The sequence below is a fragment of the Pelobates fuscus genome, chromosome 5 (genome assembly GCF_036172605.1).
Source record: "Pelobates fuscus isolate aPelFus1 chromosome 5, aPelFus1.pri, whole genome shotgun sequence".
Lineage (NCBI taxonomy): Eukaryota > Metazoa > Chordata > Amphibia > Anura > Pelobatidae > Pelobates > Pelobates fuscus.
In genome coordinates this window covers 325,459,184-325,603,362 of record NC_086321.1, presented here as the reverse complement: position 1 = coordinate 325,603,362, position 144,179 = coordinate 325,459,184, and the positions used below count along the sequence as shown (strand labels likewise).

Genomic DNA, 144,179 nt, shown 5'->3' with positions numbered 1-144,179 from the left:
TCTGGTCACAAGTGTTTTGTTCGCCCCACCCATTGCACATCACTGCCAAATTTGTTAGTGCTTTATAAATTAATCTATGCTTCACATAAATTAGAGTCACCCATGCTGGGCTCAGGGAAGTGATACCCTCCAGGAAATCAGGCATTGCACCAGACAATGTGCATTCAGCAAAGCTTATAATTTATAAAAAATATTCAATATAAAAAGCTATAAAACCCATTATGTGTCAGATACAAAATAAACTGAAGAATTAATGAATGTGTTCATTATGAATTAGGCATTACTGCCGGCCTTCACCTCAGTTGACACAATGCAAAAGAAAAATTAAACTATCACAATGTGTTTTGTTGCAATGTGTATACACACACACCCCAAAAAAGATTAAGAACTGCACTCATTCATACGAGGAAAAAAATAAATAAAAAGACACAGGCAGATACTCCAAAGCTCAATAAGGCACATTTGTGTCGACCCTACAATGGGTCTTTGTCAAGTTTGTCAAAGACCTATTGTAGGGTCGAAACGTTGCTGGATTCACTTTGTGCCAAATTAAATTTCTCATTTTACAAAAAGTGCAGATTTTAATATAATCTGGCACTTTTAATATAGCAATCATACCTCGGTTGATCAAAACTCAAGAAGCAGGCAATTTTCCAGAGCACCTGCCTCGCAAATACTTCTTATTGAGCTGTACTGGGAAGTCTGATTGAACAGCCACAGATTATTTGGATTTTGAAAGGGCTGCACACAAGAGACATGTGGCTTAAGCAAGATGTTTTGTTTTCTTTTCCCACTATTTCCTCAGTTAACATAAATAGTTAACCTTAGAAGTTCCTCGAGACTTTAACTGTATGCCAACATAAGCTCATGAGTGGGTTTTTAAAGACGAGGAAACATCCCACTGAAGACTTGTATAAGTGCTTAAAGCACAGATAACTAAACCATGTCTTATAGTAAACAGGTGCAAACTTTAATGAATGTGAAGAGGCTATTGTGCCTTTGTATCTGGGTGTTTTTTTTTTTTGTTTTCTTAGAATGTTGCCTTCAGGCAGGTCTCATGAAGTAGAGCCAATTCACACCATTGAAGCTCTTTTATACAAAGTGCTTAGACATGATCCATTCTGATGAACCCCAAAAGTAACAGGGGTTTCAAACTCATTATCCTGACACTATAGCTTTCCCATCTAGCTGTACTATGAACTGGGAAATTCCTCAGTAGTAGCAGCGCTGTTTTAGTGTTCGACATAGTGTAGAGATAAGATTATGTTGTGTAAAACTAAAGCGGCTATAGGTTTAGCGTTCACTACAAAAAGTTTAAATCGTAGACATAAGGCATTCAACAATCAAGAATGATATACAAACATCAATCAAGGCCATGTACAACCATGCTTCTGCACAAGTCAGGATGACGGGAGCAGGACCCCAACCCTTCTTTCTGAGGAACGGAACCAGACAAGGCTGTCCCCTCTCCCCCCTCCTGTTTGTGCTGTCGCTTGAGCCACTCATGCAAGCCATGCGACGACACCCTCTGATTACAGGGATCAAAGTAGCGGGACAAGAGTTTCTCGCCTCCGCCTACGCGGATGATGTTCTGTTGACCCTCACGAATCCCACAGCATCCATGGCAGCACTCAGAGGCCTACTGACACAGTTCGGGGCCTTCTCCGGCTACAAGGCGAACTTGGATAAATCAAGTGCCCTCCCACTCGGTATGACAACAGAGGACATAACGACCATACAGGAAACTCACAATATTACAATAGTGCGTGACCATCTAAAGTACGCCTGTCTGCTGACCCCAAACATTTACACCGCTTGAACTACACCCCCCTGATTAAGACACTCATACACGACATGGACAATTGGCAAGACAAACCCATATCCTGGATAGGGCGCATCCACACAGTAAAAATGAACATCTTACCAAGAATCCTGTTTCTCTTTCAGGCACTGCCTGTCAGACTGCTCAAATCAGACCTGGCGCACCTCCAGAAAAGCAATAGGCGATTTCATATGGCACAACCGCAGGCACAGGATCTCCAGGAATATACTATTTAAACAGAAACAAAGAGGGGGGCTGGGCCTGCCACACCTCTACTCCTACTACCTAGCGGCGCAATTGGCACAGGTCGCTATGTGGCATTCTCCCCTGGAGGTTAGAAGGTGGGTAGACCTGGAGTCGCTCATGACAGGGACCAACCTCCCGCAGTATCACATGTGGGTAAGCAAAGAAGACAGGCCTATCCTGAGGACGACTTGCCCAGCCATACTGAATTCCCTAACCATATGGGACACATGTGCCCACAAATATAACTTAACATCGACACTCACCCATGACCCCTATACTGAGGAACAGGGCATTCCCCCCAGGCATAGCAGCTAGGGACTTCACTAACATAGATACAGCAGGGATTCAGAGGATCTGCCATATGTATGAACAAAAGAAACTAGTCCCCTTTGACATACTCCAACAGAGAACACACCTCACCCCAGCTGACTTCTTCCGGTATATACAGATGAGACTACGTTCAACAGACAGACGTTCGACGAGCAGCAACCACTCCCCTAACATTCTATGAAAAAATGTGTCTGAATGAATATACACGAAAAGGCTTAATTACCACAATGTATGCACACATATGCTCAGAATCAAAAGAGTGGGGACCATTGACATACACGGAGGCGTGGGAAAGAGACCTGGGAGAGGTACTAGAGGGTGAGGAATGGAGGGACATCTGGGAGGCAAACCATAAGGTATCTATAAGTGTAACACTACAGGAGCAATCCTACAAAACAATGTTCAGGTGGTACACTACCCCAGTTACACTACACCGCATGGGTCAGACACCCACTGACGACTGTTGGAGGGATTGCGGACATAAGGGTACATACTTTCACATGTGGTGGGATTGTCCCAAAGCTCAAGCATTCTGGGCTAAGATACACCAAGTAGTCAATGGGATATTCCACAAGGCACCCGACCTAAACCCATGGACATACCTCCTGAACAGACCCGTAGATAATTGGACGAGAGTTGAACAAACATTACTCCATAAAATTACACTAGCAGCTAGGAGATCGATAGCACAAACATGGTTACAAACAGACTTACCCACCACCCAGAGAGTAATAGGTACAATAAAAGAGGTACACCTAATGGATAGTCTAACGGCCAGATTGAAAGGCACCTCACCTAAATTTGACAGAGTGTGGGAACCATGGCATGACTATGTACTCCCGATCACCGCATAGCACAACACATGCCGATAAGAATAACGAACATTACCACACTGCGCTGGGACGTCGCATACGACCCACCCCATATACCCCCTTTCCCTGCTCTCACTTCTTGCCCCCTTTTTCTTCTCTCTTTACTTTTTATTCCCTTCCTAATCCCCCCGTTTCTCGGTAAACGGAGACGGGGTGAGCACGGAAGTTCTACACATACGTTCTAAAACAACGGTGCATAACCACGCAACATGAACCAAAACGTACTTTACACTCAAATCGTGTTGCAAGATAGGTACACGGTAAGGTGCGCCAGGGTGAACCCCTATATTACGGGACGAGGCAACCCTATCAGGTTACAATACATTAGGTTATATGTTATATTTTATGTTCCACGATTGCTTTTTCCAATGGTTTCACCAGCACGATGTAATGTGAATCTCTAAAAAGAAAAAATCCCCTGGTGGACAGAGACAGTGACGACATCAAGCCTCGTGTGAACTAGTTTGAAGTATCTATGTACAGTTAACATGGATGTTATTCATATATATACATATATACATATATACACATACATATATACACATACATATATATACACATATATACATATACACATACATATATATACACATATATACATATACACATATACACATATACACATATATACATATATACATATATATACATATATATATATATATATATATATATATGTTTCGTGGCTTCTGCGTAGGCCCATGCAATGTTATCATTCCTCTTTGTCCGGCAGGATGCAAAAATAAAGTACTAAAAAAAAAATAAAAAAAAATAGAATGATATACAAATATATTTTGGAATTTTTTTCATGAGGTGCACTTTAAATTGTAACTTATGTGCAAAATGTGGGAAGGGACACACATAGTTATATAAACAGTGGAACAAACTATACAAATTCTAGGTTTTGTTCACAAATTGGACTATTGCCTCTGTCCTTAAGGGGTGGGGTTAACTACCTGTGAATCTACAGCACTTTAATTGACCCTGTCAGCAGAATACTCCTAAAAAGTCTACAAAATGTTTAAAGAGAATCTTAGTCCAAAGTTGGACAATTGCCTCCATCCTTAAAGTGTTAAGCAAATGTAGCTGCAAACTATCTGGCATTTCAGTTTGATTATCTTGACCAAAAATGTGAAATTCATTGAATCAAAGTGTAGCAGAATGTAATAATGATTAGCAAAGAACTGCACACTAAACAAAAGTTTACCAATAAAGCAGTCATGTTTAAGATACTTTACCATTTTATAATAAACACAATTATATACATATTATACAATATGGCATGAATCATGAAAAAAAAATAAAGAGTTTGTTCTACAGTGGTGAATGTGAAACAAAATAAAATCCTGCTGTTCCTCAATATGCCATAAGGCGAGTTTCTGATGCCATGTCCAACCAGGGTCAATCTAGGGTACCTTAAAAGCAAAAGAAATATATAAAATAAAAAAAATAGGAAAACAGAACATTTAGTACTTTGCTTACATTTTAAGATTGTACTTTACAAACAAAACTACTTAAAGGAATTAACTCACTCAATAAAATAAAGTCTCTTGTTGCTTAAAGAAACATTAAAGTAATAAAATACTTTGTCCGTTTAAAAAAAAAAAAAAAAAAAAAAAAACACACCCCAACCCCACACACACACCCCAACCCCACACACACACCCCCCAACCCCACACACACACCCCCCAACCCCACCCCAACCCCCCCCCCCACACACACACACACACACACACACCCCAACCCCCCCCACACACACACACACCCCAACCCCCCACACACACACACACACACACACCCCCCAACCCCACACACACACACACACACACACACCCCAACCCCACACACACACACACACACACACCCCCCAACCCCACACACACACACACACACACACCCCCCAACCCCCCACACACACACACACCCCCCAACCCCCCACACACACACACACACACACACCCCAACCCCACACACACACACACACCCCAACCCCACCCCAACCCCACACACACCCCAACCCCACCCCAACCCCACACACACCCCAACCCCACACACACACACACACCCCAACCCCACACACACACACACACACCCCAACCCCACACACACACCCCAACCCCACACACACACACACACACACACCCCAACCCCACACACACACACACACACACACACCCCAACCCCACACACACCCCAACCCCACACACACACACACACACACCCCAACCCCACACACACACACCCCAACCCCACACACACACACACACACACACCCCAACCCCACACACACACACACCCCAACCCCACACACACACACACACACACACACACACACACACCCCCCAACCCCACACACACACACACACACACACACCCCAACCCCACACACACACACACACCCCCCCCAACCCCACACACACACACACACACACACACACCCCAACCCCACACACACACACACACCCCAACCCCACACACACACACACACACACACCCCCCAACCCCACACACACACACACCCCCCAACCCCACACACACACACCCCCCAACCCCACACACACACACACCCCAACCCCACACACACACACACACACACACCCCAACCCCACACACACACACACACCCCAACCCCACACACACACCCCAACCCCACACACACACCCCAACCCCACACACACACCCCAACCCCACACACACACCCCAACCCCACACACACACACACACACCCCAACCCCACACACACACACACACACCCCAACCCCACACACACACACACACACCCCAACCCCACACACACACACACACACCCCAACCCCACACACACACACACACACCCCAACCCCACACACACACACACACACCCCAACCCCACACACACACACACACACCCCAACCCCACACACACACACCCCAACCCCACACACACACACACACACCCCAACCCCACACACACACACACCCCCCAACCCCACACACACACACACCCCCCAACCCCACACACACACACACCCCAACCCCACACACACACACACACACACCCCAACCCCACACACACACACACCCCAACCCCACACACACACACACACACACACACCCCAACCACACACACACACACACACACACACACCCCAACCCCACACACACACACACACACACCCCAACCCCACACACACACACACACACACCCCAACCCCACACACACACACACACACACCCCAACCCCACACACACACACACACACACCCCAACCCCACACACACACACACACACCCCAACCCCACACACACACACACACCCCAACCCCACACACACACACACACACCCCAACCCCACACACACACACACACACACCCCAACCCCACACACACACACACACCCCAACCCCACACACACACACACACCCCAACCCCACACACACACACACACCCCAACCACACACACACACACACACACACCCCAACCCCACACACACACACACCCCAACCCCACACACACACACACACACACACACACCCCAACCCCACACACACACACACACACACACCCCAACCCCACACACACACACCCCAACCCCACACACACACACACACCCCAACCCCACACACACACACACACACCCCAACCCCACACACACACACACACCCCAACCCCACACACACACACACACCCCAACCCCACACACACACCCCAACCCCACACACACACACACACACCCCAACCCCACACACACACACCCCAACCCCACACACACACACCCCAACCCCACACACACACACCCCAACCCCACACACACACACACCCCAACCCCACACACACACACCCCAACCCCACACACACACCCCAACCCCACACACACACACCCCAACCCCACACACACACACACCCCAACCCCACACACACACACACCCCAACCCCACACACACACCCCAACCCCACACACACACACCCCAACCCCACACACCACACACCCCAACCCCACACACCACACACCCCAACCCCACACACACACACCCCAACCCCACACACCACACACACACACCCCAACCCCCCCCCCACACACACACACCCCCCAACCCCCCCCCCACACACACACACCCCAACCCCCCCCCCCCCACACACACACACACACACACACACACACCCCAACCCCCCCCCACACACACACACACACCCCAACCCCCCCCCCACACACACACACACACACACACACCCACCCCAACCCCCCCCCCACACACACACACACACACACACCCACCCCAACCCCCCCCACACACACACACACACACACACACCCCAACCCCCCCCCACACACACACACCCCAACCCCAACCCCACACACACACCCCAACCCCACACACACACACACACACACACACACCAACCCCACACACACCAACCCCACACACACACACACACCAACCCCACACACACACACACACACACACACCAACCCCACACACACACACACACACACACACCAACCCCACACACACACACACACACACACACACCAACCCCACACACACACACACACACACACACACACCAACCCCACACACACACACACACACACACACACACACACACACACCAACCCCACACACACACACACACACACACACACACCAACCCCACACACACACACACACACACACCAACCCCACACACACACACACACACACCAACCCCACACACACACACACACACACCAACCCCACACACACACACACACACACACACACACCAACCCCACACACACACACACACACACACACACCAACCCCACACACACACACACACACACACACACCAACCCCACACACACACACACACACACACCAACCCCACACACACACACACACACACCAACCCCACACACACACACACACACACCAACCCCACACACACACACACCAACCCCACACACACACACACACACACACCAACCCCACACACACACACACACCAACCCCACACACACACACACACACACACACACACACACCCCAACCCAACCCCACACACCCCAACCCCACACACCCCAACCCCACACACCCCAACCCCACACACCCCAACCCCACACACCCCAACCCCACACACCCCAACCCCACACACCCCAACCCCACACACCCCAACCCCACTGCAGTTCTGGGACAGATTCCTCACTGCTGTGTGATATTCATCCTGATGTCTGTTATCCAAGTCAGATGAAGCACTGGAGACAGTCGAGATTCAGCAATACAAAGCTTCATAGACAGAAGGAACAGATCCAGTGACTGCATATTTTACATGGTTTTATAGACAACTGATCCATAATGATTTAAATAGAGATTTCAAATTATTTATATCAAATCCACCCTAAAAACCATAGAAAGAAAAAGCTTAAACTGTTATGAGTCTATAATGATCCCTAAGAGCAATATATTTTGAGAAATAATTAGTTGAGATTCTCTTTGTTTAAACCCAGTCATTATCTTCTAGGAAAGAGGAAACAGTCATTTCTCTATAGCTGTTCTTTAGAACCTGATTTAGAAGTCCGTTGTATACTTACTTATTCCGAAAACCTGTAAGAACTATCAGAAGTTTGGTGGATAATCATGTGGAAAATAAAGATCGAATGGCAACACCCTGATTTTAAAGATGTAATTTTTTTTCCCTTTTCTTAAACACTACAAGCATGTATTCCTGACCCTATAGTGTCAATACTACCATTCAGGTGGCTTGCTCTCTTAGAAAGGGTTAAAACTTGCCTTATTTCCAGCTCTCCAAGGCTCTGCAGTTGCTGGCCCCGCCACCAATCCACACCATAATTGAAGATTTCAGCCAGTCCAATGCGGAAAAGCATATGATTGGCTGAGATCGTCAAGGTGACAGGACCAATGCCGCCCTGGCCAATCAGCATTTACTCAGATTAATTGAATCAATGCATCTCCATGAGGAAAGTTCAGTGTCTCCATGCTGCACACTGCCACAGGAAGCACTTTTAGTTACAATCAGAGGAGTGGCCACTGAAGGTGTCCCTAGATTTTAGTGTAAACACGGTTTACTGCAAAAAGTCTGCAGAGACTGACTATATTCACCAGAACAATTACATTGAGCTAAAAAACATATACATACATACATACACACACACACACACACACGGCTCTGACTCCCTATCCTGGAGTGCAAATATATCCATCCACCCATGTTTCAGTTCTCTAATGGAACGCCGATGGCACTAGGTCAGGCTGCGCCTACTCTACTCCCCAGCAGTCAGGGGAGACCTAATGTGCATGCGTGGCAATGGCCGCGCACTAGGCCTCCCCATAGGAAAGCATTCTTTAATGCTTTCAAATGGGGATTTCGGCGACACTTGAGGTCCTCACATAGCATGAGGACGTCCAGTGTCGTATAACACACTTTTCGTGTTCTAAGAATGCGGAAGTCCCTCTAGTGGCTGCCTGATAGACAGCCAATAGGAGGACAACTTAACCCTGCGAGGTAATCATTGCAGTTTATGAATACTGCAATAATTACACTGGCAGGATTATGGGTAGTGGGAGTTGGCACCAAGACCACGCCAATAGGCAGTAGTGGTCTGGGTGTCTGGAGGGTCCCTTTAAATATAGGGAAGCTAGTAAATGATGAAATGCTGAATGGATAGTTGCCAATATGAACTTCTCATCCATGTACTTTTTTTAGGTCCAAAATAAAAAATTAAAAAATAAATAAAAAATAAAATAAAGCTACTTTTATAGGCTCCTCGATATTGTCCTTCAGAACATTTTCTATGACATTTTTGATGAGGTGTGCAAAAAAAAAAAAAAAAAAACTGTGTAAAGAGCTTATCTTATTTCTGTAGAATGAATTATTGAAGGCAAGATTTCAGAGTAAGATGGTCGCATTCTATTTTTTGCAAATAGAGGTAGTCTTCCTTCCTCCTACCGGTCTGGTGTCAATTTTCCTGCGTGGCTAGCCTTAGTGCTTTTTCTTTGATTTTTGTCTTGAAGTTTATGCCCTTTAATGAAGCCAGAATATCTCCTTTGAATTAAAAATTCCTACCAACTACATCCAGAGAAGAATTCGATGTTCCAATAAAGCTTCTTGTCCTGAGGGAAGACATGCTTTCCTTCTGCCGTTGCCTTTAATACATTATGTAAAAAGGATCATAAAATGCAGCCCTGTTAAAAGAGCATATACCACAGTGCATATTTGGAAGAAGCATCTGCTGATCATTCTTTTCACTGCACTGCTCTTCCCACCAAGGCAAATATCACGATTCTTGTTGATAAACACTTTCACTAGTGTCGTCACAGAGGCATTCAGAAGCCATTTTGAAATATAGATTATCAGGATCTTCATCAGAATAATTCTCAAATGCCTTTTCTAGCAAGATTTGAGCTCTTATTACAGAAAAACCTGTGAAAAATGCAGCAGATACTTAAAAGTATCTTAAATGAATATTCTTAAATGAATATTATAGTCATCCAGACTACATATCAATGAAGTCGCGCTGGAAAGAGGCAAGTATATCTTTACATTTGTAGCTTTTTTTGTACTGCGAGGAGGGGCGAAACCTGTAGGAACAGGAAAAGTATTGTCCATGGACCACAAACACCCACGGGCATGCGTTCCACTCCGGGTAGCCAGTCTGCAAGCTCCTTCTCTTGTTCCAGCCCCGGCAGAAGTGAGGGGGGAGATCCGTGGAAAGCACGCCATTTCTGCAATTCCAGTGTGTGTTTTAAAGAGGCTCTGCAGCCATTAAAGAGCCACCATATTCTGCCAGATTAACAATTAGAGGGCCTCCCAGCAAGCACTAAACCTTGACTACCACTGCCCTAGTCTGCGCCCCATGCAGACTCAGCTCACATTGAGACATTTCTTTCTAGACCTATTCCCCGGAAGGACAGACAAATTTGGGCTTCCTCTGGTTGGTACAGTTCTTATACCCAATAGGGGAATCAGTTTTGGGGTAGTTCTTATATATTCAAAATTTTAGACAAAAGATGCCTGTCCTGGACAGATAATGCAAGGAAAATCTTTGCAATAGTATTGCCAGTAACCGTATGGGAAAGGAGGGGGGAAATTAATTATTTAGCCTTGCACTGCAGAGAGCACAAGGAGGAAGAATTTGCCAAGTGGGTAACTGAATCCCCAATATTTTAAGTCAGGTGTTTAAAAAAATATTGAAAAGAAAACCCTATTCCCCATTACATTCTGTAAGGTTTGAAGTTGCAATTTAGTGAATTAATGAGTCTGCTGGGTCTTATACAAGATAATACACACGCCTTATAAATTCGATTTGGTTAAACTTTCCATCACAAAACTGTAACATGGGACATTTTCTTAGCTTCCAAAAATCTTAATGTTATGATAAAGAAATTATTTATATAAAAAAAAAAAAAAAACTATGCACTTACCTTCCAGAAAAGCAAACTCGTCAATCGCATCTATTGCATTATCTGCAAAGAGAAATAAGTACTGTATAGTTTACAGTTTCAATTGACATCTTTCAGCAACTTACTAGTCTGTAAAAGTTAGACACTGTTAAAGCCTTTGTTGCAGATTAACATTTTGTCATCATTTGCAACACTTCTGAAATGCGGAGGAAAAGTGAAAATAAAGTCAGCTAACAGAGTCAACATTTCCTCCTCTGGTTAGCTTGTGGAGATTATACACCCAAATTGAAAATAGAGCTGGCACTTTCAAATGATGGGTGTTTCCAACTCAAAAATCTCAAAAGGTAAAAGTAGAACATACCGCTACCATTGAACTAGAAAGATGCATGTACAGTTTACTGTAATAGTCTAGACAGAGTTTTCTAGTTTTTTTCTATTTAAAGCAGCACTGCCCCCCTACATAACTTTGACACAAGGCAGAGTCTAAGTGTCAACCCCTTCAGCTGTCATCAGTAACGGTTGCAGGGAATTGGCCGAGTCTATGGAGGATCCTGCAGTGACATCAGCGATGAGGAGGACCACACCGGACCAAGATGGTGATGACTGCTAGGGACAGGTTTAGGTAAATAAACTCACATTTACTTGGCCACCAGCAGCGACAACCATCAGGGACTTTGTGAATTCAGCAAAGTATCCAAACTGTGACAGTGCCGCTTTAATAAGGAAATTGTTGTACAGACCACAATTTCAGCTTACCTAGATCTTTGCGCTGTAGGGTTTTCCTCTTTCCACGTTGAGCATATATAAAAGCATCCTTGGCAATAGTTTCAATGAATAATTCCTGTTACAGAAAGAGAAAGGCAATTAGAGCCAGGAAAATGCCTTCTCTCTACTAGTCAAAAAATAAAAAGCCTTCCAAAAGGAAGCCACTGATAATGATGTCATTATTAGTGCAGGTTTAACACATCATACAGCCAGCATCTCGGAGTGCTGAGTTTCACCTAGAACTATTGATGGGAGATTTTACATAAGCCAAGATACCATTAAAATATTTTTTACTCTACATCTCGTTTGAAAATCTACACTAAGACACCTGACTATTTCGCTCTGTTCCCATGTAGTTCTGCAAACCTTGATGGCAGATGCAGGTTTTTCTACAAATGTAAGGAACAAATATATAAAGGGTTTGTTACAGTTATAGCCCAGCCAGTCTTCAAAATGATTTGGGTCAAATATTTGTGATTTTGTGTGCAGCTTCTCAGCTCCGGTCACCTCATACTGATTTAAGTTAGGTTCCCCAGAAAATCCTTAGAATTGCTGTAGATACATTTTTACACAAAACACAGATAGCCATTTAATAATGGGCTGGGCAAAAAAACTCCAGTTTTTATTTTTACGCATGCCTACAATATAAATATCACCATGACAAGTTCCAAGCACGAATAGAACGTTCCAAAACTAAAGTACACATTCATTTTATTATTTTATAAGTGCTGCACTTAGCTGTCACTGGGGTGAAGGGGGGGGGGGGAGTCTGCACCCACTTCTTTTAACATAAGGAAACCCCCATCCAGGGCATACTGAGCTAAGGCATTATATTACATGGTTATTCAATAATAAAATTATTGATCCATAAACAGCTTGCTATATAGAGGATCTGCCTGCAGTGTATACTGTCCAGGAGACTCCAGACCCCACACCCAGTAATACATTAATAAATGGCTCCCTCTCACCGTGGCTTTACTGATGATAAGCACAGACTCCTGGGTGGCTAGTGACACGTCTGGATCAGATTTCATCAGAGCTTTCACCCGGGCCAGGGGCAGCCGGGACTGTTTCTGTGGCTTTTCGGGAGGAGTAGGAGGAGGCGCCGCCGCTGTGTTTCCATTGTCTACCTCGGCCTGGCTGCCATCCGCTTCGGGCGGAGGAGACTCCTGTACAGGGACGGCAGCAACAGCCGCCTCCATGCTAAGCAGCTGGGATACAGGAGCTGGAAAAGGCGGGAAAATGTGTCGCCGCTGTAAGAGCCAATAAAACGCGAAGGGGCGTGGGGCAAAAACGCTAAACGCCCAGTCAGAAGATCAGCTGACTGTGAGGCAGGGAGGGGTGGAGCTAGAAGGCTTCTGGAGAGGGTTGGAGATCAGCAGACACGCCTACCTCTATAAGAGGGACTATGGCTGTTACAGTGGAGGGTGGATGGCCATATTTTATAATAGATTGCCATGGTTTGCTGGAGTATGACAGAAAATAAAGTGTATATAAAATATATCTATATATGTGTATATATTTTTTATTGGCATTTATATAGCATCAACTTAATCAACGTGCTTTACAATATAAATGAAAGGGGGAAATTTAACAATACATGAGACAATTACAAATTGTTACAGGAATGTGTTTATTTGACGTGGAAATATGTTGACTGAAAAATTGATCCTAATTTGGGCCGATGGGGTGGGTGTTTGTTTTTATCCCCGAACACCATGCCGAAATGTAGGCGAATCACGAACCAAACGAAGAGCCCAATGGAATGAAGCCCACGGAACAGTGAAGCAGGGGAGTGGGCCTTGACAAGGCCAGGGAGTGGGCAGGTGGAAAGGATTGAGGGGTGGGTTTAGGGCAGGGCAAAGTGGGGGAGGAGTAAAAGGCAGTTTAAATAGCGGCCATCTTAAGAGAGGGGCCAGTTTAATCAGAATTTCACTAACCTGTTACTTGTGACTGGTCAGCGAAGTTCTTTTCTTTTTCTCGTTCTGCAGGTCATGGCGTCGCTGGAGGAGATCCTGGTCGGAGTCCGGGCAGCGGTACGAGACAGGGGACTGGCTTGGCTCCATGAACAACTCAGTGCAGCTGCCACCCATGCGGAGGGACCAGAGAGGAGACCGGCGCGGAGGACGAGACCGCCTCAGAGGTTGAGCCCGGGAGTGGCTCCTGCAGCTCGGCGGCGGAGGAGCCTTTCTGCGGTCGGCGGGTCGGCCTCTGGATCCGGAAGTGCGGCGGAGACGGGAGTGCGGCAGGTGCCGTCTGGCAGGCTTGCCGGGCAGGCGACGACGGTCGCAAAACGGAGGCCGCGAGGTCAGAGGGCGCCCCGCGCAATGGCGGCCGGCAGGACGGCGGGAGGAGGAGCGGCTTCCACAACAGCCAGGAATGCGGTCGCAGAAGTCATCGCCCACGTGGTCGGTGGGCAGGGGGAGAAACATCCCGGTGAGTCAGCCACCAGGGGTGCCACTGAGGGACGGGGGGGAATGCTACAGCTGGCCCCACTGCACAGGCGGTCCCACAGGCAGACAGGGGGGACCAGGTCAGCAGGGAGCCCAGTGAGACGTCCGAAAGGAGGGCCAGTGCAGGGAGCAATGGAAGAATAAGGGAGTGCAGCAGGGACGGCCAAACAGCTCGGGATATCTGGAGCTAAGGATGCTGCAAACTGCCAGACACCAGAGGTCGGGGCAAGGTCAGACAAGGCGGCCAGAGGGAGGCCAGGCACTGCAGTTCTCAGAGAGCCACTGGGGTCAGCTTGGTCCAGAGAGGTCAGGAGTGGCAGTGGAGGGCGGGAGGGGAAGTCGGGTGGCAAGGAGGAGCGGAGCTCGGGAGGCCAGAGAGGAGCGTAGGGAGGAAGGGCGGGTAGGGAGCCATTCGAACAGACTACCCAGGTTGTCTTCTCCTTACAGGTCACGGAGTAACACACCTGCGGTCCCGAGGCGGGACCAGACGGGCAGGAGTCGGCGACTATTGGATGCTCCAGTGCCTGGCAAGGCGGACGAAGGGACAGCAACCCCGCGGCCTGTGGCGGCCGGGGGCATCAGCGGTGAGTCCTCAACTACACCACACTCTGGGACATTCATACATTGTCTAAAATCATTCATAGACTCATGTTCGGGGGAAGGGGAATTACTTAGGTTCAATAAGGGCTCGATGCAGGGGCAAAGTTAACAGGGCTATGGCGAGCTTCATTCGGCGTTTGGGTGGCGTCGTGGTACGCCACTGGGAACTGGAGGGAATGTTGCCTGGTTATTTTAGAAGAGACGGGGTGCATTTGTCCGATGTAGGGTGTGATTTACTCAATCTTGGTTTTCAAGAAGGGATTAGCCTGGCCCTGTTTCAGGGTGGTGGGGGGCGCACATGTCCTTAAGGGATCAAGTCATGTGCTATGGCAGAACAGGGCGTGTTAAAGTCAGGATTTGGCTGGAATTGGAAATGGACAGGCCAAGGCCTAGGCTGGAGTAGGCCAGATGGAAGTGAGTGTTGGTAGGTTCAAGCTCTTCGGTGGCTACGAACCTACAGTTAACAGTATGGTTATGGGGCCTCTCTGGTAGGCCGTGTGTTACAAGTTAAATGTTATTTGAATGTTAATAATTGTTCAAGCGATAGGGTCATTGTCAAGGGTATTGTGCGGGGGGATAGTAATATAATGTCAGTTGGACAATGACCCTAAATGTTAATTTATTTATATTTTAATAATTAATAAAGCTGTGGACGTTGTACTCCAACAGGATAAACGGTGTCAGTGTTTTATTTAAGGTAAAGCTAAGGTAGCACCTGCCGAATAACGACGGTGCATATGTCATGTGTATATCTGATAATAAATATGTATGAATAATTGTTAAATAAATATGTGAAGGGGGGCGGGGCCTGACAGCCAACATGGCCGGACGTGTCTCCTGAGAGCTCCTGCATCAGCGAGTGAACAACAGCGAATCCTGCAAAACCTACCCATGTTAGCGGTACACAAAGCCCCACAAACGGAGCAGGACTGCATGGGGAGCATACTGATACCCGTCATGTACCATGGCAAACAAAGGGCACACGGACCGGCCACGCGGCCTACCTACGAGCGGAGACTGAGGCCTGGGGGAGACGGCCGACCCCCTGGCGCGATTCCCGACAAACGAGCGCTGACTACAGCCCTGCTACCCCCCCCTCCGGACCAGTGGGGGATATCCCCGCTGGGGACGGTTACCCCCACAAAGTGTTTCAAGCCATGAAGGCAGCAGCTGCATGGATTCGGCCATCTACACGGCGGTGCCGGAGCAGCAACGCAACATGGGCCTCCAGGCTGACCTCCAGCCAGAGATGGAGCCGGGAGACAAAGTGGCGGGAAGCGGAGAAAAAAACATCAAATCCTGTTACACAGTCTCGCACCAAACCAGGACCACCAAGCCCACTCACCACTCAGCAGCGACGGAAAGCGTCCACCAGCGACAGGCGTCCCCACAGATGGTGTTCCGAGCACTCCAGACTCAAGCCAGCGACAGACATTGGCGGAAAGCCTCCACGAAAGGAAGGGAGGACAGCGTCCTAAAACGGCAGTTATCCCACCGTTGTCCTCAGGGTGACCGCCAAGCCCCCATCGCAGACCGACCGGAGCGGGTCGCGAAGAGACTAAACACAGGAATCGGCTGAGTGCTGATAAGGGGCCATCAAGCTGCATCTGCCTGAACATGGGACTTAAAGAGAGCTTAGCGGCTGCTAGCTCCATATTACGGGACATTTGTAAGCCAGCCAGATGAAGTACTTAAAATAGTCATAACCATATGTATGATCCGTAATCCATAGACTACCTATGCTTAGACTAGTCTAGCTCTCAGCGAATGTTATACTCTTATGTTCCTCTTTATTTTTAATTGTATTTTTCTTACATTTTCTGACGTTAGTGCATTCATACTAAATAAGCTACTTAAAAGCTAGGCTCCACGAGCTATGTTTAATCTTTTAGTCAAGCAGACCTAACACAAGACTCACTATCCCCAGACTAGCTGGGATACAAGCGAGATTTAACCTATTGGTGCCCTTGCTGTCCGTAACCTATACTCTGTAACATATATGTGTATTTCAAGTTTTGCAATGTCATTCTACGTTGCTGATTGTTATAATACAGCTAGGCACTTACAACGCAACTAATAGAACGTTTTACTAGATATCAAGCAAACTACCAGAGTATTATAAGCATATTTTAAGCAACATCAAGCATAATACGCGTTGAAACGCGATCTTTTACTTTATTTGCTGTCTCGTATATGGCATTTCATACTGTTAATATAACTAATACGACCTTAATTTTTACTCATTAGCTATGTGCCCCAGTTTTGCATAATCTACTGTCACCCTCTAACTATATATCAGGATGGGCACTACTGCTAACAGTAACACGTTTTTGTTAACACTAAAAAAGAAAAAATGAAGCATCCTTTATCAGGAAATGTAACTGTTTAAGCTACCGCTGTATTCACCCTGTAATGTACCAGATATTGAATTCCCCTCTCTCTATTTTGTACCCAATCTGATATGCTTCAATAAAAGAAAGATTGACAAAAAAATAAATAAATAAATAAATAAATATGTGAAAAAACAAATAGTGAAACACTTTTGAAGATAAATAATGCAATGATGATGTAGTGTATTGCAAGAACATGGAAAAGAGGGTGGGAATTGTGTAATAGAAGAGAGAAATGATAAAACTCTAACTCCTCTAGCATGTAAGCTCATTGAGCAGGGCCTCAAACCCTCTGTTCCTGTGTGTCCAACTTGTCTGGTTACAACTACATGTCTGTTCGTCCACCCATGGTAAAGCACTGCAGAATTTGATGGCGCTATATAAATAATAATAATAATATTATTATTATTATTGTGACCAATGGTCACAATTCCTAGCACGTTAGGTGAGATCAGTCTTTCCAACATAATGTTGTCCATATGGACAATTGATCAAATACATTATGAATTTCATGGTACACAACATATAGTGTGTGAGATCAATACTTTTGCCTGAATTGGACTGTGAAAATGTCCTGACTGTGAGCACATGGCTGCATGTACCACAGCGGGTCCATTTAAAAATAAGGTACTAACTCACACCTATAAAGCACTGAACAACTCTAGCCCCTCTTATATCTCCTCACAGATCTATAGGTATGTCCCTTCTCGGTCTCTCCGCTCTGCCCGTGACCACCTCCTGTCCGTTATCCGCACTCGTACGGCCAACTCGCGCTTGCAGGACTTCTCGTGGGCGGCTCCCTTCCTATGGAATAGCCTGCCTACCGCCATCAGACTCTCCCCTAGTCTTGCATCTTTTAAGAAGTGCCTTAAAACCCATCTCTTGAGGAAAGCTTATGGCCTCCAAGACTAACCCCTACCTCACATACCTGTCTCTTGCCCTCTCCTAAAGGGCAGCCCACCTTATCCTGTCCTAATGTGTTTTACACCCCACCTCCTATAGAATGTAAGCTCGATTGAGCAGGGTCCTCTTCAACCTATTGTTCCTATAAGTTTATTTGTAATTGTCCTATTTATAGTTAAATCCGCTCTCATAATATTGTAAAGCGCAACGGAATCTGTTGGCGCTATATAAATGGCAATAATAATAATAATAATAATAACGTGTGTCACACCGTAATCAGAAGTGCCACCCATAATGTAAGTTTAAAAAAAAAAAAAAAACTATTACATTCTGTGAGCTTTGACGTCAGTGTTTAAAGAGATGCTATAGTGCCAGGAATACAAAACTGTATTCCTGGCACTCAGGGGCGGGCTGGGAAGGGGGGCAGGGAGGCAATTGCCCCCCAGGCCGCCCTAAACCCAGGGCTGCCCACACCCAGCAAAAAAAAGGAAAAATCTGAATCCCCTGCTTCTGGCTGAGGAGTCAGATTTTTTAACTTCCCTCACTCTCCCTGCAGTCTGCAGTCAGTGGAGTCGGCCGGCCTCTCCTTATGATGTCAGGAGGAGGGGGCGTGGCTTTCACTGCTCTTCTCACAGGACCGCTGGGGAGTCTGGGAGAAGAGCAGAGGAAGTCACACCCTCCCTCCTGACATCATCAGGAGAGGACGACTTCACTGGCTGCTGCTGGTTGCTGCTACTGTTGGCTGCTGTCCACCCCTCCCTGGCCTAAGGTAAGACTCAGGGAGGGGGGAAATACACTTTAGTGTTTTTTTTATTCCCCTCCTCAGCCCCTGCCCCCTCCTCAGCCGCTGCCCCCTCCTCAGCCCCTGTCCCATCCTCAGCCCCTGCCCCCTCCTCAGCCCCTGCCCCCTCCTCAGCCCCTGTCCCATCCTCAGCCCCTGCCCCCTCCTCAGCCCCTGCCCCCTCCTCAGCCCCTGTCCCCTCCTCAGCCCCTGTCCCCTCCTCAGCCCCTGTCCCATCCTCAGCCCCTGTCCCATCCTCAGCCCCTGTCCTCTCCTCAGCCCCTGCCCCCTCCTCAGCCCCTGCCCCCTCCTCTGCCCCTTCCCCCTCCTCAGCCCCTGTCCCATCCTCAGCCCCTGTCCCATCCTCAGCCCCTGTCCCATCCTCAGTCCCTGTCCCATCCTCAGCCCCTGTCCCCTCCTCAGCCCCTGTCCCCTCCTCAGCCCCTGTCCCCCCTCCTCAGCCCCTGTCCCCCCTCCTCAGCCCATGTCCCCCCTCCTCAGCCCCTGTACCCTCTCCTCAGCCCCTGTACCCTTTCCTCAGCCCCTGTACCCTCTCCTCAGCCCCTGTACCCTCTCCTCAGCCCCTGTACCCTCTCCTCAGCCCCTGTACCCTCTCCTCAGCCCCTGTACCCTCTCCTCAGCCCCTGTACCCTCTCCTCAGCCCCTGTACCCTCTCCTCAGCCCCTGTACCCTCTCCTCAGCCCCTGTCCACACCTCAGCCCCTGTCCACACCTCAGCCCCTGTCCACACCTCAGCCCCTGTCCACACCTCCCCTTCGTCAGCCCCTGTCCCCTTAGTCAGCTCCTACCTCAGCCCCTGTCCCCTTAGTCAGCCCCTGTCCCCTTGGTCAGCCCCTGTCCCCTTGGTCAGCCCCTGCCCCACCCTTTCCCTGCTCCTTTCCCCCCGCTCAGCTCCTGCCCCCTTCCTCAGCCCCATGCCCCCCACCACAGCCCCATAACATCCCCACTACAGCTCCTCTCCCCCAATTGCAACCTATATTACCCACACCACAGCCCCTTTCCCCAAATTGTAGCCATCAACTTGCTTCAGCCCCTATCCCCCCGTACATTTCCTAAACCCCCAATTACAGCTTATACCCTCCACTACCACCCCCTGTCCCCCACTACAGCCCTGTCCCCCACTACAGCCCTGTCCCCTTACTCAGCCCCTGTCCACTGGTTTTAAAAGTGTAAAGTTTGGGTGTGTGTGTATGAGTATGTCTGTGTGTATGAGTATGGCTGTGTGTATGAGTATGGCTGTGTGTATGAGTATGGCTGTGTGTATGAGTATGGCTGTGTGTATGAGTATGGCTGTGTGTGTCAGTATGGCTGTGTGTGTCAGTATGGCTGTGTGTGTGTGCGCATCAGTATGGCTGTGTTTGTGTGCGCATCAGTATGGCTGTGTGTGTGTGCGCATCAGTATGGCTGTGTGTGTGTGCGCATCAGTATGGCTGTCTGTGTGTGCGCATCAGTATGTCGGTCTGTGTGTGCGCATCAGTATGTCTGTCTGTGTGTGCGCATCAGTATGTCTGTCTGTGTGTGCGCATCAGTATGTCTGTCTGTGTGTGCGCATCAGTATGTCTGTCTGTGTGTGTGCCAGTATGTCTGTCTGTGTGTGTGCCAGTATGTCTATGTGTGTGCCAGTATGTCTATGTGTGTGCGCCAGTATGTCTATGTGTGTGCCAGTATGTCTATGTGTGTGTGCCAGTATGTCTATGTGTGTGCGCCAGTATGTCTGTCTGTGTGCCAGTATGTCTGTCTGTGTGTGTGTCAGTATGTCTGTAACAGTGTGTCTTTCTGTGTGTGTCTGTGTGCGTACCAGTATGTATCTCTATGTGTGTGTCAGTATGTCTGTGTGCAAGTATGTCTGTCTGTCTGAGTCAGTATGCATGCAACAATGTGTCTTTCTGTGTGTGTCTGTGTGCCTGTCAGTGAGTGTGTGTTTTTTTAGTGTGTGCCAAATCAGCAAGTGTGTGTGCCTGTCAATGATTGTCTGTTTAGGTGACTGCTTTCCCCCCTCCCCCCCCCACACACACACTTTCAATCACATGGGAAATGTGTTTTTACTCTCCTCTTGGTGCAATGGGCCACTTGACCGGATTTGCCCCCCAGGCCTAAGGCTGCCAGCCCTCCCCTGCTGGCACTATTGCTCCCCTTGCCTCCCGCTTCCCTCGCACCCCCTCACAGTAAAAAAAAAGGTTAAAAACACTTACCTTATCCCAGCACTGATCTCCCTCGATGCTGGGTCGACGCTCCAATGTCCCGTGACGTGTGGGCAGTAATGCATTAGACCGCCCCATAGGAAGCATTGAATCAATGCTTTCCTGTGGGGAAAAATCTGATGCTGGATGTCTGTGTATCTTTATTTTGTCATTGTGTGTATCTGAATAAAGTCAGAGGGTGTATCTATCTGTATGTTGTCAGTGTGTATATCTGTGTATCTGTATGTAGTGAGTGTGTGTATCTGCGTGTGTGTGTTTGCATCTGTGTATCTGTTTATCTGCATGTTTGTAAGGTTATGTATCTGTGTGTCAGTGTGTGTATCTGTATATGTGTCAGTGTGTGTATAGTTGTCTGTATATCTGCATGTGTGGCAGTGTATATGTATATGTGCATACATCTCAGCATTCAAACACCAACACTACACACAAATACACCCCTGCATTCAAACATTCCTTCCCCCACCCACTCCATGTGTCTCATTACCCCCCAACTCCTCCATGTGTCTCATTTCCCCCCCATGTGTCCCATTCACTCCCCCCCAGCCTCTCCATGTGACCCATTCCCTCCTCCCCCCCAGATCCTCCATGTTTCTCATCCCACCCCTCGCCCAACCATGTGTCTCATTCCACCCCCAGGTGTCCCATTCACTCCCCCCAGCCCTTCTATGTGTCCCATTCCCTTCATGTGTCTCATCCCCCCCAGGCCCGAATGTGTGTCATCCTCCCCCCAGCCTCTCTATGTGTCTCATTCCCTCCATCCCCAGCCCATTCATGTGTCTCATTCCCTTCCCCCAGCCCCACCATGTGTTTTATTCCCTCCCCCAAGCCTCTCCATGTGTCTAATCCTCCCCCAGCCCCTCAATGTGTCTCATTCCCTCCCCGAGCACCTCCATGTGTCTCATTTTCCGCCCAGGTGTCCCATTCACTCACTCCCAGCCCCTCCACATGCCCCATTCCTTTCCCCTAGCCCCTCCATGTGTCCCATTCGCTCCACCCCCAGCCCATTGATGTGTCTCATTCCCTCCCACCAGGCTATTCCATGTGTCCATGTGTTTCCCCCCCTTACCTTCTGTACCTGCTCACCGCTGCCGTACCTGGTCTGACAGGAAGTGCTCTCTCAGTGACCTTTTGGCTGTGCTACACACAGCGGCCGGATGTGGTGCAGCACATCCCAGGCCAGTGCACTAAAGGGACACTGGTGGCCCCACGGTCGCAGGTGTTTCAGCTGTGGCCGGGCCCCCTGGAGTGACAGGCCAGGTTGCAGCGATGACCCCTTCGACCGTGGTAGGTACGCCACTTATTACATATCAACACACCTCTGTTTTAAACATCAAAATTACATATAAACACTTTCGCATTGAAAAACTAAACATGAATGCATGCTTGCATTGAAATGCCAACACCACCTACAAAAACACCCCTACATTCAAGCAGCACACGGACACTACTCAGTGCTAAATACAATACTGCAAGCATGGGGAAATGGTAGAGCCCAAGCTGTCAAAGCATTGTTGAAGTTGCACGACAGATGAGGATCTACATTTTGGCCACCCTTGCAATAGTGGGGCCCAAACAAATTCTTGCACCAGGGCACTTTCTACTTCAGTTCCGCCGCTGTGTTGGGGTGGAGGGTGTGATTGCATTCCAGGGAGTGGGGGGTAGCAATGTCCATGGGGCCCAAATCAAATGCTTGTCAAAGCACCAAACACCCTGGAACTGTTTTGGGCATAGGACCAAGTGTGCGGCAGGTCAGAACTTCCACACAATGGTGTCTGAATGGATCTGAGCACTATTTGGAGAACTTGGACGCTTAGATTATGGCTATTTTACGAAATATCATTTGTGGGGGTTCCTATTTGTTTTGGGAGCTATAATCACTGCTTTACTGGGGATTTGTGAGAATTACAGCGGATATACTCAGCCAGAGTATAGGGGATCCGTTACAAGGCCTAATGCCAGTCCTGGTCCTAGAGTTGAGAAGCGAAACATCGGAGATACTATACTAGGCTTTGGTTTGTGCATTCAGCAGCCCCATTAGTCTGGAAAAGATAGGATGAGAAAGAAAATTCAATGTCCATCTCAATGCACAACCTCCTCTAGAACTCGGATATGAACTGTGACCTCCTATCAGACACAAGATATGAGTCAGAATATATCTTTAGTGAACATGTGTGCCAGTTCTGCAGAATTAGGTAGCTATTGCAGCAATATGCCATCTTAGAAAAGCAGTCTACTGCAACCAACATAAAAGTGTGTGTTGTAGAATGGGATAAATCCACAATAAAGTCCATAGACAATTGTGACCATGGAACAGAAGGCACATGAAGGAGTTGTAGCAGACTGCATGGAGTTTGATGAAATGCCTTTGCTTGAGTAGAGGTGGTACAGGCTTGACCGTATTTTAACTAACATTCTTCTGGAGGGTTGGCCACCAAAAGTTCCAGGATATTGTCAGGATCTTACCTGAGTTGGGAGTCTGTAGCGCAGATATGTTGCTCAACCTTGCAAATAGACACAGTCCAAGGTGACCAGATAATAAAGCACCTGGACTGTGAATCTGTGCACGGGGGCTGTGCAGGATGAAGTTCCAAGTCACAGTACAGGCAAGGACACAAACAGCAGGATAGTCAAGGGATAGCCGAAGTCAAAGGATGCCAGAGGTCAGGATAAACCAAGTCAGAAGCCAGGGTCAAATTGGAGCAGAAAATCAAGACACTGGAACGCAGGCACTAAACACACCATAGGATCAAAGACTTGATAATGTTCCCAGGGTGAGGCAGTGCTTAAATACCCAGCTGATGACTGAGCAATCTCAGGTCAAGCACAGCAATAGATGAGGTCCAGCCCCTAGTGCTGCAGACAAGCCAGGATGAACAGGACTAGAATAAGTCCAAGGACTAGGAACTGCTTGTTGGGCACTTCTGGGGTGACCACGTCTGGATGTCACGGTGAGAACCAGGGACGTTTTAGCCGCGAGGCTAACAAGGCATTTGCCTTGGGCGGCATTTTCCAGGGGGCGACAAAAAACGCCGCCCCCAAATGCCCAGGGCAAATGCCTTGTTAGCCTTGTGGCTAACTGACATGCTGGGTGGGCGGGCGGCGATGGCGAGCTTCCCTTGAGCTGTCTGCTCAGCTCCCTCGCGCGCCGCAGAGTGAGGCTGGGAGCCGGAATCTGACATCATATTCCGGCTCCCAGCCTCACTCTGCGGCGCGTGAGGGAGCTGAGCAGACAGCTCATGGGGAGCTCTCCATCGCCAGCCGCCCGACCGCCTAGCAGATAGCCCGCCCAGCAGCCACTGGACCACCAGGGAGAAAGAGACCTCCCCCCAGCATTCCCAAAGGTAAGGAGGCTGGGGGGGAGGTTAAATAAAAAAAGAAACAATGTGTTAGTGTGTGTGTGTGTGTGTGTGTCTCTGACTGTGTGTGTCTCTGACTGTGTGTGTGTTTGCCTGTTTGTGTTTGTGTGAGTGTGTGTGTCTGTTAGTGAGTGTGTGTGTGTGTGTCTGACTGTGTGTGTCTCTGACTGTGTGTGTGTTTGCCTGTTAGTGTGAGTGTGTGTGTGTTTGCCTGTTAGTGTGAGTGTGTGTATCTGTTAGTGAGTGTGTGTGTGTGTCTCTGACTGTGTGTGTGTTTGCCTGTTAGTGTGAGTGTGTGTGTCTGTTAGTGAGTGTGTGTGTGTGTGTCTGACTGTGTGTTTGCCTGTTAGTGTGAGTGTGTGTGTCTGTTAGTGAGTGTGTGTCTGCTAGTGAGTGAGTGTGTCTGTTAGTGTGTGTGTGTCAACATACTGACACACAGATACATATACTGACACACACAGGCACAAACACTAATAGACATACTGACACACACACACAGGCACACATACAGACATACTAACACACACACAGTATCTCTATCAGCATAGGTGGCTATGTGTGTATCAGTATGTCTGTATATGTGCCTGTGTGTGTGTCAGTATATCTATCAGTATAAGTGCATGTGTGTGTGTGTGTGTGTGTCAGTATGTCTGTATATGTGCGTGTGTGTGTCAGTATGTCTATCAGTGTATGTGCCTATGTGTGTGTGTCATTATGTCTATCAGTGTGCCTGTGTCAGTATGTATATCAGTGTATGTGCCTGACACACACACACACAACAGGTACACACAGACACATACACTGTCAGACATACTGACACACAGGCACATACACTGGCAGACATACTGACACACACAGACACATACACTGATAGACATACAGACACATACACTGTCAGACATACTGACATACACAGACACATACACTGTCAGACAGACATACTGACACACACAGACACATACACTATCAGACATACTGACACACACACAGACACCTACACTATCAGACATACTGACACACACAGATACACTATCAGACATACTGACACACAGACACACTATCAGACATACTGACACACACACAGACACATACACTATCAGACATACTGACACACACAGACATACACATACACTGTCAGACATACTGACACACACACACACACACACACACTGTCAGACTTACTGACACACACACAGACACATACACTGTCAGACGTACTGACACACAGACACATACACTATCAGACATACTGACACACACAGACACATACACTGATAGACATACAGACACATACACTGTCAGACATACTGACATACACAGACACATACACTGTCAGACAGACATACTGACACACACAGACACATACACTATCAGACATACTGACACACACACAGACACCTACACTATCAGACATACTGACATACACTATCAGACATACTGACACACACAGATACACTATCAGACATACTGACACACACAGACACACTATCAGACATACTGACACACACACAGACACATACACTATCAGACATACTGACACACACAGACATACACATACACTGTCAGACATACTGATACACACACACACACACACACACACACACACTGTCAGACTTACTGACACACACACAGACACATACACTGTCAGACGTACTGACACACAGACACATACACTGTCAGACATACTGACACACACAGACACATACATTATCAGACATACTGACACACACAGACACATACACTGTCAGACATACTGACACACACACAGACACATACACTATCAGACATACTGACACACACAGACACATACACTGTCAGACATACTGACACACACAGACACATACATACTGACACACACAGACACATACACTCAGGGCCGCCATCAGGGGGTGACAACCATGACGGTTGTCACGGGCCCGGCGGCCCTGGGGGGCCCGGACTGCTCTGGCAGTCCTGGGCCCCACTTTCCCTCTCTGCACACATAGATAGCGAATATCGCTATCTATGTGTGCAGCCGCGGGCCCCCGGCTCCCTGTTACCGCAGAGGGGGCCCAGGCAGCACACTGCTTCTCCTCGTCTCGTCTCTGCTAATAACTCTCGCGAGACCCGGTTGCCATGGCAACGCTCCGCGGGTCTCGCGACAGTTATTGGAGGAGAGAAGAGAAGAGGCTGTGTGCTGCCTGGGCCCCCTCTGCAGTAACAGGGGGCCCCACCATGCCACCGGACCACCAGGGATGGAATCTCCCCCCTCTCTAGACACAGGTAAGCAGGGAGGGGGGAGAAACAATTTAAATATTTTTTTTCAATTATGTTAAAATGCCCCCCCTCCCCTTCACCCCAGATTGCACATTTACACACACACACTGCATACACTGACACAACACACACACACTACATACACTGGCACAACACACACACACACACACTACATACACTGGCACAACACAGACACACACACACACACACTACATACACTGGCACAACACACACACTACATACACTAACACAACACACACTGCATACACTAACACACACACTGCATACACTAACACACACACACAGTGCATACACTAATACAATACACACACTGCATTCACTAATACAATATGCACTCTGCATACACTACACACTAACACACTCACTGCATCCACTATACTGACACACTCTGCATTCGCTACACATTAACACACTCTGCATTCACTACACTAACACACACTCTGCATCCGCTACACACTAACACACTCTCTGCATTCACTACACATTAACACTCTGCATTCACTACACTAACACACACTCTGCATCCGCTACACACTAACACACTCTCTGCATTCACTACACATTAACACACTCTCTGCATTCACTACACTAACACACTTTCTGCATTCACTACACTAACACACTCTCTGCATTCACTACACATTAACACACTCTCTGCATTCACTACACATTAACACACTCTCTGCATTCACTACACCCTAACACACACTCTGCATTTATTACACACTAACACACACTCTGCATTCACTAAACTATGCACACACTCTGCATTCACTACACTAACATACACTCTGCATCAACTGTACACACAGCATCCACTACACTAACATCCTGTATTCACAGTACACACACTACATCCACCACAAATTGAAACACTCTGCATTCACTATACACAGACACTGTCTAATACACACACTACATCCACTACAGACATTGCATCCACTAAACACATTTCATCTAGTACATACAAACACTACATCCACTACACAAACACACACTACATCACTGTACACACACTACATCCACTACTTAAACACTCTCTGCATTCACTACACATTAACACTCTGCATTCACTACACTAACAAACACTCTGCATCCGCTACACACTAACACACCCTCTGCATTCACTACACATTAACACAGTGCATTTACTACACTAACACACACTCTGCATCCGCTACACACTAACACATTCTCTGCATTCACTACATATTAACACACACTCTGCATTCACTACACATTTACACACACTCTGCATTCACTGCACTAACACACACACTACATTCATTACACTGACACACTCTGCAATCACTACACACTAACACACACTCTGCATTCATTACACACTAACACACACTCTGCATTCATTACACACTAACACACACTCTGCATTCACTAAACTATGCACACACTCTGGATTCACTATACTGACACACACTCTGCATTAACTGTACACACAGCATCCACTACACAAACATCCTGTATTCACAGTACACACACTACATCCACCACAAATTGAAACACTCTGCATTCACTATACACAGACACTGCGTCTAATACACACACTACATCTACTACAGACACTGCATCCACTAAACACATTTAATCTAGTACATACAAAGACTACATCCACTACACAAACACACACTACATCACTGTACACACACTACATCCACTACTCAAACACACTCTGCGTTCACTATACACACTGCATCTGCTACACAAACACACACTCTGCATTCACTGCACAAACAGTATCTAATACACACAAACACTACATCCATTACACACATTCTAATCCACTTCCACTATACACACCACATTCAGTCCCGCATCATTGTCAGCGGACAAGGTAGGGCGTGGGCGGGCCCGGGAGGGAGGGGGCGGGGGAGGGGGGGCCCCAGACCTTGTGCTTTGTCAGGGGCCCCAAAATTTGTGATGGCAGCCCTGCATATACTGTCAGACATACTGACACACACAGACACATACACTGTCAGACAAACTGACAAACATATAAAATTTACATTTTAAGCCCAGCCTCCAGCTTCCTACCTTTTGCTGGCGGGTGGCATCCCTGGGATCCAGTGTGCTGTCTGAGGATGATGTGAGTGAGGAGCCCCCATCCTCACTGGCTCCTCCTCCTCCCTCCCGTGCTGGTCCTTCTTCTCCCGCGCAGCAGCTCTTTATGGGAGGAAGTGACGCTCGGCACTCACTTCCTCCCAGTGCTGCCGAAAAGCAAGGGGCCCGGTCGCGCTGTTAAAGGGCCACAGCGCCCGACCGGGCCCCTGCTGGTACAAGCCCACTGGGTGGCCCTAAGTGCATGGGCCACCCGGTGGGACTCCTTACAGGGTGGGGCCTGCCTAAAGTAGCCGGGAAACATTTTTTTTTTCAGGGCAGCGGGGCCCACGGGACAGCTGCCTTGGGCCCCCCAGGAGTAATTGGGCCCGGGGCAGCTGCCCCGTTTGCCCCGTGTTAAAGACGGCCCTGGGTGTCACGAGAAACTTTCTCGGGATGAATAAATGTCCTGGTTTTGCCGACATCTCCCCCTACTGGCCCAATGCAGAACAGGCCCTGTTATCTGTCTTCTCGGGCTGATGGGCTAATTAAAGATCTCCCTCACCAACCCAAATGCAGTTTGCCACAGCAGAGGGAGGTAGGGAGCCGGGGCATGGGGGGCAGAACTCTCCTCACACGAGCAGGCAGGTCGGAGCGTTGCCGCACCATGGCAATGCTCCGACACAGCACTGTACTCGTGGGACGATAGTAGTCAATGTGCAGGCAGAGGAGCTGCAGGCTGAACTACACATGACGCCCCATCACTGGACCACCAGTGCTTGAAAAGTCACCCCTCCAGCAGTCTGTGTGTATGTGTGTGTATTCAGCAGTGTAATACTCGTAGGGAAAAATAGTTTGGAACTCAACCGCAGGTGAATGAAGAGATTTGATACTGTCAATTTAACAAAATATAATTATTAAAATAAAGTAATTTAACTTTGGCAGACTTCTGCAGCAATAATGATTTAAAATAACAATGCATAGAGGGGCGTGGCTTGGACGCCGGACGGAATGGCGGCGTAAACCAGTAGCTCCCTGCAGGCTCAGCTCCACTACCCGCCTCACCAGCCCCACAACGCACAATATGGGCAAATCCAACAAGCAGCAGCAAGCGGCACCGACCGCCAACACCCCGAGGGGGTCCCAGACGACGGGCATGAGGCAATTCCTCCTTACTCAGGCAGACCACGCTTCCCAGGCCTCCAGTGACTCGGAGGCCTCGGGCCTGGCCCGCCCGGCCTCACCACGCGGCAGACAACAAGAGCAGGTACCACCCACACCCGATCTGCCCCCATCCCAGCTGGATTGGGCATCCCTGCTAAACAACCTACCCACGAAAGCTGACCTAAAGGAGGCAAATGCCGCCCTCCACAAATCCATAGCAGGGGAACTCCATGCATTAAGGGAGGACATACAGGGGATTCACCACAAGCTGGCACAATTAGAGGCAGACTGTGACCATGTGACATCGGCACAACATGCCACTACAAGTGTAATACAGCGACAGGCTACCCAACTGCGCCAAATGGCCCTCCATATGGAAGACCTAGACAATAGAGGAAGGCGACAGAATATCAGAATACGGGGTCTGCCAGAGGAGCTGGACCAGACCACCCCAATACGTGACTCACTCACGGAAATTTTCAATTCCCTCCTACAGCGGCCGAACACAACACCTATTGAATTCGTAAAGGCACACAGGGCCCTCAGACCCAAAGGCCCACCGGAATCCCCTCCACGGGACGTGGTGTGCTGCTTATTACACTTTCAAGTAAAGGAAGACATCCTGAAAAGCGCCAGAGATAAAAAACAAATCCTCCACCATGGCGCAGAAATACAACTATATCCGGACTTATCCCCAGCGACGCTGGCATATCGCCGAGCCATGCGCCCTCTCACGCGCATACTACAATCCAACAAGATCAGATATCGCTGGAGCTTCCCCACTGGAATACAAATTACCACGAGCACTGGCTCCTTCACGGTGAAGAACGACGGAGACCTGAGGGACATTATACGGGAACTACAACTACCGCACGTGCAGCTGACATGGCCGGACCCGATGACCTTCTACGAGTTTTCACCTGAAGCAAACCGCCAAACGCAACAGCCCACCAGACCGAGAAGAACGAGACAGCAAACCACGCGCCCTACGGGCGCCAACATGTAGGGGACAATGCATCGCCCACCTGCCATCCCAGGACCCCACCTCACCCCACCCGTGAACTAACTGCACGTTACCCTCCCGAACTATCGAGACCAAAGACAGAGAACACACCAAGCTGACCCCTACGAACCGCAAGTATACCTCCCACGGGAGACACATCCAGCCACACTAACAGAGAAGCACCGGGGGGTGCGCCTGCGGCACAGGAGCCCGGCCATGCGGAGCCCTGTAGCCTACTGGACTAATTTTGAACTTCTCTTAATAATACAAGAGGCACACGAGAGTCTAGTAATGTCTGGTCCGCACACTTGGGTTTAAGAGGGGGGGTGCCCGCCCCCCCAGCTGGGCCCGGCCGCCGCTGCTTACCTGCCCTGTGATGAACTCCGGGGAGCAGGTGGGGGGTGGCGCCGGCGGGGCACACCCGGGGTGGGGGCACCAACAGATCACAGAGGGGGGGGACCGGCGGACACAGGGCCACATACTCCAACCCGCCTGTAGACCAGCCGCTCACAATAGGTAAGGGACAGGGGGGGACATAAACACACGAGTGACCACCCAAGCAGACACACCTAGACTAGCCGGAACGACTACAGTGCCCCTGCTAGAACACACACCTGGACCATGGATTGGGGGGCCCCTAACCAAGGGAGGGAGGGAGGGAGGGGTCGCGTGAGGGGTCAACTCACACTAACCAGGCCAGCTAATGGGGGGGTGGGTGGATGTAAAACCTTACACCATAATGGAATTGCCAGCTACTTGTTATTACCTGTTGTGAAATGAAATTATATGTTAATGTTACTGTTTCTGCCTTATTACAGCAACCTGATTGTACCTGTTGTGCAACACACACACTGGCTCTCGAGCCAACACACCCCGAGGCGGGGAAGACCAACACATTCCACTGAGACAACACCTGGGAGCCACGCAGGGGCGACATGGGACTCGACCCACCACACAAACACCGGAACCGAGACACCCAACCATTGCCCTGCGAGGGAGACGTCACCCAGACGGAGAGTTACCCACGAGCGCCACTGGTGGCACCGTGGACCGAGGCTCCCCGACGTCTACACCTACCGGTCACGCGACCGGAACACGACCACTGGAGACTACAGGGAATATCTACACACACCAAGGTACCTTACCCCCCCCCTTCCCTACCCCACCCTAAACCCTGACGCCCCGACCTCACACTGACCACGACTCATAGAACACGTTAGGTACACACATACCGCATATTCCGCGGACGACGACACCCGTACTACACACACCAATAACTACCTGACCAGACAACATGACACTGACCCCCGCACCATTGCATATTCTCACGATCAATGCTAAAGGACTGAACAAACCAGAGAAGAGATCTGGAGCACTACGAGACTTTCACAAACAAAGGGCCGGGATAGTCATGCTGCAGGAAACACACTTTAAGAAGGGGGCCAGACCCAAACTCACTAACCAGCACTACACGCAAGGCTACTACAGTGACTACCACGGGGGTAAAGCTAGGGGGACAGCAATACTTTTACATAAGAGAGTGCCGTTCCAGGAGGGGGGCTGCCTAACGGACGACGAGGGCAGATATCTGTTCCTCAAAGGGAGAATAGCGGACCGTCAGTACACATTCGCGACCATATATGCCCCTAACACACAACACTACCGCTTCCTCAAACGAACACTTCACAAACTTCAGGAGTTCAAAGAAGGGACTCTCATATTAGGGGGGGACTTCAATGTCGCATTAGACCCAACCTGGGACACTTCAACGGGCGCCTCCCATATCCCAACTCAACAACTCAGGGACATCAAATCCCTACTCCGCGACCACCGACTGGTCGACTGCTGGAGGGCCCACCACCCAGACGCACGAGATTTCACCTTTCACTCTCATCCACACAACTCATACTCCCGAATAGACCACATATACGCCACACACTACAACCTCTCATTAGTGACCGACGTCAGGATCGGCACAGCCACATGGTCGGATCACGCCCCTGTATCCCTTACAATAAAATCACCACTATTCCGCCCACGTCTCCGAAATGGAGACTCAATGAATACCTACTCTCCCACACGGGAGTTACGACCCTCATAGGCGACAAAATTAGAGAATACATGGCCACCAATACGACGGAACAGACATCACCAACGATACGCTGGGAGGCGCACAAAAGTGTGATAAGGGGTCACTATATTCAACAGGGGGCGATACTAAAAAGACAAACCGTAGCCCGACTGGCTGACCTACTAGAGGACATACACAAAACTGACGAACAAAACAAGCGCGACCCAGACCGTGCACACCAAACTCGACTCCTGCAACTGAGGAGGGACTTAGCGACATTACTACACTCCAAACACCACAGGGAAGCACTCAGAAATAAGGCCTTCTTTACCTTACATGGGAACAAGAGTGGCAAGCTCCTCGCAGCGATGCTGAGGAAACAGAGACAACACACCTACATCGACAAGATTAGGGACAAACAGGGGACCCTACACCGCCTCCCGACTGATATCATGAGAACGATCCGCTCATATTACACTGAACTATATGAACTTCCGCAACCGACAACCGAACTGGCGAAGACACGTCTTCGCCGTTCGATTCATGACTACCTGACTAAATACCCGATACCGACCCTGGACGCAGAAGCCGCCGACCTCATTGACGAACCCATCACAGTTGCGGAACTAGCACTGGCGGTCAAACTTACTAAACCGGGCAAAAGCCCGGGACCGGACGGTCTACCGACTAAATATTACCAGACCTACGCCGAGGACCTCTACCCACCCATGGTGGAGGCATTCAACGCGATACGAGACGGGAATCACATCCCTACACAAGCCTTAACGGCCCATATCACAATCATACCCAAAGACGGCAAAGATAGGGAGCACTGCGGGAACTACAGGCCAATATCGCTTATCAACTGCGATATTAAGCTATTGGCCAAGATCCTAGCGACGCGTCTTACCAGGCATATCCCATCTCTGGTCCACCCTGACCAGGTGGGATTCGTGACAGGGCGTGAGGCACGCGACAACACCATCAGAGCACTCACCCTCATGCATGGAGGGAGAGATGCGGACGGGGGCCTTCTCTTGCTATCCACGGACGCGGAGAAGGCCTTCGACAAAGTAAACTGGGACTACCTCTTTGAAACGTTAGCACATATGGGGCTGGGAACACACATGCGACGCTGGATAGAGGCTCTGTACCGAGGACCGACGGCACAAGTGCTAGTCAACGGGGCGCTGACCGAAGCCTTTACCATATATAACGGCACGCGACAGGGGTGCCCTCTTTCCCCACTTCTGTTCGCACTCGCACTAGAACCATTCCTTACGCACATCCGACATGACCCAGACATAACAGGCCTGACGACAGGCCAAGTACAACACAAAATAGCGGCATACGCGGACGACCTACTTTTTGTGGTAACCAACCCCGAAATCACCCTTCCAAACATCCAGAAAGGCCTACGGACATTTGGTGCCATCTCTAACTTAAAAATTAACTATAGTAAATCCTACATCCTGAACGTTAGTGTCCCCACCATACGAGCGGACCCCCTGCGCCGTAGTTTCCCCTTCCAATGGGCCGAACACAAAATTAGATATTTGGGAATATGGCTGCCGAGACAGAGCAGAGACCTATATAGGGACAACTTCGCCGACATACTGCGCACTTTCCAAAGAGACCTGAGGGACTGGTCCTACCCGCACATATCGTGGCTCGGGAGGGTACAGGTCATAAAAATGAATTTCCTTCCACGCCTTCTATACCTCCTCCAGGCCATTCCCATCGCCATACCGGGCCCCTTTTTCGCCACGCTCAGAACAGAAATGATAAAATACGTATGGAATGGGGGGAGGCCTAGAGTGAAGCTCTCCACACTGACACGCCCTAAAGACAAAGGGGGACTAGCCCTCCCAGACTTTCACCAGTACTACGTGGCCACACACCTACAGAGAATCGTGGAATGGTCTAAGGATGGGGTACACAAATTATGGAAGTCAGTGGAGGAGACAGAGGCGGGCAGACCGATCTCAGGCCTTCCCTGGGGCCGAGACGTAACTGACAAAGTCAATATAGACATGTCAATATACACGAGACACACCATGAGAGTGTGGCGGAGGGTCGCGAGGAAGGGGAACATGGCACCGTACCCCTCCCCCCTTCTACCCCTGACACACAACGAAGATTTCCCGCCGGGACTAGACCCAAAGGCCCTTAGGCACGTTCTCCCGGACAAATCCCCACGCCTCCACCACCTCCTCCAAGGAGGGAAATGTAAAAAGCTAACAGACTTGATGGGAGAGACGCTCCCGACCTTTATGCACCACTTTCGGTATACCCAACTGGCCAACTTTGTCCGCTCCCTGCCCCAAGGACCAGCACTCATCAGGGACCGAACCACAATTGAAAAGGTCAGCTCCCACCCAGACCCACTCCCACACGGAGTGTCATTCCTCTACTCCATGCTCCAATCAGAGACCCCGTCCGAAACCCCCCGCTTCATGGGAAAATGGGAGGCCGCCCTGGGTTACACGCTCACAGACGCAGAATGGGAATCCATCTGCTACCTTACACACCACTGTTCCACTCACAGCAAAACACAAGAAACGGGCTACAAGCTTCTAACACATTGGTATAGGACCCCGCACCTCCTTCACCACGTAAACCCAGACCACTCCAGACTGTGTTGGAGATGTGAACTAGAGGTAGGCACCACAAAACACATTTGGTGGGACTGTACACTGATCCAACCGTACTGGAAGAGGATACACAATATGTTGGAGAGATTTACGGACGCGCCCCCCCCCCCTGGAACCGGCAGCGATGCTCCTGCACCACACTACAGTTCCACACTCTAGATACAAAAAGTCCATGACTATCAGGATACTTAATGTGGCCAAACGAGTGCTGCCCCAATACTGGAAACAAGCAGTGACACCCCCAATTACGGCCTGGTTCCGCCAAATGGAGGACCTAAGGACGATAGAGGAACTAACCATGACGGCTAATTCCACACCCACTGCCTACATGAACATTTGGACGCATTGGATTCTAGAGACGGCAAAAGAGGAATTCCAATTAGAACTCAGACCTCACACTGACGAACACCACCGCACCGACAGATAGAACTCAAAACATGCACACCGGACACCACAAGACTACAGACAGACGACCTGAACGGAACCTTCACCACTTTCCTCCCACCCCGACACTTTCCCCCCCTTCCCCTAAAAACACCCCAAGCATTACCCTTATTTGGAAACACTACTGAAACCGCAACCACACATCCAACAAAAACATACCTCATGCCCGCAATACTGCCATCTCCCCGGATAAACACGGGAAACAATGACGGCAACAACGGGGAAAACATACACCCACAACAACCAATGCCACCAGGCCTGAGACGCAGGGCTCTATGAAAAGTCGACGACAGGGAACACAAGGGAGGCCTACATACCTAGGCTCTCACATAAACCAGGCCCCTAAAGCAATGTGCGCCCCGACAAGATACCGGGGTAACACCGACACGCATGTGAATGGCACAGGAAATGGAGTTCACTCCACAGACACTGACACTTTACCACGGGCTCATTAACTTGAAATAATAAGGTTGCCTAGAATATAGTTCACCCTGTTTATAAAATGTTGTATAACTACTATTCCCAGACACGGATACCACCAATTACCGCAGACCTGCGAGTCCTCCTACATCGAAGGCCTGCGAGCCTAAAATGATATCATATGACGTAATACACTGTAGAGACCTACGTGTCTCATTGAGCAACGATACTAGCAAACCGGATAAATAAATAAAAATCATACTCACAAACATGGACCTGTTCCGTGGGCCTGGGCCTGGAGCTACAGCTCCATCAGCCCCTACGATGATCCGGCTATGACAATATATATGACTAAAGCGGCCTGCGAGCCCTCAAATACTGGGGGCCTACGCGCCCAAACGTATGTTCGTTTACCTAGCCTAACTTATTATGTTTTTCTTCCGCTTTGATTATACCTATGCTAAAGAAGAGACCTGCGAGTCTCACTGTTTTTTCCTGCATTGAAATATAAAATAAAAATAAAAATTATATTTACAAAAAAAAAATAACAATGCATAAATAATGAGAATCTTGTTTCAGTATTGCTTCATAAGAATATAGCATTTAGAAATAAATGAAAATAAGGAATGCTTAATTAGCAGTAAGTAGTATAGTCTGTTAGATTTCAATATAGTTTTGACAGAACAGGTGATTCCTGTTGTTGGAAAGTAACACAGTCTTTTAACTTGAACCAATAAATATTGGCAATGATATATACTGTATCCTGGTATGAGAAGTGGTTATAGTCTTTTAGACTCCAATAATAATAATTAACATAAATGAGCAATTTAGCAAATCAGATTTTCAATAGAGATAGCAAGTAGAATCCCAGAGGGCAGACTTTAGTATTGCTTTTCCTTCCAAAATAACTTTAGGTAAGAACCAACTAGTAATCACAATAAGTGGAGAATTTATCTTGCCTTTCATGGATTATGAGCATTGTAGTCCTTTCCAGAGTAGAGTGTATTATGGTTCCCTGAAGTAAGTAGAGAGAGGCAGGAATCCTAAAGGGACACTATAGTCACCAGAACAACTACAGCTTATTGAATTTGTTCTGGTGAGTAGAATCATTACCTTCAGGCTTTTTGCTGTAAAACACTGTCTTTTCAGAGAAAATGCCGTGTTTACATTACAGCCTAGTGATAACTTCACTGGCCACTCCTCAGATGGCTGCTAGAGAGCCTTCCTGGGTCATTGCTGCCTAAAATGCATCCAAACATTCAGTGTCTCCTCCCTCTGCATCAGGGCCGGACTGGGAATAAAAAGCAGCCCTGGAAAAATGTTATACCAGCCCCATCATAAATTGTGCCAGCTGTGACAGATATACAGTTACAATTATTTAACCAACAAGAAGGAGCGCACTCACAGGACTTAAAATAAACAAAAGAGCTGTTTTATTCTAATCAGATGTGCAACATCTTACTTTAACGTTTCATCCTTATAATTTTGAAAGGTCCAGTAATGGGAATGAAACATTGACTGAATGCTGCTGCACGTCTGATTTAAATAAATGTTATTTTGGTTAGTCCTCATTCCTATGAGCGCACTCTTCGTTGTATGTAGTTTGATACCAGGGAATGAAAGACTGAGAGAAAGGCAGGGTTATCCACTAAACTAATATTTTTGTGAATGAAAATGTAAATTGCTAAATTTAGGCTACAATAGTCAAGCTGTCACTATACCCAAGTTAAAATTTTGTTTCAAATCCGCTATTTTGGTTTAAAATTATGAAATTTAGATTTTCACTTTTTAAAATTAAAACTATTAGTAATAACCCTTTGGCAAATGTCAAACCCTTCATACATTATATATGTATATATATGTGTGTGTGTGTGTGTAATTTCCAAGTGTATTATGCATGAAAATATTATATATTATAAACATAATAATTATTAAAATGATGCTTGCGATTTATATACATACATACATATATATATATAGTGATATAATACCATTTGTGCATATGTATCTATGCAGAATACTTTCACAAATCACATAGATAAAGCAAAGCTATATTTTATTTTTTTAATTCAACATGTCATTTAAAAAAAAACAAAAAACACAAGCATAAACACAGATTTTTGATTAATGGATACTCACTGGCACGTACTGATGCCCACACACTCACATACACTGGCGCACAATGATCCATACTCACACACATACAGTGATCCATACTGACACTAACACAGTGATCCATACTGATACATACATTGATCCATACTGACACCCACACACAGTAATCCATACTGATACATACATTGAATCAAAATCAGACACTCACACACAGTAATCCATACTGACACTCACACAAAGTAATCCATACTGATACATACATTGGTCCACACTGACACTCACACACAGTAATCCACACTGACACTCACACAAAGTAATCCATACTGATACATACATTGATCCACACTGACACTCACACACAGTAATCCACACTGACACTCACACAAAGTAATCCATACTGATACATACATTGATCCACACTGACACTCACACACAGTAATCCATACTGACACTCACACAAACATTGATCCATACACTGATCCATACTGACACATACATTGATCTATACTGACACTCACACATACATTGATCTATACTGACACTCACACAAACATTGATCCATACATTGATCCATACTGACACATACATTGATCTATACTGACACTCGCACATACATTGATCCATACTGATACATACATTGATCCATACTGACACTCACACAAACATTGATCCATACACTGATCCATACATTGACCCATACTGACACTCACACAAACATTGATCCATACATTGATCCATACTGACACTCACACAAACATTGATCCATACATTGATCTATACTGACACTCGCACATACATTGATCCATACTGACACATACATTGATCCATACTGACACTCACACATACATTGATCCATACATTGACCCATACTGACACTCACACATACATTGATCCATACATTGACCCATACTGACACTCACACATACATTGATCCATACTGACACTCACACATACATTGATCCATACATTGACCCATACTGACACTCACACATACATTGATCCATACATTGACCCATACTGACACTCACACATACATTGACCCATACTGACACTCACACATACATTGATCCATACATTGATCCATACTGACACTCACACATACATTGATCCATACATTGACCCATACTGACACTCACACATACATTGATCCATACATTGACCCATACTGACACTCACACATACATTGATCCATACTGACACTCACACATACAGAACTCCATACTGACACTCACATAATATCTTCAAAAACACCTCCCACACACAATTACACACTCAAATATACACACACCCTATGAATCCTACCTTGCTCCGTGCTCGCTCAGCTCCTGGCTGAGAAGCAGCCTGCCTGCAGCTCTGTCTGGCCCCACTTCTCTCCCTGCCTGCAGCTGTCTGGCCCCACTCCTCTCCCTGCCTGCCAGCACTTTACACACAGGAAGCAAAAGGCAGAGGACCCGCGTGGGCTGCCCTGCTCTGCCTGATTGCCGGGTCACATGCTTCCTGTGTGTGAAGGCTGACAGGCAGGCACAGGACTTCCTCCCTCCCTGCTCCTTATCCTTCACTCGCGAGCAGCATTAACAGGTCACTTTGGAGTGCCTGCTGCTCACTGTGTGTACTGTGTAGGGAGAGGAAGGGCTGCTGCACTGTGCGGCCCCAAGTGCACCGGCCCACCGGGAAATTTCCCGGTATCCCGGTGGGCCAGTCCGGCCCTGCTCTGCATACAGACACTGAACTTTACTCATAGAGATTCATTGATTCAATTCATCTCTATGAGGAGATGCTGATTGGCCAGGGCTGTGTTTGAATCATGCTGGCTCTGCCTCTGATCTGCCTCCTTGTCAGTGTGTGTGTGTATGGATCAGTCTGTGTGTGTATGGATCAGTCTGTGTGTATGTATGGATCAGTCTGTGTGTGTGTATGGATCAGTCTGTGTATGTATGGATCAGTCTGTGTATGTATGGATCAGTCTGTGTGTGTATGGATCAGTCTGTGTGTGTGTATGGATCAGTCTGTGTGTGTGTATGGATCAGTCTGTGTGTGTATGGATCAGTCTGTGTATGTATGGATGATCAGTCTGTGTATGTATGGATCAGTCTGTATGTATGGGTCAGTCTGTGTATGTATGGATCAGTCTGTGTGTGTGTGTATGGATCAGTCTGTGTGTATGGATCAGTCTGTGTGTGTGTATGGATCAGTCTGTGTGTGTATGGATCCGTCTGTGTGTGTATGGATCAGTCTGTGTGTAGGGGGGGTCAGTCTGTATATGTATGGGTCAGTCTGTGTATGTATGGGTCAGTCTGTGTATGTATGGGTCAGTCTGTGTGTGTGTATGGATCAGTCTGTGTGTGTGTATGGATCAGTCTGTGTATGTATGGGTTAGTCTGTGTAAGGGAGCAGTGTGTGTGTATGGGTCTATCTGTGTATGGGTCTGTCTGTGTATGTGTATGAGTCTGTCTGTGTATGTGTATGGGTCTGTCTGTGGGTTTTTATGGGTCAGTCTGTGGGTTTGTATGGGTCAGTCACTGTAAGTGCTTGAGCTCCAAGAGACAGAGCTCTCATCTCGTGACCCCCCCTGTACCCGATGGATAGGCAGCCTTCTCAACCACCATCGATCTGATTGTGACACCCCCTCCCTGCAAGGTAAGATGAGGGAAAGGGGAATACAGTGTTCTTTTTTTTTTTTTTTGTAAACAATTATTAAAGTAAAAATTTTAAAGCTGTTCACTGTCCCACTCTCTACACCCCCTGAACACAGTACACCCTCACAGACAGTGACCCCCCCCCCATACAGTACACTCCCACCAACACAGAGTACACCTTTGCATACACACACAGTGCACACCTCACACATCATCTCTTCACCCACATACCTTTATCCCCACAAACACATACATACATACATACATGCTTTACCCCATTACACACCATATCTCATATATATATATATATATATATATATATATATATATATATATATATATATATTAATTATAGGCACCCAGACAACTTCACCACTTCATCTCAATGAAGTGGTCTGGGTGCCAGGTCACTCTAGGGTTAACCCTGCAGCTGTAAACATAGCAGTTTCAGAGAAACTGCTATGTTTACACTAGGGTTAATCCAGCCTCTAGTGGCTGTCTTACAGGCAGTCGCTAGAGGTGCTTCCGTGCTTCTCACTGTGAAAATCACAGTGAGAAGACGCTGACGTCCATAGGAAAGCATTGAGAAATGCTTTCCTATGGGCGGTTTGAATGTGCGCGCGGGTCTTGCCCCGCATGCGCATTTGAGGCTGACATGGGCAGAAGGAGGAGAGTTCCCAGTGCCGAGGGAGCCCGGCGCTGGAGAAAGGTAAGTGTTTCTAACCCCTTCAGCCCAGCGGGAGTGGGACCCTGAGGGTGGAGGGGACCTAAAGACCCTATAGTGCCAGGAAAACAAGTTTGTTTTCCTGGCACTATAGTGGCCCTTTAAATATATATATATATATATATATATATATATATATATATGTGTGTATATATATATATATATATATATATATATATATATATATATATATAACTACAACTCCTTAATAAGCACACAGTGCAACCCCAATACACATATACTCACAATGCAGCCCCTAAATGCACATGCACACACTTTACAGGCCCTTCCAGCACACACACACACACATATTTTCTCACACAATCACAATTTAATATTTTTGTTTCAATTTAAATCCACCCAGCCTTTGGGAGAGCTGAGTGGATCTTTCCCTGGCGTCCAGTGTGTCTACTCCCTGTCTTCCTGCAGTTTCTCTCTGCTCCTCTGCACGCTCTCTGAAGTGATGCTGGGGGGCGGAGTGACGTCATGTTACTAAACAGCGCACAAGGGAGCAGAGGAACTTCAGGAAGGTCACCCTGCCCAGAATGGTAGTCACTAGTCAGTCAGATCTCTCCTTGGCTCAGGAAGTTGCTAACCCACATATTAAATGTTATATCGCTAACTATTATGCTATTGCAAGAATTCATCCAGTCGCTGTTTAAAAATCTGTTGAAACCACCTCTTCAGGCAGAGAATTCCAATACTGTATTGTTCTTACTGAAAAGAATCCTTTCCTTTTGCCTTACACCAGGGGTGCCCAAAAGGTAGACCCCCAGATGTTGTAGAACTACAACACCCATGATGCTTTGCATGCCTTTAGAATGACAAAGCATAATGAAAGCTGTAGTTTTAAAACATCTATGGATTTACCTTTTGGGCAAAAAACTATTAAGTAAAAATTAATGGGGTGAAAGAGTAAATACAGATAAAAATTGTGACAAGGAAAAGCATGGATATTTGAAATGTAATAAGACTGAAGCTATCTCAATCTAGTTGCGCGCAATAAAGATTGACCACCAAGGAAATTATAGAGCTAATGATTCTCTCAGTACTGCATAGCTCCAGATACAGGGATTCTGCATCAATTGTCCCAGAATGCTTTGGAATGTAACACTGTTTACATGTGGACATAAAGTATCCCTTTAGTCCCAGTGCAATAATACATTTCAAACACTCGTAATGAAATGAAAACAGTATTAAATGCAAAGTTCATCTAGAGGGAATAAATCACTAGCTATGAAATATAGCCAAACTGTAACACACTAATAAACCTGTAAAGAAATCGCTGCAGATAGCCGCAGTGATCACTTTGGTGTGAATAACCGAATAAGAGACTAGGCTGTAGGTATTGGAAAGAGCATTTCTTTTAGAGGGACAGCACCCAGAGGCAATTGGCAGTTTAACCACTACTTTGAGGTGTACTGGCTGTAGTGACAATCAAAGTTTGTACTCCCTCAAGGCACTAACAATATATCACACAATCCCTTGGTTGCTATATTCACCAAAATATAGAATCTTACTGTTATGGGGCTCCCATACGCTGCCACTTTTTCTCCCTTCCTTTTATAGCTGAGATGTCCAGAATGGTGAAAGTTGTTTCCCCAAGCATTGAATGATAAATGAAAACCAAATACACTTTTTTGAAACACAAAACTGTATTTATAAAGTTTCAAATGTGAATTCACCCTCCAGTGGGTGATTAATAGAACATAGACAAGTTCCCTCCCAGGCACTACTCCTTCTTGGTTGATAAGAGTTATTAGTATAAGGTTTTTGAGAATGCAATCTCCCCCCCCCCTCCCCCTGGGTCCTGTCCAGAAAGGACGTCAGGAAATCTGAGCCCCAAAATCCCAACACAGAACACCCATAACCAACACGTCCCTGAACAGCTCACCTCCTCAGCTACCCACTGTCAAAATAGCTTCTTAATTCCACATATGGTATCCAATCACCACTTGGTTGAATGTTTGACTTAACCCGATTATGTTCTGAACTGGTGTGTAGTTCCATGAAGCTGGCTAGGACTTCTGTGTCTCACCATGGTCTCTACCAGAGTGCTCCTGCAATTGGGTGGCTGGTATCCTGGCTGCTCAGGTAGGCTGCAATTGCTTTCTAATAGGGGGATACTTCAGGAATTGTGAGAATAATCTTTTTGGTGCTTTTAAGGGTGTTCTGTGATTGCGTCCATAGTCTGTAGGGACGAAGCTGGCCAAGCCTCTCCATGAATTCCAGTAACAGGGTGTCAGGGTACCTTTTGTGTGGGCACAGGATGTGCCACACACTGAAGTCCTCTTGCGAGAGGCTGGGGACCTGTCCAGGCATTCTCTCACTGTTTCCAGTGATTCTCCGCCGGCCGCGATAGCTCAGCCCCTTTTTATGACGTAGCGTGTGCGCGCCGATGTCCTGACACTGGTGACGTCACTGCCCGCCAAAACGTTAGAATAAAGAACAATGTATATAAGGGAACTTCTGAACTAGACTCATTGCCCTGTTGAGGTTCTTCTCAGTCCCAATAGCACTTTGTTTATATTTCCTAGTTTTGACTTTGGCTTGTTTGGCTATCCTTCTTTCTATTACCCTTTGACTCGGCTTGTGTACCCCCGTTATTCTTGATTTCTGGCTTCCCTGACCTCGGCTCGTACCTGTTTATTCTCTGTCCTAGTGACGCCAACCCAGCCATTCTAAGGTCCGCTAACGTTACATCTTTATTACATTCTGCGTGTAGGATCCCAGCCATTCCTGACACAAGGCTTCCGTCACACTTACTTAATAACCGACTGGCCATAGGGGCCATCAACCGTCTGCCAAAAGGGTTTATAGTAGGATATTGTTTATCAATCTAAAATGCTCTACCCCTTTCAAAAAATTATGCCTTCCACATTTCAGAGTACCAATACATTGGGAATCTATTGACGGAAAAGGACAGATTTCGTATTCCTGCAAGGGAGCGTTGCTATATGTGTGCTTTTCTTGCAGAGTTCATTAAGGTTTTTGTGCACCATATGATATTGCATAGATCTATGGGATATAACTCATTAGAATAGAAAAACAGCAATTACCCACTAGAATTGTATTGGAGCGTGCAATGACCATAGACTTGCTAAACTAGCTACACACATTACCAAAAGATCTGTCCAGCACTCAACCTGAAAGTCTGTCTCTATTCTTTGTGCCTTTCCCAATTTCATTATGTCCTCCAACAAAAACCTCTCCAACACACCGGGTCTTTATAAAAATTGGCTTTTCATTTCTGCCAGTACAGGATTTTAAAGACAAAAATAGGGAGGCAACCACCATAGTTGGAAGCAAATTGAAAATAAAAAATAATAATACAAAAGTTAAACATAATCTTTGTTAAATTCTACTAATCATATTTGTAGTAATTGTCAGGTAACAACATAAAACTTGTATGTCAGGGATAACGGGATAGAAGGTCACGGTGATGTCACACCTTGCAACTACATCTGCCAACGCATCTACTGCATCCATTTTCAGCACAATAAAAGGTGATTCATTTGTATTGGGCCCCAGGCCAAAGGTTTTCAGCCTTCCCTAGCTGTTTATTATTTTAATGGCTTTTTCTTTTCCTTTTTAACCCCATTAAATTGAAAAAAATAGAAGTGTTTTTTTTTTGTATTTTCCTTTTTTTTTTTTTAAGGATCAGAGTTATGCATTAACCCCTTAAGGACCGGACTTTTTTTGCGATGTTGTACATTTGCGACCAGGCATCTTTTTACACTTTTGTGGTGTTTGTGTTTAGCTGTAATTTTCCGCTCTCTCATTTACTGTTCCCATACAAATTATATATTGTTTTTTTCAGGACAAAAGGGGCTTTCTTTACATACCATTATTTATATAATCTCATGTAATTTAATTTTTTAAAAATTAAAAAATATGATGAAAAATTGAAAAAAATACATGTTTTTTGACTTTTATGTGAAAAATCTTTTACTCATCTACAAAAGCGAATGAAAAAAAATGCTAAATAGATTCAAAATTTTGTCCTGAGTTTAAAAATACCCAGTGTTTACATGCTTTTTGCTATTTTTTTGCATGTTATAGGGCTATAAGTACAAGTAGGATATTGCGGTTTCAAAACATACATTTTTAAAATGTATCAATAGTGACATTGTAACACTATTATCTGTCATAAATCTCTGAATAACATCCCACATGTACATATTTTTTTTAAAGTAGACAACCCAGGGTATTCAATATGGGGTATGTCCAGACTTTTTTAGTAGCCAGTTAGTCGCAAACACTGGCCAAAGTTAGCGTTCATATTTGTTTGTGTGTGAAAAAAGTAAAAAACTAAATTGAACGCTAATTTTGGCCAGTGTTTGTGACTAAGTGGTTACTAAAAAAGACTGGACATACCCCATTTGCAATACCTTGGGTTGTCTTCTTTTGCAAATGGTATGCCATCATGGGGGTAATTCTCATTCCTGGGCTACCATACGCTCTCAAAGGCAACGTAACCAACCTGGCCATTTTCAATGTAAAAATATTTGACCCATATATTTGACCCTGTAACTTTCAAAAACGCTATAAAACCTGTACATGGGGGGTACTGTTATACTCAGGAGACTTTGCTGAACACAAATATTAGTGTTTCAAAACTGGAAAATGTATCACAACAATTATATCATCAGTAAAAGTGCTGTTTGTGTGTGAAAAATGCAAAAAAAGTCACTTTCACTGACAATATCATCGCTGTGATATGTTTTACTGTTTTGAATCACTAATATTTGTGTTCAGCGAAGTCTCCCGAGTAAAACAGTACCCCCCATGTACAGGTTTTAGGGTGTCGTAGAACGTTACAGGGTAAAATACAGTGATAGCAAATTAAATTCTCTGGACTTTTGGCCTGGGTTGGCAGGCAGGTCCCTTAAATTGCAATCCATAAAATAACTTCATTATGTAAAAATATTACATAAATACGCACGTAGAATTTAAATATATATGCATATTTATATATTTGAAGTCTACGTGTATATATATATATATAATTATTTATGTAATTTTTTATATGGACATATGAATAGTTCGTATTCTTTTTATTTATTTATATATACATAGATATATATACAATGTCATTCTAAGTGTATTTTGATATAAATATATATATATATTAATATCAAAATACAGTTAGAATAAAATTTCGTATAGATATATAATTTTTTTAAAAAATTTTATTATTATTTTTAATTTTTTTTATTTAATTTAATTTACTTATTATTTGTATTTTATAATAATATATATATACAATATATATAGTTATTATATATATTATATATATACGTGTGTAATTTAATTATAAGTGTATTTTTATATTAATATATGTACATATTAATATAAAAATACACTTAGCATGACATTATATATATGATATATAGACATATATTATATAGGTATAATATATGTCTATATATCATATATATATACACATATATAATAATATTTTTTTTTAATTAACTTTAACTAATGATTTTACACATGCAGGGAGACTGCCTGTCAGCACAGACAGTCCCCCTGCAGGCAGACACTAGGACACCTATTGTGACCAGGTGGTCGCCCTGTTGGGCGATCACATGGCCACAGGGGTCCTAATTCGCCATGGGGAGACTGTCTGGGCTGCAGGCAGTCTCCCCACAACGGGAGCACCGCCGATCGCCGCCGGGGGAACGACGGCGATCGGGTAAGTACATTTTAAATTAAGGACGGTTCAGGACCGTCGTCGGTCGGCAATGGGAAAATGCCGATGACGGTCCTGAACCGTCCCGCGTCCTTAAGGGGTTAAAGGACCACTATAGTGCCAGGAAAACAAACTTGTTTTCCTGGCACTATAGTGCCCTGAGGGTGTCCCCACCCTCAGGGTCCCACTCCCGCCGGGCTGAAGGGGGAGGAAGGGGGTTAAACACTCACCTTTCTCCAGCGCCGGGCTCCCTCGGCGCTGGGGACTCTCCTCCTCCTTCGGTCGTCATCGGCTGAATGCGCAGCAAGAGCCGCACACGCATTCAGCCAGTCCATAGGAAAGCATTCTCAATGCTTTCCTATGGACGCTGGCATCTTCTCACTGTGAAAATCACAGTGAGATGCGCGGAAGCGCCTCTAGCGGCTGTCAATGAGACTGCCACTAGAGGCTGGATTAACCCATATGTAAACATAGCAGTTTCTCTGAAACTGCTATGTTTACAGCAGGCAGGGTTAATCCTAGATGGACCTGGCACCCAGACCACTTCATTAAGCTGAAGTGGTCTGGGTGCCTATAGTGGTCCTTTAAGGTTGTCGCTGTTTTGCAATTGTTTGCATTTGAACATGGATAGACCATTATGTACAAATATTTTATATGCCTCACTGACCTGCTTCATAAATACAACACTGTCTCACACTGTCTCAACACTCAACAATTTTTATATACTTATCTTGGGCTACATCTTTGTGTGATGTAGCCGTTCCGCAAAAGACCTCACGCTGTGGCTCATACGAACTGCGAGTCCAATATACAGCAAATTTAAACCTAGAGGTAAGGCTACATTGTGGATAACTAGAATTACCAAAAGCAATAAATATATCCTTTAGATTGTAAGCTCATGGGAAGGGCCCTTTACGTTTTGCATTGGTCTGTCTCTATTGTATTGTCTCTTTCCCCCATTGTACAGCGCTGCAGAATATGTTGGCGCTTAATAAATGCCAGTACTAAATTAATAAATATGATTTTTACATGCAGCATAAAGTAACTGACCCCTGTAATCCACAATATTGGTGTATTTTTTATTTTATTCTCCTTATTTTAATTTATGTAACTTTTATATTAAGATGTGTGTGGGAGACTTTTCCTAGATTTATAAGGAGCTTTCTCCTGCCCCATGCCCAGTTATTCCCTGTATAACCAGCTATAGAGTATCCCGTGTGTCACGTGACCTGCTATCCTGGCTCTGGCCCCGCCCCCTGCCATAACCTGCGCCTTTCCCCGGAGAGTGGAAGTTTGCGCTGCCAATCATCTGTCGAGGGCGGGACTTCCGGCGGAGAGAGTGGGAGAGGGAGAGAGAGAGCCCTGGGCCGACACGGAGTGTGCTGGGAACGGTCATCGAGGCTGAGCCCCAAACATGCCGCACAACTTCAAACCGGGAGACCTGGTCTTCGCCAAAATGAAGGGATACCCTCATTGGCCGGCACGGGTACGCACAGCACTTCCGGCCGCTATAAATCAGAATGGGAGGGAAAGGAGGGGGGTGGAATGGGGTCTGGGCACTGTAATGGGGGGGGTTATGGGAAACTGGATTAAATAAATGCAATGAATTAACTCCGTAAAAGCCAACCTTTGGGGTCTCAGGGGTGACAGTCTGCGGTTCTCATCACCCTCAGCCAGCCAAGTGGATGCCTGAGGTTCATGAGAGCTATAGACCAATGGTAGCCATGACTTGTAGTAGTTATCTAAGGTTGCAGATAGAGGGCAGTACAGGTCTCAGGTGGTAACGCTGTGAAATAGTGTCACAGCATTGGAGGGAGTTATGGGGTAATTTGTATTAATATTTATAAAGCGCCAACAAGTTCTGTAGTGCTGTACAATAGGTTGACTAACAGACGTGTATTTGCAAGACAAGCTAGACACACAGGAACAGAGGGTGCTGAGGTCCTTGCTCAAAGGAGCTTGCATTCTAGAGGATGTGGAATGTATTAAATGAAGATGTCTGTTACTGAAAGGGACCGTGATTATTTGTATCTGTGTGTTTTAACTATGTTTCATTCTGGGACTGTAGTTAACATTTTTTCATTTTCATATTTTTAGATTGATGATGTAAGAGATGGGGCAGTGAAACCTCCACCCAACAAGTATCCAATTTTCTTCTACGGAACCCATGAAACGTAAGTAGTGTATGCTGCTAAAATTTTATACAATGTATCATTTTTTATTGAGGTAGCTAATAAACATTTTGTCAAGAATCCGCCCCCCACTTAATGCTCACTCAACATTCTGTGTTACTATTTTTTTTTTTTTCCCCAGGGCTTTTCTTGGTCCAAAGGATCTTTTCTTGTACGAAAAATATAAGGATAAATATGGTAAGCCAAACAAGAGGAAAGGATTTAATGAGGGACTATGGGAGATCCAGAGCAACCCAGAGGCCAGCTACAGCCTGCCAGCTCCGGTAAGTCAGTTTTCTTAATGATCCTTAGCCTAGATTCTTAGTCTGCCATCATTTTATTCAGGCCTGGTATGTGATGGAGAGGACAACAAGATAAGTGAAAGTGAAGACATTTAATAGTGTGCACTGTAAATTAAAGTTTTGCAACAAAGTGCCCTGTTTTCCCAAAAAATAAGACATCCCCCGAAAATAAGCCCTAATCTTCTTTCGTAATATAAGCCCCACTCGCTAGTAAGCTAATCTATGTTCAAGGAAATTTCCACCGAATATAGACCTGCTTTCTAGCACATGCTTGCTACCGTTTTTCCCTGAAATAAGACATCCCCCGAAAATAAGCCATTGTGTGTTTTTTTGGGGGAAAAGTGAATATAAGACCTGGTCTTCTTTTCGGGACATAAAAGGGACACTAAAGTCACTAGAACTATCTCAATGTAGTTGTTCTCATGTCTACTACATTTCCCTGCAGGCTTTTTAATGTAAACACTGCCTTTTCAGAAAAAAGGCAATGTTTACATTACTGCCTAGTAACACCACTAGTGGCAGTCCATTGGCATGGCAATGCTGAACTTTCCTCAGAGATGCATTAATTCAATGCATCTCTATAAGAAGATGTTGGTTGGTGCAGTGTTTTGTTGCACATGCGCAGTAGCCTTCTAATGCTTTCCTATGGGAAATAATCTTTGCCGAAGAGGCGGAGGTGGGGCTGAGCCAGGCACGTGCACACCCACGCGGCACCGGGAAAAAAGGTGAATAAATCCTCTTTGTATTCCTGATACTGTAGTGGTCCTTTAACAAACACAGGCATTGATGCAAAGGTAGGTAAATGGTTTTCCTTTTGGAGGAGGTGCATAACTCTTGCCCAGGCACCTACGCCAGTGCATGCATTTCATGCTGTCTTAGACTGCCACCCAGTGTGTGCATGACGTTTTGCACTGTCTCCCCCGCTCGCCTATTCACATTTGTGAAAGGTGCATGGTGGAGATAAGTAATTTGTAATGCCCCATTAAAAGAAAAAATAAAAAAATTCCCTTTCTTTTGCTCTTTCCGCTCCCTAATTTAGTTCCCTAACATAACATTCTAAACTGGCATGTGTAAATTGCAATCCTATATAAGGATACCAATTTAGAGAGTAATCCCCTAAACTACATAAAAATCAAAATTAAGAAAAACTGTGTAGTAGATAGATCCCTAATTTGCTATTTTTGTAGATGGCAATCCCATGTAAGGATTCCAAATTAGAGAACCATCTACTCTGATTTTAATTCTTTAGCTATATAGATGCGGCCCTCCATCCATTTATAGACCTGTCAGCCTCAGTGGTTATCAACAAAATGCATCAACCACAATAAAGAAATAGTAGCAATTCCAAATTAGTCAGTGCAGCGAAGATGGCGTACAGTGGGTAAAAAGACAATTAAACATTAACAAAACAAACAATGTATAAGCTATGCAGGAATATTCCATGTAGCAGAGTAAGCATAGAAAACAAAAAGTGGTGGGAGGGACAAATGAGGTGTATAAGATATAATATACACGAAAACAGTGCACATATTTGGGAATTACCAGAAATAGTGCATTGGACTTTCTTAATTCAGTTATTTAGCTGATGAAATGTTCAGTTCATGTATCGAAAAGGTTTCTTCTGGTTTAGCTGCTTAGCTACGAACATTTGGAGCCGTGTATGTCCAGTTCTAATGAATAGGAATGGGTAACTTCAATAAAGTGGCGGATCACTGGCTTATCCGAGATTCAGTCTCTCGAACAGTACACATTGATGATCTATGCACTTATATTTTCAATTTCATTGATGGATTATGCTGATGTATATTAAACTACAGATCTTACTGTGTGTTTGAGTTATAGGCTATGCATTGCTAAATATTCCCAATGTCCTTTTACTTCTGATCATACAGTGTTTAGATATTGGCAACAAGCTTGGTGAAAGAGTAGTCAGTGTTGTAGCTGGGCATACAGTCTATGTACAAAGTCTCTGAGTCTGGACTTCTTCTGTTTAGTGTGATCGGTGATCTTTGACTGCAAAGAGATGGTATGTTGGTGTCCTGAAGCAAAGTTGACCAGTTATTTTTGGCAAAAAGTAGTGTTATATTTGATAGCTGTAACGTGCACTAAGTGTAACAAAACACTTAAAAAAAATAAAATAAAAATTTAAACCTGACATTTCATGTGCATGTTCTAAAAGCATGCTGATAGGCAATCTATGGATGTTTGTCTTTTTGATCTTAAACCTGTGCAGCCTATCAAAACTTTATCTGCATTGAGGGGCTATGCCAGTGGTATGTTTGTGATGTGGGCTGAGTGACCAGAAAGAGCAGGAAAACCTTTCTATGACCAATTTCGCTACTCTCTTTTACAACACCAACAAGCTCAGGGATTTTACTTCCTTTGTAAAACAAAAAAAAACTGTAAATACATTGGTTTGTTTTTGCATATATTGGTTGTCTCTCTTCATAAAATAAGTACACTTCGCCCAACAATGTGTTCATGGAATTGCCTCCTCAACAGTACATTTCTGGTTGAAATGTTTGAATTGCCAAACTGTATGTATGATGTGCTATATGTGATCCCATTCTCACTCTCCATTTTCCAACACACAGACCAAGATTTTTTTTTTTCCCCAGGTGTGTGATATTTTGTTGCTATGGAATGTTCCTGGTTCATGGCAACACTAGCAATTAATGATGATTAAGCTGCACATGTAATTGTAGAGTAAACTGGCCTTTCTATGTAATGAAACAAGATGTAGTTCTCTGTTTTTGCTTTCTCTTGGAGTCCCAAGCATCACAGATAACTTAAGGAAAGTTACTAACGCGAACACAAGCCATTGATGGGCTTAGAAACATTGATACACTGCTTGGATACTAACTTTGGTTTTCTTGATGCTCCATCCTGACTGGCATACATACATGTCATTTTGTAATTGATTCAATGATTTGTCGATGTACATGTACTACCATTATCTATAATATAGTTTCCCTTTCTTCGGGGCCTTGAAAATGTTTTGACCTTCTGGTGTTTTTGCATATGCTGGGAAAACCCTCCCTGATTGTGACATTGCCTCTTGGTGTGCGGTGGCCCGGGGTTTAGTGGAGGTGAGATATACTTATCTGATGCTGTTCCTGTCAGGAACCCATTTCAGTGCTGCGCAAATGCAAGAAAACACTGTCTGTGGAGGTTTATGCTAGGGATAGACCGATATTGATTTTTTTTAGAGCCAATACCGATAATCTGTGAACTTTCAGGCTGATGGACGATAGTTTCTGTACATTTACCGTATTTAATCCCCCACCCCCCTTCCCCTGTCCCATAGTGTTCCTTACCACACCTCCTGACATAGTGTTCCTTACCACACCTCCTGACATAGTGTTCTTTTCCACCCCCCCCCACTCTTGCATAGTGTTCCTTACCACCATCCCTCCCCCATAGTGTTCCTTGCCATCCCCCAGTGTTCCTTACAACCCCCTTCCCCTCGTAGTGTTCCTTACAACCCCCTTCCCCTCATGATGTTCCTTACAACCCCCTTCCCCTCATGATGTTCCTTACAACCCCCTTCCCCTCATAGTGTTCCTTACAACCCCCTTCCCCTCATAGTGTTCCTTACCACCCCCCTTCCCCCATAGTGTTCCTTACCACCCCCCTTCCCCCATAGTGTTCCTTACCACCCCCCCTTCCCCCATAGTGTTCCTTACCACCCCCCTTCCCCCATAGTGTTCCTTACCACCCCCCTTCCCCCATAGTGTTCCTTACCACCCCCCTTCCCCCATAGTGTTCCTTACCACCACCCCCCTTCCCCCATAGTGTTCCTTACCACCACCCCCCTTCCCCCATAGTGTTCCTTACCACCCCCCCTTCCCCCATAGTGTTCCTTACCACCACCCCCCTTCCCCCATAGTGTTCCTTACCACCACCCCCCTTCCCCCATAGTGTTCCTTACCACCCCCCCTTCCCCCATAGTGTTCCTTACCACCACCCCCTTCCCCCATAGTGTTCCTTACCACCCCCCCTTCCCCCATAGTGTTCCTTACCACCCCCCCTTCCCCCATAGTGTTCCTTACCACCCCCCCCCCTTCCCCCATAGTGTTCCTTACCACCCCCCCTTCCCCCATAGTGTTCCTTACCACCCCCCCTTCCCCCATAGTGTTCCTTACCACCCCCCCTTCCCCCATAGTGATCCTTACCACCCCCCCATCCGTCCCTTAGTGCCCCTCTTTCTCTCTCTCCTTGGTCCCCACTCCCCGGTGTGTCTCCTGGTAGCGTGGCCGAGCGGAGTAGTGCGCAGTGAGCACTTCCTTTCAGTCCGGCCGGGTACAGGAAACATAAGTTGGACGTGCCGGGCCACCCATTCATTATTGGTATTGCCAGTGATTATTGGATGATACTTACAAAAAATCGGAATATCGGCCGATAATATCGGCAAAACCGATAATCGATCGATCCCTAGTTTCTGCAAGTACTCTGGAGTCTCCATAGATATTTTATCACAAAAAGCGGGAAAATGCCTTTTTCACACAGCCATCGTTGTAGCCATGGCTGGAGGAAGTGACATATCTTGAGAGTAGTAGCTCGGCCTTTTGTCAAGGAGGGTTAAAGTATATACTACAAAATGTTCGCTATGTTGTCTTATGATATCTTTTGACTGCAATGTAATTTTAAAGGAACACTATAGGGTCAGGTTTACATGCTTGTGTTCCTGACCCTATAGTGTTAAAACCACCATCTAGCCCACCCCCCGGCTCCCTCTTCCTCCCTAAATATAGTAAAATATGACTTGTAGTCAAGTCTGCAGCTGCTGCCTCTGTACCTGATCTGTCTGTTGACATCATCAGAAGTGGTGGTCTGAGCCAATCACAATGCTTCACCAAAAGGATTGGCTGAGACTGTCAAGGAGGAAGATCAGGGGCAGAGCAAGCACAAGTCAAACCTAGCCCTGGCCAATCAGCATCTCCTCATACTGTGCAGCACTGCCCCAGGAATCACCTTTAGCAGCCATCTGCGGAACGGCCAGTGGAGTTATCACTAGGCTGTAATGTAAACACTGCATTTTCTCTGAAAAGACCATGTTTACTGCAAAAGAATATTAGCACATTTGATGCATATTTAAAGGAACACTATAGTCGCCTAAACAACTTTAGCTTAATGAAGCAGGATAAGTGTATAGATCGTGCCCTTGCAGTCTCACTGCTCAATTCTGACATTTAAGAGTTAAATATCTTTGTTTCTGTTTATGCAGCCCTTGCCACACCTCTCCTGGCTATGATTGATACAGCCTGCATGAAAAAAACAAAAACTGATCTCGCTTTCAATCAGATGTAACTTTCCTTAACCCCTTAAGGACACATGACGTGTGTGACATGTCATGATTCCCTTTTATTCCAGAAGTTTGGTCCTTAAGGGGTTAAAGGGACACTATAGTCACCTGAATAACTTTAGCTTAATAAAGCAGTTTTGGTGTATAGAGCATGCCCCTGCAGCCTCACTGCTCAATCCTCTGCCATTTAGGAGTTAAATCCCTTTGTTTATGAAACCTAGTCACACCTCCCTGCGTGTGACTTGCACAGCCTTCCATAAACACTTCCTGTAAAGAGAGCCCTATTTAGGCTTTCTTTATTGCAAGTTCTGTTTAATTAAAGGGAAACTCCAGTGCCAGGAAAACTATCCGTTTTCCTGGCACTGGAGGGTCCCTCTCCCTCCCAATCCCCGGTTACTGAAGGGATGAAAAGCCCTTCAGTCACTTACCTGAGGCGATGTCCCTCGCCGCTGTCTCTTCCTCCGTGACGCTCCTCCTGTCGATTGCGTCGGCCGGTGGGCGAGACTGATCCCGCCCACCGGCCGAGGAGACCTAATGCGCATGCGCAGCAATGCCGCGCATGCGCATTACGTCTCCCCATAGGAAAGCATTGAAAAATCATTTAAATGCTTTCCTATGGGGTTTTGAGCGACGCTGGAGGTCCTCACACAGCGTGAGGACGTCCAGCGACGCTCTAGCACAGGTTTCCTGTGCTATGGACCAGGAAGTGACCTCTAGTGGCTGTCTAGTAGACAGCCACTAGAGGTGGAGTTAACCCTGCAAGGTAATTATTGCAGTTTATGAAAAACTGCAATAATTACACTTGCAGGGTTAGGAGTAGTGGGAGTTGGCACCCAGACCACTCAAGTGAGCAGAAGTTGTCTGGGTGCCTGGAGTGTCCCTTTAAGATTTTCTTCCTGTATGTGATTAAAGTTCAATTTAGAGATTGAGATACAATTATTTAAGGTAAATTACATCTGTTTGAAAGTGAAACCAGTTTTTTTTTTTCATGCAGGCTCTGTCCATCATAGCCAGGGGAGGTGTAGCTAGGGCTGCATAAACAGAAACAAAGTGATTTAACTCCTAAATGACAGTGAAATTGCAGGGGAATGATCTATACGCTAAAACTGCTTCATTTAGCTAAAGTAATTTAGGTGACTATAGTGTTCCTTTAAACAATTGTATCTCTTGCTCTCTAAATTGAACTTTAATCACATACAGGTGGCTCTTGCAGGGTCTAGCAAGCTATTAACATAGCAGGGGATAAGAAAATCTAAATTAAACATAACCTGCAATAAAGAAAGGATAAACTTTAGATGACTCTTTACAGGAAGTGTTTAGGGAGGTGTGACTAGGGTTCATAAACTGTGATTTAACTAAAGCTAAGTTAAAGGACCACTCTAGGCACCCAGACCACTTCAGCTTAATGAAGTGGTCTGGGTGCCAGGTCGTTCTAGGGTTAACCCATTTTCTCATAAACATAGCAGTTTCAGAGAAACTGCTATGTTTGTGAATGAGTTAAGCCTTCCCCTATTTCCTCTAGTGGCTGTCTCATTGACAGCCGCTAGAGGCGCTTGCGTGATTCTCACTGTGAAAATCACAGTGAGAGCACGCAAGCGTCCATAGGAAAGCATTATGAATGCTTTCCTATGTGACCGGCTGAATGCGTGCGCAGCTCTTACCGCGCGTGCGCAGCTCTTACCGCGCGTGCGCAGCTCTTACCGCGCGTGCGCATTCAGCCGACGGGGAGGAGAAGAGGAGGAGAGTTTTAACCCCTTTCCAGAGCCGGGTGGGGGCACCCTCAGGGCACTCTAGTGCCAGGAAAACTAGTGTTTTCCTGGCACTAGAGTGGTCCTTTTAACCCCTTCAGGACGGAGTCAATAGTGCACGTTCTGATCAAAACAAAACGTAAACAAAAACTGGAATTTGCGCTATAGGTCTGTTCAACCGTAATTCACCTCTTTCATATTAAATGCACCCACACTTATTATATATCATTTTGTTCAGGAGAAACAGGGCTTTCATTTCATATAAAATATTTATATATGAAACAATTTATTATGAATAAAATTAAAAAAAACTGAGAAATTTGATTTTTTTTTTTAATTTGTAGTTCCGCCTCACATTTTAGCTGTAAATGTCATAATACTGTTAGGTTTTACTGCAACAAAATGCACATATTTGTAATCAGCGATGTCTCAGGAGTACAACAGTACCCCCCAATAACAGGTTTTATGGTGTTTTGGAAAGTTACAGGGTCAAATATAGAACGTTTCATTTTCAAATTGAAATTTGCCAGATTAGTAATGTTACCTTTGAGACGGTGTTAGCCCAGGAATGAGAATGACCCCCATAATGGCATACCTTTTGAAAAAGGATACAACGCAAGGTATTGAACGTGGGGTATGTTTAGTCTTTTTTAGTAGCCACTTAGTCACAAACACTGGCCAAAGTTAGCGTTCATATTTGTTTTTGTGTGAAAAAAGCAAAAAACCAATATTTGGCCAGTGTTTGTGACCAAGTGGCTACTAAAAATGACTGGACATACCCCATTTGCAATACCTTGGGTTGTCTACTTTTGCAAATGGTATGCCATCATGGGGGTAATTCTTATTCCTGGGCTACCATACGGTCTCAAATGCAACATAACTAATCTGGCAAATTTCAATGTCAAAAAAATGAAATGCAAGCCGTATATGTGACTCTCTAACTTTCCAAAACACCATAAAACCTGTACATGGGGGGTACTGTTATTCTCGGGAGTTTTCACTAAACACAAATATTAGTGTTTTAAAACAGTAAAACATATTACAACAATAATATAGTCCATAAAAGTGCCGTTTGTTTGTAAAAAAATGCAAAAAACGTCACTTTTACTTAAAATATCATCGTTGTAATACAATTTACCAGTTTTAAACACTAATATTTGAGTTCAGCGAAGTCTCCCGAGTAAAACAGTACCCCCTATATACAGGTTTTATGGTGTCTTGGAGAGTTACAGGGTAAAATTTAGTGCTTGCGAATTAAATTCTCTGCACTTTCTCCCTGTGTTGTCAGGCATGTCAATCAAATTTTAATTAATCAAATGACATAATTATGTTAAAAAATTACTTAAATATACACGTAGAATTTTAATATATGCATTTATAGGTATTTAAATTCTACGTGTATACTAATGTACGGTAATCTTTTATGTAATTATATGTATTTATCTATATATATATATATATATATATATATATATATATTTGCGGTTATTTGTATTTTATATATAGATTGTTATTCTAAGTGTATTCTGTTTCCAATATATATATATATTAATAACAAAATACAGTTAGAATGAAATTACATATGAATATATAATTTATTTTACATTTTGTTTCAATATTTTATTTATTTAATTATTTATCTTATTTATTTATTATTTTAATTATACGTATATATATATATAATATATATGTAGATCTATTATATATATAATATATATACATATTATATATATGTAACGTCATTCCAAGTGTATTTTAATACTAATATATATATTAATATTAATATTAAAATACACTTTGTATGACGTTGCATATATATAATATGTATATATTATATATATATATATATAAATACTTGTATTTTATTTTAACATGTGTATTTTTTTTTTTTTTATACTTTCCTACCAGCAGGGGGACTGTCTAATATTTTAGACAGTCCCCCTGCTGGCAGATCCATAGCCAGCTATAGGGGGCCATGTGATCGCTCTTTGAGAGCGATCACATGGCCCCCGGGGGCCTCATTTGCCGGAGGGGGGCTGCCTGGGCTCTCAGGCAGCCCCCCAGAAGAGGATCGCGGCGGAGGTGAGTACACAGTACCTCCTGGGGGCTTCAGCCGTTAAGGCGTTCTATGCCGCCGCAACGGCTTTAAAGCCACGACGGCATAGAACGCCATAACGGCGTTAAGGGGTTAAAGTTATTTTGCTAACTATAGTGTCCCTTTAAATTGGTGAGCAATATCCCAGTGGCATTATTTGTTACCAATTGTTAATACGTTGTGGCCTCATGTGCCAATCGAATTCATACTCTATCCTGCCCCTGGACACTATAAGCACTAAAACAACTTAAGTTTAATGTAGTGGTTTTAGTGTATAGAACCTGCCCCTGCAGTTTCACTGCTCAATTCTCTGTATTTAGGAGTAAAATAACTGTTTATGCAGCCCTAGTCACACCTCCCTGCATGTGACCTACACATTTCCTGTAAAGAGAGATCTAATATTTAAAATTCCTTTATTCTCTCCTTCTCTGTTAATACCCTGCAGGAGTGTCTTGTGCATGATTAAAATTTAATTAACAACGCAAGAAATAAACTCTTCTAAAGTAAACACAGTGTTCTCCGAAAATAAAATGATTTTTGCCTTTTAGTTTGTGTGAATCACAGCCAGGGCAGGTGTCGCTAGGGCAGCACAAACAAAGACAAAAGTAATTTAATGCCTAAATTGCATAGAATTGATCTATACACAAAAATGCTTCCTTAAGCCAAAGTTCATTTGGCGTGCAGAGTATATAATTTGCACAGAGCATGACAAATTTGCTTTGAATATAGGAGCTAGCTTTATTTTTTTTAACTAGCAAAGCATTATTTTCAACAACTAATATACATTTCTTGAAGGGACACTATGGTCACCAGAAACATTACAGCTTTATGTAGAGGTTCTGGTGTCTATAGTCGGTCACTGCAGGCTTTTTAATGTAAACACTGCCTTTTCAGAGAAAAGGTAATGTTTACATTGCTGCCTAGTAACACCGCTGGTGACAGTCACTCAGACTGCTACAGAGGTGCTGCTCAATGAGCAGCACCTACGTTCAGCGTCTCCACACTCTGCATGGAGCGCTGAATGTTTTCCATAGAGATGCATTGATACAATGCATCTCTATGTGGAGGTACTGATTGGCGTAGCACGGCGTTTTGCCACACATGTGCAATAACCTCCCAATGCTTTCCTATGGCAAAGCATTGACTTGGCTGAGATCATCACAATTGATGTTCTCAGATGTGGAGGCGGAGCCAGCTACAACCAGACCGGCACGTATTTGGGGAAAAGGGGAGTAAAAACACCTATCCCATGTGACACTCCCTGTCAGACACAGAAACACACTCTGACTGAACAGGCTGACAAGTCTGTAGTAGAGGGAAATAACATCTACCGATTCAGCAAGCCAATCTCTTTTGGTAAAGGAATGTTGTGTTCAGAACCCCCAGAAATTGTAATTCAAGGGCCTGGAACCACTATACCTTAACTACCTGTTGGTAAGAAATGCTCATCTGAACTCTCTCCATGTGTGGATCAGTGGACACATGATGACCTAGATCCAAAATGCATTGATATAAGCGCATAAATGGAGGAGAAACAAGCGGTTCGTGGTGGTTTATTTTTTATTTATTTTTTTAATCCCTAAGGAATTGCTGATTGTAAAGGGGTTTTTATCACTTTCTGTCCCAAGACTGATTCATTAGTGATCATGCCTAGCTTTTTTTTTCTCTCCCTATATAACCTGGCATGTTTTATACACCCAGAGTTTTCTTCTCTTATTTTTCTCTTATATTTCTTCCGTTTCTTGGTTTTAAATGGTGACTACGCTTAGATGTTTTTCTATAAATGTTAAAGGTTGAACAATCCCAGTAAGAGAAAAGGTCTTCCAGGTGGGCTCAACGAAGCAAAACTGATACTCCTTCTCCAAGAAACACATTCTACAAAGGTAAAACATTTTTTTCCTTGGTTGAACTGTCCATGTGACAGATGTTACTTGTCAAATTGTTCCTCAGGGAAAATCCATACAGTGGCCATTCACTTTTGGAAATCATGTCCCGAGACATGAGTTTCCTTCTTCTCGGATTCCGAAATGCAATTTTTATTTCTACATCTTGGTACGTCTTGTACCATGTATGCTAATAGTGCTGAACCTTAGTTTGGCAAACCTTTAAAGGGACATTATAGTAACCAGAACAACTACAGCTTAATGTAGTTGTTCTGGTAAGTATAATGGTTCCCTTCAGGCTTTTTTCGTGCAAACACTGCAGAGAAAAGGCATTGCTTACATTGCCTCTAGGGACACCTCCAAGTGGCCACTCCTTAGATGGCCACTAGAGGTGCTTCCTGGGTCAGTGCTGCCGAAAAAGCAGCCCTGACGTTCAGCGTCCCCACGCTCTGCATGAAGACGCTGAATTTTCCTCTTAGAGATGCATTGATTCAATGCATTACTCTGAGGAGGTCCTGATTGGCCAAAACTGCATTTGGCCCCGCCCCCGTGCCGATTTTTGCCAATCCAATGCTTTCTGGCTAAAAATCGGCCATTTTTATGATGTCACAAAGTGACCCCCGCGGCGCTGGAAATAAGGTGAGTTTTAAACTTTTATAGGGGGGCTAAGGAGGGGCAAGCCACCTAAATGGTGGGTTAAACACTAAAGGGTCAGGAATACATGTTTGTGTTCCTGACCCTATAATGTTCTTTATAAGTGCATGTTTCTACTCTGCCCACTTCTAACCTCAGTGGTCCCCAGAGGTGGATAGGCAGTCAAGAAGAACCCTATTTGTTTCTCATTTTCCATGCAATAAAATGTTATTGCCATCTAGCGACGTCAGCAGCCTTCTACTTTCAAAGGGTCAGTAAAATCACAGCAAAAAGAAGCAGACCATACAAATGTGGCTAAAATATGTAGTGATACAATTGTGAGACAAGTATTAAGCAAAAACTTGCTGTGAATAATATTGTTGCTTGAGAAAAAACATTTATCAATGACCTAAAGATTGCCGTGAGGAACATATAATAAAAACAAGGGGCAGATTTATGTGAATCCTGAAAATTCTATTGGTAATATATATTTGTGAGTAATGAGTGTTCAAGCTATAACACGTAGATGTCCAACATTTTGGATTGTCCATGGCCACATTGAGCAAAGCGGAATTGTCTTTTGGGCTGTACATAAAAATATATAAAATTATATAATAAAACGTAAAAAGCCCTTTTATTAATTTTGATATTTCATTTGTTTAGTAGATAACTCACTTATTTTTTGTATCCTTGTGTGGGATTGCCATATTTAAGGATACCAAATTAGTGAACTATATACTCAACACATACACCTGTATACACACACAATCACAGACCTATACACATAAAATCATATACACAGACATTTAGTAATTAAAGGGAAACTCTAGTGCCAGGAAAACAATCCGTTTTCCTGGCACTGCAGGTCCCCTCTCCCTCCCACCCCCCAAACCCCGGTTGCTAAAGGGGTGAAAACCCCTTCAGTAACTTACCAGAGGCAGCGACGATGTCCCTCGTCGCTGCTTCTTCCTCCGCGCCGCTCCTCCTAGTGATTGCGTCGGCCGGTGGGCGAGACTGATCCCGCCAACCGGCCGGGGAGACCTAATGTGCATGCGCGGCAATGCCGCGCATGCGCATTAGCGCCCCCCATAGGAAAGCATTGAAAATGCATTTCAATGCTTTCCTATGGGGAAATGAGCGATGCTGGAGGTCCTCACACAGCGTGAGGACGTCCAGCGACGCTCTAGCACAGGTTTCCTGTGCTATGATCCAGGAAGTGCCCTCTAGTGGCTGTCTAATAGACCGGCCCTAGAGATGGAGTTAACCCTGCAAGGTAATTATTGCAGTTTTATAAAAAAAAAAAAACTGCAATAATTACATTTGCAGGGTTAAGGGTAGTGGGAGTTGGCACCCAGACCACTCCAATGGGCAGAAGTGGTCTGGGTGCCTGGAGTGTCCCTTTAAGTGTTCCACCCGGTCTTCCTACCTTGCTTTGGCAGAGCTGGAGTGGATGCTCTCCCTGATGGTGATGTCATATCCCAGCTGCCGGCTCACGAGGTAGCTGTGCAGCCCGAATGGCAACTGAGCCACATTAGAAGCAGTTGAAGGCTGTGGGTTGGACACGCCTGCTGTAACACATTGTTCAGTGGAGTAGAAACCATGCTAACTTTACATATGCTGAGGCATTCATTGGAGGTGGGGAGGTATGAGTGGGGACTAGAAAATTAATTCACTTTTTCTTTTTTGTGTTAAAATCTTTGGAGGTGTTTTTTTTTTTTGTTGTTTTTTTTTCTCAGAAAAAATGAGTACATAAGCAGGAGAGTAAGTTCGCAGGCCTCTCATCATACAGTTTGGTCAATACGTGGTTACAAATTCTTTGGTAAACTTTCCAATGTTAGTCAACTCAGCTAATATATTATCGGTTATAATAGACATAGTCGAGGAATGAGAACATTGCAAGTTAAATTGCGGAACCTGTTTCAATCAGGTTAAAAAAAAAAAATAAATACACTTTGTCATAAGCTTAATTCCCTCCTTCAGCTCTACCACCCATCTGGCCTCAGTTGACCGTGAATGAGTCTGTCGTGTGAGTAAGTATAAAGAATATAGGTATAGAAGCAACAAGTAGATAAGAAGATAGTGTGGTCATTGCCAGGAGAAGTCTGGACCCCCAGCGCGTGCCTCCCGGTAACTAGGGACCCCCACATGTCACAGGCTGCTGGACACAAATGCGTACCACGGCTGTTTAATTCACTTTTTCAGCTTGTAAATAAAAAGACCACAATGTCCAGGTTTTCGGATCAACTTGATATTTATTCAGTTCTTCCATGACCCTTATTGACTTCACTTTGTGCACCCAATCCCTCATGAGGGGAGCAGTGGTTTTCATCCAGAATAACTGCTGCCAATCAGTAGATCACTTTTAACAAATGTTTACGTAGTGTGCCTGGAAATAAAATAAAATAAAACTGAGGTAGGGACACCTTTCCAGTTTTAAACATTTATTAGAACTCTGTTGTGGTCAGACCATGCTGGTATATCTACAGCTGTCATTCTTACTCATAAACATTAAGATTAAACCCTTTATTTCTTTTAAAAAATAAATAAATAAGAAAGTAAGGCTAAGCTCAGTTCTCTAATAACAAGCTTTCTGTGTTCTATAATGCACAATTGATTAGGGTAAAAAAAACTTGCCTAGATCTATATCTATATCTATATCTCCAACTCCAATGTTTGTTTTGCTTTTTGTACCTGTCATGTGATCTATTTATTGACTTGCCTGACTCCTTTAATCCCGTCTCTATTATAATGACCTAAATTACTACAGTCACAAGGTTGTTCACTTAAATGCGACCTATTGGAAATTCAAAGTGAACTTTAAAGTCAAAATATCTGTACTTTCTAGTTTGACTATTATGGACTTCAATCTGACATAACGTTTACATTGCTGACAATTCTAATCATATTCGGATTAACCCTAAATAGGTTTTTCACAAACATGATATTCCAGTACTCAGGCCATCCTTGCCATCCAGGTTAAACAAAATTGATGTTGCGAATGCAGAAATGTAAATTCTGCATTCTCAAGTTGTCAAAAGACCAAGCAGTGCGGGCAAAAATCCTTGTTTTTTTTGTCAAACTACTCACAAATAGTTTGACCAAAGAAGAAAAATGATATACCTGTAGACTCTTTGCAACACAACCACCACAGTGCTTTGATTGCGTATCTTAGAATTCCACTTTTAAGGTTGGCATGGTTGGTCAAGGTGATTGACAGAATGATTGTATGTGAATTGGTAGTGTTTATAAGACAATACCATCATGGGTGAAGCAAAAACTAAGGTTACACCAGAAATTTCTATTGAAGTTCATTGTTGAGGGGACTCTCATAGAAGCAAAGAAACATTCTTGAATTTCTATTAAAATGCATGGAAGTTTAGGTTGGCACAGTCGATGCCACGTTTTGTCGAAGCAACTATGCCACCCTTTACTTACTTTGCTCAATCTATTCATCTTCTCTTCCTCATCCCTAATCTGTAAATTTTTCTTCTTTCTTTTTCCATCTATTTTTTTAAAGTTACATAGCGCAAAGTAGGGAATATTTTGCCTTCTATTTATTTCCTCTGATTGACAAAAGGCGAAGCTACCTTTGTCAAGTTTAGTCCCTTCCCCTATCCATCTCTAGCAACAGGTAGGTGGAATAAGATATTGTCTCACTCGTCTTGTGGCATCCTTTATAGATCCGTATTACTCTCGCGCATGCACGAGTATAGCACTGATGTGTGTTCCTGGTAGATGAAGCACCAGGAGCTGAAGAGAATCCAATGGATGCCAGTGGTGGTAGCCGCAAGGGACAGCTACAGGTAAGTAATGCTTGCCTTGCATTCCCTGGCCACCGGACTCCAAGCAGCGAAGACACAATTGGGGATCTTTGCAAATTACCATATATACTCGAGTATACAGGGAGTGCAGAATTATTAGGCAAATGAGTATTTTGACCACATCATCCTCTTTATGCATGTTGTCTTACTCCAAGCTGTATAGGCTCGAAAGCCTACTACCAATTAAGCATATTAGGTGATGTGCATCTCTGTAATGAGAAGGGGTGTGGTCTAATGACATCAACACCCTATATCAGGTGTGCATAATTATTAGGCAACTTCCTTTCCTTTGGCAAAATGGGTCAAAAGAAGGACTTGACAGGCTCAGAGAAGTCAAAAATAGTGAGATATCTTGCAGAGGGATGCAGCACTCTTAAAATTGCAAAGCTTCTGAAGCGTGATCATCGAACAATCAAGCGTTTCATTCAAAATAGTCAACAGGGTCGCAAGAAGCGTGTGGAGAAACCAAGGCGCAAAATAACTGCCCATGAACTGAGAAAAGTCAAGCGTGCAGCTGCCAAGATGCCACTTGCCACCAGTTTGGCCATATTTCAGAGCTGCAACATCACTGGAGTGCCCAAAAGCACAAGGTGTGCAATACTCAGAGACATGGCCAAGGTAAGAAAGGCTGAAAGATGACCACCACTGAACAAGACACACAAGCTGAAACGTCAAGACTGGGCCAAGAAATATCTCAAGACTGATTTTTCTAAGGTTTTATGGACTGATGAAATGAGAGTGAGTCTTGATGGGCCAGATGGATGGGCCCGTGGCTGGATTGGTAAAGGGCAGAGAGCTCCAGTCCGACTCAGACGCCAGCGAGGTGGAGTACTGGTTTGGGCTGGTATCATCAAAGATGAGCTTGTGGGGCCTTTTCGGGTTGAGGATGGAGTCAAGCTCAACTCCCAGTCCTACTGCCAGTTTCTGGAAGACACCTTCTTCAAGCAGTGGTACAGGAAGAAGTCTGCATCCTTCAAGAAAAACATGATTTTCATGCAGGACAATGCTCCATCACACGCGTCCAAGTACTCCACAGCGTGGCTGGCAAGAAAGGGTATAAAAGAAGAAAATCTAATGACATGGCCTCCTTGTTCACCTGATCTGAACCCCATTGAGAACCTGTGGTCCATCATCAAATGTGAGATTTACAAGGAGGGAAAACAGTACACCTCTCTGAAAAGTGTCTGGGAGGCTGTGGTTGCTACCGCACGCAATGTTGATGGTGAACAGATCAAAACACTGACAGAATCCATGGATGGGCAGGCTTTTGAGTGTCCTTGCAAAGAAAGGTGGCTATATTGGTCACTGATTTGTTTATGTTTTTGAATGTCAGAAATGTATATTTGTGAATGTTGAGATGTTATATTGGTTTTACTGGTAAAAATAAATAATTTTAATGGGTATATATTTGTTTTTTGTTAAGTTGCCTAATAATTATGCACAGTAATAGTCACCTGCACACACAGATATCCCCCTAAAATAGCTATAACTAAAAACAAACTAAAACTACTTCCAAAAATATTAAGCTTTGATATTAATTCGTTTTTTGGGTTCATTGAGAACATGGTTGTTGTTCAATAATAAAATTAATCCTCAAAAATACAACTTGCTTAATAATTCTGCACTCCCTGTAAGTCGAGTTTTTCAGCACATTTTCAGCCCCAACTCTGCTTATACTCGAGTCAATGTCTGTATTATCCAAGAAGAAGAAAAAAAGCTTGAAAAAGACCTTTCTGGTCGAAACGTTGCGTTGCATTCTGTCATAATAAATCTGCCTGCGGCTTGAAGTTGGAGTGCCTGTAAGTTTTTTCTTCTTTAATTATTGTACTGGGATTGCTGGTCCTGCTCTGGAGCACCCTTGGCCGTTGGGACTGAGTGCGGTTCTCATCACTTACTCTGCTCAATGTCTGTATTATGGCAATTTACATTGCCATAATACAGACAATGGGGCTGTGGAGGCTGGCAGGAAGCATTTACTTACCTCTTCTGCAGCTCCTGTCAGCTCCCTTCTCCTCCACGCCGGTCCAGTCAGCTCCCCTGTCAGCTCCCAGTGTAAGTCTCGCGAGAGCCGCAGGGTCATAGCGCGGCCATAAGACTTAGAGTGGGACTTGCAGAGGGAGCTGACCGGACCGGCGGGGAGGAGGAGGGAGCTGATAGGAGCTGCAGGAGAGGTAAGCGCTCTCTGCCAGCCCCCTCCACTGCGCTGCCAATGCCACAGGGAGTGGGAGCCATGTATCAAGCCGGGAGGGGGGACGGAAAAAAATTATAATAATAAAATATTTTAAAAATAATAATAAAAATGCCCACCCCCCACCAAGGCTCTGCAACACAAACACACTACACACACACACCACACACTCATACACACACACACGCACACACTGCACTCATACACACGCACACACTGCACTCATACACACGCACACACTGCACTCATACACACGCACACACTGCACTCATACACACACACGCGCACACACTGCACTCATACACACACACGCGCACACACTGCACTCATACACACACACACACTGCACTCATACACACACACACACACACACACACACACTGCACTCATACACACACACACACACACACTGCACTCATACACACACACACACACACACTGCACTCATACACACACACACACACACACTGCACTCATACACACACACACACACACTGCACTCATACACACACACACACACACTGCACTCATACACACACACACACACACACACTGCACTCATACACACACACACACACACACACTGCACTCATACACACACACACACACACACACACACACACTGCACTCACACACACACACACACACACACTGCACTCATACACACACACACACACTGCACTCATACACACACACACACACACTGCACTCATACACACACACACACTGCACTCATACACACACACACACTGCACTCATACACACACACACACACTGCACTCATACACACACACACACACACACTGCACTCATACACACACACACACACACACTGCACTCATACACACACACACACACTGCACTCATACACACACACACTGCACTCATACATACACACACACACTGCACTCATACATACACACACACACACACACACACTGCACTCATACACACACACACACACACACACATACACACACACACTGCACTCACACATACACACACACTGCACTCACACACACATACACACACACACACTGCACTCACACACACACGCACACACACACACACTGCACTCATACTCATACGCACTCACTCATACTCATCCACACACACACACTGCATTCATTATATACACACTGCATTCATTATATACACACACACACTGCATTCATTATATACACACACACTGCATTCATTATATACACACACACACACACACTGCACTCATATACACACTGCATTCATTATATACACACACACACACACACACTGTAAATAAATATTCAATTAATATAATTTTTTTAGGATCTCATTTTATTTCGAAATTTACCAGTAGCTGCTGCATTTCCCACCCTAGTCTTATACTCGAGTCAATACGTTTTCCTAGTTTTTTTGGGGTAAAATTAGGGGCCTCAGCTTATATTCGGGTCGGATTATACTCGAGTATATACGGTATGCAAAGATCCCAAAACGTGACCGAGCCAATTTAAACCTTTGTTGCTCAGACAAAATGTACATATATAAAACCATACCATGGGTGGCAAAAGCGTTTTTTTGTTCTGGAAATCTTTTGTTCGTTTGTCTAAATTCAATTTGAGTTTAATGTGATATTATTAGTCTCTCACATCGTGTAGGAATTTTGGCCCACTTTTCTTTACAGCATTGCTTCAGTTCATTGAGGTTTGCTGGTATTTGTCTATGCACAGATCTCTTAAGGTCCTGCCAGAGCATTTCATGAGGGTTGAGGTCTGGATTTTGACTGGGCTTTTGCAACGCTTTTTCTTTCTAGCCATTCTATTGTAGATTTGCTGTTGTGCTTGGGATCATTGTCCTGCTGCGTAGCAATGTGTTGTATACAATTTAAAAGTTTAGCAACCAAATTCTATCACCCAAAATATTAATACCTGTGTACATGAAATATTGAAACATTAAATGACCATGATAAAAACTGCATGCACAGAAAATTACAGTGGCAAACTACAGGTATAATTGGAAACAATTCAACAGTAACACATGATAATATAGTAGCAATGTAAGAATAAATGAGGTTGTCTCATCTGTCCAAAGGACATTGTTCCAGAAGTCTTGTGATTTGTTCAGATGCGACTTTGCAAACCTACGTCATCCTGCCATGTTCATTATTGAGAGGAAAAAGCATTCTCTTGGCAATCCTCCCAAACAAACCATACTTGTTCAGTCTTTTCTAATTGTACAGTCATGCACTTTAACGTTTTACATGCTAACTGAAGCCTGTGCATTGCACGGTCTGACCTTGGGGTGAATTTGTTGAGATGTCCACTCTTGGGAAGATTGGCAACTGTCTTGAATGTTTTCCATTTTTTGAAATACTCTTTCTCACTGTAGATTGATGGACTTTAAATAGTTTGGAAATGGCCTTAGTTTGATGGGCATACATACATACTCTGGAGACTTCACTGAACACAAATATTTGTGCTTCAAAACAATAAAATATATCACAGTGATGATATAGTCGGTGAAAGTGTGTGTGTGTGTGTGTGTGTGTATGTATGTATGTATGTATGTATATATATATATATATTTTTTTTAAAAAATTAATTTCACACACAAACAAATCTGAAAGCTAACTTTGGCCACTGTTTGTGATTAGGTGGCTATTAAAAAAGAAGTACCCCATGTGCAATACCTTGGGTTGTCTACTTTTGCAAATGGCATGCCATCATGGAGGTAATTGTCATTCCTGGGCTACCATACGATCTCAAAGGCAACATAGCCAGTCTGTTAAATTTCAATGTGTATAAACTGGTTTTCTGCTTTTTTGAAAAGTTACAGGGTGAATGAAATATAGCACATCCCATTTTTCGGTTTATACACATTGAAATTTAACAGACTGGCTATGTTGCCTTTGAGATCGTATGGTAGCCCTATAGTGTGAAAACCACCATCCAGCCCCGCTGGCACACCTAAATAAAGTAAAATCTTACTTGTATTCAAGTTGGCAGCTGCTGCCCTGCCCATTATCTGCCTGCTTGGCTGATATCAACAGAAGTGATTATGTGAGCCAATTACAATGCTTTCCCATAGGATAGGCTTAGACTGTCAAGTAGACAGATCAATGGTAGAGCCAAACACAGCCCTGGCCAATCATCATCTCCTTGTAGAGATGAATTGAATCAATGCATCTCTCTGGAATGTTCAGTGTCTCCATACAGAGGGTAGAGACACTGAATGGCAGTACTGCCCAGTGTGCAGCACTCCCCCAGGAAGCAGTTATGAGGAGTGGCCAGTGGAGTTATCCCTAGGCTGTAATGTAAACACTGCATTTTCTCTGAAAATACTTACAGCAAAAAGCCTGTAGGGATTGATTCTACTCACCAGAACAAATACAATAGGCTGTAGTTGTTCAGGTGACCATAGCATCCCTTTATTATGAAGGAGGTTAATTATGGTTGAACAGACATACAGTCAAATTCCAGGTGTTGATTTTGTTTTGATCAGAACTTGTACAATTGCCTCTGTCCTTAAGAGGGTTAAGCAAAAATAAACATGGGGCACTCAAGGATCAGAGTGATGACAGAGTGAAGAGGAGGACTATAAATGTATATTAATTTGTAATACTTTGCTCCAGTTGTTGCGATTTTTAGTTTGCATATATATCTGCAATAAATATAAAACTGTTGCTAGTTTCTTTCTGCTTGCAAGAGTCACCAGCCAATCTGGACTAATCATAAAAAAGCATTTCCATACACATGTGAGACAGTCTGTTCTTGTAGTCTTGATTAGGTGGTATCCAAAATATACATACTGTGGGAACAATCTAACCAGTAGTAAGATTAATATTACAAAGTCATTAACCCATGGCAAAAATTAATGGATTATTGTGTAATGGAAACGTTCCATCCTCTGTGTTGACTTGGGCAGTTGTTGGACTGCCCCCTTTATATAATATCTAGGTGGTGAACAGTATGTGGTAGGTATTTAGGGAGTTTACTTGATATATAGATGGAGGTAAGATTTCAATAGGACATGTATTCTTATGGAATGTGTAACCTTGGTCGTCCACCAGCGTTTGATTAGATTATTTAGAGTTCTGTGTGTGTGTATTTTATCCACTGTGCTTAAATTGGGCTGTAATCTTTCTTTCTATAACAGCGGGGTTCCCAACCAGTCCTCAAGTACCCCCTACCAGTCTAGAATTTAGGGATTACCCTGTTGTGTCTAAAGTGTTTTTTTTTTTTTTCTTTTCTTAAAACACCTTAGAAGACACAACTGGGTAATCCCCAAATCCAGGACTGTTACGGGATACTTGAGGACTGGGTTGGGAACCACTGTTCTAAAGGTTATTCTATGTGATCCCATCCTCATCCAGCCGAGTCATTGAGTAAGCAAATCTCACCAGGTTTTGGGTCTCCTCTATAACCTTGAAATGTTATGCCTCTCTCAGCCTGGTTACGATTGTGGTTAGGATCTTCTCCCCTAGGTCAACACTGTGGTCCCTCAGCAAAGGGTAGGACTGTTGTTTTGATGCCCCAAGTAAGGAAGCTACAGCTAACTATTTAGAAAGAAACCAGGCACTACAAACATTTCAATGAGATAAAATGGTTATATGGCTATAAGTCCTCTGGTGCTGTCCCTCCATTTACTATTAAACAATTTTCGAGAAGTTTAACGCCTAATAAGGGTCTCTGGGCACTCACAACCCAGCGCCTAACTGGAGATAATACATAGTTACATAGTTACATAGTTAGATAGCTGAAAAGAGACTTGCGTCCATCAAGTTCAGCCTTCCTCACACCTGTTTTTTGCTGTTGATCCAAAAGAGAAAAAAAAAAAAAAAAAAAAAAAAAAAACCCCAGTTTGAAGCACAATTTTGCAACAAGCTAGGACAGAAAATTCCTTATTGACCCCAGAATGGCAGTCAGATTTATCCTTGAATCAAGCAGTTATTACCCTACATTGAAAGATTATATCCTTGAATATTCTGTCTTTGCAAGTATGCATCTAGTAGCTGTTTGAACATCTGTATGGACTCTGATAAAACCACTTCTTCAGGCAGAGAATTCCACATCCTGATTGTTCTTACAGTAAAAAAACCTTTCCTTTGCCTTAGACGAAATCTTCTTTCTTCCAGTCTAAACGCATGGCCTCGTGTCCTATGTAAAGTCCGGTTTGTGAATAGATTTCCACACAATGGTTTGTATTGGCCCCGAATATATTTGTATAATGTTATCATATCCCCTCTCAGGCGACGTTTTTCTAAACTAAATAGGTTTAAATTTGTTAACCTTTCTTCATAGCTGATATGTTCCATTCCTTTTATTAATTTTGTAGCCCGCCTCTGCACTTTTTCTAGTGCCATGATATCCTTCTTTAGAACAGGTGCCCAAAATTGCACAGCATATTCAATATGTGGTCTTACCAGTGATTTATAGAGAGGCAAAATGATATTCTCGTCCCGAGAATGAATGCCCTTTTTCATGCATGACAATACCTTACTGGCCTTGGCCACTGCTGATTGACATTGCACATTGTTGCATAGTTTGTTGTCTATAACAATTCCCAAGTCCTTTTCGTGTGTTGTTATCCCTAATTCGCTTCCATTAAGGGTATACGTTGCTTGTGTATTCTTTACGCCGAAGTGCATAACTTTGCATTTTTCAACATTAAATTTCATCTGCCATTTGAGTGCCCAGTCCTCCAGTCTATCTAAATCCTTCTGCAGCAAAGTAATATCTTGCTCACATTGTATTATTTTACAAAGTTTTGTGTCATCTGCAAACACTGAAACATGACTTTCAATGCTGTCTTCAAGATCATTTATAAAAATGTTAAATAGAAGGGGTCCCAGAACAGACCCCTGAGGGACACCACTTGCCACCTCTGTCCAGCTTGAAAATTTACCATTAACGACAACTCTTTGTATTCTGTTTTTAAGCCAATGTTCTACCCAAGAACAAGCATTTTCATCGAGACCGATTTCCTTGAGTTTGAACACTAATCTTTTGTGTGGAACTGTATCAAATGCCTTGGCAAAATCCAAATAGATCACATCCACTGCAACACCCTGATCTATACTTCTACTATACTAAAGCAGAGATTACAAATTTTCCTCTAGCCATACCAATTCATGCCTTCTGTAGCAACCAAAGCTTGGACTGACTGTTTTATGCTCTAGCTTGACTGTCAGAACGTATGCTTAGTCTTTCCTGAAGATTTGAAAGGGAGGTGGAAGAAAGACCTATTTCGAAACAGTTTAATTTTATGCTCTTTAAAAAGAACATACATTGTATCTTACATGAATGGTAACCTTTAATGCTGAATGGAAGGACCATGTCATGGTTCACAAGACAGTATGACCATTCCAATGAGATGAAGCGGTTGCATTGCTTACAGAGTCCCTTTAAGCAGCCCTCCAGCTCTGGGGTTGCACATATGTTGTCCTTCTCTGCTGTTGAGCCATTTCATGATGGCTTTTCAATGAAGTTGAAGTGTTTGGTTCGTGGCATGCTGAAAAAAATCTTTTCTTCCCAAAAATAGGGATTCTAGAGGCTATGACCCCTGTTGTTTAAGGCAGCAAACCTCTTTGCTGTATGTGCTTTCTAAATCATGATGTCCGATTAGAATTCTTCAGCGACTGCAGTTTGCAGCAACCATGTAGGAATGTGTAACTATAAGTCCAGACTACTTCATATTTGAGTATTCGATCAATAACAAAATTTCCCTCTCCCAACAACAAAAGACCTAGACATACAAAGATGAATTAAAAATAAGATTAAATTAACCATTAACTCAATTAAAGATTTGTATTTGGGAGTTCTTTTTATTTTTTGTTTTTTTGTTCCTGAAAATTACAAATACATTGTATGTATGAGTTATATACAGTGCGATTATAGTTTCTTGGATATTATGTAAATCTAGATGGATATGAAGTATACACACACACTCTAATGAAGATTCATATGTGAACTCTTCACAAACTCTGTGTGTAAAATATATATAATATACATATATAAAAAATAGGCATATTATTACAACTAATACTAGCCATATATAAATCTAATTTGAAAATTGAAATAATGCCTGTAAAGTGGCCAAAAGTAACACATTTGTCCTTCTTGGTAAATAATGGTTGATGTAGGTAAAACTGATACTGAGGAGTTCTGTATATGTTTGTTAGCGTTTAGTATCTTGTGTTCCGTAAACTATTCTCAGTGTTTTACATCTTCTGCTGCAGATGCTACCCTTTTTTCCTGTCCATTTACCCTCCCTCAACAACAATGGGGTTTAATCCATTCATTTTTCTTTGTACCATTACAGTCTGTCAGCTCATCTGACAGTGACGTGCCAGACGAAAAGGTGGCAGTGGAAGTTGAGACGGGAATTGATGAAGATGTCCCTGTCGTTCCTGAAAATACAGTGGAAACATCCAGTGAGGAGGAAGGAGCGAAGAGGAAAGTACCACTAGCCAAGGTATTTCAGAGATCTGCCACAGCACACAGAAGATATTATTAACCAGCAAACAGAGCTACCACAGTATCTGCTGTACATATAATTTAGTTTACATATTTAAACAAATCTGACTTGTGTAGCCTAAATGTGACTCTACAAAGACACTCATCCTGCAACATAATAGCATCAAAACATTTCTCACTATATAATGTTTTAGTTAAAGTGACAATCTAACCACGCTAATCTTTACCTACTGCTGTAACTCCATCTCTGGCAGTGTCATAGGGATGTAATACACTAATTGCTAAAGTCAATTCTGTGCAACTTTCGCCACACAGAAATGATTCATTGGCCGAGAGCAGTCAACTGACACTTGCAGCCAAATAATGCTCACCGTTGTGTCTTTTAAAGCTCTGCAGAAGCCAAAATAATGTCATTGGACCACCACATTGGTAATGGTTTGCCCCAAGTTGCAGGTGCCATCCTCTGGTTCTTGGGCAAAACAAATCTTGGAGGCAACCAAATCCATAAATCATCGGAGTTGTAACTGTCAATGTTCCACATGTGCAATCATCCATTTAATCCATATTTGGATGCCATTAAGTGACTAGGACTTGTGGATGCTTTCACTTTGTGTCTATGCCAACATAGTATTTTTAGGATCCTTCTATAAATCCCTTATGATCATTATTATTTGTAGTCCTGCTCTAATCAGGTTTAAACTTACATTATTTCTCACTCCTAGACCCCCAAAGGAAAATCTGAAAAACATTCATCCAGTGAGCAAGAACCAGACAGTGCTTCAAGCTCTGAAGAAGAAGAAGAAGAAAATTCTGACAGTGACCAGGTGAGTCTTCAAATACTCTACACAACTTATTTTAAAATATTCACTATTAAAAGGGTTTAAAAAAAAAAAACAGTACAACTAAAATGTAGCTCCTGGATAAGTTTTATGTTTTACCTGCTCTAGGATGTTGTTTTGCACTTTAATCGTTGCTAAATATTAAATGTCGTATGGCACAAGCTTATTTATTTTAATACATTAAATTAGACAATTAGGTAAAATAAACATTCTTCTTAAGTAAAATAAAATCTAAAACTATTTGTATTTTTATAAAATAACCACTGACATTGTTGGTGAGGGGGTAAATAAACAAAACCAAATTAAAGTCAACTAATGTACATTTTCTGAGCAAATGACAAATAACTATGATGAATAGCTCCATTTTGGGGAGGAGTTGGTCAGATTCTCGAAGTGAGTTATCAAGAGGATGGGCAGGGCTGCACTGCAAAATCCACTTTTGGAATAAGGGGGATACGTCTTGTTGTGTCTCACGGATGCCCAGAAAGTGAAAGGGAAAGTTGCGGTAAGACCAGGGCATTGAGAAATCTAGCAACTTCCAAAAATGATAGGTTGCATGTTAAGCAACCTTTCAAGACTGACGTGGTTTACTGGGGACCTGGTTTAAATTTAGAAACTTTCAAAAGCTTAGTTAGGGGGTGCATCCTCAATGCAAAGTGGACTGGTTTCTCACCTTCCTTCCTTTATTCACAACACTTTATTCACAACACAGGCAAAGTGGCGGAGAAGTGGGTTAATTATTCAATCGGAATGTCCTCAGAAATTCCCTTCACCCTCTTATTCTAGGATGTGATCCTCCAGGCTTGTAACTCTGGCAGTTAAATTAGAGGTCACTTTCTGCAGTTGTCTCAGACACCAGTAGACGAGCGTGGATATCATCTACATCCTCCTCTATGGCCGTTATTCTGCTTGTTAAAAACGCCAAGTCCTACTTCACCTACAACGTTTCGGACTGAAAATTGAGCGGAGGTCCCTTAAAAAATATTGATATCGGATTCGGTGAATTGGTACTACAAAACTTGCTATATTAAATTTTTATTATACTTGATTTAACATTGGCAGCCATATTTCTGTCATGGTGCATGACACATTCTGGCTATACAGATGTTTATGGAAACCTCAATATCTAATAGCTAAGGATGATCCCAGCTACTTGGACCTAAAACTGATTTCTACAGTATATTGCAAGGTACATATACATTTATAAATATTTAGCCTAATGCAATGCGCAAGAACATAAGTTTAACTTTTAGGGTCAATTGTAATAAAAAAAGTTTGGAGTCTTATTTTTATTTTTTTTTCTCTTTGAGGGTATCTAGGTGAGTATAGTGTGCATTGAGACCATTTCAAGTTTGAGACGTCTATTTTTATTTATAAGGGTGACAATAGAGGTTCTCATCCCCTGGTTTGTTGTTAATCTGCTACTGCTTGTAGATCCTCCTGTGTGTGATTAAAGTTCAGTTAATAGAGCAGGAGGTAAGAACTTCTAAAGAAAACGTGCTGTGCTTCTAAGATGGTGAATCCGTTATTTCATGAAGGATGCGTGAGTCATAGCAGTGGGAGGTGTAGCTTGGGATGCATAAACATAGTTATGTAACTCCTAAATGGCAGAGGAATGGGCATGATCTATACACAAAAACTGCTTCATTAAATTAAAGTTGTTGAGCTTAATTCCCCCTTTATTCACGCCTCACAAATACATGCTTGTTCAATGTATGGTATTAGGTATATAGTATAGTATAGGATATTCAAAATCCTTAAAAGTAACTGCTCCATGTTAATAACAAGTGCATTTTACACATTGGTGTAGTTCCTTTATATTTATTATGTTATTATTTAAATAGTGCTGTCCATTACTTGTAAGATGCTGGAGCCTCACATTATATTGAACGTGAGAATTATGAAGTGTTGAATTTTATCAATTATATGCTTCCAACTTTATGGCCACTTTAAGAATTTGACCGCTCTCCCTGCTGTTCCCACTTTACTGAATTAGAATATTTTGATAAAGCCACATTGTCTTGATCAGAAATCAAATTAATTGCAGTATTTACAATGATACGTCTTGGTCATGTGGCCATTAGAATTTTTCATATAGCCTAAATTTATTATGAGTAGGTGGTATAACTTAATATCATGTTGAGTTTACAGAACTCTTTTCATTTGATTTATTTTACCTTTAATCTAGTGCAGTATTATAGTGTATATGTATAATATGTATGCATATTTACCATGGTGTCTGCCATTACGAAGATGTTTATTAATTGATATTCTACCCATCAGGATTTTACTCCAGAGAAGAGTGCAACACGACCCCAGAGGAAGCCAACAGCTACGGGGCGGAAGAGCAAGGTCTGAAGTCTTGATTCATTTCTGGGTAGTATGGACTACTCTTTTTCATAATTTTGAGCAAGTGTGTGAATTTATTCTAAAAATGTTTTTGTTTTTTTACTATTTTGTCAGGTAGTGGCAGATTCTGGATCGGACTCAAAATCAGATTCTGAAGTTGAGGAGAAGAAACAGAAATCATCCTCCTCTTCTTCTGATTCGGACACTCCAGTAAAGAAGGCTCCAAGAGGCCGTCGTCCAGGTAGGCTGAAGGCCATGAATAGTGGCTTCAGTGAAGTTTTTATATAAGGTTGGTTCATGATACCAATGTTGCTCTTTTTTGTGTCTATTATAGCAGAGAAATCGGCACCAAAACCTCGGAACCGTGGACGAAAAACACCTCCCCCAGCCAGCACAAGCAGTGAAAGGTAAATGTTTGGTGGTCGGCTAAAACCTGTAGTATATTTAAAAGTCTGGTCCCTAAATTCCAAATTTCTTTTTGGAAATTTGGCTTATTTAATTTGGCTCAATTCTGCATTTTTTTATTTTTTTTTATATATACATTTTTTTAAATATCTAACCAAATTTCAACTAGATGGATACTTGTGATTTTCAAATTAATGTCACTGCTTCATTAATTTCAAAATCGCTCAACTGAATGGCAGCCAAATTGTAACTTTTTGAATTTTCTTTTAAAATAAAATGTTTAAAAGGTTTTGGGAAGTATTTAGCGTTGGGGTATCTCTCATAGGGTTAAGGGGATTTTGAGTAGCAATAGGTCTGTATCAGGGGAATTGGAACAACCATAAAAAGAAAATTTCACTGTGAATACCTGAAACATCCATGTTATGTGGAGCTTCAACTGGTTTCATCTGATAACATAAAACACAGTCAAATAGAATTGTAAATTCATTTGGATTTTCAACTTTGCTTTTTGTGAATAGTTAAATAATTCGAAACCGCTGAATTGTGACAATATAAAATGACTTTTTATTTAGCTCAAATGACTTGAATCACATTATTGGATATACCTGCTTGTTAATACAAATGGCTAAACCACATATGTTATGATGGTACCATAACATACAAAACCGGAATCAAATTTTCCATCACCATAGTCTCTAGTTTTCGTATAGAATGGTCCGCTTTAATGTGAGGCTGTTCTGTGGATAGACACTCTGTTAATCATTAAGGTGAGATTAAATTAGCTAGATTTCCAGCTGATAAGCCACAAATAAAACACTCTGCATAATGGTTTTACTGAATTATCATTGGTCAACCGTTGAAGTTGGATACTTGAGCAGAAAATCTTGGGGAATTAGTAGGCATATTTTTCACCCAAACTGGACTTGCCACTGGAATTGCCACTTGATCGGGCAAATCTCAATTTGTGCTGCAACATTCTTATTGTAGGTTTAGAATGTTGGCATGCATACATGGCTGGAATGTCTACAGGAACTGCATGATGCCATCTAGTTGGCATGCACTACATTTCTTACAGTTTTAACAGCATATTGTTGCCACAAATAATTCAGGTTTTTCTGGACTGACCCATTTTGTCTATAGTGACAGCTCACCAGATCGAGTTAGTGAATGGAAAAAGAGGGACGAAGAAAGGCTCAATGCACTGGAAGAACGTAGGCGAAAGGAGCAAGAGGATCAGTTGCGCCGATTACGTGAAGAGGAAAAAGAGGAAGATGAAAAAAAGAAAAAACAGAAGTTAGAAAAAGAGGACAAAAGTGCTGACAGCGACAGCAGTGAAAGTGGTAAAGAAGATGCTAAGCAAGAAAAGCAAGAAAAAAGGTCTATTATATCTTCTGATTCTGAAAAAGAAGACAAATCCCGCAAAGAATCAAAGCTTGATTCGGGAGAGAATAAGAAAGGAAACAAGAAGAGGGACCATTCAGTATCTGATTCAGACAGTGATAAGAAGGTTAGTGTATTGCTTGTCTTACAGAATCTACGCATGTATATGTGTAAATTGGACATCTCGCAAAAAAAATATGGTCTACTACAGTCAGTGGCGTACACACAACCCATGGGGCCCCAGTGCGAAAACTGATCTGTGGGCCCCCCCCGCGCTTACTCTGCGCGGGCTGGGGCCGCAACATATGGCGGGCGGGCACCTGGTCGCAGGGCTGCGACCCGTGCGACCGCGGTATGTACGCCAGTGCATGCATAAACACATACACTTAAAGGACCACTACAGACACCCAGATCAAATCAGCTCAATGAAGTGGTCTGGGTGCCAGGTCTCTCTAGTTTTAACCCTGCAGCTGAAAACAGCAGTTTCAGAGAAACTGCTATGTTTCACTGAGGGTTAATCCATCTCTAGTGGCTGTCTCATTGACAGCCGCTAGAGGATTTTCTGCGATTCTCACTGTGAAAATCACAGTGAGAAGACGCTGAACGTCCATAGGAAAGCATTGAGTAATGCTTTCCTATATGGGCGGTTTGAATGCGCGCGTGGCTCTTGCCACGCATGTGCATTCGGAGCCGAGAGGCGGATCGGGACGGAGAGATCCCCAGCGCCAAGGGAGCCCGGCGCTGGAGAAAGGTAAGTGCTTTAGACACACACACACACACTCTCATGAACAGACGCACACATTTACTGACAGACACACACTCAGTGACAGACGCACACAAACATACTCAGTAACAGACACACACACTAACACTAACACACTCTAAAACTAACACACTCACTAACACACACTCACTAACACACACTCACTAACACACACTCACTAACACACACTCACTAACACACACTCACTAACACACACTCACTAACACACACTCACTAACACACACTCACTAACACACACTCACTAACACACACTCGCTAACACACACTCGCTAACACACACTCGCTAACACACACTCGCTAACACACACTCGCTAACACACACTCGCTAACACACACTCGCTAACACACACTCGCTAACACACACTCGCTAACACACACTCGCTAACACACACTCGCTAACACACACTCGCTAACACACACTCGCTAACACACACTCGCTAACACACACTCGCTAACACACACTCGCTAACACACACTCGCTAACACACACTCGCTAACACACACTCGCTAACACACACTCGCTAACACACACTCACTCACACACACTCACTCACACACACTCACTCACACTCACTCACACACACTCACTCACACACACTCACTCACACACACTCACTCACACTCACTCACACTCACTCACTAACACACACACAAACTAACACTAACACACTCACTAACACACTCACTAATACACTCACACACTCACACACTCACTCACACACTCACTCACACACTCACACACTCACACACTCACACACTCACACTAACACACTCACTCACACACTCACTCACACACTCACTCACACACTCACACACTCACTCACACACTCACTCACACACTCACTCACACACTCACTCACTCACTCACTCACTCACTCACACACTCACACACTCACTCACACACACACACACACTCACACACACACTCACACACTCACTCACACACACGTTTTTTCTGTTTTTTTTTTTTTATTTAATCCCCCCAGCCTCCTTACCTGTGGGAGAGCTGGGGGGATTCCCTGGGGTCCAGTGGTGTTGCTGGCCCTGCTGTCACCCGGCTGGCGGGCGCGCGAGGGAGCACTGTCCCCTGGGTGCTCCCTCTTCAGCTCCCTCGCGCGCCGCGTACTGATACCGGAGCCGGAAGATGACGTCATCTTCCGGCTCCGGTTTCAGTGCGGTGCGCGAGGGAGCTGAAGAGGGAGCACCCAGGGGACAGTGCTCCCTCGCGCGCCCGCCAGCCGGGTGACAGCAGGGCCAGCCTCGGGGGGCCCGGAGGTGGCCGGCTCCTGGGCCCCCCAGCAGAAGAGGCTGGCCCTGTGGGTACAAACCGGGTCGCAGGGGCGGCCGGGCCCCCTGGTGGGCCGGGCCCTGTCGCAGCCGCGACCCCTGCGACCCTGGTATGTACGCCACTGACTACAGTGTTCTAGTGTTTTTGTTTTTTTTATTTATCTTTATACTAAAGTAAATAGAAAGAATAGAGTAGAACTTATGTAATTTTATGTAAATTTGCACAGCTATTTACCAGAATCAAGTGAATTCTATACATTGACGCATTGAATAAACATGGAGTTTCATTTTTATTTTTTTGTTTGGTTGTATTTTTTTATGAAATGGAGCTTCCCTTTTGTATTTGGTTTATATATTTAGTAACTTAAACCTTTAGTTTCTCATGATAACATTTGTGCTAAATCCCGTTATGGTTTTCTCAAAGTGTTTTGACACTGGGGGCATGCTTGTAAAACCTTTGAAGGATGACGCCCTGTTGTACACTTGGATTTTGGACGTATGTGACTCAGTGCCTTTGCTGTGCACAACTGTCATTGAAAAGTGTGCAGGGTATTGTTGCATTTTTTTTTTTTTTTTTACAATGCTATTGTGTTTTGATTTTTAGGTAAAGAAATCTGTAAAAAGGTCACGGATTTCAGAACCAGCAAGGAAACCAATTCGGAAGGAAAAACGTGGAGACCGTCCAAGAGGAAGGTAGGTTACATAGGACACGTATAATGCCTACGAAGACGGAAGTGTATTTCTATAGTCATTTCGTAAAACAATTTATTTGATTTTCAGACCTCCTAAGACTGATAAAGGAAAGAAGAAATCTGAGATAATTAGTGACCGCAAAACAGAGAGAAAAGGTAAATTACATGATTTAAAAAGAACATTCTGTCAAGATGAAAATGTGACAGTCCTATAAGGATTTTGTGTTTATTTTTATTTTTTAAACTCCATCTTTAGCTGGCAGTATAAAAACAATACAACGTTGACAAAACGAAAACATATAGAAGGAGCCATAATGAAAGTAATAAGATCAGTTACAAATAAGGTACTACAACCCTCAGAACCACTAATGGTGGCATCATTACTGGGGGCGTTGTTCCCCAGTAATGGTGCCTGGTGCCAATTGTAAAATTGAAGCAGGGTTTACAACACCCGGCTTATGCAGAGCTGCAGAAGTTAGATGTTGCTCTTGCCACTCATTCATTGGCTCAGTGTCGGCTGTCCTCTCTGAGCCAGTGAATGAGAATGTGTGCATTTAAAATTGCACTGAATAGATATAATGCAGCCCGGAAGTCTTCTACAGGGCTTGTTGATGACACCCCATGATGGGAGTGGAGGTACACCTCCAGCAACAAACGGTTTAAATTCTTTGTGCCACATTTTTTTTTTTTTTTTTTTATTCTTTATTTTTGATGTGCAAGAGATAACAAGCATACTTGTAATGCCACGACGGCTGTTACGGGCTATTTGAATACAAGCATAGTTAAACAGTTACGTGGCATTTAAAGAAAAGGCACAATTTTATAGAGTTTATATTGCAAGCTGAATATAAGCTAAATAAGTATGTCCAATGTGGTGGGTCATGTTGGGTCATGTTAAGGACCGCCAGCTTGAGACATTAAACATGTGTTGCTTCTTGGATATGTAAGAGTTGGCTTTACAAGGAGGTCAGGTTTGCTTAATTATACAGGAATAAACAATGAGAACATATTGAACAGAAACTTAGTATGAGTATCCAGTCTAGCTATACTATTCCTTAGGCTCAGATAAATGGACATGTCACATGTTAACTGTTCACTAAGTGTTGCTGCTGGATTGTGGAAGATTGACAGGGGGAAACTAGGGATTAAGGGCGATTTGCAGAAAATTGATTAGATGAAGGGCCCTATGCACATGTGTACAGGCTTGTAAACGATGCCATTGTATGCTGAAAGAATAAAGCCACTAAGCTTTGCAAAGATCGGGTGTACATTTCTGACCTCTATGTTGGTTGCCAGAGGGGGGACACATAGAATGCAAATTAAAATTAAAACTGGGGTCATGTTGAGATCAAGACCGGAATAATAAAATGAAAAGTAAGTGATTAGCCTGGATGTATGCTCTGGTCGGGTGAAAACAGTTCTCTCAACCAATGCCCGTGATGATCAGACTGGGTGCAAGCTTGTGCAGCAGGGTCTGTTCATCTCCCATGTCGCCGTGCCGTATGATAACAGCCTCTGGTGTAGCCAGGACCCAGTTCCTCACGTCCACGAGCCACCTTTGCTGTCCTTGGAGGAAGGTTTCAGAGTCTCGGGCGACTGTGTCGCAGCCTGGAGTGTGGACTTAGGGTGGTGCTGTGGACCCTCTGGGTTTTCCGCTCAGGAGGGAGGCATCGGCCGGAGCTTTTTCCGGAGGTTGCGCCATGGGTGCAGGCATAGTAGGTGGCTTTCGCCTATTCTCCCAGTTGCTCCAATACCGCTGGCACATAGTGTTGAATCTCTACTGAAGTCTGCTTCCCAGTTGCAGGCAGGTTTGTGCAGTATTGCCGTCGGCCATTTTGGGGGGACGCCGTGTTTAGGCTGCTTTCACTGGTGTCTCTCAGGAGCGTTCTAGAGGTAAGTACCCGCTTAGTGGGGGCCGGGATAACCCCCGCCGGCCCAGAGGGGAGTACGAGGCTCAGACTAGCCACAAGGGTAAAAGCCGGTCACCTCGAACGTGGAGATCGTCCGCTTCTCCTGCCAGGGCAGCACCAGGCCGCTTTAGGTTTTAGGCCGCAGCTGCCTGGTGGGTTTATAGTACACTGCTAGGTCACTCCGGTGATGCGGGATATGGTTAGTCGTTTGCAGATTGTCTGTGTTGGGGTATTGTGTGTGTGTGTGTCGTCCCCCCCCCCCCCCTTTTTTTTTTTCTTCTCATGGCCTACAGAACAACCAGTTTGTTATACTTTTTTTTTTTTTTTTTTTTTTTACTTCTTTATTTTATTTGTGCTTGGCGTGAACAATCATGTTTGCACTGCTACGATAGCTGGTGCAAGCAGGTACGGAAACCTACATTAACCTACATTAAAATGGGTATGGCATTAAAATACATAGTACAGTTTTTTTTGTTTTTTTTTATATTCAGGATGGGAAACATGTTAGAGGTTAAACATTGAATCATGGTTGCACAAAAGATCCGCCTGTCTCAATATTTAGTAATCCAGTAAACTGGTCAATCATGCAGCCTATGGGATTAACATGCTAGCTGGACATAGCTGAGACTTGCTTGGTACATAAGGTCATATCACTGCACTATCTGAGCATATTATTAGCATTTTGCGTCAAGCGCTAACAGATTGTATACATGCAGTACAGTTATTTGTCTGAGTAGGTTAATTGTAAATCTGTTTAGACATATTAGCTAAATTAACAGGCTGGAGAGATGGAAGTGCAGGCTAAAACTGAAATCATAATTAATATAGATTGAGTGAGAGAGACAGGTTTGCTAGGCAAGATGGCATGGTTAGTGTTGCTTGGAAAAAAAAAAAAAAAAAGAGGGAAAATTTATGCCACCATGGTTAAAGAACCCTGGGTCCCCGGACAGAGCCTCTCCTCCCTGAGGAGAGGTGGACGTGATCCTGATTGTGGTTATTCAGAAGGCAGAAAGTAGGCAGCCCCAGTCCCTGTGCAGAGAGCAGCCAACTCCCATCACTGGCAGGTCACAGTTCTGTGTTTCTCAGCTCCATCTGTGAATAATTAAGCTGTGGTGTAGCTTGTCGGGCGGTATCAGTCGGTTGCGGTTGGGAGCTGGGTATGTGTGAGGTCTTCATAGTGAACCGCAGCCGTCGTGTGTGTGTGGGGCTCGGCCTGAGTACCCTTGGAGCCGCTTTGCCAGTCAGCTGGTCTCCGCTCAAGGTCCTCGGTGTCGATTGGAGCACTCCAGGTCTGGTCTCAGGTGAGGTAGGTTGCTCAAATGATTTCTCTTTGAGTAGCCCGCAGTGAGCGCCAAGAGCCCCAAGGAGGGGCCTCTTCCTCCATAGCGTGCCGGTCAGGCCCAGCCGCCATCTTAGGTGAAGTCTCTGCTCGGGTAAGAGCCCCAGGGTAGGCCGGGATGATTCCCACCGGCCCAAAGGGGGGGAAGCAGGGCCATCACCCCACTGAGTTAGGGGACCCCCATGCTGCAGCCAGGCAGGATAGCAGGGCGGCGGCCGTCCACCCTACTCACCACCTGGATAGGCTTGACTAGGCCTCAGTCTTAGGGTTCCGTGTTCCCCCCCCCAAAAGGGGGCCCAGAATCAGGTCGCTGATTGTTCTCCAGTACTGGCACTTCTCAGTGCAGTTGCCTGTCGTGACTCAGCTCCAGAAGTTGCGTTTTTGGGACCAAATTGCCTGAACATAGCAGGAGCTATAGTGCCATGCGTCTGCTCTGCTTGGCGGTCCGGCCCCGCCCCCCATTGTCCCCCTTTTAAAACACTTTTAAATCAAATTTTGTCAGGAGCTCAATCTTACTGCGACCTTCCAGGATGGCGTCCAAGCCCCGCCCCCCTTTGTGCCACATTTTACAGAAAAATGCTGATTACACAGACTCCAGGCACCGTGGCCACTTCAAATCACTGGAGTAATATTTTGTAAGATAAATCAGCAGTATAGACTTTAGGGTCTGATCACCTTTCAGCTCAATGTATAGTCTAAATCTGATCACAGGAACCCAAAGATAATCAAGAACAGTAGCTACAGCAGTCTGAGGACAAGAATGATGTAATGTTAGTCGGCCAGGGTACAAAGTGAAAATCAGAAAATCAAGAACTTAAGTATACCAAACAGGGTTATTCAGATCCAGTAAACCTGTACACTACATGTAAAATGTCACTGGACTGTGGTTTACATAAGGCATAGAGATTAAATTAGAGGTTGAAGACTTGGACCTCAATCCAAAAGGATGCAAACTGGAGTTCTCAGCACTAATGCAAGTTTCTGTTGAAGCTGTTTGTGATGCCTGCTCTAACAGAACACTACCCTGTTATCTTAATTTCATGCAGTTAAACAGGTATTTCAGTTTTTTAATTTTTCATCTGATTATGTATATTTGTCTTTGTAGAACCAACAGTGGAGGATAAACTTCAGAAGTTGCACAGTGAGATCAAGTTCGCCTTGAAAGTGGATAGTCCTGTGAGTGTTACGCAGACCTCCCTAGTGATATACGTAGAATTTCTCACTGACTCTGACCCGTTAATTACTTAGTCTAATACCACATTTATTTTACTAATCTTTTTTTTTATTTATTTATTTATTTGCAAACACACTATCCCTAAAAAAAGGAAAAATCCTGAATATATATATATATATATATATATATATATATAAAATTTTTGTACACTATCCCTAAATTTTTTTTTTAAATTTATATATATATACACACACACACACACACACACACACACACACACACACACACACACACACACACACACAATTTTTGTACATTGTGTATCAGTTGTACACAATACTCTAGATATAGCACTGTGGGACTCATGGCACTATTTTATGTTGATTGATGCTTCCTGCCCTAACCTTACATCCAAGTTCTTGAAATGTTGACAATATTAATAATCGTAATCTTGTACCATATAAAGGACATACAGAAATGCCTGAATTCTCTGGATGAACTTGGTAGTCTCCAACTGACCTCTCATATCCTTCAAAAGAACACTGACGTGGTGACAACACTGAAGAAGGTGAGTGAAGTTTGTGTCCAATGCTGGAAAACATTAGTTTGTGCTTCTTCCTTCAGTTGTTGTAACTAATTCACATGTTTATCCTTCTGCTACTTACTAGATACGTAGATACAAGGCCAATCAAAGTGTTATGGACAAGGCTGCTGAAGTATACAGTCGAATCAAAGCACGTATTTTGGGTCCAAAACCTGAATCTCAGCAGAAAGCGTCTGAGAAGGACATCAGTCAAGACAAAGAAGAGGAAAAACTGAGCGAGAAGCCTGCAGATGGTAACCTACTATTCAACACTATTTTATCTGAAAATCCATCTGCAATGAATTAGCTTGCCTTTATTTCCCAATTTGTCCCCCTCTCCCCTCCGCCATACAAGCTAGTTGTGCTTATTTATATAGATATATATTATTACCCGTCAACATTGTGGACCAGTCAAATTTAATATTATATTTGTAAAACAGATTCAGCTGCACCTGTAAATGGAGATTCTGAGACCCAGGCAACAAATGAAAGTGGTGACAAACAGAGCGATCAGAACCCAGACAGCAAGACTGCAGACCAGGAAAAAGAACAAAATCAGTGAGTAAAAGAACTTAGTTTGTGTTTGTTTTTTTGTTTTTTTTAAATCCATTCAGGGCATATTAAACAAAGAAATGACTTTTGTTAAAACATTTTATAAACCTCCCAAATATGATCTCATTTGATATGGTGATAGTTATAGTGGGAACTACTGTTTCACATCTCTTTTTAGTATAACCAAACAATTTGTGGAATGAATTGGCCTTTCAACGAATTTCTTCGAAGAATATCCAAAGAATGAACTGTGGGCATAAGGTTTGCTAGTTCTTTTTGGAATATTTTTGTATTTCCTTTGAATATGCCTTCTATTCTATTTTCTCAACTTCTTGTTTAGTTCCCCCTCTCTTCTTGAGATTATCCATCATATATAGGTTCATCTGGTCAGTGGTGTTTTTTTTTGTTTTTTTGTTTTTTGTTTGTTGAAGGGACATTATAGGTTCAGGAGCACAAACCTGTATTCCTGACCCTATAGTGTTAAAAACACCATCTAGCCCCCATTGCTTTCTTAAATATAGTAAAATCATACATTTATTGAAGTCTACAACTGCTGTCTCTGCTCCTGATCTGCCTGCTTGGCTGACCTAATCAGAAGTTATTTATTTTAGTCAAACACAATGCTTTCCCATAGGATTGGCTGAGATTGTCATTGAGGCAGATTATGGGCGGGGGAGGGGATAAATGTAAAAATAAAAAAAGAAATGTTACCTCTGCACTGTACAATCTGTCTTGTTCCTGAGATATCACCCCAGCCTCTTTCCCAAAAATGTTAGGGACCCCCAGGGAGACACCATTCAACAAAAATGAACTTCTTTAGGTGGGCAGGTGGGCTCTAGCCATGCAATCTGGTGATCTGGTGTCTTCCGATGTTCTCTCTCACTTTCAACCATTCACAAAGGAGATGTTTAAGCTCAGGAACTGTAGACCGAGGAAGGCAAAAGCCTTCTGGTGGGGCAATATCCAGGGCCCTGAACTTGGTGATATCAGCGTGAGGTAGCATTGTTATGGTCTTGTCCTTGTGACAAGCCAGCATCTTAAGTGTGCCCCCAGGTAAAACTGATTTAATCCGCTCAGAGTAGGTGAGCTAGGGGCTTACATGCTCTTCTTACAGTTGTAGGGCAGAGGTCCTGCTAAACCTGCATGGTAGTGGTTCCATGGGCAATACCTCAATCTCTGCTCCTTTAAAGGACCGCCTCCATTGTAGAGTAGTCGTGGAATCACACAACCATGTCTCTTGTACAGTGATAAGGGCCCTATCAATCTGCTACATGTCTTATTGTAGCTCTAGCAGAGGATGGAAGATGCTTATAACGGTAAATTATACCTCCTCACCTGCAGTTCTGGCAGGCCCCACAGTCACAGATTATTCCTGTGCGACCTATTTGATAGGTTCTCCAGGGCACCTGCCACCTCCTCAACCCTGGATCTCATGGCTAAGGTGAAATCTAGCATAGCGTTATGGGCCTCTACTATGCCATCCACGTGCATCTCCAGCTCTGTAGTCCTCTGGCCCAGCGCATGGATCTCCTCCTTAATTTCCCTGGAGCTGCAGGCAATCTCCTGGGCCAGGAACACCTTCATCTCTCCCATCTGCTGCAGGAAGTGAGCAGTGTTTTAAGATCAGCATATAGTAGGGCTTCAGTCTTCTACTCGAAGCCTCGTTTGGGCATCTGATGCTCCATTCGGGAGCCATCTTACATGGCTGCCTGTGCTCTCCTGGTTGTGAAGAAGAGAGCAACTGTGCAGTCTCAGGACCATGATTTCTTATGTGATGGCATGGCTGAGATACGAATAGTGACGATTTTATTGAGAAACGGGTAGTACAGTGGGTATCTGCTGATTATGTAACTTTTGGCAGTATTTCATGCTGCTGAAACAAGGCCTTAGTGATGTGCTTTATTTATTTTTTTGCTTTTTTTTTTTTTTTTTTTTTTTTTACACCTACTGCAACCTATTTTCATACACTTTCTATACTTTGATCCCTTAGTACCTATTTTGAGTATATATGTAAACAATGTAAACAAAAATGGAAACAGAATGCAACGTAGACCAGCTAAAATTAGTATGCCACTTAACCAATTTCCATTTTAAATGTGTAGACCAACAAATGTTACCTAAAATAAGAAAAACCACATCACAAAACTTTTAAAAACTTTTTTTAAATCACTGTTTAGTAGATATAACCCCAATGAAAACATGCATGCATTTAATTATGCACTTAAGCATTGAGGATATGTAAAAACAAACCGCTTGAAAGTGCTGAAGATGTCGTCTAAAGCCTTTGCAAACCCCTCCCTTATAACCCAGCCCAGAATTTTTGTGGCTGTCCAATCACAGACTTCCCAATACTGCTCAATGAGAAGTCTTTGCAAGGCAGGTGCTCTGAGCATTTGTCTGACTCTTGAGTTTAGCTAACTAACCAGGAAGTAAGAGGACCGGATTTATTATTTGGAAACAGGAAGATGTTACAAAGTTAATAAATGAAAGTGCCAATTTCTCTTGAAATCTGTACTTTGTAAAATGAAATAGAGGACAATGCTGAAGTGCTTCAGGGGTCTGGAGAATACAATATAAATTACAAAAATCACTGAGTTAAGTAGATATATTCCACATTAAAACTTGCATGCATTTTTCTTTGGAGTTCTATCTAAAAACCGCTTGCAAAAAGCTTGTTACATGCTTCACAATCATGCAACGTAAATGCACTGCCTGCACACATCATATGGTGACGACCACATGCCTGGATGGAACAAGTGTACCTACAGGGACCATTTATACACGCAAAGGCTACATCTATATCAACATGAATTTTCAACTTTAGAATATTAAATGTATGATTTCATTGAAAGACAGGAAAGTTAGTAATTTTTAAATAATTGTCTAGTTCTATGGTCATCAGAAACCCAACCATATCCCATACATAAACTTTAACTTTACATAGACTGAAGTTTAAAAAAAGAAAATTCTGATCCTTAAATTTCTTTTTCACAGTGATGATCGTACTGCTGATCTCCCAGAAGAACCCAGTGACCCAGGTCCGATTCCTATGGAGACTCCTGCCAGTTGAGGGGCTGTGCCCCACTTCATTCCCCTCCGTTAGTGCTGCACTATTGTCATCAGAAGTCCAAAATAAGGGGTGCAGCTACTGTGACCTCCAGTGCTCCTAGTGCTTTTCATTTGATTATCTTATGTTTTTATTTGTTATTCCTAGTTGATTTCTTGTGTCATGAAATGATTATAAAGGGTTTTATAGATAAAAAGAAAACTGTGTATACTGTCTTCATTGGGAGCTCGTAAATTTTTTTACATCTTGTAGGTTGGTGCGATGGCTATACTAAACCTGTATCCGTTATTCATTGTGTATTTGTTAAATTGACTTTCTTAGTCTGTATTTATAGAAATGAAGTGCAATAAAATAACTAATGGAAAGACGGTGGACTTACCATGTGAGGTGATCTTGCACTCTTTCATGTAAAATGAAGACTAAATCCAATTTCGCAATGGGGGATTTATGCTCATGATGTGGAAGATGTAAGGTCCTAAAGACTAATTTCAGGGAAATGGCAAGAAAACCTGCAAGATAGCCGTATTTTCTAAGATACTACCAGTGCCGCATGCTAGAGTGGAAAGGCAGCTGGAAATCAGAAAGGTTAAAGCAGGGGTGCCAAAAAAAATAGATCAAGATGTAAAACTACAACTCCTGTGATGCTTTGCATGCCATAGTTTTAAAAGTTTTATTGGCATCTAACTTTTGAACACCTCTGGGTTAAATGAACACTCCATGCACCATAACCAGCTACAGTGGACATGGTGCCAGCTGTTTCCTGAAACTTTCCCAGGATAAATATTAAAACCTATAAATAGCAATTGGGTGTGTAGTTATAATTTATTAGGACAAATGTATATATTTATGTTAAAGGCACACTATAGTCACCAGAACAACTACAGCTTATTGAATTTGTTCTGGTGAATAGAATCATTACCTTCAGGCTTTTTGCTGTAAACACTGTCTTTTCAGAGAAAATGCAGTGTTTACATTACAGCCTAGTGATAACGTCACTGGCCACTCCTCAGATGGCTGTTAGAGAGCCTTCCTGGGTCATGGCTGCCTAAAATGCATCCAAACATTCAGTATCTCCTCCCTCTGCATGCAGACACTGAACTTTCCTCAGAGATTCATTGATTCAATTCATCTCTATGAGGAGATGCTGACTGGCCAGGGCTGTGTTTGTTTGAATCATGCTGACTCTGCCCCTGATCTGCCTCCTTGTCAGTCTCAGCCAATTCTATGGGGAAGCACTGTGATTGGATCAGGCTACCACTTCTGATGATGTCAGCAGACTGCATGTTTTTCTGAGGCAAACAGCATGCAGAGTTACAGCTTCAGGCTTGAATACAATAAGATTTTGCTATATTTATGGAGGCATGAGGGGCCCAGGGAGGCTAGATGGTGATTTTAACATTATAGGGTCAGGAATACATATTTGTGTTTCTGACCCTATAGTGATCCTTTAATATCACTGTAGCGGAGAGCCGATCTTGCACAGCTATTCTCCACTAGAGATTCCAGTGAGGCTCAGGAACAAGGTGATGTTAAGTCCACAGGCAAGGTTTCCAGCAGGTAAAGTAATACAGCAGTATCCCCATCGCAATCCCAATAACTGGACGACACACAGTTTCAGGAGTAGTCTGACAAGCTTTATTCCACAGTTCCTTATAAAGCCCTCTCCCATGCAAGGGAGGAGGTTCTATCACTTAAGACATTATCCAATCTCTAAGTAGTAACCTCCCACAGATCTCCTCCCCTCCTCTAGCATCATAATCCCCTTATTGTGTACACAGTTTTCCCCGAGTTTTGGATGTACCCTAAATACTTGGGGTACATCCACAAATCCAACATCCCCAGATAGCTCTATTCTGGGGGACCAACATACTTAAAAATTAGCCCATTCGGATGAATGGTTCGTGAGATATGGGGTTCCAAAGATTTGACCGACCGCATGGGTAAAGTATCCGAAAACAGTTCCATGCATTTTGGCCCTGCGGTCGGTCACAAACAAGGGAATGAAAACAGGCGAATTGCCTGTGTTATAGAGCCTGGAGAGGGTTTGAATGAATTCCCTTGTTTATGGGGCTCTTTCTACCGAACGGCGGGTCATTCGGTAGTTTCCATACGAATTTCTGGAAGTATGGAGGTCTCAGCGGTGTTTGCCTAGTCAAGTGTCCGATTTTAGTTCCAGACACTCGACGGCAAAACACCGCTGTTCGGTAGTTTAAGATGGCCGCCGCCACGTGTTTGTTTCCCGAATGGCGGCCACCCAGAGGACAAAGACCACACTGCACTGATTGCCAATTACCTGTTTGCAACATTGTTGCAAACGGTAATTGGAGGCACACTCATTCCTGGGTGGTCTGGTTGTTCGGTAGTATCATTCCCTTGTTTTATTTGAATGATTCTACCGAACAACTAGAGGAATACAATTCTTTACATACATTTAACTGTCATTATACCCGGATACCATGCTTTCTATACATGTACATACACATTAAACCAGCCATATGACCAAATACACTTATTCTCATACATGTCGTGGGACAGCCCGGTACCAATCCGCTACACTGCTCCCCCTTGCCCACAAGCCGGCATACACAGTCTGATCCAACACGGATCGGCTTGGGGATGTCCGGGGGCTCACGGATCATTTCTCTAAGTCAGTTTGTCTTGACAACCCGTCAGCATTTCCATTCTGCTTACCCGGCCGGTACTGGATATTAAAGTCAAAAGGCTGTAGCGCCAAACTCCAGCGCAGCAGCCTGGCGTTGTCTCCAGCCACCCGGTTCAGCCAGACTAACGGGTTGTGATCCGTGAGCAAGGAAAAGGGCTGTCCATATAAATAGGGTTGTAGCTTCTTTAGGGCCCACACCACAGCCAGGCATTCCTTTTCGATGGCGGCGTAGCTTACTTCTCGAGGTAACAGTTTGCGACTGATGTAAGCCACTGGATGTTCCCCGCCATCGGCCCCGACTTGACTCAGTACTGCCCCCAATCCAAACATAGAAGCGTCTGTGTGAACAAGAAAACGTTTAGTTGGATTGGGAGCTGCCAAGACAGGGGCATTTATCAGTGCATTTTTCAATTGTTGGAATGCCTGCTCACACTCCGGGGTCCAGTTTACTTGGCGGGGAAGGTTCTTACGGGTCAGGTCAGTGAGGGGTTTGGCCAGGGCGCTATAATTGGGAACAAACTTCCGGTAATACCCTGCTGTCCCTAGAAACGCTAAAACCTGGGTCTTAGTCCTAGGGGTGGGCCACTGGGCTACAGCCTCTACTTTGGCGGGTTCGGGTTTTTGTTTACCGCACCCTACTCTATGTCCCAGGTATTGTACCTCAGCCATGCCGATACTACACTTGGCCGGCTTCAAGGTCAGACCTGCTTCCCTTATCCTATCTAGTACAGCTCCGATGTGAGCTAAGTGTTCCTGCCACGTATTGCTAAAAATAGCAATATCGTCCAGGTAGGCACATGTATAGTCCTGGAATCCATCTAGGAGTCGATCCACCATCCTTTGGAAGGTGGCTGGGGCGTTTTTCATCCCAAATGGCATGACCTTAAACTGGTACAAGCCAAATGGGGTGACAAAGGCCGACTTCGGGATGGCGTCTGGGGCCAGGGGGATTTGCCAATACCCTTTACACAAGTCAATAGTGGTGAGGTATTGGCCCCTGGCCATTCTGTCCAGTAACTCGTCTATCCGGGGCATCGGATAGGCGTCAGATACAGTCTTCTCGTTCAATCTCCTATAGTCCACGCAGAAGCGGGTCGTACCGTCTCGCTTTGGTACGAGGACTACAGGAGATGCCCAAGGACTGTCTGAGGGTTCAATCACCCCCAGTTGGAGCATTTTGTCGATCTCCTTACGCATGTTTGCCCGTACCGCTTCTGGAATGCGGTATGGCGTCTGGCGCATGGGTAGTTGCCCTGGGGTCTCGACCCGGTGAGTTGCCAGAGGCGTGTATCCAGGTACATTAGAGAACGTGTCGCGTTTCTCTTCCAATAGTTGCTGTACCTCGATCCGCTCCTGTGGGCTCAGCCGATCTCCCAGCGTAACCTCCCCTAAATCTCCGGACAGCTGCCCATCCCCCAGCAAATCGGGGAGGGGTAAGCTGTCAAACTCTTCCGTGTTAGGGGCACAGATGGCGGTTACCTCCTCAGTACGCTCGTGGTAGGGCTTCAGCATGTTCACATGGAGCATGCGTCGCCCCCCAGTCCCTGTGCAGGGGCCGATAATATAGGTGGTATCGCATCTTTGCTCCACCACCTTATATGGGCCCTGCCAGGCGGCCTGTAACTTATCATGTCGGACAGGTTTTAAAATTAGTACCTTCTGCCCGACCTGAAAGCTACGGTCCCTGGCTCCCCGATCATACCATGTACGCTGGCGGGTCTGGGCCTCCTGAAGGTTTTCCCGTACCGTCTTGGTCAACGCTTCTAGGCGGTCCCGAAAGGCCAACACATATGGTAGGATGGGAGTGCCATCTGTGCTCCGGTCTCCCTCCCAATGCTCTCTAATAAGATCCAATGGGCCTCGGACCCTCCTTCCAAACAATAATTCAAACTGGGAGAACCCTGTGGATTCCTGCGGCAAATAGGAGGTGCGGCAGGAATCGTTCCCAGTCCTTGTGGGTCTCTGCGAAGGTTCGGAGCATCTGCTTCAAGGTACCATTGAATCGTTCGCAGAGCCCGTTCGTCTGGGGGTGGTAAGGGGCGCTGATAATAGGCTTAATGCCACAGATCCTCCAGAGGTGTTGGGTGAATTCTGCGGTAAACTGGGTACCCTGATCCGAGATAATCTCCCTGGGTAATCCCAACCCGGGAGAATATCCGCATGAGGGCATCCGCGACCGTCTCAGCGTGGATGTTGGTCAGAGCCACTGCCTCTGGATACCTGGTGGCATAATCTACGACCGTTAAAATATACCGTTTTCCTGACGGGCTAACTTTATTGAGGGGGCCTATCAGATCCACCGCTATTCGGCTAAAAGGTTCCTCTATTATGGGTAAGGGGTGAAGTTTAGCCTTCCTGCGATCCCCCCTTTTTCCCACTCTCTGGCAGGTATCGCAAGTCGTGCAATATCTGCGTACTTCCTGGCTAATCCCTGGCCAGAAGAAACTCTGGGTTAGTCTGTACCTGGTGCGACTAACCCCTAGATGTCCGGATAGCGGAATATCATGCGCTATCCGGAGTAATTCAGCCCGGTACCGCTGTGGTACCACTAATTGTCTCCTCGCTATCGGGTCTAACCCCGTAATCTGTTTGGTTGTTTCCCTGTATAAAAGTTGTTTATCCCAGATAAACTTCTCTCCCTCCGCCCCGGGGGAACCCGTGCCAACCTTGTCCCTATACACCTGAAGCGTGGGGTCTGTTGCGACTTCAGCTACAAATTCATTAGGTGGAGCCCAGGGGACACATTCTAGAGGGGGGGTAGGGTTGCTTACCTGGACCTCCGGCAGTGTGTTGTGGTCCTGGGTGCGGGCCTGTTGTCGGGTGACTACAGGGTTGACCTCTCCTGTGGTGGGTGACTGGGGCTCAAAAGCAGAAGTGAGCCTCCCCAGATCGTTCCCCAATAAAACCTCCGCCGGTAAATGTGGCATCAACCCCACCTCCACTTCCCCTGCCCCCGCTCCCCAATGTAAATGTACCCTTGCTGTAGGTAGCCGGTACACTGCTCCCCCAGCTACCCGGACGGCAACAGTTTTGTTCAGTTTTGCCTGATCTGAAATCAGGTGGCTCTGTACCAAAGTGATGGTGGCTCCCGAATCTCGTAATCCCCGGACTGCTGTACCATTCAGATATACCGTCTGTCGATGGTGCCGTAGATTATCCACATTGGCCTGGACCGGATCTGCCTCGTGCAGTACCTCCCATTGTTCCACAGTAGTAATGGGGACTGCGGAACCATATGGGGTGGTGACTAGGTCCTGGTAGTGGTGGGCTGCGGCCGCCCTGGGTGGAGGTGGGCCTGGACGAATCCAGGTGGAACGGTCCCGTAGCTGTGGGCATTCCCTTTTATAATGTCCCCACTTCTGGCAGTGATGACAGGGGCCAGCGGTGGGTTGTCGGAACCGGGGCTGTGCAGCGGGTGGTGGAGGTGGTGGTAGCGGTCTCGGTGGAGCTGGGGTGTAGTTGTTTCCCCCGAATGTTTTAAAGGTTGCTTTTGGAGCTGCAGGTTTTTGTGACCTGCGTGCATCCAGGTAGTCATCCGCTTTCCTAGCCGCCTCGGTAAGGGAAGTAGGGTTTCTGTCCCTTACCCATTCCTGGACCTCATTGGTTACTCCCTCATAGAACTGCTCCATCAGCAACATTTGTATTACATCCTCCATAGAACGTGCCTTGCTAGCTTGCACCCACCCGAGCGCTGCCCCCTGTAATCGGCATGCCCACTCTGCGTGCGAGTCCTTCTCTGTTTTCTTTAGATCCCGGAACCTCCGCCGGTATGCCTCGGGTGTTATAGCATACCTGGCGAGTATAATTTCTTTCACTTTACTGTAATTCCTTATTTCGTCATTAGGTACAGTCCGATATGCCTCTGCTGCCCTCCCGGTTAACCTTCCGGCCAAAATAGGTACCCAGTCCTCTGCGTTAATTTTATGCAGTGCACACAGTCTTTCAAAGTCTTGCAGGAAAGCGTCTATATCTTCCTCTGCCTCCACATATGTTTTAAAAGCCTGGTATGGTATTTTAGGCTTACCTTCCTGTGGCACATTAATTGCAGAGCTTTGTTCTGGTGCCTGTGTCCTTAGGATGAATTCTTGTACCTCGGCCATTGTCCTGGTAACAATTTCTGTTGGGGGGTTTTCCCCATAAAAGGATAGCCTGAACTGAACCTGCCTCTGGAATTCCGATCCTTGTGGTGTTCCTCCCGGCTCCCTCTGTGCCGGAACTGAATCGCCCTCCATTCTGTACTCTGCCATGAGTTCTGTAACAAGTACTGCTTTCTTCTTATTGCTGGCTTGTATACCCCTTGCCTCTAGGAGGTCCTTTAGCGTGGAGCGTTTTAGCGCAGAAAAATCAATCTCCATCCGTACTCCATTTACGCTTGTTCCTCTGTGAGTTTGGATCCCAGCGCTGCCAACCAATGTAGCGGAGAGCCGATCTTGCACAGCTATTCTCCACTAGAGATTCCAGTGAGGCTCAGGAACAAGGTGATGTTAAGTCCACAGGCAAGGTTTCCAGCAGGTAAAGTAATACAGCAGTATCCCCATCGCAATCCCAATAACTGGACGACACACAGTTTCAGGAGTAGTCTGACAAGCTTTATTCCACAGTTCCTTATAAAGCCCTCTCCCATGCAAGGGAGGAGGTTCTATCACTTAAGACATTATCCAATCTCTAAGTAGTAACCTCCCACAGATCTCCTCCCCTCCTCTAGCATCATAATCCCCTTATTGTGTACACAGTTTTCCCCGAGTTTTGGATGTACCCTAAATACTTGGGGTACATCCACAAATCCAACATCCCCAGATAGCTCTATTCTGGGGGACCAACATACTTAAAATTAGCCCATTCGGATGAATGGTTCGTGAGATATGGGGTTCCAAAGATTTGACCGACCGCATGGGGAAAGTATCCGAAAACAGTTCCATGCATTTTGGCCCTGCGGTCGGTCACAAACAAGGGAATGAAAACAGGCGAATTGCCTGTGTTATAGAGCCTGGAGAGGGTTTGAATGAATTCCCTTGTTTATGGGGCTCTTTCTACCGAACGGCGGGTCATTCGGTAGTTTCCATACGAATTTCTGGAAGTATGGAGGTCTCAGCGGTGTTTGCCTAGTCAAGTGTCCGATTTTAGTTCCAGACACTCGACGGCAAAACACCGCTGTTCGGTAGTTTAAGATGGCCGCCGCCACGTGTTTGTTTCCCGAATGGCGGCCACCCAGAGGACAAAGACCACACTGCACTGATTGCCAATTACCTGTTTGCAACATTGTTGCAAACGGTAATTGGAGGCACACTCATTCCTGGGTGGTCTGGTTGTTCGGTAGTTTCATTCCCTTGTTTTATTTGAATGATTCTACCGAACAACTAGAGGAATACAATTCTTTACATACATTTAACTGTCATTATACCCGGATACCATGCTTTCTATACATGTACATACACATTAAACCAGCCATATGACCAAATACACTTATTCTCATACATGTCGTGGGACAGCCCGGTACCAATCCGCTACAATCACAATAAAATATTACCCAATCATGACATAATAAAAAGAATACCAATAGTAGTTCTGTACAATAAGATGATGCTTGCATTCTTTATTATGCGTTAAAAAATATTTATATAGAACATTGTGTAACACCATACAGTAACAAAATGTGTGCATAAATCAATACATTTACAAATGAATAGGTGCTCTATAAGCTTCATGGCCACATCAAGACAGAAAAAGGACTGCAGCATCCCTTTGAGCGGTGAGCATGAGTCTGGATCCCACTGTTTTCTTTGCTAGAATCACTGGTTCTTCAGGGTAATAGGTCTTGGAAACCAAACTTCAACCAGTTTATTCTATGAGACTTCCTCAGGGAGAACTGCATGTTTGAGACTCCCACTCTCCACTGTTGTATGTTCCCTCTGTTGGTAAGAAATCAGAAATCCATTTGCTGTGTGTACCACCAAAACCATGGCCACCATATGTACGTCAAAATGTGTGCGTGCCACATTCCACTTCCAGGTTCAATCTTACTCCAGCCCAGAGTGCAGAATATAATTATTTCCATGGTAACCAATGTTTAATATAGGCACACTGTGATGTGCAACAAATTTAAAATAGGATGCACTTTCATCCATTAATGTATTACAACATAAACATAGCTATATCGATCCCATTAAGACGGCTTGTATTCCCAATCTCTTTGCTTGACCCACTTCAGTCTAGATTCTGCACTTGTCTCTCTGTCGATACAGCCCTGACAAAAGTATCCAATTATTTAACTGCTGCTAAATCCACTGGTCACTAATCTCTTCTAATTCTCCTTGATCTTTCTGCTGCTTTCAACACAGTTTATCAACAACAACTTCTCCTTATCCTTCGTACTCTCATTCATAAGACTCTGCTTTTTTTCCTCCTACCTCTTCCAGCGCTCTTTAAGTGTTTCCTTTTTCTGGCTCTTCCGCAACTCTGCACCCTCTCTTTATTGTTTTTCCCCAATGTTGTCTTCGGTCCCCAACTCTACTCAATTTCTAGTGCCTCCCTTGGTATACTTATCAGCTCCTTTTGCTTCCTTTACCAATACTATGCAGATGACACACAAATCTATCTTCTGATCTCTCAACGTCCCTCTTGATCCATGTTTAGTACTGCCTGTCTGCTATTTCTTATTGGATGGCTGCTCAGTTCCATAACCTCAACATCTTCCAAACCAAATTTCTAATCCCTCTCCCTCAAGCTTTCCTACTCCAGTGTCGACACGATCATCTGTTCTACCTCACAGGCTCTCTGCCTAGGTGTTCTCTTTGATTCCAACCTCTCCTTTACACTTCATGTCCAGCTAATTTACAAATTCTGCCACTTCTATCCCAAAAACATAGCTCGCATCTGCTTCTAACACTGGATGATGCTAAGGTGCTAGTCCATGAAGCTATCTTCTCCCACCTTGACTACTGCAATCCGCTTCTCAATGGTCTTAAGCATTCCCAGCTTTCTCGCTACAGTCTATAATTAATGCTACAGTGAGGCTCAATTTCCTGAGCGCACCTTCGTCTGTCAGTCTTTACATTGGTTTCCTATTAAATTGTGGTCAATGTTTATATCTATGCATAACAATGCTCCTACATACCTACCCTTACTAATACAGAAGTATGTCCTGGCCAGGCCCGTACACATTGCTGAAGACCTGCATCTATTATTATTATTGCTGATATTTATATAGCGCCAGCATATTCTGTAGTTTCTGTAGCGCTTTACAATGTTATCAAAGGGTGAGATTTAACAATAAATGAGACAATTACAAAAACTTATAGGAACAATAGGTTGAATAGGGCCCTGCTCAAACGAGCTTACAGTCTATAGGAGGTGGGGTAAAATACACAAAAGGCCAATAGATAATCTATCCTCTGTTTGTACTTGCACCTCTGACACACACCTTCAAGACTTCTCTAGGGCTCCAATCCCTGCTCCATTAGACTTTCACCTTATCCCCATCCTTCAAAAAAAATCATTGTGAATGCACTTTTTCAGGACCGCATAACCGCTTTCTCTCCGCACCCCATAGTAACCCACTTTCCCCATACATTGTACACTTAAGTCTTGTTACTTTAGCCCACTCCTGCTAGAATGTAAGCTCGTTTGATCAGGAACCTCAGGCAAATACTTGTCTGTTAGTCAACATATTGCACAGTGCTGTACTAACTGGCGTATCCCAGATAAATTGTCAAAATGTTTGCAAACAGCGTGGCAGATTATCGTACAATGACTCCAGGGCACCATAACCATTACATAGCTCTGTAGTGGTTATGATGCTCAGAGTGGTCCCTTAATGCATGGCTGAAGGGAGAGTTTAGGATTTTTATATAACCAGGCTGATTTTCCACTTGGGTTACAATCTTTAACTGTGAGTGATATCTAAATGAAAGCAGGTCTACTGTGCTTGGAGGGAGGATAACTAGACAGAGAAGAGGAGATTGTGATTGGGCCTGGTAAGTTCTTGTCTTTCTGCAATTTGGCAGCAGACTGGTCAGAGTGCCCATGATGACATCTGTCCACCAGTGAAAGCACCTTCAACAGCGATGTGAGCATCCAAACAGATATAGAGCACTGGAAGAAGGGTGCATGGTTTGATGAATCACGTTTTCTTTTAGGTCAGGTGCATGTGGGAAAGCAATGGCAGCAGGATGCACTATGGGAAGAAGGCAGTGTTGTGTGCTGGCATTCATGTGGATGTTACTTACCACCCACCTAGAGATTGTTACGGACCATGTACACCCCTTTATGGCAACAGTGTTACCTCTGTGGTCTTTTTCAGCAGGATAATGTACCTTGCCACACTGCGAATATTCTTTAGGAATGATTTCAGGAACATGACAAAGTGTTTAAGTTGTTATTTTGGCTTTCAAATTCCCCAGATCTCAATCCAAATGAGTACATGTGAGGTGTGCTGGACCACCACTTCGGAGCCACAGAGGCTCCACCACACAATTTGCAGGATTAAAGGATCTGCTGCTAATGTCTTTGTGCCATATACCACAGAACACATTCGGAGGTCTTGTGAAGTCCATGCCTTGATGCATCAGAGCTATATTGGCAGACCTACATGAAATTGGGCATGTGGTTTGAATGTGGCTGATGAGTAGTATCTGCTAAGACTTAAGTGCAGTCACAAGAAACATTGCTTCTCCAAAGCAGCTTGCACTGTGAAGTATCCTGTTAGAAGTATATTCTATCAGCCTGATGTAGCTACTGAGAGAAACCAGTAACCGTTTATACACTCTGCTGTGCCTTCAAGCCGGGCCCCTCACAGCTAAGCAGAATCACCACCATATAGTGACTGCTCTCCATACTGAACAATGTAATTGTAGGTCTGGGTTAGACAACCTAAGGCACTCCATAATGTTGGTAGAGCATCACTGGAGATATAGCACTAAAAGGTTGCCTACCTCAGTTAGAGATTTTTAATCACCCAAGCCCTGATTTGCCAGTAGGACAAAATAGGTACCTGGCTTTGTTTAATATTCGAGGCCCTGTGATAATTCTCTTTGCAGATATCCCCCCCCCCCCCCCCCCCAAACTGCATGCAGCTTCAGTGACAAGCAAAATGAATCACTGCCAGTGGACTGGCAGCACCCATTACAGTTCCTAAGTAGTTCTATATTAGGCTGCTGCCCACAACCCTGCCAGTTACTGTTGCACGCTGTTAAAGGAGTACAGAGTATGTATCACCGAACTATCCCTTTTTTTTCTTCCATGCAACTTTCACCCTTGCTCTCCATTACTTTTTTGTCCAGCCCTCAAAGAGTTGAATTTAAAAATAAAATAGTGCAACACTCCACACAGTGTTCTTGTTTGGCACCTAAAAACCAGGTAACATTTTGTTATCCTCCAAAGCCCATTATCAAACCTCGCCCTTGGAGAAAGTTGTTAATGACTGGAATAGAAGGCAATGTGACTGCCAAAATGTAATCTGAGGCTAGCTGGCAATTACCTCTGGGTATCGGCACTTATGGGCTTTTTGGCTACTGAGGAGATGGACATTTCAGTGGGAGCAGGTACACACTCTCCAACTGATAATTGGATGATTAGGTGGGACTCAACATTGCTATTGTTCTACAGTGCATCCTGTCTAGTTTCCTCCTCCAGAGTTGAGTGAACTTCAGGCCTGAGTCAAATGCTGCAGATGCATTTGATTGAAGGAGTGTGACATTCGGCCACACATGCCTAGTTAAATCCGTTGCTTCTCCACGAGAAGCAGAGGATTGGAGGAGATCTCCAGGGATGTTTGCTTGGATGCTCAGATCAACAAAAGAGGAGCAGGAGGAGTCATTTCACTGGAATGGAGGCAAGTCATTTTTATTTTAACGAGGAAAAGTGTGTGGACATTGAGCACTATGCTAAAGGTGCATCTATAGTCCAAAAAAAAAAAACAGTTGTCAGGTTTGGGATTATAGATTCCCATTTGATTTCCTTTATTTAATTACAAAACCTGTTTTTAAAAAAAATTCCATTAATATTGTGTTACTCTCACTTTATTATATATTTCCTTTGTCGTGGTCATATTTTGTGTGGCTAGGCCTGCATAAATAGTGAATTAACTCCTAAATGGCAGTGAGTTGAGCAATGAGACTACAGGTGCATGAACTACACACCAAAATTGCTTTATTAAAAAGGCACACTAGGCACCCAGACAACTTCAGCTCATTGAAGTTGTCTTGGTGCTGACTTACATAAACTGCAATAGGTTCCTTGCAGGGTTAAGTCTTCTAGTGGCTGTCTACCAGACAGCCACTAGAGGGACATCTGGCATCCTAGACTACTTTTGGTCATCTAAGTGATGCTGGACTTCCTCACACTATGCATGAGGACCTCCAGTGTCGCCAGAATCCCCATAGGAAAGCATTGAATAATTCTCACATGGGGAGGTCTATTGCGCGCATGCACATTAGGTCTCCCCCGCCGGCGGAGCCTGACCCAGCGCCGAGGGACATTGACACTGGATTCAGGTAAGTGTCTGAAGATGTTTTAACCCCTTCAGCGACATGAGAGGGGGCACTCCAGGGTTCTCTAGTGCCAGGAAAGCATTTGTTTTCGTGGCACCGGAGAATCCATTTCAGCTAAAGTTGTATTGGTGACTATAGTGTCCCTTTTAATATTGTCCAAGAAAAGGATTGTTTACTATAGGGTTCAACTGTAAGCATACAGATAACAGGACTGAAGTGTTACTGAAAGAAACTGGTTTCGTTTTAAAAGGTGTTTTTTTTCCTTCAAAGAACCCAACACGTCACAGTTTTCCTGCGCTAAACACAGTCTTAAAGAAGAAACTGTAGCACGAGTACAAATACTTATGAAAGTTTGCCCATGTTTGACACATTTGTCCAATTTAATTTCCAGCACTGGGGAGAATTTTTGTTGCCACCTCCCATATGTCATTGCTCTCTCCTAGCCCATGAAGGTACATCGCATCCTCCAAGGTCTGTGCTTGGATTTAGTGTGGGCACTGCATGGAGGAGTACAGGGGTTAGAGCATTGTTTCCCCCCAGCCCATGAAGGTACACAGCATCATCTAAGGTCTGTGCTTGGATTTAGTGTTGGCACTGCATGGGATAGTCAGAGTAATCATTTGATCACCTGTCAGCTTAAGCCATTGAAACCACAACGTCTGCATTGCATAGTTCTACTGGCAGTCACTGGAGGTGCTTTTTGCTGCAGCAATGTTGTTAAACGATCACGTGATAGCTGCCCCCTAGGAAAGTATTGATTCAATGCTTTATGGTGAAATTTGAAAAGCTAGCCCTGTATGTTCTACAAGCAGCATTGAATATCAGTGAAGCCATGCAGAGGTAAGTAGCACCGACAGACTAGGGGAGGAACCTATAAGCGTAAATAGGGGGATTTTAAAACTTTTAATTCCTAACACTTCAGTGCTCCTTTTAGAGTCAGCTGATTAGTCAGGTAATAACATGGCAGATTTGATATCAGAAGCAAGACTTCACAAGTTAAATGCAGGGTAGAGTTTTATTGTCATCAAGATCAAGTCAAGAAAAGTAATTTCTAGAGGGACACATCCCAGAACCTCTGTAGCCAGATCAGCCCAGGCACAGAGATTTGGGCATTCGTATAGTTATAGAGCTCTGTGAGATAGGTACGGATACCCTCAATATGTTTATGGTTCTTTGTCAGGATTGTCAACGAGAGATCCCTGCACGTTTCAATAACCGAGAATGATGAATTCAAGTCTTGAGCATGTCGCCATAGTCTCTGTATGCTCTCCTGGATGTGAGCAGGGAAACCTTGTGCCACAGTTGCCAGATTTAGACAGCTAGTCTGAAGTTGTTGTGTCGCAGTCTGGATCATTGACAGTACGAGAGACTCAAGAGGCTGAAAAAAAAAAAATGTTTTGCTCTAACAGACATCAATTCCAGTGATAGACTTTAGAACAGTCGATAACCCGGAGTGAGTTACAAGGCAGTATTTCATGGGACTGCATGACCCTTACCTCTGCCAGTAACTCTCTCTCCATTCCAACAGGTATAGGTCTCCGCTGTTTCTCTTTCCATTCTAGCCACAACTGATGCAGTTTACCTAGACCACAATGAATATTCTGTCTGGTAGATTCAATCTGTAAGGTTTATTTTATTTTTTTTAATTTAAGAGACTTTAGACATCATAAATATTACAGTTAAGCTGGTTATGGGCACAAGAGTCCCCAGCACCTTCAGCTAATATAGCAAACATTATGAATGGTTTGACAAATACCATGCTGGGTCAGATGCTCCAGTTCCTTCCAGTGTGCTGAAGGGAAGTTCATGCTAGGTTTCAACAGTATTCAATGGCCAAGAACTGGCAGCTCAAATCAGAAGGGCCACAAAAGTGTTTGATCGCTTTTAAACAGTTTGACAGATACCAATAGATAGCCCCCAAGGAACTCCTGGCATTATACCTAACTAGAAGCATCTCCAGCAATTTTTACAGTTCACTAGGGGAAAGCACACCTGCCAAGCTTTAAGGACAGTAATTTTCTGGTGTAAAAAAATAAAAATAAAATAATTGAGTACCGGTAAGTTAATTCCACACAGGACTACTTACCAAGTTGATATTGCGATGCAGTTCAGTTAGAACTTCTAGAGTATCATTGCTGGCATGCTTCACCTTTCCCAAGGAGAGTTCGTAGGCACAGTGATGAAACCGAACAGACAGTAACCCCAAGCGAAGTGAGTATTTTTGCTGCATCCTCTGTTTCTGCCCAGTAGTTAACACCACTTGATGTGGATCATGTTGGTCTGTTGACAAAACAAAATTAAAAAATTACTTTTATAGCAAACTGGCATTAGGTTTGTTAACCTGCTTTAAAATACAGTGGGGGAGTGGAGGCAGGGACACACAAGACTCCTAGAGCCATTTATACTTCTCTGCATCTACAGTGATTGGAGCGATGTAGGTTTTAGTAGTGGACACTGTCTACTGTAACTTAGAGCATATTAAAAAAAACCCTTTAAAGGGACATTATAGTCACCAAAACTAGCTTAAAGGGACACTATAGTCACCCAGACCACTTCAGCTCAATTAAGTGGTCTGGGTGCCAGGTCCCTCTAGGGTTAACCCTGCCTGCTGTAAACATAGCAGTTTCAGAGAAACTACTATGTTTACATTTGGGGTTAAGCCAGCCTCTAGTGGCTGTCTCCTGGACAGCCACTAGAGGCGCATCTGCAAAGCTGGAGGCATATTATGCCTCCATCACGCAGAGCGTCCATAGGAAAGACGGGGGATCCGACGTTGGCGGGGAGGAGAGGTAAGGGAGCCCAGTGCTGGAAGAAGGTGAGTAACTGAAGGGGTTTTAACACCTTCAGCACCACGGGAGGGGGCACGGGAGGGGTACTATAGTGTCAGGAAAACAGATATGTTTTCCTGACACTAGTGATCCTTTAAAGACATGCTCTTGCAATTCTCTGCCATTTAGGAATTCAATCACTTTTGCTTCTGTCTGTACAGGCCTTGCCACACCCCCCTTGGCTGTAACCAACAGCCTGCATAAAAACTAAATTGTTTCATTTTCAAATCAGAAGTAACTTTAAAATTGTCATCTCCTGCTCTGTAAATTGAACTCTACTCATACAGGAGGCTCCTGCTGGATCTAGGAAGCTATTAACAGAGCAGGAGCTCAGAAATTCTAAGTCAAACATTTTCAATACAGGAAATGTAAGCATTAGATGACTCTTTACAGGAAGTGTTTATGAATGCTGTGCAAGTCACATACAGGGAGGTGTGATTAGGGTTGCATAAACAAAGTGATTTAACTCTTAAATTGTAGAGAATTGAGCAATGGAACTGCATGTGCATTATCTGCACACCAAAATTCCTTCATAAAGCTAATGTGTTTTTGGTCACTATAGTGTGCCTTTAAGAACTTACATTTTCACTTTAAATAAAATTATTTTTTTGTACATTAGTAAACAGCCATGTTGGGTCAGACGGTTAGCTGATCAACTACTGTTCAATTTAACTTGCCTCCTGCTGGGATTGATTTAGATTGAGCAGCAATCTGTCAAATAGAGTCTGATCCAAAATGGCTGCTCAGCTGACGTGAAATTCTCAAAAATAAATACATAAGAAAAAAAAAAAAATGTATTATGGTCATTAAGTGAAAAAGAAAACCCAAGACACAGAAGACAAAAGTTCGATAGTTTTCCCTTAGGAAAAAAAAAAAAAAGCTAAAATTCAGAGTTCACAAGCATCTCACCTAAATTTTCATCCACTGGTAGATGGCGATCTACCCAATCCTCAGACTTTACCAGAGCAGTATCAATGCTAGTGGTCACTAGCTGCTCGACATGAGAACCCATGGTGGCAAATACAGTCTTTGTCACATCAACACTACTACTGACAACATCTATTGCCAGACCTACTACACCAATCACTGTATTACGGGCTCCTGCAACAGTGTTTGTCACAGCGTCTTGTGTTCCAGTCACCAGCTCCTTTGTGTCAGCAATAACCTGTAGAATGGGAATCCAAAAATGTAATCAGCTATAATGAAGGCAGGACATGGGGGTTACATTACATTAACAATCTTTACCTTTTCTGGCGATTGCTGCAAAATGGGTAGAGCAGATTCCAGCTTATCTAAACCTTTGCAGAGCAACTCATTGGCAGTGGCAACTGTAGGAGAAAAGACCAAACTGACTTTTTAAAACATGAACTATAAAGATCTTTGAGCACAATAAAAATTTTTATAAAAACACCTTTAATTTATACACTGTTTAAGTAAGAGTGTGGGGATAAAATGTAGACAACTGTTGAGTTGTATCCCAATCATTTCACAAAACATCTAAAAAAAATAATAATAAGGAATAAAAAAGTCAATTTGATGTACAAATGTGGATGCCTGAATCCTAGATTGAGTTTCAATATAGTGTGTCACTCACTTTGTGGCTCAAATATTGAAATCAGTGGTTGTGCTCCAAAAGCTGCAGCCCCAGCTAGGATCTTCGTGCTTTTTTCAGCCACATCACAAACACTGCGAAGATATGGGGACCGGTCTTTTGTTGAGTTGTAAATAGCAATGACCACACCGTAACTCGAGCTAACCAGAGGTATGATGGACATTCGCTGGATCACATTCTGTATGAAACAAGTATTCGTGTTAGGAAAGAAAAATAGTAAGGTGTAAGCATATAAAAAAAAATATATATATACCACGTTGCTGAATAATACTGTAACCCTTGACTTAAATGTGTCAATGTTCAAGCAATGCAATATAGCTACAACTTTATGCAAAAAGAAAATAAAACAGATTTTATTCAAAATTTACGAATTGCAGATTACAAGACACCTATATCATGCAACCAGGGTCGGCAATACCATTAGGTGGCACAAGCGGCCGCCTTAGGCATACCATCCCTGGGTGTGCAAGATTTCACTGATTGGTAGGAGGGGAGTGCACTACACAGCAAGTGCAGACGGGGGAAGAGGAGCTTCAGTAACCTCTACCCCAGTTTCACAGGTAGTGCTTTCTGAGAGCCAGAATGGGAAAATAAAAATTTGGCCCGGACATTTTTATAATCACAGCGGGTGGGGCAGAGGGTGTGTTTTGTCATCACCAATGACAAGCATTCCCCCTCTCAATGCACTTCCAGGGCAGAGCCCTGCTGAAGAGCCCTAGCATGAGAAACAGGCCCTGTATTTGTTCTGCACAGTGCAAACAAATGTAATAACATGCTTGCACTGTGTTTCCTTGCAAGTTGTCTCTGGTGCCTCTATAAATGAGATACCAGGATGTGTGCATGTGTTTGGAACCTGCTTGTGGGATTGTGTGTGTGTATAGAGTGAGGTGATTGTGGTGTGGTATTGTTTAATAAGGTCTGTTTTAGTCGTGTGGCCAGGGGCTGTAGAGAGTATGTATAGGGGATGTAGTATGTGTGTAAGAGGTGCTGTAATATATTACAAAGTATTGTCTGTGTGTGAGAGACATTATATCCCCCTCCCTCCCTTCTTACCTTTAGCCCGGGAGGGGGACCATGCAGTCATCTTTGTTGGTGCTAGTGGGGAGTGAACTCTAGCCTGTGGGGCTACAGTTCACTCTTGCAAGACATGGAAATGCCCTTCGGATCTCACGAGAGGAACCCGGCAGAGCTGCAAAATAGACCTCCGCCGGGTCCTCCCTCCCTCCCCAGCTGCATGTCTGTGCAAGTGGGCCGGTGAGCGAGATCTTTGATCTCCCCACTGGCCCGTCATTGAGTATTGCAGGGCCGGCGCTCGGATAGTGCCGGCCCTGCATGGACAGGCCAGGGAGGTCCTGTGACCTCCCATGCCGGCCTCAGCCCATGACCATCGCGGCCCACCAAGCATTTGCCCAGTCCGGACCTGCTGAGCACACAGATCTGCTTCCTGTGAGACCAGGTAGAGGTTACTGAAGCTCATCTACCCCAGTCTGCAGTTCGGTCACACTACAAGAGGGAGGTGAGTAGACATATGGGGGGCTGGGGTTGGACACATCGAGAGACTGGGGGAGAAAGTGCTGGTGAAAGACAGAGGGACTGGCAAGGGGAGAAAGGCACACAAGGGACTAGGAAGAGAAAGAAACAGGTGCTGGGTGGCACAAAAAAGGCACAGATTCAGTGCAGTTATTCAGACATGTATTACCATGTCTGTTACCCCTCTCTAATACTACCATTTACAATGTCTGATCTCCTGTACCAGTTAGTATTACCATGCACTACAAAGACAAATTATAAAACAAAACAAAAGGCACAGAAGGGTTTGGGAAAGGGGCAAGCTAGGTTAGGAGGGGGTGATCCTCAGGGGCTAGGTTGGACACAGAGTGGCTGGATTGGATAAAGAGAGGGGATGGGGAAGGGTAGAGAGATACATAAAAGTGGGTAGGAAAGGGGACACATGTGAACTGCATTTTTTGGGGGGGAATGGAGGGGGAACGTGCATCTTTGCCTGTGTAGCCGAAAATCCTCGCACCAGCCCTGCAAGCTACCATAAACCAAAAATGACTAAACCTAGGCAACAAATTAAGAGACTAGCAGGGTCATTAACTAAAGTGAAAATTCAAGTAGAATTCAAAGTAAATTTCAAACGTAATGCAAGAGAAACTGAACTGGAAGCATTGCCAAGATTGTTTTTTTCGGTTTTAAACTTGAAATCGACTTTGTATTCTCACTTTAGTGAATATCCCTGTATGTAGTATACCAAAATTAAATCAGTGTGGTTGCAGAAGGAATGGGCGATGAAAACTCCAGTTTGTCAAGTAGCTCTGAAACAGTTGACAGAAAACATGGCCAGCATCCATAAACTGCTAGTGTCATGAGCTTTGTTGGTTATGGCGCCCCTTTAAAGGAGAACTACCACTTCTTTGGAAGTTACACAATTGAAAACAACAACATGTTATAAAGGAACACGCAACACACCATAACTGAATGTAGTTATGGTGCCAGGAGTGCCGTGGCGTACCCCTCCCACTAAAGTAGTCAAACTGTTTTAGAACAGTTTAGCTTTCTACCATTAAATTTTGGCAGACAACAGGTAAGAAGTCACATCAATTCTGAAATGGGGAAACCTGTCTTCATTTTGGTTCCCTCTTATCATAAATATTGCCCTTTGCTGCTACTGAACAGTTTTGGAAGAAGGCACTATGCCTGGACTGAGTTGTATTGTGGACTGTAACTAACACATTTTAAAATAAATAGATAACATGGGGGTGAGGGGAGTATACAAAGTTAAAGGAATACACCTGGCAACATAACCACAATATATTAGTTATGGTGCCTCAAGTGCCCTGGCCCCAGTTTAACAGATCATCTGAGCCAAAGTAGTGCCCACTTGGCTTCTATCTAGAAAAGTGATCTGCCCACTTTAAGTCATTATAAGATAAGAATTTAATATGGAGGACGGAGTATTTCCACTAAACCATGCAGATTAGTTTTTCTTTCAGCTTTAACATAAATAAAATTAAATAAATAAGACAAGTAAGTGACCAGCCCACCACCGCACCTGGTCTTCAGGGACATGTTCCCTCCTCCTAGCGTGGCAGCGCCTGCTTCCAGAAGTTGACATGGTGCCAGCTGAGCTAATTCGGGGGCAGGCAGGTCTTCTCTTGGTGACACAGATAAACAGCTGATGAGGGACCACACAACTACCCAACACCAAGCTGGCCAGCAGGCTCCACCCGACTGCTCTTCCAGCAACTAGCAGCTCCACTGCCATCTTGTCTCATTTATAGAGTTAGCTGCAGGGCTGGGTGTGGTCATGATGATTAGATGTGGGAGTGGTTATAATTCGATAATTGATGGGATGTATTCTTACAATATAACCCACGTCCACCTCATACAGGTAAAGGGACTCTCCAGTGCCAGGAAAACAAACCTGTTTTCTTGGCACTGCAGAATCCTGCAGTGCCCCTCTCACTCCCACCCCCCATCCCATGTTGCTGAAGGGGTTAAAACGCCTTCAATTACTTACCTTAATCCAGCACCAATGTCCCTCTGCACTTGGTCAGGCTCCGCCCACGCTCCTCCCCCACCGGCATCAGACAGCGGGGGAGACCTAATGCGCATGCACGACAATGGCCGCGCGTGTGTATTAAAACTCCCAATAGAAAAGCATTATTCCTGTGGGGATTCCCATAGGATTCATTCAATGCTTTATTCATGTTCTATGGGGATTCCGGCGACGCTGGAGGTCGTCATGCATAGTGTGAGGACGTGCAGCGTCGTTTAAACCACTTTTCATGTTTTAAGAACCTGGAAGTCCCTCTAGTGGCTGTCTGATAGACAGCCACTAGTGGAGGACTTAACCCTGCAAGGTAATTATTGCAGTTTATAAAAACCTCAGTAATTACACTTGCAGGGTTAAGGGTGATCGGAGTTGGCACCTAGACCACTCCAATGGGCAAAAGTGGTCTGGGTGCCTGGAGTGTCCCTTTAACTGTTGTCAATTTGCCTTTTTTTTTTTTTTATTTGTTCAGAGTGAATCCGGCTGAAATTAGCAGTATTAAATAAAGTAGAAGAATTCAAACTGAATATCAAATCTAAAGTCAAAGTAAAGTAACCAAAATAAAAATAAAAAAAATTGTAATTCAGCTAGGCTCACCTTTGGCTGCTCGGTTGTGAATTTTAAAGTGAATTTGAAATATAAGGTCAAAATAGCCAAACTGGAAAAATTCTCAAACTCCTCTGAGCTTTCAGTTCGGCTACTCTGTCCTTAAATTTAAAATTCACTTTAAAATGTACTTTAAACTCACACTTTAGTGAATAACCCTATTGAGCGAACCAAACCAGGAAGTAAAAGAGTTAGTTGTCTGTGTGACAGCCCAAAGGGTGTAACCAGGTTAAGTTATAAAAGTGCCTATTTTATTAAAATTGGAAGTTTTTGTGAAAAGAAAAAATCCACAGTCTTCACACATAAATCTTTTCAGCAAACGAAAGTGCTTTATGGGTCTGGAGTGTCCCTTTAAACATATATACAAACATATATTCCTAACACCAAAGGTATTATACTATCTATTTAGATCCCCTGCCTCCCCCAAGTACCTGAGTTTGCAATTGGGGTTTGAATTCATTATAAATGTAAGTGAATAAACTTCTGAAGTCTACAATAATTTCCAGGAGTAGCCCTGGTGTCATTGTAACTACTATGCCAGTAAAATTGTTGCTTGCCCTTTTACAACACCCAGTTGAGCTCCCTCTCCTACATTCAGTTCTGCAAATATTTGGTTTTCACCTCTTCCCCATTTGGTTTTAAGTATTTTTTATTTTTTATTAAGCATATTTTATTACAAAAAAATAAAAAATATATATTCTTGTTTCTATACCACCTTGCTTTCTGGCAGCCAAGCTGTCCTGGACATTCCATCATTTTGGAACCTTGGTGTCAAAATTCCAAAGCCAATAGCCCTCATTGCTATGAGTCCTCCCAACCGCTAGATGGTAAACAGACATTCTTGGAATTCTCATCCGGGTCAGAGGTTTCACGGAGCCGGCTCTTTCCCATCCTGTTTCCGGGCTCGGGGACCGAAGGCGAACCATTGGGGTGAGATGAATCTGTTATAATGGAGGGTGTGACAAGGTATATGCTTTAGTTAGAGAGTGCTGACCAGGAAGGAGCGCCTCAGTGGAGCTCTGTGATCCAGTACATAGTGACGGTCCAGGTACTGTCCCCAGTGTTACAGGGTAGCTTCTGACTGCACATGTTATTGTCACTAATTGCCCCCTCTGTGTCTGCCTTACAGCCCCCTGGATGGTTAATGCAGAGATTAAAGAGACTACGTGTGGATTCTGTCACAACAGGAGAAAACAAGAGCAGGTGAAATCTAAACATCCATATGTATGTGTATATATTGTGCATGTGTAACCAATGTTAACATGTCACCACTGTGTGCTTTTTAAAGTAACTATTTCTCTTGTAATACACTAAGTGCATTTTGGGTTTTGTATTTTTGTGGGGGGAGGAGGGGGGGATGTTGCATGGCAAGGTTGTGTGCATTCTACCCATTGCACTCACTTCTTTTAACGCTGCTTTACAGGCTGGTGTTTTTTGTGTGCAATGCATTGTGCAGATCTCCAACAGCCATTAAATATGCTCTGTTATTTTATGTAAATATAAATTCCTTCTCCGTTGACACTCCGTGCAAGTTCACCCCCTTCATTTATGCACATCAACCGTTTTCTCAAGTGAGGATTGTCTATTTTCTTTAAAGGGACACTATAGTCACCTGAACAACTTTAGCTTAATGAAGCAGTTTTGGTGTATAGAACATGCCCCTGCAGCCTCACTGCTCAATCCTCTGCCATTTAGGAGTTAAATCCCTTTGTTTATGAACCCTAGTCATACCTCCCTGCATGTGACTTGCACAGCCTTCCATAAACACTTCCTGTAAAGAAAGCCCTATTTAGGCTTTCTTTATTGCAAGTTCTGTTTAAAGGAACACTATAGTCACCTAAATTACTTTAGCTAAATAAAGCAGTTTTAGTGTATAGATCATTCCCCTGCAATTTCACTGCTCAATTCACTGTAATTTAGGAGTTAAATCACTTTGTTTCTGTTTATGCAGCCCTAGCCACACCTCCCCTGGCTATGATTGACAGAGCCTGCATGAAAAAAAAACTGGTTTCACTTTCAAACACATGTAATTTGCCTTAAATAATTGTATCTCAATCTCTAAATTGAACTTTAATCACATACAGGAGGCTCTTGTAGGGTCTAGCAAGCTATTAACATAGCAGGGGATAAGAAAATCTTAATTAAACAGAACTTGCAATAAAGAAAGCCTAAATAGGGCTCTCTATACAGGAAGTGTTTATGGAAGGCTGTGCAAGTCACATGCAGGGAGGTGTGACTAGGGTTCATAAACAAAGGGATTTAACTCCTAAATGGCACAGGATTGAGCAGTGAGGCTGCAGGGGCATGTTCTATACACCAAAACTGCTTCATTAAGCTGAAGTTGTTCAGGTGACTATAGTGTCCCTTTAATTAAGATTTTCTTATCCCCTGCTATGTTAATAGCTTGCTAGACCCTGCAAGAGCTTCCAGTATGTGATTAAAGTTCAATTTAGAGATTGAGATAGATAAATTACATCTGTTTGAAAGTGAAACCAGTTTTTGTTTTTTTCATGCAGGCTCTGTCAATCATAGCCAGGGGAGGTGTGGCTAGGGCTGCATAAACAGAAACAAAGTGATTTAACTCGTAAATTGAGCAGTGAAATTGCAGGGGAATGATCTATACACTAAAACGACTTTATTTAGGTGACTATAGTGTTCCTTTAAAGGGTTACACTTGGCGGTTATGGTGCCTGGATTCTGTATGTGCAGCGTTTCACTATGGAACACTATAAATACAGAGTATTTATAAACTCTCTGCTGTTGGAGGTGTAACTTCATCTACTGCAGCATAATTGGGATGTCGTTAGCCAGCTTGGAGCAAGAGTTCCAGGTTTACTGACAGTTCTGTGCATACGTTTTATACTGTTTAAGCCTTTTCAGAGAGGGGGTCGTGGGGCTAACATGTTGTTGTTTTTTTTTGTGTGTGTTTTTTTTTTTTTACACTATTGGGTCAGGGATACACTTTTTTTTGTTCCTGACCGTAGAGTGTTCCATTAATGTTAATTCTGTACTATAAAGGTCAATGATGGCTGACGTTCAAGTCTATAATAATCATTGTTTCAATGCCCTCTATCTTCTCCAGACCTTGTTACTAGATTGCATTCATGATGTTTGACATTGAAAGCTTACTGTCAGAATTATTTACCGAAGTGAGAATTTTGGGGAATTCAAAGGCCAAAGTAGTCAAATCAGAAACATAGCTCACTTTGGAAATTTTTCCACCTTGGCTATTTTGTTTTTAAATTTGAAATTCACTTTGAATACGTGACCATTCACACTTCAGTACATAACCCTGTATAGTGTGTGTGATATGTGAACTTGTTAACACTTTAAATGCTTCTGCAATGGTACGAATGGAGCCGTGGCAGGTGAAATTTGTTTGAGAGCACTGCACATGAAGTGTAGCCTCTGTATGGATTTATTTGGGATTGAACAATTTAACATGTATCCTAAGTATGTGTGGATAGTTTATCATTACAGCATTCTTGTTTCCCTCTATAGTACAGTCGTGAGTAGTATACACATAGTGGTTGGCACTATGAGGGGAGGGGGGCATTAAGGCACTCCTGGTACCATAACTAATACATCAAGCTGTAGTGGTTATGGTGTTTAACCAGGCAAGACATGCTCCGTGTTCCTTCACCTACCACAGGGAGCAAAGTCTTTTTATTCACTTAATATTATTGAATGTCTTCGGTGTTTTCTCTCTCCTGCTGCACACTACCTGTAAATAAAAAAAAATGTATTTTTTTTTTTCTTTTCCTTTTTTTTTATGCTGACTGATTTTATGGAAAATTTGGAAATTCTCATTCAGATTTCAATAAAGTACCATAACTTTGTGTAATTTCATCTTCCCTTCCTGGCATTTAACGTTATCCGAGTTACTCACTAAAGTAAATGTCAAATTATCCAGGGTAGCCAAACTGAAAGCATAGCTGACGTACAGAATTTTTTCAGTTTGGCTATTTTGACCTGCACTTCGAAATTCACTTTAAATTCTCACTTTAGTGAATAACCCCATATGTTTTTTTTCTGTTTTTTTAATCTTTTTTTCACTGTAGCCTATGTGGCCCAGGAAGAAACAGACAGATGTCGGTTGAAGTAAAAACAGAGAACATAAAGGTAGAAATGGAGAGCGGTTCTTCCCATTTTCGGGTGGAAAGACATTCATGGCAAGGTCTGCGGGAGATAATCCACGGTAGCCGGAAGTACCCTGGAATCATGGTCAACAAAGCTCCACATGACTACCACTTTCTACCGCACAGAGAAGAGAATGGAACACATACTCACCGCTTATATTTTTTGGGTGAGTCAATCACAAAGGCTGGACTTCATGGCTATGGGCTGATTTACCTAATCTCTTTTGTTTGAGCAAGGGCCCACTCACAAGTCTTCTGTATCTATGGTTCAGGATCCATCTGGTGAATTAGATGGTCACAATTAGTTTGCTTCTTTCTTTAGGAATGCCATATGGGAGCCGGGAGAATTCACTTATGTACTGTGATATACCTCGGAAGGTGCGCAAAGAATCAACACCACAACTCGCCTGGAAGCAACTTCTAGAGCACTTCCAGGTGAGGCCAACAAGACAAAATGTTTCTGTATTCCAGGGGTGCCCAAAAGGTAGGTCTCCAGATGATTTAAAACTACAACTTTTATGATTCTTTTCAAAGCATTATGGGAGTTGTAATTTTAAAACCTCTAGGGATCTACCTTTTGGGCATCCGTGCTCTATACCATTATGCATTGATAAAGCTGGGTGCTGAGAAATCTTGGAATTGCTTTCTAGAGATCACTGACTTAGTTCTTTTTCCAAGGCCACTCCTCATCACGGCGTTTACTCACGGGAAGAAGAGCTACTGCGGGAGCGCAAACGCCTTGGGGGTTTTGGAATCACTTCCTATGATTTTCATAGCCAAAGTGGACTTTTTCTTTTCCCTGCTAACAACAGCCTTTACTACTGCAGGGATGGCCACAGCACAGGCTTCATGGTAATGTTTTTTTTTTTTTTTTGGTCATTTTATTTAAGACAGAGTGTGTTTAAAAAATATATATTTTTATAAATATTTTACTGTATTTATTAAGAACTGGAGTCTTTAATTGTATTTCTCTCCCTCTGTGTAGGTGTCTCCTTCAACTCCAGTGGAGATACAGACACAGTGTGACGGACCTCGAATGGATCCTAAGATCTGCCCTGCAGACTCAGATTTCATTTCATTTATTAATAGCAATGATTTGTGGGTAGCCAATATACACAGCAAAGAAGAGAGAAGGTTAACATACTGCAACAAGGGTAAGACTATCCTTTAAGTAGACATTCCGTATTAAATCTCTGGAGCAAATGCTGATCTCTGTCATTTGCGTACCTGTTTTATTTCTCATTGTGATTTTTAGGTCTACGTACTGTAACAGATGATCCAAAATGTGCTGGTGTGGCAACCTTTGTAATCCAAGAAGAGTTTGATCGTTTCACAGGATACTGGTGGAGTCCTGTAGTTGTTGAGGGTAAGCAGGGTGATCGCTTGCCTAAAAGCTTTGAATTATCAGTAGAAAGTATTGTATAACCATGTTAAATATACATATGATGCTGCTTCTTGGTTCTGTAATAGGGACTATTTCTTTCTCAAGGTCCTGATGGGCTTCGATTACTCCGTATCCTCTATGAGGAGGTGGATGAGTCTGAGGTGGAAATTATACATGTTCCATCTCCAGCTCTGGAAGAGAGGAAAACCGATGCATACAGATATCCTCATGCAGGTAAGATGATGGTTGACTGTTGCAACCTTGTATGATATTCAGAAATGTTTACATAATTAAGGTATCCAAAATCCTAACTACATCATCAGATGGTAATGCATCGACTATCCTAATACTATCATTCCACTGCTTTCTTCTATTTACACTGCATGTTTTTTTTTTTTGTTTTTTTGACCCTCCCAAATCTTACTGACTTTCTTCTTTTTACCAGGAAGCAAAAATCCCAAAGTAACCCTCAAACTAGCAGAAATCACAACCAATGATAAGGGTGAGGTGAGTGTTGATAAGAGGATGCTTGATAGAACGTTTATGCGCGAAACATGCAAATGTTGAAAAATCTGCGAAAAAAGGTGTGGGTTTTTTGCGTCTTGGTTTTTATTTATTTTTTATTTATTTTATTCCAGATAATCACTGCTCAGACTAAGGAGCTTGTTCTTCCATTCAATACCCTCTTTCCCTCTGCAGAATATGTTGTGAGAGCTGGCTGGACACGTGATGGAAAATAGTGTGTATTTACGCCACTTTATTCTATCATACATGCATAGTGCTTCTTCTACTGATCTTTTGTTGAGTGAAAACTGTATTTCTTATTGTTAAATATGTCTGTTGTTTTTTTTTTTTTTTTTTGTGCGTTTTTAATTTATTTTCAAATGGACACTGTGCTTTTTATTTATTGATATTTGTTCTTTCCATAGTCCTCAATGTTATGCACTGCTTGTCGTTCCTTGTGTTCCTTGCTCTTTTCCATTATACCTTTATGACCATATACACTGTCTAACAATAGTCACTCTAACTTATACTTTAGTGCTTGGGCCATGCTGTTAGATAGACTCCAACATCTCATGCAGTTGGTCTTGCTTCCACCTGAACTCTTCATCCCAGTGTCTGAAGATGAAGAAAAGCGGGAGCAGTTTTTAAAGGACGTTCCCCAGCATATCCAGCCTCATGTTATATACGAAGAGCGGAGTGACATCTGGGTTAATGTAAGAAATGCTCCTTGTAGGAGAAGGAATGGCTTTATTCTTAAAGTAAATGGGAGATCTGGAAAAGATAAACGCTAAACTCCAAATTTGCTAATGCGGATTCTAAAAAGATAATCATTTAAAAAGAAGTATCCGACTCCCTTCTGTTGCTATGCACTATACATGGTAGGATGTGGATTCCCTTTATATAATGGATGTTTTTACATTTGCCCATCTATTTATTAATTATTACTGGCATTTATAAAGCGCCAACATATTCCACAGCGCTTATTACTAGTGCCCCCATACATTGCTGTAAAACAACAGAGTAATATAATTCAGCCTTTTGCCTTTATCCATTATTTCAAATGATCTGTTACAGAGCACGCATGCTTTTTATCATTCTCAATTCTACATAGTCAAAGACAAACTAAGAGACATAAAAATAGCTCAGATATCACAAGTTATCGGGACGAGTAGCAAACCCTTAAGTAAATGTTCTGTCCTCTGATCAGAGCAGAGGGCATCACTCGGGGTCCAACTAAACTGACCTTTACGTATTGTTTTTGCACAAAATGTACACAACCTAAGCTTTAAGCACCATAAAAAGGGGGAGGGGTCACTAGGTCGATGCAACCAGGAGGTAGAGTTAAAATGAGGAATATTTGTATTGTCAAAGGGAATTTGCTAAATGTTACTGTGCCAGTACAGACATATGAAGTCCTGTTAATGTAGTGATGATTCATGTATGGGGAAGGAAAGAACCAGGAAATGGGAGGGGGGGGGGAGTGATGCCTTGGGATAATTTATGTACATAAAGTAAGGAAAGAGCGAATGCTAGAAAAGGGAGTAGTAGAGTAGAAAGACATAGCAAATATGAATTAAGATATTAGAAGTGTGGCCAAGTCCCTGTCCATTTGGAAAAGGAACTATAAGATTAGGAAGGGATCCAAGGATTAGGAGAGAGGAAAGTGTCCCAAATGTGACATAGAGGTTTGCTTACTAAATGATAACGTTGTAAGGTTAGACTCCATTCCTGAGACTCTTATTTAATATAATCCTTTTTATTTACCAGATTCATGATATATTTCACCCGCTGCCTCAGGAAGTCGATGGTGAGATATCTTTCATCTGCGGCAGTGAGAGTCAGACTGGATTCTGTCATCTTTACTTGGTGACTTCAGTACTGCAGACTGATCAGAGGAACTGGTCGAAATTGCCATTGCCTAGCACTGGTATGTGATCTTGTGTAATGCTATGTGTCCCCTCCTGCTAATCTCTCACTCGGCTCTCTCCCATTTTTTTCTAACTCCCAGAACACACGTTCCAATTTCTTATCCATCATTAAACTCACAGCAATATTTTTTTTGTATGTATGTTTTCCTTTCCATAGATACATTTAAGTGCCATGTAAGAGAGGAAGTGCCTCTGACAAGTGGAGACTGGGAGGTTCTAGGACGTCATGGAGCCAAGGTGCCTTTTAATGAATATTGTAATTTAATTAGTGCCAAGTTATAGATATTTGTTTAAAATACCCCTGAGCACTCAAACTATTAGATCTATTGTACCCACATTCCAGGTTTTGGTGAATGAAAAGACGCAGCTAATTTACTTTCAAGGGACACGGGACACTTCTTTGGAGCATCACCTGTATGTCACAAGTTATAAAAATCCCGGTGAGGTGGTGAGGCTTACTGAACTGGGATACTCGCACTATTGCACAGTGAGCCAGGTGAGTGAGGGTACTTGTTTAATTCAAAGCAGCTTCCAGAAAAGTAAACCGCATCAAGGATGGGAGGGTGGGGGCTCATACTTAAAACAGCTAAATAGAAAAGAATAATTTTTCTAGGTGTATTATGAACCCATGTGATTAGTTTGGTTTTCTTTAACAGACCTTCGATATGTTCGTAACTCATTATAGCAGTGTGACATGCCTACCTTGTGTGCACTTGTACCGACTTGAAGGGGATCCTCTGCACCAGCAACCTCAGTTATGTGCCAGCTTGTTGGAAGGATCAGGTAAGCATCATTGATATTTGTGACATAAGATTTTCTAGGCTGTGTATATGTACAGCGTAGCGGTATATACTGAGCCCCTGTTTTGCAGAAATGCTTGCCTTTCAAGCACAGATCCAGAACCTAATCTTGGGAGCGGCACTGGTAGATTATTTAAAGAAACAATCCAGACACAATAACCACTACTGCACGTTGTAGTGGTGATTATGGTGCCAGTAATGCTGTAGTGCCCTCCCAGAGTAAGTAGTCAAACTGTTTGTTTAAGAACACAGGGACTGTGTGTGTGTGTGTGTGTGGGGGGCAGGTTGCATGGGGGGTACTGTGTGTGTGTGTATGGGGGGGTATGGACCTCGGGGTAGGAGGGCAAATTCATAAATATAATTTTCTTTAATTAAAAATAATTTATTTTAATATCCCCCCCCCCCCCCCATCCTTACTTCCCTTTGCCTGGGAGGGGGGACATTTCCTGCAATCCCTGGCGGTCCTAGTGGAGACGGTGAACTCTAGCAGCCTCACTCTCGCGAGATTCGGAGCATTGCCACTGTAACCGCCTCAACGCTCCAAACTCGCGAGAGGAGAAACCGGTGGAGCTGCAGGTTAGAGCTCCCCCGGACCCTCTCTCCCTCTCTCTTGCCTGCCAGCTGCAGCATTACACTGCTAGCGGGCCTCTGATCTCACCTTCGGTCCTGCCGGGCTATGATCATAGCACCAGGAAAATATCTTGTGGCTCCCCTGTGAGCACACTGTTTGGGATCCGCTGGTATAGAAATTAATTGTAAGTATATCTTAATAATAAGGCATCTTACTTAAAATTTAAAGCGCAAGAACCTGCTCTAGTAGTAAAAGTCCTTGTTGGTATAATCCCGAACAGGAAGTTGGGCAGCACAAAAAATAAAAAATAAATATATTATATTAACTTGTATTATATATTCTAAAAAGGAAAATAATAAACAGTATACAAATAATTAAGCGGTAGTAAATAATGGGTTCCAATTAGAGATGTCCCGAACAGTTCGCCGGAACTATTCGCCGGCGAACATAGCTTGTTCGCGGTCGCCGCGGCGGGCGAACATATGCGATGTTCGGTCCGCCCCTATTCGTCATCATTGAGTAAACTTTGACCCTGTACCTCACAGTCCGCAGACACATTCCAGCCAATCAGCAGCAGACCCTCCCTCCCAGACCCTCCCACCTCCATGACAAATAGGGGGCGGACGAACATCGCATATGTTCGCCCGCCGCGGCGACCGCGAACAAGCTATGTTTGCTGGCGAATAGTTCCGGCGAACTGTTCGGGACATCTCTAGTTCCAATACCACACCTAAGGCAGGGCACACCTAAGGCAGCTCCTGGCAGGGCTTTTTCAGAAGTGAAGTCCTGTAATGTTCAAGTTTTATATCGGTGGCAATAAATCACTCAGAGTGAAATCAGATGTCCATCGGTAGTTGGGAGCGTGTACGTATTTCTTCGGGTTGCCCGGAAGTGATGTGAAGCAACTCCCTTGAGTTTTCTATGGGCGCTGTGGGTCTTCTTGCACATATGGTTCAATGTGGCATATGCATGTCATGGGAAGTATCGAGGGTGCTGTCGTGGCAAGCATTCTGGGGCTTCTTCCTTATAACGTCTGGTTCAGTATATACGCGTCACAGGAAGTGATGTACGAGCCGACACTGCTTCTTGAGCAGTGGATGAGGCAAACGTGTCATCCAGAGATGATGTAGTTCATCCCATCAGGAAATGTGCAGTTTGCCATATTGGTTATTGCCAATCACATGAGGATTCACACAAAAATATTATAAAACAAATTCATTGATAATACAAATAAATTACCCTTTTAGGAGAATACAATTAAAAGAATATTAGCAAGTATATTTATTTATAAAGTTATATAATAATATTTAGTGATATAAAATTAAGTTATTAATTAAATAGTACTACAAATATGTTAAGACCATTTTATAATAAAAAGAAAAGTCTGCAAACTAGATTATAAAGGATTAACATGATGATGTTCATGTTAAAACAAAAAATGAAAGTTCTCATTTTGCTTAAAGGACCACTCTAGGCACCCAGACCACTTCAGCTTAATGAAGTGGTCTGGGTGCCAGGTCCCTCTAGGATTAACCCTTTTTTTTTTATAAACATAGCGGTTTCAGAGAAACTGCTATGTTTATAATAGGGTTAATCCAGCCTCCAAATCCTCTAGTGGCTGTCTCACTGACAGCCGCTAGAGGCGCTTGCGTGATTCTCACTGTGAAAATCACAGTGAGAACACGCAAGCGTCCATAGGAAAGCATTGTAAGTGCTTTCCTATGAGACCGGCTGAATGCGCGCGCAGCTCTTGCCGCACATGCGCATTTAGCCGAAAGGGAGGATCGGAGGAGGAGAGCTCCCCGCCCGGCGCTGGAATAAAGGTAAGTTTTTTGTTTTTTTTTGTTTTGTGTTTTTAACCCTTTACTCTCCCCAGAGCCCGGCGGGAGGGGGTCCCTGAGGGTGGGGGCACCCTCAGGGCACTATAGTGCCAGGAAAACTAATGTTTTCCTGGCACTATAGTGGTCCTTTAAGCCCTTTTTTTTTTCTGGTTGGGAATATCAGTTGACTTAATGGTAAGGTGAAGACTGGAAACGGAGTAGGCGTCTGGGGAAGCAAAGTAGGTATTAAACTGTTCACAAACGGTTTGATCCTTAAACGTGCCAGGGAATTCCTATCACCATAATAATGATCAAGGACTCTTGTGGCTATAGTAGTTTGAGCAGGGCTTGACAAAACCCAGACGCCATGGTGAGTAGGAGTTTTGCCCTGGCGCCTGGGTGTTTGTTAGCCCGTTCAGTTGAGGCTCAGTGAGGATGGAGGTGGCAGCAAAGAATTTGTCCTCTTTGTAGCGGAGCTCCAGTACTCCGACCGAATACCTCCGCCAAGTCTGCTTCCTCGTAGGTATCAGGGACCCTGGAGCACTTTAGACCTAGTCGCCTGGGATTACTGAGGGTCTTTTCCACACTGGACCAAACAACAGATGACACTTGGTGAAGGTTGAAACAGCAACTAACTTTAATTAACACAGCACACATATTTTAAGCCCCCAAGAACCTAATTTACATACAATAGGTTGATAAGAGCACTATAGTACAAGAAAGGGTAGGGTCAGCCAATAGCAAGGGCTGATGGGAGATTGAGGGACAGAGTAGCTGGTTCAAACTGGCCTGGCAGTATCCCTGGGACAACGCCCTGCTGGGGAAACAATAGGACAGGAAAAGGGGGAGGAGGAGAGGCACAGACAAGCAATACATTTAACATACCCTGCACCAAAAATGGGCACAGGTTGACCAAAACACAAAAGGAATCTGGGGACCCACATATAGTGTCTATCTTCCATCCCCAGTGATGGTGACTAATGTCACCATCACTCCTGTCCTGGTGACTGATGTGAGGACATGAGCTGGAATATGATGTCACTTGGCCCTGTCATCCCTAAATGGCGCGTAAGGGAGAAGAGCAGGGAGATAATGTGCAGCCCCACCGGAGTCCAGGAAAAGGGGGTAGGAAGACTGGGCAGAATTAAAGTAAATGTGTGTAAATACTCACACGCATTTACTTTAATTCTGCCCAGTCTTCCTACCCCCTTTTCCTGGACTCCGGTGGGGCTGCACATTATCTCCCTGCTCTTCTCCCTTACGCGCCATTTAGTGATGACAGGGCCAAGTGACATCATATTCCAGCTGCTGTCCTCACATCAGTCACCAGGAAAGGAGTGATGGTGACATTAGTCACCATCACTGGGGATGGAAGATAGACACTGTGTGTGTGTGTGTGTGTTTGTCTGTCAGTGAGTGTCTGTTTAAGTGACCGTGTCTTTACTCCCCTTTTTTCCCACACTGCTGCTCTCGCCATGACTGCCCTAGATAACTAATCTTGTTGATCTTGGCTAATTCAATTATTTCCAAAGCATTGGGAGGCTATTGTACATGCGCATCAACATGTCATGCTGCCCCAATAAGCAACAGAGATGTTTTGAATCAATGTATCTCTATGGGGAACATTCAGCTCCTCAATGCAGTGTGTGGAGATGATGAATGTTGGTGCTGCACATTGTGCATTACTGGACAAGGAAGCACTTGTAGTAGCATTGTGAGTGATTGTCACTAAAGGCAGTGTTTACATTGAAAATCCTGCAGGGACCTGCTATAGACCTCTGAACCACTACATTAAGCTGTAGTGGTCCTGGCAATTATAGTGTACCTTTAAGAATTGAAAACAAAGTTTTATTGACTTTAAAAAAAACTGGCTCATAACTCATGCTAATACTAATATAAATGTTTTTCCATTTCCTTTCAAGTGAATGGTTCTAACGTGTGCTTTATTTATTACAGGAACTAATTTTCCATTCTTTCCCTTATGTACCCAAGCTGAATGTTGTTGTCTTTACACTGTCATAACTGTTCTTCTGTGTGGTTCTAACATGAGGTTTATTTATTTCTTATCACAACAGGCTATCCCCCATACTATGTTCCCCCTGAGATCTTCAACTTCGAAACATCTTCTAAGATGAAACTCTTTGGTATGGTTTATAAACCACACAACCTCAGCCCAGGAGCAAAGCACCCAACTGTATTGTTTGTCTACGGTGGTCCACAGGTGAGAGAAAAGCTGATTAGGTTTATTTTATTTTTATTTTTTTCTTTGTAATATTATTATTATTTTTTTTTTTTTTTACCTGTGAGAGGTTACATTCAACTGCTAAAGCCAATAAATAGAACTTCACATTTGAAATTTGAATATCTACACTGAATGTTTTTTTTTTTTTGTATTTGCTACTAATGCATAGAAAAATTTTTCTATGTAGATAACGCAAGCTTGTTCACAAATCAACCTAAAAGATTATCTACAGTTGTGCTCGAAAGTTTGCATACCCTGGCACAAATGTTGAAGTTTTGGTATTGGTTTTGAAAATATGACTGATCATGCAAAAATCATGTATTTTATTGATGGATAGTAATCTTATGAAGCCTTTATTATCACGTAGTTTGGCTCTTTTTTTAAATCATAATGATAACAGAAATCACCAAAATGGCCCTGATCGGATGTTTACATATCCTTGAATGTTTGGCCTTGTTACTGACACACACAGGTTAATATGGCAATTAAAGGTTAATTTCCCACACTTGAGGCATTTTAAATTGTAATAGTCAATGAGTTTGTTAGCTCTAACATAGATGCACTGAGCAGGCTAGAAACTGAACCATGGGGAGTAGAAAAGAACTGTCAAAAGACCTGCATGACAAGGTAATGGAACTTTATAAAGATGGAAAAGGATACAAAAAGCTATCCAAAGTCTTGAAAATGCTAGTCAGTACTGTTCAATCACTTACTAAGAAGTGGTAAATTCAGGGATTACTTGATACCAAGCCAAGATCAGGTAGACAAAAGATTTCAGCCACAACTGCCAGAAGAATTGTTTGGGATACAAAGAAAAACTCACCGATAACCTCAGGAGGAATACAGGCTGCTCTGGAAAAAGACCGTGTGGTTGTTTCAAGGAGCACAATACTTGAAAATGAAAATGAACTGCATGGTCGAGTTGCCAGAAAGCAGCATTTAATGCGCCAATGCCACAAAAAAGCCAGGTTACAATATGCACGACATCACCTTGACACGCCTCACAGCTTCTGGCACACTGCAGTTTGGAGTGACGAGACCAAAATAGAGCTCTATGGTCACAACCATAAGCACTATGTTTGGAGAGGGGTCAACAAGGCCTATAGTGAAAAGAATACCAACCCCACCATAAAGCATGGTGGTGGCTCACTGATGTTTTGGGGGTGCGTAAGCTCTAAAGCAACAGGGAATCTTGTGAAAATTGATGGCAAGATGAATGCAGCATGTTATCAGAAAATACTGCCAGACAATTTGCATTCTTTTGCACGAAGGCTGCGTATGGGACGCTGTTTGACTTTCCAGCATGACAATGACCCTAAGCACAAGGCCAAGTTGACCCTCCAATGGTTACAGCAGAAATAGGTGAAGGTTCTGGAGTGGCCATCACAGTCCCCTGACCTTAAAGGGACACTCCACATCCCAAAAGCACTTCAGCTTGCTGAAGAGTACCCTCACTTAACCCCAGTTTGTAAAAGTGCTGGTTTCTAGGAGAAATCAGCACTTTTATGAATTAACTAGGGAACTCCCCCCTGGCTGCCAATCAAACAGTCAGGGAGGATTCCTTTCTTCTTACGTCAGCTCCCCTGAGCTAATGGAAGTGGCAGGCACGCTCCTCCTCCCTGCCTAACATACCTCAGACGAGCTTCAGCAGTGTTCATGCGGCAGGGCACGCATGCATGCTGCGGTGTGCGAGTGTGCACCAGCTGGCATACGTGCGCGCACAAGCCGGCTCACGGGTGCATGTATAATCAATTATATAATCTATTTTGGACTCTAATCCCAATGAATACATACATGAAAATATGCATGTATTCATTGAGGGTATATCAACTAAACTGTAAGGGTTATTCGGGAGGGGGGGATAGAAGAGTTGAGTGGTCCTTTAATATCACCGAGCCACTTTGGGGAGATCCCAAACGTGCGGTTCATGTAAGAAGACCAAAGACTTTGCATGACCTAAAGAGGGCAATACAGTATTAAGAACAAAGAAAAAGGCAGACTTTTGAACAGGGGTCATTTCATTATTTATTTGTTGCCATGTTTTGTTTTATGATTGTTCCATTTTGTTAGAATCTACAGTTGAATATGATTTTCATAAGAAATAAAAGAAATGTGTTTTGCCTGCTCACTCATGTTTTCTTTAAAAATGGTACATCTATTACCAATTCTCCAAGGGTATGCAATCTTTTGAGCACAGCTGTACCTTTATACATATTATATATTTCAAAGAACAAAGGGGTTTCTTTTATTATCCTCTATGTAAATCTAACACAACATTAAGTGTGAACAAAATGTTTACAATGGGGGACAAAACACATTCTTTTCACATTTTTAAGTTTTTTACACATTTAGTGCAACTAAATGAAACTAACTCAGAATAGATTTGCATATTATTCCTGATTGTTGGATGCCTAATATGTCAGCATTAAAGGAACAGATATGTATTCATAACCCTATAGTGTTAAAACCACCATCTAACCCCTCTTGCCCCCCTAAATATGGTAATATCTTACTTTTATTCCAATCTGCTGCTCCTGGCTCTGCCCCTGATCTGCCTTCTTTGCTGACATCATCAGATGTGATTCTCTGAGCCTATCACAATGTTTTCTCATAGGATTGGCTGAGTCTGTAAAGGAGGCAGATCAGAAGACAGCCAGAACAAGTCAAACACAGCCCTGACCAATCAGCAGCTCATCATAGAGGTGCATTGAACTAATGCATCTCTATGAGAAAAGTTCAGTGTCTCAATGCAGAGGGTGGAGACACTGAATGGCAGTGCTGAACACTGTGCAGCACTGCCCAAGGAAGCACCTCTAGCGGCCATCTGAGGATTGGCCAGTGGAGGTATCACTAGGCTGTAATGTAAACACTGCATTTTCTCTGAAACTACAGTGTTTACTGCAAAAAGCCTGAAAGGAATGGTTGTACACACCAGAACAAATACAATAAACTGTAGTTGTTCTGGTAACTATAGTGTCCCTTTAACCTTCATCCTACAGTACTGATATCAGGAGATGTTTTTTCCAGTTACAGTTAGTGGTATGTTGCTGCCATCTATTGGCTTTGTTTCAGTATTAAAGGAACATTTTCTTAGATGTTGACAACTAAACATGAGGATAGACCCCAATGATTTTTGTCTAGCTAATAGCAAGATTAGGGTGATCAGAGATTGCCTATCTTCTTTGCACTTTGTTAGAACTGAAACTGGTGCAAAAACCAAGACCCTACTGATTTTCTAGCGGACAACATGTTTATTCTTTGGAACTTCACCTGATTTATGATTGGCATGTTCTGCTGTGTAGTGGGTAGAACATTGTAATTGTGCCTTCTATCTTCTTTAAGACCCACTAGTTTTAGTGTGCATATTTAGTAGGGACATCCACGTGCATATGTTGGATGTTCCCTTTTCAATCTTAACTTTACCTTAAAGGTACCTTCATCTCAAGACTATGACTATATGGTATAAAAAAAACTTCTGGAAATCCTGCTTTCTCTAGTTGTAGAATCACTGTGAAAACTGACTTGTGTACATTTAAGTGGGTACTAAGCAGCAGTGAATGACAGCTGGATGGCATTCATTCATTGATTGAGTAATCTCAGCCAACGAATGACTCCCTGTGCGTAGAATAGGCACAGAATTAACATTGGCAAGTCCGGAACTTTGGCAGCAAGGTAAATATCTTGGTATGTGCAGCATTTCAGTATGAAATAGTTCTTGAACCAAGAACACTGAAATGAAGTTGGTGCTTTGAGTAATCCTTTAATACTATGTTTATTACTTATATATATGGTAATTAAAAAATGCATTTGTTTTTTAAAATCACTAGAATTCTACTTTATGCTTTTTGCAACGTGGCTGCGCCACCCCATTTATGCCTTGTACAAATGTCCTTGATGTGCTGGGCAGTGAGCAATCAAATGCTTCTCCTAGAGAAGCATTGTAGACACCATGAGCGCTTACTCAGATAAAGGTTTAGTGAATCTATTGCGAATACATAGAAACATAGAATGTGACGGCAGATAAGAACCATTCGGCCCATCTAGTCTGCCCAATTTTCTAAATACTTCCATTAGTCCCTAGCCTTATCTTATAGATAGGATAGCCTTATGCCTATCCCACGCATGCTTAAACTCCTTTACTGTGTTAACCTCTACCACTTCAGCTGGAAGGCTATTCCATACATCCACTACCTTCTCAGTAAAGTAATACTTCCGGATATTATTTTTAAACCTTTGCCCCTCTAATTTAAGACTATGTCCTCTTGTTGTGGTAGTTTTTCTTCTTTTAAATATGGTCTCCTCCTTTATTGTGTTGATTCCCTTTATGTATTTAAATGTTTCTATCATATCCCCCCTGTCTCGTCTTTCCTCCAAGCTATACATGTTAAGATCCTTTAACCTTTCCTGGTAAGTTTAATCCTGCAATCCATGAACCAGTTTAGTAGCACCTCTCTGAACTCTCTCTAAGGTATCAATATCCTTCTGAAGATATGGTCTCCAGTACTGTGTACAGTACTCCAAGTGAGGTCTCACCAGTGTTCTGTACAATGGCATGAGCACTTCCCTCTTTCTACTGCTAATACCTCTCCCTATACAACCAAGCATTCTGCTAGCATTTCCTGCTGCTCTATTACATTGTCTGCCTACCTTTAAGTCCTCAGAAATAATCACCCCTAAATCCCTTTCCTCAGATGTTGAGGTTAGGACTCTATCAAATATTCTGTACTCTGCCCTTGGGTTTTTACGTCCAAGATGCATTATCTTGCACTTATCCACATTAAATGTCAGTTGCCACAACTCTGATATTCACAGTAATGTGGTGGAATTGGTTGCGAAAATGCCTGGAAGAATTATTTTTTCATTTTATTTTTTGTGGGTGGGGGTTGGGTTCTTCTTCCTTTGAAACATTTATTTATTATTTCTTCAGTACTTTTTCCTAAAGTATGAATGGGGGCTGTGTGAGTCGCAGCCAGGGGAGGTGTGGCTAGGGCTGCAAAAACAGACATTTCTTGCTAATATTTTCAAATTGTGTATAAATATAACTTGCATTGTATTTGTCAACCCCTTAGTAGTTAAAAATGTTTTGGTCTATGTGATTAACACTTATTGTTAAGTTGGCACTCTGTGTAGGGGTGTGTTGTTTTTTTTTTTTTTTGTTTCTTTTATTAATATTATTTTATTTGTAATTTTTTTTTTATTACTATTGTAAATTGCAAGTTACTGGAACTGATTACAACTGATCAGTGTGCCACGATTTTATGGCATTAGTATATTTTAATGCTAAATCCTTTGCAGATATGCTTTTTGTTAAAGCAATCAACATTCCGATAAAACCCCATTATAATACGAGTTGAATCATGAACTCTGTTGGTGAAATGCTGTAAATAATTTAACATGTTTCACAAGTAAATCTCTTTTCTTTTAGGTGCAATTGGTGAATAACTCCTTTAAGGGAATTAAGTATTTGCGGTTGAACACTCTAGCACACCTTGGATATGCAGTAGTTGTGATCGATGGTCGAGGTTCAAGTCACAGAGGGCTGACTTTTGAAGGAGCAATTAAAAACAAAATGGTTAGAGCCATTTTACCATGACAACGTTTCTTTTTATCTATCTTCTTGCCTGTGTACTTTTCCTGCATTACCCTTTTTTTACTGTGCCCATCAGGGTCAAGTTGAGATTCAAGACCAAGTGGAAGGTTTGAATTATGTTGCAGAGAAGTATGGATTTGTGGATCTGGAACGCGTAGCAATTCATGGCTGGTCATATGGAGGTTATTTATCTCTCATGGGTATTATACAGAGACCAGATGTTTTCAAGGTGAGTGTGTAGCTTGTGTCTGGAGTTAGATTAATTAGCAATGTGAGAGTGCCACTCTCATGGCAGTCTAGATGTGCTTTTGAGGGCAGGACTGTGACGTTCGAACAACACAGAAGTCTCCGATTACTTGTAGTCAGGAATAGCTTTGGTAAGTGACCTCTCATAACTGGCCAGGCAATACTTTCAATCATGAATAACCATTCAGAAATATGGTAACAGGACAGACGGTTCTCCAACGGAACGGACATTTTCAAAAACTAGTTATGATAGGAACAATAATGCTGGTGACGGCAATAACTTTCACCGGATACACCACCACTGCAAGGCATCTTCACAAGGGAAATTTCTTGCAGTACATAGGAATGGTGTATGATGTTGCATCTCACTATATTGTATCACTGCATCTTTGCACACATGAGGTAATGAAAGAGCAGACCGGTATGTCACTTGGAAGGTCATCCACACATAGTAGCACCAGAGATGCCCCAAATATGCCGAATAGACAGTGGGGTGGCTAAGGAGACTGGAAGAAGTAATGGATGAGTGTGTTTAGTTGGGTTGTATTATTGCGCGAAACAAATGAAATTATATTGAACACTTTTTATATTGATATATTTTTAAATTCTGCGGGAAAAGGTCACATAATGGATAATGTTACACCTAGCTTGATGTAAGTTATGCAAATCTTCTTTAGGTTGCCATTGCGGGTGCTCCAGTTACTTTGTGGATGGCATATGACACCGGGTATACAGAACGATATATGGACACACCAGAAAATAACCAGACTGGTTATGACGCAGGATCCGCAGCGTTACTTGTGGACAAACTTCCCAATGAGTAAGCATCTAGACCATGTCACAATCGCTTGATTTCAAATTTTTTTTTTGAAATGTTTTATTTTTACTTTCAATTTTATTACATTCTAACAGGCCTCATCGTCTCCTAATCCTTCATGGTTTCCTGGATGAGAATGTGCACTTTTTTCACACAAATTTCCTGGTGTCCCAGCTGATTCGAGCAGGAAAACCATACCAGTTACAGGTACCATTATGTTTTCAGTAGTGTTACACTGTATGTCTGAAAAGGTCCATTAAAGGGACACTTATATTTCAAAAACTGCTTTATCTTAAAGAAATGGTTTTGTGTCTTTTATTGGGCAATTGTAAAAACACTGCAGTTTCTTAAAGTATTAACATTTATCTGAATACAACGCCTCATGTGGCTGTCAGTCTAATGGACACTGGAGGCTCTTTCTCTTGAAAACCGTTGAAAATCAGTTAAACCTCATCATAGCATGACCACACAGAACACGCTTGGTTCTTTTCATTGGATTGAATGCTTCTCCATCTGATGGAGCTAGACAATTGCTGTGTATGTGCCATCTGTCCCTAATGCTCCTGTAGGAGAAACATTGGATTGGACTTTAGTTATCATTACTAAAGACCTCTTTTGAGGCTTGATACTGGCTCAGTATTGAATTAAATATGAGTTTAATATAGATTTTTAACTTTTTTAATTTAAAAAAGAAAGTGTGGGGTGGGGGAAGCAGGAAATGCTAACATTAAAATTAAATAACCACACCACTCCGAACCTCCTAAAAACTGCTCCTTTAACTGCTTCATAGCTGAGGTTACCCCACCCACCTTTCGTTGCATTTGCGGAAGCATTCTTATTATTTTAGCTGCAATTCCATATTTGTTCATGGAGTGCACCATGCATGTTATGTATTCTAATTTTTTTTTTCATTTATATAGCACCAGCAAATTCCATACCGCTCTGGAATGGGAATGGGAATATTGGTTTTTCAAGTACAGAATATGCATTGTTATACCCTTTTATGTTTAAAAAAAATATATCTTGGGTAAAAATTGGTTGATTGTAAGACTGTCTCTTGTCCCATACCACTCTGGGCTTTATTATGTGGATTGTTTTAAGATTTTTTTTTGTCTTTCCATAGGCAATTTAACAAAAAAAAAAATTCTGACACACTTTAATGTAATATCTTTAATTCTCCTTTTATTTAAATCAATTTTTTTTTTCTTTGTGAATATCATAATTCTGATGTGAGCCAATGCAGAAAACTAATTTGTAAGCTACATAGTTCTGATATTGCCTCTCAGGTTATATCACATGGAGTGTTGCATATTTCCATGAGGCAATTTAAAAGCTCAAAAAAGGATGGATGGAGCCCACATTTAAACGGACATTATAGTCACTCATACCACTTTGTCTCAGTTTAGTGGTCTGGGTGCCATGGCCCTTTCCTTTTAACCCTGCAATGTACTTTGTAAGTGTGATCAAGCAGTAATAGATATAATATCACAGTTGAAGGGATAATTCGAAGCCTATCCACAAATTAGATTCAAACTGTAATCTTAGTCCAACACTCATAAATCACAGATCGACTTCTGTCACTAACCCTTGGATGTGAATGTGATTGTTTCCCATAGCGATTGCATTTCTTTTAGAGCCAATCATTGACTGTTTCTGGACTGCCTGATTTGCAGAAAACATGGGGCCACAATTGCCGCCTTATTGCTGAAGCATGTGACTGCTGCGATAGTCTCCTGCAGTGATTACAAGCGTGGTACAGCCTACGATGGCATAAGGCACCCAGCAGTAGCTTGGTACACTCCAGGATTGGCTTTTGCCAAAGCTTCCAGTCGTTTGATACTACTTTTAATATCAAAAGGCAAGCAATAATCAGGCAGTGACTCAGGAGGACTATTAATGGAATCACTAGTCTATAGATCTGCTGACCCAGGGCATTTAAACCAAGGGACTTACAGGTTGTGTATGAACTTGGTTGCAGTGATGAGTCCATGTCTCACTTTTGTTCTTACTGCTGTCAGTTCAGTCAATTGCTTAATGGTGTGTGTTTTTTTTTTTTTTTTTGTTTTTTTTCCCGTCTTACAGATTTACCCAAATGAAAGGCATAGTATTCGCTGCCCTGAGTCTGGAGAGCATTATGAGATAACCTTATTGCATTTCTTGCAAGAACATTTGTGAGAGCATATAAATTTGCAAGGACACGTGACCTGCAGTTTACAAGACCGAAGCCAGTGACCTAGCTGGAACCGAAATGTTAATATGGTACCCTGCAAGAAGAAAGGCTGATTGCTTAGCTGTGAGAGAAGAAACCCATTAATGGGAATCGGAGAGCCACAAAGTACAGAATATTGTATTCGATGTTCAAAACTAAGAGTGACCAAGGAAGATACATACAGAAAGTAAGACCATAAACCGGAAAAAAAACGTCTACAAACTGAGGACCTCGAACCTGGAATTGCTCTGAATGTGTTTTTTGTTTTTCTTAAATCTTGTTTTTTGAGGGATGCATGCATACTTGACCCTAGGCTATGTGAACAATACAGAGAGGATGACAATGTTTATTTGGGCATGTCCACAACATATTTTTTTTTTTTTTTTTTTTTAGGCATCTGTTCAAGGACTGAACTGCTTTATCTTATCCTCTCCCTGCATTTCATGCCTGTCCCATAACTGGATGAGTCTCTGTAGGTTGGATTATGCCATAAATTGCTCTGTATTCCCCCCCCCCCCCCCACCCCCCTATCTGCTCTCAGGACCAGTCATCATGTTCTTTCCCAACACGCAGACTTATTTTTCCCCATCAATTTAACTTTTGATCACCAAACTGAACTGACTTTCAGAGCATTATATGGTCTACTATTAACAGAATAGTTCTGTTTACCTGCTGGCAACTGCCTCAGTCCTATGCAGTGTTCATACACAATACCCCATGTATTTTAACTACTTATTGTGAAATGTAATATTTTTATTGATTCTTACTCTTTTGTAACTGGCGACTGTTACAAATAATTAAATATTAGGATTTATTTGTGCTGCCTATACTTGTATGCTTGTGTTCCACCAAGCTGTATGTGCAACTAGTGTTTTAGTGAATTATCAAATTTAGATCAATCTGGAAGCATAGCGGAATTTCTCTAGTTAAAGGGAATCTCTAGTGCCAGGAAAACAATTTGTTTTCCTGGCACTGGAGGATCCCTCTCCCTCCCACCCCCCAATCCCTGGTTACTGAAGGGGTAAAAACCCCTTTAGTCACTTACCTGAGGCAGCGACGATGTCCCTCGTCGCTGTCTCCTCCTCCGCGCCGCTCCTCCTTCTTACTCCGTCGGCCGGTTGGCGAGACTGATCCCGCCCATCGGCCGAGGAGACCTAATGCGCATGTGCGGCAATGCCGCGCATGCGCATTAGGTCTCCCCATAGGAAAGCATTGAAAACGAATTTCAATGCTTTCCTATGGGGATTTGAGCAACGCTGGAGGTCCTCACACAGCGTGAGGATGTCCAGCGACGCTCTAGCACAGATAATCTGTGCTATAGAGCAGGAAGTTCCCTCTAGTGGCTGTCTAGTAGAGTTAACCCTGCAAGGTAATTATTGCAGTTTATAAAAAACTGCAATAATTACACTTGCAGGGTTAAGAGTAGTGGGAGTTGGCACCCAGACCACTCCAATGGGCAGAAGTGGTCTGGGTGCCTGGGGTGTTCCTTTTAACCCCTTAAGGACCAAACTTCTGGAATAAAAGGAAATCATGACATGTCACACCCTTAAGGGGTTAAGCAATTTCTGCCTTAAATTTGAAATTAATTATTTCCTTTTAAAACTTGAAATTAACTTTGAATTCTCACTTTAGTGAATATGCACTGTTGATGCCAGACTGAAGACTAGGAGTCCTTTTGTAAAAGCTCAGCAAATTTTAGGAGAGACCTGTGATATTTGTTGCAAACACCTTGGAAAATCCCAGGGTGGCTCTGCTTTTATGAAACACACAGCCTATTAACTGGATAAACCAAGAAACCGGAAGGGTTCATGCACCTCCTGCTTTTATATCAATTTGTTATCAATCAAAATTATAAAAAATTTGAGAATTTGGCTCTTTTACTTATTTGTATAAATTTACCTATAGAAGTCCATCCTTTTTTTTCTTTTTTTTTTAAACGGGCAGACAGGGTTTTCATTTGATACCTTTCATATATGTGTCATCTTTTACTATGAATAAAAAAATAATATAAACAAATGAGGAGTGCAGCTAAAAAAAAAAAAAATATACACCAAGCCAGATTTGTTGGGTTGTTTTTATTTATTTTTAATAGGAATACATCATTATAGCATTTTGCAATTTTTATTTTATTCTCTGCAGAAGTTAGAAGTATAGATCAGACAGTGTCAGTACATGTGATCTGCTTGCATTTTGCTAAAACATTTCAATACAGAAGGCTACTCTATAAATTAGAAGAAATTGGTTTAAATGGCAAGAGTTAGTGAAGGCCTGAGCCCTGCAAATGTAGATGACCTGGCAGGGGTGATTTGGATCGTGGACCTTGCTGTTTGAGGTGCATTACAGTATATATTATTAGTCATTATGAAGATTGTAGAATTCTTTTTTTTCAGATTAGACAAATGTAGTCCAAAGTTCTGCCCTGGGTTGGTTTCGACTGCCCAACAGGCCTCAAAAGTCACATATCAGTATGTGCATATCATACAAAACTAGGTAAAGTGATATAGTCTAAGCATCTTACTTCTCTACAGAGGAATTTGGATAAATTTGGAGAGTATGCAGGCTAGCAGCAGATATGTTTGAATATAAAGTATTGCCTTTATAGAAGTTAAATTAGGAATCCACCTTGAATAGGTGGTGCAATATTGGGCACCTGTTTAAAAGAAGGATACTGTGGAAATAGGAAAACGGAAGAAGTGTAAAATATTACAGAAAGAAGAGAAGAGATCTTCATTAAGAAGAAAGGCTAAAAAAAAAAGGTCATCCATTGTAGTCATAGCTTTTTAACCTATGGAAATAAAATTGTCTTTTAAGAGAAAGAACAATGAATATAGTTACACTAAAACCAATATGGCTGAATTCAGATGCTAATGGCAGATCATTCAAATGATTAATGTTTTATTGGTTTATGCCAGAAACAAAGATACATTTACAACTTTAATTAAAGGACCACTATAGTGCCAGGAAAACAAACTCGTTTTCCTTGCACTAAAGGGTCATTAGGTCCCCTTCTCCACCTGGACTGAAGGGGTTAAAGCCCTTTCAGCCACTTACCTTTCTCCAGCGCCGGGCTCCCTTGGCGCTGTCTGAACTCTCCTCCCTCTGCCGACATCAGCTCCAAATGTGCACGTGCGGCAAGAGCTGTGCGTGCATTCAAACCGCCCATAGGAAAGCATTAATCAGTGCTTTCCTATGGACGTCCAGTGTCTTCTCACTGTGATAGCCATTTGGTGCAAGATGTTTCTAAACTACTTGCACGTTTGGGGTAGGATGAAAATTGCCATATTTTAAAAGGAACCTATTGTCCCGAAAATAACTTTTTTGGGGGGGAGTGGGGATTACAAGTTCCCTTTTGTTTTTGTAACCTCTGTCAAAATGCCATTTAAAGGGTTACTCCATTTAAAAAAAAAAAAAATTAAAATCTCTGTTTTAAAGCATGATACTCTGATGGCTTTATACTTTAGGTCTCTTCCCTTCTTAGCTAAAAAAAATATAAGTATAAAAAAAAGTTTCGTGAAAGTTTATGAAATCAAGGAAACTTCTCAGAGAGAAGCCTGTGGTTGGACCATTTCGCCGGCTTAGAGCGCATCTCTGCAGTTTGAGGTGGCAGGGGAGTAGGGAGGATTTTTTATTTTAACCCTATTTCTCCAACGTTGGGAGGCGGAAGGAGGTCTTTACATCTGTTGCCAACTTGTTGTGTGCCCTGACAACGGATGTAAAATGTGCACAGAATTAACATTAGCTAGTTTGGAACACTGTATCACGTGTGTCAGGGATGCAACTAAGTGGTCATGTCTCATGCGTTAGGTTGCAGCTTCCTGATCTCGTCGTAGTGGTGAGCTGGTTGCTGGGATACGGTGCTTGAGTGTGGGGGTTGGCTCTACAGCAAGTAAGCAGTCGGTACCACAGTACTTGCAGGAACAATACTTTTATTGCCACAAGGGTAAGAGCTAAGGGAGCGGCAAAAAGTGGTCTTTCAGAACCAGCTGCTTAGGCTCGGTAAATATATATATATATATATATATATATATATATATATTTGCAAGTGCAGGTACCCAATATTGGTACCTGTCTGACCTTGTAACTATTAGGAGCACACTGGTAGTAAACAGACAAAAGACAATGCTTACATTGCTGCCTCGTAACACCTCTACTGGATCTGTGCCTGGTGTGGGGGCACAAGGCTCAGCTGGAAGATGTTTTGATCACCCTGCCAAGGTCAGAGCTCCAGCACAGACAAGAGCCCAATGAACCCCGTTTGGGTAATCCAGCTATATCTTAACTAGCAAAGTTACATAAATTGCATCATACATACTCAAAGCTATTATATTATATAATTCTTTATTTTTGTTGTGCATCGATACAGCATGGATATCACAGTTACAAGATTTGAAGCCACATAAGTTAATATCCAGCTTGGAATACTATAGACTGCTCTTTTTTTTATAAAGAGAACAAGAGTACAAACAAGATAAGCATTGATAGTAAGCATATCATCACAAATACATAAAAACACATAATCACAGGCATAGGCTACGTGACATGCTAATACTGAGTTTCTGGGCATGTACCTGTCAATTAGACTGGAGAATATGCAAAAATTGATAGTTGATAATGAAAACTAATGAGAAAAAAAACATGTTAAATGTTAGTTGTGATGAATCAGGATAACAAAAAATACAGAAACCACTGGAGCTCCGGGGAGCTTAAAAGCTTGATCCTGCTTAGTATAGTCAGTTTGAGCAGAAAGACTGCAGTGTATGTGCAGAGTAATAGCATGATGAATTGATCATGATAATAGCTTCTCAGGAGATTCTCTCTTCCCACTCCGACCTCCGGTGCCACTGCGCTCCCGGCCTGAATAAGGCCGCAAAATCTGCATTTCTTCCTAGGACCTCCAAAGCACCAAGTTTAGGGGAAATATGTAGCCCCAGTAGTTGCTTACATCCGTTAATTTCATGGTTTTGAGCGAATGTTTGCGGAAGTTATGTTTGCATAAACCCCATAAATTGCAGGAGCTGTGCTGACATGCGGCCAGCTCACATGGCGGTCCAGCCCCACCACCCAGAGTCCGGATTTTGAAGTAAGAATGCTTTTAGATGATTTCTGACTTTAGTGAATAACCCAATCTTTCTCTTTTAACTAGAGGTACAAAGGTCCATTAGCGGGGAGTGAAGCAAGAAAGGCCACAGAGAAAGTTGTTTTTAATGACAAACACTAAGACAACATGCAACCAATATTATACACATAAACCAGGGCTCGACAAATCCCAGGTCGCCATGTCGACTAGGAAATTTGTCCTGGCGTCTGGGATTTATGAGCCTGTTCATGGCTGTCTGAGATCGGAAGCAGACATGCAGGTAGCTCATGGAGACCTAAGCAAGTTAGGCTGCTAACTGAGTGTAGATCAAGCGAGGGAGCGTTCATCTTCCTGCTCAATAGTTTGACGATCTCAGCTAATCCAATGCTTCCCCCTTATAGGAAAGCATTTGGAGACTATTGTGTATGCGCTGCAAAATGCCTTACTGCGTCAATCAACATCTCCTCATAGAGATGCATGGAATCAATGAACCCTTATGGAGAGCATTAAGCGTCTCCATGCAAAGCATTAAGACACTGAATATAGTTGCTGCACATTGTGCAGCACTGACCCAGGAAGCACATCTAGAGGTCGTCTGAGTGACTACCACTAGAGGTGTTACTAGGCAGCAATGTAATCATTGCCTTTTGTCTGAAAAGACAGTGTTTACATTAAAAAGCGTGCACAGACAGGCTATAGACTTCAGAACAACTACATTAAGCTGTAGTGGTTCTGGTGACTATAGTGTCCTGTTAAGAATTGTATCTATGATGTTGAAAAACCTTGCTCCTAACTTTTTTAGCTGGCTCCTAGATTCCAAGCAAATTTGTCGAGCTCTAACTTAGACAGTGACACACTGCTATACACACACTCATTCAGACAGTATACACATTGCTACACATACGCAATGCTACAAGTGGAGTGAGATATAGTACGCACATTGTAAATAGTTTATTATTTATTTAGGGAATTTTTCTCTTCCAATCTCGGAGATGTTACATAACACCAAGTACTGTAGTGTACTGTGATGTCACACATATATAATTAATTATGCAATTTACCATGGCCAGTATATTTTTTTCCAAAAAAGGCAACTCTATGTGTGACCCAAGTGTATATGGCTGAAAGATCCGGTCATAAACTGATCAGCCACAGCAATAAAACCACTGACAGGTGGAGAGAATAACACTAATTATATTGTTACACATTGTTATAGTGTTACATTTGGACATCCAAGGCTCCTTGATGCAGTGAGGAGCAGAAGCTATCCCGTCTGGTCCCATCACACAGAAGAGCTACTGCAGCTCAAATTGCTGAAAAACTCAATACTGACCATGAGAAAAAAGTGACAGAACACACAGTGCATCACAGTTTGCTGCATAGGCGTGCGCACGGAGTGTGCCGGGTGTGCCCGGGCACACCCTAATCACACCTCCGTGCTGCACTGCCTGAGCGGGCAGACTAACATGTCGGGTCCTCAGTCTAAGACCGAGGACCCGACACAGGAGGGGGCCCAGCGGCGTGCACACAATGCCACTGGGTGCGAGGCCCCTCCTGTCAGTCTGCCCTGACGGAGATCCAGCCTCAGTCTAGAGCTCCGCCGGGAGTGAGCTGCAGACTGAGGTGTCTCACGATCTCCAGCCTGTCAGTGTTGCCATGGCAACGCTCTGACTGGAGATCGCAAGACTGACCATGTGGTCTGCAGCTCACTCCCGGCGGAGCTGCAGACTGAAGAGAAAGGGCGCCCACTGGACCACCAGGGAAGGTATTTAAGCCCCCCCCCTGCCCCCCCCCTCTACCCCCTGTCACTCACTGCCCCCCCACTCTATCCCCTGCCACTGCCTCTCTACCCCCCATACCCCTGTCGCTGCCCCGCTACCCCAACCCCTGTCACTGCCCCTCCACCCCCCAACCCCTGTCACTGCCCCTCCACCCTTCCTAACCCCTGTCACTTCCCCTCTACCCCCCTAACCCATGTCACTGCCTCTCCACCCCACCAACCTCTGTCACTGCCCCTCCACTCCCCCCACCTGCTGTCACTGCCCCTATACCCCTCAACCCCTGTCACTACCCCTCTACCCCCTAACCCCTGTTCCTACCTCTCTACCCCCTAACCCCTGTTCCTACCCCCCAAACCCCAGTCACTGCCCCTCTACCCCCCTAACCCCTGTCACTAACCGTCTACCCCCGCTACCTCTTGTCACTGCCCCTCCACCCCCCAACTCCTGTCCCTCTACCCCCCAACCCCTATCACTACCCCTCCACCCACCTAACCCCTGTCACTACCCCCCACAACCCCTGTCACTAACCCTCCCCCCAACCCATGTCACTGCCCCTCTACCCCCCTAACCCATGTCACTGCCTCTCCACCCCCCTTAACCCCTGTCACTGCTCCTCCACTCCCCCAACCCCTGTCACTGCCCCTCTACCCCAACCCCTGTCCTTACCCCTTTACCCCCCTAACCCCTGTCCTTACCCCTCTACCCTCCAACCCCTGTCACTGCCCCTCTACCCCCTAACCCCTGTCACTAACCGTCTACCCCCGCTACCTCCTGTCACTGCCCCTCCACCCCCTACCCCCTGTCCCTCTATCCCCCCAACCCCTGTCGCTGCCCTTCCACCCCCCTAGCCCCTGTCGCTGCCCCTCCACCCCCTAACCCCTGTCACCTACACAGTGCCCCTCACAATCATACACACTGTACCGCACACACACCGCATCCCTCACAATTACACACACTGTACCCCTCTTTCCGCAGGATAAT

The 144,179-nt window shown here is 43.7% G+C and overlaps 4 protein-coding genes across 6 annotated transcripts; 2 read left to right on the top strand and 2 right to left on the bottom strand.

The window, feature by feature from the left end:
* Nucleotides 1-4,493: 4,493 nt before the first annotated feature.
* POLE4 (DNA polymerase epsilon 4, accessory subunit) lies at nucleotides 4,494-13,696 on the bottom strand. The gene is made up of 4 exons (XM_063453240.1): nucleotides 13,385-13,696; nucleotides 12,408-12,492; nucleotides 11,673-11,714; nucleotides 4,494-4,685 (listed from the first exon to the last, which is right to left on the bottom strand). The coding sequence occupies exons 1-4, from the start codon at nucleotides 13,616-13,618 to the stop codon at nucleotides 4,672-4,674; spliced, it is 375 nt and encodes a 124-aa protein (XP_063309310.1). The 5' UTR covers nucleotides 13,619-13,696; the 3' UTR covers nucleotides 4,494-4,671.
* Nucleotides 13,697-49,685: 35,989 nt separating this feature from the next.
* Nucleotides 49,686-92,540, top strand: HDGFL2 (HDGF like 2). The gene is made up of 16 exons (XM_063455642.1): nucleotides 49,686-49,864; nucleotides 50,476-50,552; nucleotides 50,692-50,833; nucleotides 75,824-75,976; nucleotides 76,701-76,802; nucleotides 79,101-79,169; nucleotides 79,281-79,407; nucleotides 79,501-79,573; nucleotides 80,712-81,078; nucleotides 83,627-83,715; nucleotides 83,803-83,870; nucleotides 88,069-88,139; nucleotides 88,604-88,705; nucleotides 88,806-88,974; nucleotides 89,161-89,278; nucleotides 92,267-92,540. The coding sequence occupies exons 1-16, from the start codon at nucleotides 49,793-49,795 to the stop codon at nucleotides 92,340-92,342; spliced, it is 1,875 nt and encodes a 624-aa protein (XP_063311712.1). The 5' UTR covers nucleotides 49,686-49,792; the 3' UTR covers nucleotides 92,343-92,540.
* A 13,955-nt stretch (nucleotides 92,541-106,495) lies between these two features.
* LOC134610295 (perilipin-3-like) lies at nucleotides 106,496-113,165 on the bottom strand. Its single transcript, XM_063453239.1, has 7 exons — nucleotides 112,984-113,165; nucleotides 109,911-110,106; nucleotides 109,562-109,644; nucleotides 109,226-109,481; nucleotides 107,575-107,768; nucleotides 106,985-107,107; nucleotides 106,496-106,866 (listed from the first exon to the last, which is right to left on the bottom strand). Exons 1-7 carry the CDS (start codon nucleotides 113,044-113,046, stop codon nucleotides 106,540-106,542), a joined length of 1,242 nt encoding a protein of 413 aa, XP_063309309.1. The 5' UTR covers nucleotides 113,047-113,165; the 3' UTR covers nucleotides 106,496-106,539.
* A 1,794-nt stretch (nucleotides 113,166-114,959) lies between these two features.
* Nucleotides 114,960-137,153, top strand: DPP9 (dipeptidyl peptidase 9). 3 transcript variants are annotated; one of them, XM_063455637.1, is made up of 21 exons: nucleotides 114,960-115,020; nucleotides 115,220-115,293; nucleotides 118,152-118,396; nucleotides 118,552-118,664; nucleotides 118,908-119,081; nucleotides 119,215-119,383; nucleotides 119,485-119,595; nucleotides 119,719-119,847; nucleotides 120,059-120,120; nucleotides 120,252-120,352; nucleotides 120,653-120,830; nucleotides 121,885-122,044; nucleotides 122,203-122,282; nucleotides 122,389-122,541; nucleotides 122,702-122,828; nucleotides 127,312-127,457; nucleotides 132,904-133,050; nucleotides 133,145-133,297; nucleotides 133,992-134,134; nucleotides 134,227-134,338; nucleotides 136,214-137,153. In XM_063455637.1, exons 2-21 carry the CDS (start codon nucleotides 115,235-115,237, stop codon nucleotides 136,304-136,306), a joined length of 2,655 nt encoding a protein of 884 aa, XP_063311707.1. In that variant the 5' UTR covers nucleotides 114,960-115,020; nucleotides 115,220-115,234; the 3' UTR covers nucleotides 136,307-137,153. The 3 variants fall into 3 exon arrangements, with proteins under 3 accessions (XP_063311707.1, XP_063311708.1, XP_063311709.1); XM_063455638.1 differs by lacking the exon at nucleotides 114,960-115,020 and adding an exon at nucleotides 115,055-115,138; XM_063455639.1 differs by lacking the exon at nucleotides 114,960-115,020 and having other exon boundaries at nucleotides 115,229-115,314.
* The last annotated feature ends 7,026 nt before the right edge of the window (nucleotides 137,154-144,179 follow it).

Excerpts from the sequence above, each read along its gene's own strand:
- POLE4 (XM_063453240.1), bottom strand. The coding sequence starts at position 13,618 with ATGGAGGCGGCTGTTGCTGCCGTCCCTGTACAGGAGTCTCCTCCGCCC. Across the intron at positions 12,493-13,384 it reads TTATCATCAGTAAAGCCACG|GAATTATTCATTGAAACTAT; the intron begins GTGAGAGGGAGC and ends TTTCTGTAACAG. Across the intron at positions 11,715-12,407 it reads CCTACAGCGCAAAGATCTAG|ATAATGCAATAGATGCGATT; the intron begins GTAAGCTGAAAT and ends TTCTCTTTGCAG.
- HDGFL2 (XM_063455642.1), top strand. The coding sequence starts at position 49,793 with ATGCCGCACAACTTCAAACCGGGAGACCTGGTCTTCGCCAAAATGAAG. Across the intron at positions 79,170-79,280 it reads CTACGGGGCGGAAGAGCAAG|GTAGTGGCAGATTCTGGATC; the intron begins GTCTGAAGTCTT and ends CTATTTTGTCAG. Across the intron at positions 89,279-92,266 it reads CAGGAAAAAGAACAAAATCA|TGATGATCGTACTGCTGATC; the intron begins GTGAGTAAAAGA and ends TCTTTTTCACAG.
- LOC134610295 (XM_063453239.1), bottom strand. The coding sequence starts at position 113,046 with ATGTCAACTTCTGGAAGCAGGCGCTGCCACGCTAGGAGGAGGGAACAT. Across the intron at positions 109,482-109,561 it reads TGCAGCAATCGCCAGAAAAG|GTTATTGCTGACACAAAGGA; the intron begins GTAAAGATTGTT and ends CCCATTCTACAG. Across the intron at positions 107,769-109,225 it reads ACCAGTGGATGAAAATTTAG|ACCAACATGATCCACATCAA; the intron begins GTGAGATGCTTG and ends TTTTGTCAACAG.
- DPP9 (XM_063455637.1), top strand. The coding sequence starts at position 115,235 with ATGCAGAGATTAAAGAGACTACGTGTGGATTCTGTCACAACAGGAGAA. Across the intron at positions 120,121-120,251 it reads CAACCAATGATAAGGGTGAG|ATAATCACTGCTCAGACTAA; the intron begins GTGAGTGTTGAT and ends ATTTTATTCCAG. Across the intron at positions 120,353-120,652 it reads TGGACACGTGATGGAAAATA|TGCTTGGGCCATGCTGTTAG; the intron begins GTGTGTATTTAC and ends CTTATACTTTAG.